The sequence below is a fragment of the Myotis myotis genome, unplaced genomic scaffold (assembly GCF_014108235.1).
Source record: "Myotis myotis isolate mMyoMyo1 unplaced genomic scaffold, mMyoMyo1.p scaffold_m19_p_9, whole genome shotgun sequence".
NCBI classification, from domain to species: domain Eukaryota; kingdom Metazoa; phylum Chordata; class Mammalia; order Chiroptera; family Vespertilionidae; genus Myotis; species Myotis myotis.
This window is the reverse complement of record NW_023416401.1, coordinates 19,922,805-20,042,266: the sequence shown is the minus strand read 5'-3', so window position 1 is coordinate 20,042,266 and position 119,462 is coordinate 19,922,805. Positions and strand designations below refer to the sequence as shown.

At 41.4% G+C, this 119,462-nt stretch overlaps 1 protein-coding gene across 5 annotated transcripts; it reads left to right on the top strand.

Moving 5' to 3' along the window:
- The first annotated feature begins 6,500 nt into the window (after nucleotides 1-6,500).
- GALNT1 (polypeptide N-acetylgalactosaminyltransferase 1) lies at nucleotides 6,501-94,331 on the top strand. Of its 5 annotated transcripts, none has more exons than XM_036323214.1 (12): nucleotides 6,501-6,632; nucleotides 52,721-52,962; nucleotides 56,741-56,915; nucleotides 64,024-64,190; nucleotides 70,153-70,360; nucleotides 74,357-74,527; nucleotides 76,777-76,894; nucleotides 78,399-78,579; nucleotides 79,532-79,671; nucleotides 86,378-86,476; nucleotides 86,935-87,069; nucleotides 93,026-94,331. In XM_036323214.1, exons 2-12 carry the CDS (start codon nucleotides 52,824-52,826, stop codon nucleotides 93,170-93,172), a joined length of 1,680 nt encoding a protein of 559 aa, XP_036179107.1. In that variant the 5' UTR covers nucleotides 6,501-6,632; nucleotides 52,721-52,823; the 3' UTR covers nucleotides 93,173-94,331. The 5 variants fall into 5 exon arrangements, with proteins under 5 accessions (XP_036179107.1, XP_036179108.1, XP_036179104.1 ...); XM_036323215.1 differs by lacking the exon at nucleotides 86,378-86,476 and adding an exon at nucleotides 39,311-39,365 and having other exon boundaries at nucleotides 6,520-6,632; XM_036323211.1 differs by lacking the exon at nucleotides 6,501-6,632 and adding an exon at nucleotides 39,311-39,365.
- The last annotated feature ends 25,131 nt before the right edge of the window (nucleotides 94,332-119,462 follow it).

Here is a 119,462-nt window from a genome sequence, read left to right as displayed (position 1 = left end):
TGTTGTTTTGATTTGCATCTCTCGGATGATTAGTGACTTTGAGCATGTTTTCATATGTCTCTTGGCTTTCTGAATGTCCTCTTTTGAAAGGTGTCTATTTAGGTCCTTTGCCCATTTTTTGATTGGATTGTTTATCTTCCTTTTGTTAAGTTGTATGAGTTCCCTATAAATTTTGGAGATTAGGCCCTTATCAGATATGACATTGGCAAATATGTTTTCCCACACAGTGGGTTTTCTCGTTGTTTTGTTGATGGTTTCTTTTGCTGTGCAGAAGCTTTTTATTTTGATGTAGTCCCATTTGTTCATTTTCTCTTTCGTTTCAAGTGCCCTAGGGGCTGTATCAGTGAAGAAATTGCTTCGGCATATGTCTGAGATTTTGTTGCCTTTGGATTCTTCTAGAATTTTTATGGTTTCCTGTCGTACATTTAAGTCCTTTATCCATTTTGAGTTTATTTTTGTGTATGGTGTAAGTTGGTGGTCTAGTTTCATTTTATTGCATATATCTGTCCAATTTTCCCAACACCATTTATTGAAGAGACTATCTTGGCTCCATTGTATGTTCTTGCCTCCTTTGTCAAATATTAATTGAGCATATTGGTTCGGGCCGATTTCTGGGCTCTCTATTCTATTCCATTGATCTATATGCCTATTCTTGTGCCAGTACCAGGCAGTTTTGAGAACAGTGGCTTTGTAATACATCCTGATATCTGGTATTGAGATCCCACCTACTTTGGTCTTTTTCAGGATTGCTGCAGCTATTCGGGGTCTTTTTTTATTCCAGATGAATTTTTGGAGAGTTCGTTCTAGATCTCTGAAGTATGCCGTTGGTATTTTAATGGGAAGTGCGTTGAATTTATAGATTGCTTTGGGTAGTATGGACATTTTAATGATGTTGATTCTACCAATCCATGAACACGGTATGTTCTTCCATCTGTTTATGTCTTCCTCTATATCTTTTTTCAACGTCCTGTAGTTTTCTGAGTAGAGGTCTTTTACCTCTTTAGTTAAGTTTATTCCTAGGTAGCTTAATTTTTTTGGTGCGATGGTAAACGGGATTGTTTTTATAATCTCTCTTTCTGAAAGTTCACTATTGGTGTATAGAAATGCCTCGGATTTCTTGGGGTTAATTTTGTATCCTGCTACATTGCCAAATTCATGTATTAAGTCCAGTAGCTTTTTGATGGAGTCTCTAGGGTTTTGTATGTATAATATCATGTCGTCTGCAAATAAGGACAGTTTTACTTCCTCTTTTCCAATTTGGATGCCTTTTATTTCTTCTTCTTGCCGAATTGCAATGGCTAACACTTCCAGTACTATGTTGAACAGGAGTGGTGAGAGGGGGCATCCCTGTCTTGTTCCTGTTCTTAGGGGAAATGGTGTTAGTTTTTGTCCATTGAGTATGATGTTGGCTGTGGGCCTGTCATATATGGCTTTTATTATGTTGAGGTATGATCCTTCTACTCCCACCTTGCTGAGAGCTTTTATCAAAAATGGGTGTTGAATTTTGTCAAATGCTTTTTCTGCATCAATTGATATGACCATGTGGTTTTTTTCTTCCAATTTGTTTATGTGATGTATCACGTTTATTGATTTGCGGATATTGTACCATCCTTGCATCCCTGGGATAAATCCTACTTGGTCATGGTGTATGATCTTTCTGATGTACTGCTGGATCCGATTTGCTAAGATTTTGTTGAGGATTTTGGCATCTATGTTCATGAGGGATATTGGCCTGTAATTCTCTTTCATTGTGTTGTCTTTACCTGGTTTTGGTATTAGGGTGATGCTGGCTTCATAGAATGAGCTTGGAAGTGTTCCTTCCTCTTGAATTTTTTGTAGTAGTCTGAGGAGGATAGGTTTTAGTTCTTCCTTGAATGTTTGGTAAAACTCCCCTGTGAAGCCGTCTGGTCCTGGGCTTTTGTTTGCTGGAGGCTTTTTGATGACTGCTTCAATTTCTTCCATAGTTATTGGCCTGTTGAGATTTTTAGATTCTTCCTGATTGAATTTTGGAATGTTGTATTTTTCTAGGAATTTGTCCATTTCCTCCAGGTTGTCTAGTTTGTTGGAGTAGAGCTGTCCATAGTATTTTTTAACAATCATTTGTATTTCTGTGGGGTCTGTTGTTATTTCGCCTCTATTGTTTCTGATTTTGTTTATTTGGGTCCTCTCTCTTTGCTTCTTGGTGAATCTGGCTAGAGGTTTGTCAATCTTGTTTATCCTTTCAAAGAACCAGCTCTTGGTTTCATTGATTTTCTGTATTGTTTTTTTTGGTCTCTATGTCATTTATTTCTGCTCTAATCTTTATTATCTCCTTCCTTCTGCTCACTCTGGGGTTTTCTTGTTGCTCTCTTTCTAATTCTTTGAGTTGTAGAGTTAGATGATTTACTACCATTTTTTCTTGTTTTTTGAGATAGGCCTGTAGAGCTATAAACTTCCCTCTCAGGACTGCTTTCATTGTGTCCCATAGGTTTTGGATTGTTGTGTTTTCATTGTCATTAGTTTCCAGGATGTTTCGAATTTCTTCTTTGATTTCATTGGTAACCCAATCAATATTTAATAGCATGCTATTCAGCTTCCAGGTGTTTGAGTATTTTGGGTTGTTTTTATTGTAGTTTATTTCTAATATTATGCCATCGTGGTCTGCGAAGATGCTTTTTATGATTTCAATTTTCTTGAATTTGGGGATACTTTGCTTGTGACCCAATATATGGTCTATTTTTGAATATGTCTTATGAGCATTTGAGTAGAATGTATATTCCCTGGCTTTCGGGTGAAGTGTTCTGAAGATGTCTATTAAGTCCATCTGATCTAGTGAGTCATTTAGGATTGCTGTATCTTTGCTGATTATTTGTCTAGAGGACTTATCCAGTGCTGTCAGTGGTGTATTAAAGTCCCCTACTATGATTGTATTGTTGTCGATCTCTCCTTTGATATCTTCCAGGAGTTTTTTTATGAATTTGGGTGCTCCTGCATTGGGCGCATATATGTTTACTAGGGTTATATCTTCTTGTTGTATTGATCCCTTTAGTATTATGAAGTGGCCTTCCTTATCTCTTGTTATGGCCTTCACTTTGAGGTCTATTTTGTCCGATATAAGTATTGCTACCCCAGCTTTCTTTTCCTTTCCATTTGCCTGAAAGATATTTTTCCATCCTTTCACTTTCAGTCTGTGTGAGTCCCTTCTAATGAGGTGGGTTTCTTGTAGACAGCAGATGTATGGGTCATGTTTTTTTATCCATTCAGCCACTCGATGTCTTTTGTTTGGAGCATTTAGTCCGTTTACGTTTAAAGTTATTATTGAAAGGTACTTGTTTGTAGGCATTTCTGTTTTTGTGTGGCTGTTTTCTTTCTGAGCTTTTTATTTCTTATTTTTATACCAGTCCCTTTAGCATTCCTTGCATTGCTGGCTTGGTGGTGATAAACTCCCTTAGCCTTTTTTTGTCTGTGAAGCTTCTTATTTCCCCTTCAAGTTTGAATGATAGCCTTGCTGGATAGAGGGCCTGAGAGAAACAATGAAGGGAGTCAATCGCTCACCTAGAAGAGCCCCTTGCTCTTCTCAGGGGCTGTAGTGAAGAGGTGTCAGGGCCGGCTGATTACTTCCTGTGGGATAGTCCACCTTCAATGTGTCTCCATAATTAATTTTCAAGGGATTGAATTCTTCTATGGTAAAATCATAGATATCATAAAAATCCAGGCATGAGAACAAATTATAAATCATACCATTACCCGGCCCAAAGGTAGTGCTCCCACTGAAGCACACCTGCACTAGAGGAAACTGGTGGGTCAGGGCACAGGGCCAACGGAAACTAGAATAACTTTGGGAAAGATGATGTCATTGTCCTTACTTTGGATTCCCAATCTGAGCCCTTACACCCCCCCTCCCCATTGTAAGGCATCCAGTTCTTTTCCTATTTTCAGACATGCTTACCACTTCTACCCCCTTTCCAATTCTTTTAGTAAAGTGAAGATACACCTTTGAATAAATATGAATAGACTTGAGAGGTGGAAGAGTAATTGTGCTTGGTTATACAACCAGTTGCAAAAAGTACATTTTATTACCTTGTACTGTGCTACCAGCACACAATTTTCCACTTGTTTTAAAAGGATTTAAAAATTTTTATTGCAAAATACTAGTTCTAACTAGATTAGGTACTATTATCCTGGGCTACTTAATGGCATACAGACCCTTCCTCTCCCCCAAATATTTTGAAGTAAAATTTACATACCATAAAATTCACTAGTTCCAAGTACACAATTCAATGATGTTTAGCCAATCTAAGTCCTGTCACCACTACCACAATCTAATTGTAGTGTATTCCCATCACTCTCTGTGTCCCTCTGTAGTCTCTCTATTCCCATCAGCCCTAGGCAACCACTAATCAACTGTCTGTATAGACTTGCTTTCTCTAGACATTCCATATAAATAGAATCATACAACACATGCTCCTCTGCAATGGGCTTCTTTCACTTAGCTTAATGTTTTTGAGGTTCCTCTATGTTGTATCTTCTATCACTATTTCATTGTTTTATTGCTGAATAGCGTTCCATTGTCTGGATATATCACATTTTATCTACCCATTCACCAGGTGCTGGTCATTTGGATTGTTTCCACTTTTGAGGTACTATGAATAGTGCTGCTATGAATACATATGTATGTGTTTTATGCACATTTTCAATGTTTTTGGGTATATACTGGTACTTAGGAGTGGAATTGTTGGATCATATGGTACTTCTATGTATAACTTTTTAAGAACCTAACAAATTTTTCCAAAGTGGATGTACCATTTCATTATTCCCATCAGCAATGTATGAGGGTTCTAATTTACCTCCTCACCAAAACTTTTTATTTTCAGTCTTTTTTTTTTTTTTTTTTGCAGCCATTGTAGTGGGTAAGTAGCTTTCTCATTGTGGTTCTGATTTGCATTTTCCTAGTGACTAATATGATAAGCATCTTTTCATGCTATTTTTGCCATTTAAATATTTGCTTTTTAAAAAATATCTAGTCAAATCTTTTGTCCTTTTCAATTGATTAGTCTTACTGAGTTGTAAGAGTTCTTGATATGTTCTGAATTCAAGTCCTTTATCTGATAGGTGATTTGCAAATTTCTTGCTCCCTGAGATATGGTATTTTTTATTTAGATGGGTAATTTTAAGAGACACAAACTTCAAAGTGAAGTTTCCTTGTGGTATATTAACAGGTCAATGATTCATTTTGTTTCAAAATATTATATAAGTACTTTTAAAAAGCAACTTTTTACTTTTATTTTAGAATACTTGAAAAATGTATTAAGCACCAAACAGGATAGAAAAATTCCATAGATAATCTTTGGTAACATGTTTTGCTTACAGCCAGGCTGTGTGGTAAACACAGCATTTATCTAAAAAATAAAATAACATTTAATTAAATTTAAATAACATTTTAAACACTAGTCTTACCATTCCAGCTCTTGGCTGGCAAGCAGACATAAACCACTGAATGACTTAAGTAGACAGTTTATTAGAACAGTCGTATGGCTCGTGTGAGTGATGAGGGCCAGGGCTGGGTCTTCTCATCAGGGTAAGACACAACTAGGTATGGGATCAGTACCAAAAAGGAGCGTTTCCCACGTGGGCACAGCGAAAGGCTCCACTCGGGCAGGAAACACTTCCCCAAACTGCCCCCCTCTGCAGGCAACCGGGCGTTTTAGTCCCCCGAGGCCTGGCCGCGCCTTCCGGCGGTGCCAGTGCCGCTCGTGACCTCCCCTCTGGCCGCCCACCCGGGTCCTGGACCTCCAGCATCCCGGGCGCCGGGTGCAGGGCTCAGCAGGGCCGGCCCCGGCGCCGCCGACAGTCCTCCGGCTCCAGGTCCGCCGGGCGGCTGCGGACGGCCCCACCCGAGTCAGGAGCAGCCCTGAGCTCGCCGCGGCCGGTCCGAGGGCCTCCTTCGCGCGGTGAGGGCACTTCATTTCCTCCCAACCCGCGATCGACTCGACGTGCAGCGGCGCGAGTCCGGTTTTTCTTGCTGCGGCGGCCTCTTTGTCCGGCGCGGGTTCAGGTGCAGACCCCCCGCCCCGGACGGCACGCCGAGCTCGTAGTACACGGAGTCTGGCGCCCCGGTCCCCGCCTTCCCGCGGGTCAGGGAGGCTGGGGTGGGGGCGCCGAGACGCCGGAACCTCTCCGGTCCCGGGGGGAAGCGCCGCGGCCCCGAGGTGGGCTCGCCGCAGGGGCGGGGGCGGCGCATCCGGGTGAGCGCGGCGCCCCCGCCTCCCCCGCGTCGCGCACGGCCCCCGCCTCCCCCGCGCGCGCCCCGCCGCGCCGAGAAGACCACGCCCGGGCGGTCGGAGCGGGCGGCCCTGCGTCCCGGCCCGCCGCGCGGAGGCGCCCCGAACGAGCGGCAGTGGCGGCGGCGGCGACCGCATGCGGCGCGACCCGGAGTAGCGCGCCCAGCCCGCGAGGCCGGCGCGGGGGCGGGAGCGGGAGGCGGGGCCCGCGGCAGGCCCGCCCGCCCGCCGGGGGAGCCGCGGGCAGTGGCCGAGGAGGCGGCGCGGCGGACGGCGGCCCGAGAAGAGCGCCCGCGCTCGGCCCGCGGGACCGCGCCGCCACCGCCCGGGCTGGCCCCGAGGATCGCCCGCGCCGCCGCCGCGCGGACCGAGGTGAGTGCCCCCGGCGCCCGGCCCTCCCGGAGCCGCGGCCGCCTGCGCGGGGCTGGAGGGGGTGGTGGGGAGGCCCGTCCGCTTTCGCGTCCCGCGTCCCTTTGTGGCCGGCGCTGCCGGGGCCGGGGCCGGGGCGCGGGCGCGCTCGGCACCCGGTCCGGATCGGGTCGGGGACTCCGGGGCTGCCGGCCACGCGGCGTCTCTGGCAACTGCGGCGAGCAGCGAGTTTCCGTCCTAGTTTGACATTGAGTTAGAACCGTTTTTCTTTAGAAGACGGAAGTTTGTTTTATTGACCAAGAATACAGCTAAATATGGCTCCTAGGTTCGGCCGGGTCGTGTGGGACTTGGAGCCCCGCTGCCAGGCTGACCCTGGTCGGGTCGGCGCCGCGGGGGAGGGGAGGGGAGGGCACGCGGGCCCCGGGCGGGGGCTTCCCGGCCCGCTGCGCGCGAAGGGGACCCGGCCCCGAGGAGCATGGGTCTGTGGGTGGGAAGTAGCGGGCGTTCGGGAATGTGGCGGTCCTTCCTGGAAGAATGAATGAATGAAATGTCACTTGCTCTTCTCTGAGCAATACAATGCCCACTTAAAGATTTGCCAGGAACTGTGATGACTTGCATCGTCATTGCCGCTCTTACCTGTTCAAACTTGTGAAGTGAGGGTCCCCCCTCCTCTAAACTTATGACCTTGGCCTGATTCTCAAAGCCATGGAGCTAAGCCCCGGAGCTAACCAAGCCGCGCCTCGCATTTTCTGGCTAAGTAGTCATGGTGGTTGTGAACTGTTTCTGGAGGGCAGAGGATGGTACCTTCATCACAGCTTATGCTTAATACATTGACTTATAATTCTTCCTTCAAGAACCCTGAGAGGTGTGTGTATGGCGGGGTGGGGGGAGGGGGGAGGGCAGGGGAGCGGTGTCTCTCCTCATTTCGCAGATGAAGAAGTTGGGGGTCCTAAGAAGTTGTAACTTTCCAGGTCACAGACTAAGCAGCAGAGTTGGGATTCACACCCAGGCCTTACTAATCCAGCACTCTCTACATCACGTCTGTGTCTAGACCTGGATCGTCTATTGTGGCAGGCCCTACCACATGTGGCTACTTAAATTAATTAAATTGAAAAAAATTTAGCTCTTCACTTGCACTAGCTACATTTCAATAGTTCAGTAGCCAAATTTGATCAGTGCCTGCCGGAGTCCAACCCCAGCAGGTCCAGGGGTCCCCAAAGGTGTAGACGGAGTCGGCGAAGAAGGAAGGACACGGAGACAGCGTTCAGTTGATCAGCAGCCTAGGCAGGATCTCTAGCCAGGATCTCCAGCCAAGTTCTGGTCTGGATCTCCAGCGAAGTTCTGCTGTTTATTGTCTTGTTACATCCGTATTTATACCAGTTGATTTTAATCCTGTCAATTTCTATTACAAAAGTTAGGGTGTTTCTTATCTCCATTCCAGGGAGTAAAGATTATGTAGCTTAAGCATGATTGTTTGTAGTGATTAACTACCCGCCTGGCACTTAGTTAAGGAGTTTTATCCCCTCCCTGACTTCAGGGAAAAATTCCTACCTGGGGAAGCAACCTTTCTAGGAGGGGCATCCCCTCCCTGACTTCAGGGAAAAATTCCTACCTGGGGAAACAACCTTTCTCGGAGAGGTGACCTTGGTTAAAACACACAGCGCTAAGGGGAGCAAACATATTAAGAACAGTATGCTATATACGCCAGGTCCCTTGAAACATATGCTGTGCAGATGTTTCTATCCTGCAGCGACTGTGTCAAGCAGCAAGGATGGACCGGCTTCCGGCAAATTCCCCCTTTTTTATTTTTTAAATGATAGCACATGCAAATCAGTGGCCACCTCTCAGATTGGGCCATTTAAATCTCGGAAGAAGAGTGGCAAGCAATGATAGTGAGCATAGCTATAAACATAGTGGATGGAGCGCAGAAGGAGCCCCATTCCTGTAGAAGGTTGCCAGCCTCTTCAGTCAAGGGATTTCAGCTGTCCTCAAGTTGTTGGTTTGGTTGTCTTTGTTGGTCTGGCTAGCGGGCGGCGTCACTGGCGACAGGCTTCCCGAAGCATCAGCAAGTTGAAGGGCTGCATCAAAGGGTCCATCAGGGCCGTGGTTGATGGTGGTGTCGATGTCTGAGGAGGAGTAAGCTGTGCCCTCTGGATCCAGCTGATATGGAAAATGGAGGGTAGTAGAAAAAGAAGAGAAAGCAAAAGAACTACAAGGCATGGAAGTGTTTAGAAAAAAGAGGGAGAAGAAAGGGAATAAGGCAGCATCCTGACACAGCCCTTTCCTTCAGCTTCCCCTTTCCCTGTGGTCCCAGGTAGAAATGGGAAACAAGTCCTGTTGCAGTGAGAGGGCAGCTGCTGTCAGCCAGTCTCTGTCTTTACCTGGGTCCTAATCTGAGCTGGGCATGGGAAGCAGGAAGCAGCCATGGGGACAGGAGACCTTCCTCAGAAGGGGTGAGTGTTCAAGCCCCTGCACCATTGGGGAGGGGGGTCTGTGCCCCACCTTTGTTGCACCCCAAGTTTTCTCCTACTGGCCCCCGACTGTGCCTGTCTTAGGTTGCCCCACCCTGTGGAGTCTTACCCGTCGTTGACTACCAGCCATCTCTGGGCCAAGTAGGGTGATGTGAGGTTCAGTTTTGTCTCCTTGATAGCCTATGTCCCTCTGGCCTCCATGCCCAGCAACTGCCTTTGGATTCCCTTGCCTGTTGGCGGGGCTCTGGCATTGATCATAGGGAACTCAGGTTTCTTCTCTAGAGAGGGCCCAGCTTACGCCATTGGGCCAGAGACAGATCCATGGTACCAGCCACCATGAGGCTTCAACCTCAGCATGAACAGAGAGCTCAGGCAACAGCTATGGGCAATTGGATTGTAAGAAGAGGGTCCCTCTTGGCACAAGGGTAAGAGGCGCCAATACAGGACAAAAGAGAGTCCTGGAACAGGGCTTTCTCAGCCAAGGATGTCAGGCTCTTGGCCCAAGACAACTCCATGTATGGGGCATATACCAAACACCCCTAGTCACGGCATAAAAGGGAGATGCCCTTCCTGGAACAGTAGGGTAGGGAGATTCTAGAAAAGGCTGTGTTCAGGAAAGAAGGAGAAAGGCCAAAGAACCAGCAAACAAGTAGTTAGATTTTAAAAAAAGGAAAAAGGAAAGGAGATGTGGGGCAAAGCTGGGACATGTGGAAAGACAAAACGGAGGCACATGTGATCCTCCCAATGGACAGATTGTTCCAGCTCAGGTCTGCACATCTGCTGCAGACGGGCACTGGTCAGGTGTGCTATGATGAGGCAGAGATGGCGGTCGGTGAGACATAAGGTCGGACTAGACGGTCTGGAATCCACACAGGTGAGTCTGCATCCTGTGGAAATATACAAGCATATCCTCTCCCCTGGGTTAAAAGTACATCAGGTCCCTTCCAGGCTCCTGTAAGCAAGTCTCTCCATTTGACGAGGGCTTTAGGTTTAGTTAGATCAGGGTTCCAATGCCTGTACATCGGGGAATTTCCCTCAGAATCTACATTTAGTATATTAATTACAAATTGAGCATGTTGTAGAACATGATGAGGAGAGGAATATTTAAACTCATTTTCTTGTAATATTTTGTAACAGGAGTAAATCAAACACCGCTGGGGCTATATAATAGAACTCCCATTTGAGATAAGATATCTCTTCCCCATAATGTAAAGGGGATAGTTGTAATTACATAGGGACAGAATGTTCCTGAATGTTGATCTTCATCAGTCCAAGTTAGAATCTGAGAACTCTTTTTTACATTAGATGCCTTGCCTAGTCCTACTAGGGAAGTGGAGGTGGTGTGCGTGGGCCATGAAGAGGGCCAATCCTTCTCTGCTATGCAGGAAACATCTGCTCCTGTATCCAATAGACCTTCAATTGGTTTTCCCTGAATTTGTAAAATTTTTGTAGGTCTAGTAGCATGGATTTCTTGTATCCAAAATGCTGCATCACTAGATCCAAAGCCTCCGGCCCCTCTAGCTTCCTGGGTAACAGCTGTCCCTATTTTATGTATTGGTAACAGGATTAATTGGGCAATTCTCTGGTTGGGCTGAATCTGTATAGTTGTGGTGGGTGGGGAAAGTAAAATCTGTATTTCTCCTGTGTAGTCTGCATCAACAACCCCTGGGATGACTAAGATCCCCTGTAACGAGGTGGAGCTCCGTCCTAATATTAAACCTACAGTTCCCTCAGGCAGTGGCCCAGACACTCCCGTAGGAATGGCTGCTACTGGCGAGTCTGGGGTTAGTACTGCATGGGTGGTTGAGTGGAGGTCCAATCCTGCACTGCCTGGGGTTGCCCTGAAGAGGTCACTGACTGATCGAAATTTGCAAAGGGGTTGAAGGTTGATGCCCCTATTATTGCAGGGGCCTGGGGCTGGCCCCTTCTCAAGTTTCCCGATTGAGGTGATGGGATATAACCTCCTTGGGAGCTATTTGTAGAGTTTAAAGGCCGACCATTTTTATGGTATTTTGATCTACATTCCTTTGCCCAATGGAATCCTTTCTGACATCGGGGACAAACGGTTTTTGGAGGATTAATATTATTCCCTAATGTATTTCCAGGCTGTCGAGGAGCTTGCCATCTGGCCTGAGTATTATTATTTTTATTTGGGCATTCTCTGCTAAAGTGCCCAGATAAGCCACAAGAGTAGCAGTTCATATTTCTTTTATTACCTGTAGTATTGCTGGCTTGTCCTATAGCCTGTACATAATGAGGGTATGTCTCCCCTTTGAGAGCTGCAGCTATAGCTACACCCTGTATAAATGCTGGACTTACATCAGCACACTGTTTTATAAAATCATTTATAGTTCCTGTTCTGCGAATCGGCCTTAATAAAGCCTGACAGGTATTATTAGCATTTTCAAAAGCCAGTTGTTTGATTAGGATATCGGCTGCCTCTTTGTTATTGATTACTCTCTTGACTGCCTGTATGAGGCGAGAAAGGAAATCCTGATATGGTTCCTCGACCTTCTGTTTAACCTCTGTAAGGGTGGTTGTTTCTCCTGCTGTATAAGGTAGGGATTTCCAGGCACTTACTGCACAACTGGTTACTTTGGTAAGTGCCTCTGTGGGCATATTCATTTGCTCCTCAGCCGTGTTAAAATCACCTTCTCCTAATATCATGTCTAGGGTTATTCCTTTTCTGGTTTTTTCGCTAGTGGCTACAGCTTTCTTAGCAAGATCTTCATATTCAGTTTTCCATAATAAGTAATCGCCTCCTGAGAGACAGGATTTACAAACCTGTGACCAATCATAAGGAGTCATCCATTTACTGGCTAGGGTTTCTACCAAGGTTTGTGTGTAAGGAGCTAGAGGTCCATATTCAGAGCAGGCCAATTTTAATTCTTTAAGTACTTTGTAAGGTATAGGCTCCAAGGTGGGGTTTCTATTCCCACCAGACTCATTCTCATATGTAACTGGGAAGCAGAGTGAGAATTCAAGATCTCCATTAGCTTCAGCTTCTCTTATTGCCCTTTGAAATTTAGACATGGAGCTCATAGGAGCCACAGGACCTGGTTTAGGCTTCCTTTCTAATTTGGGGAGCCTGTTTTGAATGGGAGGGCCATTCTCCTCTCTACTGACTGGAAAGGAACAATGGTCATGTTTATGATATTTATTCTCCTCCCGATCAGTAGGCATAGCTAAATTGCTTTTAGATTGAGCTGAAGACAATGATGATGTGTCCTCTCTGGGTGGAGCCAAGGGACTATTTAAATTTTGAGAAAGTTCAACTGTTTTTGCCTCTGGTGCCAAGGTGTCACAGATTGAATCCCAGAGGGAAAAGAAACATGGCAGGACCTTGTCAGATTCATGGTGTTTCTTTAATTGCTTTCCTACTTCAACCCAAGTTTTTAAATTAACAGTTCCATCCTCTGGAAGCCATTGACATACTTCTTCTATAAAACTTTCTGTCTCACTGGGAAAAACCTCAACTCCAATTCTGCTAGTAAGCATATGCGTTAAAAGATTAATACAGAGTCTTTTTTCTTTAGACTCAGTATGACCCATCTTGTCAATCTAAGTTCTGTACTAACTACCCGCTTACACTACTTATTCTCTATGGGGGGGGGGGGGTCTGCAGCACCCTACGGTGCAGTACTATCCGTCCCAAGTACGGGGGGACTTACCTAAGGGAACCCTGTTCGGGCGCCAGATGCCGGAGTCCAACCCCAGCAGGTCCAGGGGTCCCCAAAGGTGTAGACGGAGTCGGCGAAGAAGGAAGGACACGGAGACAGCGTTCAGTTGATCAGCAGCCTAGGCAGGATCTCTAGCCAGGATCTCCAGCCAAGTTCTGGTCTGGATCTCCAGCGAAGTTCTGCTGTTTATTGTCTTGTTACATCCGTATTTATACCAGTTGATTTTAATCCTGTCAATTTCTATTACAAAAGTTAGGGTGTTTCTTATCTCCATTCCAGGGAGTAAAGATTATGTAGCTTAAGCATGATTGTTTGTAGTGATTAACTACCCGCCTGGCACTTAGTTAAGGAGTTTTATCCCCTCCCTGACTTCAGGGAAAAATTCCTACCTGGGGAAGCAACCTTTCTAGGAGGGGCATCCCCTCCCTGACTTCAGGGAAAAATTCCTACCTGGGGAAACAACCTTTCTCGGAGAGGTGACCTTGGTTAAAACACACAGCGCTAAGGGGAGCAAACATATTAAGAACAGTATGCTATATACGCCAGGTCCCTTGAAACATATGCTGTGCAGATGTTTCTATCCTGCAGCGACTGTGTCAAGCAGCAAGGATGGACCGGCTTCCGGCAAGTGCCTACTATTGATCAGTGCTTGTCTAGACTAGACTACATATCCATTTATTTACTCAGTAAGTAAATATTTATTGAGTGCCTCCTCTCTAGGAGGCAGAGTCTTAAGTCCTGGGTATACTGTGGTGAAAAAGAGAGACAACATGCCCTTGTTTTTATGGCGCTTGCACTTTACATGATAGTTGAGGGATGTTTCCATGCTATTTCGGAGCCTTGCTAATTCAAAGTGGTTTGTAAACTCGCAGCAGCAGCCCTGTCATCTGGGAGTTTGGAAGAAATGGAGAATCTCAGGTCACAAACCACATTAACTGAGTTAGTATCTGTTAAAGTGACTTAACAGATCACAGGTGATAGAGTGAAGATCCATCTCAGCTGATTTGTGTTCACATTGAAAACTTTATGCAAAATACTGGTGATAACTGGTTGAGGAATGTTCTGATGGATTGTTTGGTGGGGCTTTTAAGACTCTTGGGAGCTTTCACCATTTATGCAAATACTTGTTAAATGCCTGGCTTCTCCAATAGAGTATAAGCTTTATGAGAGCAGAGATTGTCTTCCTAAACTTCAAGGTGCCTGTTAAGCAATGGGGCGCTCAATAAATGCTTGTTGAGTACAATCATGTGCCAAAGGAAGTTTGAGTCAACAACAGACCACAGATATGATGATGGTCCCATAAGATTATAATGGAGCAGAAAGATTCCTTTTACCATAGCCCTCGGAAATTGTAGCACAGCACGTTATTCATATGTTTGTGGTGATGCTGGCATAAGGAAACCTGTGCTGTCAGTTGTATAAAAGCATAGCACATACAATTATGTACAATACATAGTACTTGATAATAAATGACCATGTTACTGGCTTATGTATCCACTATACTGATCTTTTTAATCGTTATTTTAGCGTGTGCTCTTTCTGCTTATAAAAAGTTTGCTGTAAAACAGCATGGAATGTTAAGACGGCAGCAGCATCACACATCTCCAGTTCACCGCATCTCTCGATTGCATCATTTTCTCTTGTGCTTGTTTTCATCTCGTGTTTTGTATAGTAACATGCTGTAGAACAGCGGTTCTCAACCTTCCTAATGCCGCGACCCTTTAATACAGTTCCTCACGTTGTGGTGACCCCCAACCATAAAATTATTGTCGTTGCTACTTCATAGCTGTAATTTTGCTACTGTGAACAATATGTAATTATATATGTATTTTTCCGCTGGTCTTAGGCGACCCCTGTGAAAAGGTCGCGACCCACAGGTTGAGAACCGCTGCTGTAGAGGCTTGTGGCCTAGGAGCAATAGACTATACCATATAGCATAGGTGTGTAGTAGGCTATAACACCTAGGGTTGTGTAAGTGCACTCTATGATGCTCACATATGACAAAGTCACCTAAGGACACATTTCTCAGAATGTGACCCCGTCCTTAACACATGACTGTATGAATGAGCATGCTAAGGAAGTCAAAACTAAGTAGTTAATTTCAAGCAATTGCAGGCTGTGTAATTCTCATGGCATTAGGTAAGAGCCAAAATGAAAGTAGACCTATATGTAGCTTTTCAGCTTCAGGCCTCAGCTACCCTGGCCTGAGTTGCACTCCTGACTGACTTGCCCAATCTCTTTCTCTTTTATAATAACACTAGAGGCCTGAGACACAAAATTCATGCAAGAGTAGGCCTTCCTTCCCCCGGCTGCTGGCACTGGCTTCCCTCTGGCACCTGGGACCCTGACTTCCCTCACAGCCCTGGCTTCGTCTGGAAGGTTGTCCGGAAGGATGTCTGGTCTAATTAGCATATTACTCTTTTATTATTATAGATAAAATAATAGACTTGAATCCTAATCATTTTTTAGTACCATATATATTTTTAACTAAATTCCAGACTCTTTGGATTTCACCAGTTTTTCCATTAATATGTACTTTCTGTTCCAGGATCCAGTCCAAGGTACTACATTGCATTTAGTCATTGTGTCTTCCCAGTCTTTAGTCTGTGACAGTTTCTCAGTCTTTCCTTGTTTTTCATGACTTCAGTAGCTTTGAGTACAGCCAGATAGGATCATCCAGTTATGGGAAATACTCTTGTATTCAGGAAAGTAAGGCAATAGGAATAACTCTATATCTTTAAAAAAATTTTTTTAATTGATTTTAGGGAGAGGAAGGGAGAGGGGGAGAGAGAAACATCGATGAGAAACATCAGTCAGTCTCCTGCATGCCCTCCCTACTGGGGATCGAGTCCATAACTCAGACATGTGCCCTAACCAGGAATCAAACTGGCAACCTCTCTGTACATGGGATAACACTCACCCAGCTGAGCCACACCAGCCAGGAAGACCTCTATATCTGCTCTTGTTTGTTCATGTAATATATACCTACATCTATTATGCTTATGTAACAACATACAACCTTAGTACTTTGCCATAACAGATTTCTTGGGTACCAGTTTCTAAGTGGTTGTGATTCAGAAGAGTGTTAGAACATTGCAATTCTGAACCACGGTATATGTATATGTGTGTGTGTGTATATATATATGTATATATATATATAGTTTTTATTTTTATAATGGGTTAAGAGCTGGGCTGAGGTGAAAGAGTAAGGAAAAAGGAGAGATTAGCTAAAAGAGGCAGTAGATCAGAAAGGGACCAAGGTGAATGAAATGACATAATGGAGGAAGAGGAGTGGGGTAGCTGCATAGAAGAGAAGTAGGAGTGGATACTTTTTATTTGTTCATTACTTTAATTAATACTTTATTGAGTGCTTCTGGTGTGGCAGACCCTGTGCTAAGTACTCAAGATAACTGGGGGTAGGACAGCACTAAACAAATGAACATGCAGATAAGTACATAATAATTGTAATTTGTGGTTAGTTCTATAAAGAAAAAGTAAAATGTGCTGGAGAGATTATGAATGGGAGGAGCTGTTGCTTTTGGTTGGCTGGGATGGTGAGGAAGGCTTCTCTGAGTGACAGCTGTCTCTCTGGCTTTTGGGCACCCTGCACACTGTCTGTTGTTTCATAGAACACATGTGCCTCTTTCTCCATAGGCACTGTGCTTATTTCTAGCTCTGGGTCTTTATATATGACTAGAGGCCCAGAGCACGAAATTCGTGCAAGGGGCTCTGCCCCTTGTAGCCCCAGCTTTGTCCGGAAGGTCGTCTGGACAGTTGGTCTGCTGTTTGGTCTAATTAGCAAATTAGCTCTTTATTATATAGGACTAGAGGCCCAGTGCATGAATTCATGCACTGCAGGGAGGGGCCGTGGGAAGATGGCCGGCTGGCCCTGCCGCCCGCAGTGCATGTCATAGCAACATGTTGTTCCAGTTGCTTAGGATTTTATATATGTAGATTTCTTCCCAATATGCCCTCCTCTTCACCTCCACTTGTGGAAGTGCTACCTCTTACTCAAGGATTTACTCAAATCCCATCTCCTTTATGAAGTCTTCACTGTTGATTTGTGCCTGTGTTTGTCAGTCTATGGTGTTTGAGCATATGGTGTTTGAGGGTAGGGATATTTTCTGTTTATATCTGTGTGTCCTCACTTAGTCCAGCACAAAGCCAGAATTATTAAAGGTTAGCGTCGATCTGTTCTGAAGTGTTAACATTTGGGTGATGGATCTTAGAGCAGTCGGGGAAGGTCCAGTTTTTTTGTTTTTGTTTTCTTAAATCTTTTTGTGACATAATTGTAGATCCACATGCAGTTATAAGAAATAATTCAGAGAGATCCCATGTACCCTTTACCCAGTTGCTCCCAACATATGGAAACAGCATGATTTTTCTTTAGCCTATTTATATGATGGATTGATTTATTTTTTTAAATGAGTCTGTCTTGCAGCCCTGAAGTGAACCCCACTTGATCATGGTGTATAACTCTTTTTATATATTGCTGAATTCTATTAATACTTTGTTAAGGAGTTTTTGCATTTATATTTATGGGAGCATTTACACTATAAATTTCCTTCTCAGCACTGTTTCAGCTCTGTCCCACAGATTTTGATATGCTCTATTTTAATTTTCATTCAATTCAGTGTATATTTTTATTTCCCTTGAGACTGATGGAGTAATTAGAATTTAGTTGTTAAGTTTCCAAATGTTTGAAGATTTTCCTATTTTTCTGTTTTTGGTTTCCAGTTTGATTCCATTCTGATTGGAGGACACACTGTATGATTTCAGTTCTTTTAAATTTGTTGAGCCTGCTTTATGTGAAGCTCAGTGTATGACCTGTCTTGGTATACGTTCCATGGACACGTGATTAGAATGTGTTTTCTGCTGTTGTTGAATGGAGTATTCTGTAAAGATCAGTTAGATCCTGATGGTATTGAGTTCTATACCCTTGCTGCTTTTCTGCCCAGGTAGTCAGTTGTTGAGGAGGGGTTTTGAAATTTTCAGCTACATTTGTGCATTTGTCTGTTTCTCCTTTTGAGTTATATCCATTTTTAGCTTTACATAATTTTGCAGGTCTCTGGTGCATACACATTAAGGATTGTTGTGTCTTGGTGGAGTGACCCTTTTTATCATTATATAATGTCCTCTGTCTCTAGTAATTTCCTTTGCTCTGAATTCCATTTTATCTGATGTTGACATAGCTACTACTTCTCTTCCCCTTTTAAAAAAATGTATTTTAATTGATTTCAGAGATGAAGGAAGAGGGAGAGAGATGGAAACATCAATGATGAGAGAGAATCATTGATCGGCTGCCTCCTGCACGCCCCCTACTGGGGATTGAGCCCGCAGCCTGGGCATGTGCCCTTGACCCGAATCGAACCCAGGACCTTAAGGTTAAACAGTGAATGAAAATTTTCTGGGAAGGTTGTAACATATTTTTCCATTCCTAGGAGTTAGCATGTTTCTCTCAATAAACACTTTACTAATTTTTACAAGTCCCCATGCATAGAAGTGACTTTTCAAGGGTAAGAAAGTAGTAGCACTGTCACAGTGGGAGGCCTGACCACTTCAGAGATTGAAGTCCATATTTTGCTCATAATAAGATTGCAGCATTAATTTTAATTATTTTGAGCGTTTCCATGAAAGGGAACACTACCTGAAGTAATTAGGGCTGTTATAGGGAGAGGACCCATGAGAATTTCAACGTTTACCCAGATTAAGGGCATAAGAGAACTGGACTAGAAAATGGTGGTAAGACGGTTTCTGATCTAAAACTTGGGTGGGGAATAAGAAAGTAGAGGGAAGAAGAGGTGGTTAATTGTAATCTAAGAGTCTTTGAACAGGGCTGGAAATCCTTTGATGAGCAACCTTTGGGTCATTTCAGTGCTTGAGATAGAAAAACACTCCTGGAGAAGAAAGCTTTGTGGCAGAGCTTTTGACTGGAAACACCCTTAAGTTTGTGGAGGGAATGCAATACTGGCAGCTTATCAGCTGGTGCTCCCCCTGCTGTGGGCTGTTGCTTCAGAAGGGAAAGTTTGAGGAGTAACAGAACAGTGAGCTGGGTCTAAGAGGCTGGGATGTAGGCTATTGGTAATTGGAGATGGGGTTACAAAATAGTGTGTATAGCAGTGACCAGTGCCAGGCACCGTGCTGAGTGTTCTACTTATATTAATTTAATCTTTGTAACAGTATTCTCTTATCATTATCCTTGCTGTCCAGATGAAGGAAATGTAGCACAGAGAGGCTAAGTGGTGAGGCTGAGATCTGCACCTGTCCCTGTGTATTAACATGGCAGTCTGGTCCCAGAGTCCATGGTCTTACCCACCAAGCTAGATGGACTTGCTAGGATAGTTTTGGCAAGATTGCTAGGCTGTGAATAACAAGCAGAAGAGGATGGATGCTATTTGGAAGGCAGTAGGGAGCCGTTGAAGGGTTTTGATAAGAATATTGATTATTATGATCAGAATTAAGCTTTAATGTACATTTAAATAACATGATTGTTATCTTAAAAGACTAGGTGTAGGAAATGAGTCTAAAGCACTAGTTCAGTTGACTGTGTGTACAAGAGCATACATGTGCATATTTAGAGGTGGAATCAGATCTTCCTTTCAATGGGTCAAGAGGGAAGTCAGTCACTCGACCTCCAAGAAAATGCCATCATTAGCAGCAATGGAATAAAAAAGGAGAGTTTGTTTAAGGATATTAATGAACGTGTGTCTTGAGACTTGTCCAGCTGCAGGTGCCAGAGAGAGACTGTAGGTGGAACTAACCTGTAGGCATCATAGTTGTAGAACTCGATCTTGGGAGTCAGCAGTGAGATGATGGAAATAGGGAGTGGTAAGGAGGGCTGAGAAGTAGACCTGAGGGGATGTTTATGGTTGGGACAGAGGAGGAAACAGTCTTTTACATCCTCATACACAGTGAACAAAAGAGCCCCGGTGCCCGCCTTGTTAATTATACAACCTAATGGAACAGAGAAAGGAGAGACAATTACGTAAATGGGGGAAATGACATTCCAACAGAGACCAGAGGTTAAAGCATTAATACAAAGAGTGCGGGCAAGAGGATTCCAGGTAAAAAGAAGGGTATGTGCAGAGGCCACGTGGCAGAAGAGAACTGATTCTGTTTAAGGAACTGAGAGGTCAGTGAGGCTGAAAGGCCACTGGTGGAGTCAGATGAAGGGAGAAAAGTCATTATGGGGCAGATGATGCAGGACCTATGCTCAGTGCTAGCAAAAGGTTCTGAGCACCAGAGAGCCCTGTTTGGAATTTTGAGCAGGTCACCCCTCTGCCCTATGGAGAATGGATTTGGGCGAGGGCAGGATGGGTGAAGGGAGGCATGTAGACCAATCAGGAGACTCTTGGACTAAAGTGGTGGCAGTGGATCTCTGAGGCCGAGGAGGCTCCAGTGTTTCTCTCAGCAAGCTGCTCTGCTGTCCCTGGCCTTCCCCTGGATGCTGCTGTTTTTCCCCTCAAATCATGGTATCATGTTGACACTGTCAATTTATCCACCTGTGTCCCTTCTGGACTGACAGCGAATTCCTTTGGCAGGGACCATCTCTTACTGGCCTCTTAAGCACCAGTACTACCACCCGAGAAGTGATCAGTAAATGGTGAATAAATCAGTGTACTTACCTTCAGAGATGCAGGACGAACTCTAGTCAGGTTTTAGACCGAGTCTTTTTCCTGTTGTTCTCTCCCCCACCCTGCAACCCCACCCCCAAACTTCAAGACATGAGTTGGCCAATAGCAGTATTACAGGGAGGATTATGATGACTGCTTGGGGCCGCGTGGCATTCAGAGGTGTTCTCAGATGTCTGACCTTTGGAGGGTTTACATGATTTCCTCAGTAGGAGAATTAGAAGAGGCAAACTCAGGAACCCCAAGGGAGGAGACCTTATGAGGAATGACTGGCTAATTACCATCCAGTGCTGCTTCCTCTGCTCCTGTAGTTTTAGCAGAGAGGGAACAGCAGAAATCTACCACAGGGGGCAGGAGTGAGGGCCTGGTGGCAAGTGGTGACCACAGTCTGGTCCTTAAAGTATTGTGGGGAGGAGGAAGGAGGAGGGCATAGCTTGCATTGTGGGTAGTTGAGGAAAATATTTTTTAGAGTAGGAAGGATCAGAGCCAACCAATTATTTGTAAACAGTAGGGTGTGACCAATGAGAGCCAGGGAAGTCAGGTGGATGAGAGTCAGTGTGGGTCTGACAGGGGACAAGGAGAGAGGGTATGGTGATGCCCTGGAGATGGCAGATGCCCCACTGTAGGGCTGACCATATCAGCTCCTAGGATTTTGCTTTTTGGGTGTGCTCACTCACTGCTGGCAGAGGATTCTGTTCATTTTACCAGAGAAGCCAGAAATCCTGATTATCCAAGTGAAATGTCCTGATTTTTAATTGTTCTATGAATATCCAAGTTCTATGAATCTTTTTTGGGGGGAGGAGAGGGACAAAACCTTCATCTCTGGGCACAGTTTGGCCTGAAAGTGACCCTGGGAGGAAGAGCTGGTAGAGTTGGTGAGAGAAGGGAGGAGAGGAGTATTTGTGGAACAAGACTTCCAAGGCTCTGGGAAGGGATGCAATTAAATGCACAAGTGGAGAGCATCCTCTAGAGAAGGAGGAAAGACTCCGAGAGGAGCCGAGGGACTGAGGTGAAAGTGAGGTGAGGGCACTTGAGTCTGAGGAGGTGAGACTTGGTAGAGTCAGAGGGCAGGACTGTGTCAGGTGGTCAGTGAGAGAGTGCATGTGTGTGGGGTGTGAGGGGAGTACAGGAGAAGAATGAAATGTCCTGAGCAGTAAGGGCTCCATCGGGCTAGTTAGCTTAGGTTTACAGTGGGCTCAGCCAGCCTTGGTTCAAAACTTTCTCTGTGGTGTTAGTGTCCCGGAAATTGAAGCAGAAAAAGTGAGTTAGTGGGACTTGTCTAGGGTTAGAAATTGAAAGGCTGAAATCCCCTCCAGGTAAGGGATTTTTTTGTGTAACCTCTCAGTTGGTAGCTAAGCACATGAAGCCAGAAACCTGCTTAGGTGGGAGAACAGAAGGTGATGAGGAAGCAGATGGAGAAGAGCAGGTTTGTCGGGGCGAGAGAATCTAAGTACCATATGGTCAGAGACTGTGGTTGGGTTTGCGTCTGGGTTTGATTTTGACTGAAGCGTCAGTTTAAGATATCCATAGGCAAGTTGGTGTTGGATCCCGGGACAGAAGACATCACCAGGTTCTGGGCTGCTGAAGACAATAACTGTGTTAGAAGGCAGCTTAAGAGTTGCAGCCAATAGGGTGGGTAGGGGGTGGAAGTGGGGAGGAAGATGGTGAATCGAGTGCTGACATCAACACACTGGGAAGGTGGAAGGTGCCTTCAACATCAGACTCAGAATATAACGATACATCTTTTGGGAGTGTGATGTAGATGAAGTAGCAGATTTTGACTAATCCATAATTCTAATTTAACTATTACAACATGCTATTATAACATTACTAGAGGCCCAGTGCACGAATTTGTGCACCGATGGGGGGGGGGGTAGCCCTTGGCGTGGCCTGTGGGGATTGGGCCAAAACAGGCAAACAAACACCACCTGACGCTCTTGCCTGCCACTTCCGCTCATCCTGGCTCCAGTGCGCCTGCCGTGGGCTCACGCCCAGTCAGTCCCAAGCAGGAGAGGCTCATGCTGCCACAGCGGTGCTAACCAGCAGTGAGCCCTGTGTCTGGTGCCCGTAGGTCAGCTGAGCGGCACTCCCACTGTGGGAGTGCACTGACCACCAGGGGGCAGCTCCTGCATTGAGCATCTGCCCCCTGGTGGTCAGTGTGCATCATAATGACCGGTCTACCAGTCGTTTGGTCGCTTAGGCTTATATATAGAGATGGGAAATATCCTACATAAAACACTCTCCATACTTAACAAATAATCAAATAATACGTGAGAAGATTTGGAGTGATCCATTTTGCTTAGGGCAGGCAGGGTGGAGTCCGTGTGTTTCACTTCAGCCACACCCACAGAGATGCTCAGTTACAGCCCTGACCTATTCTGATCTGATTCACCAGCAACTCCCAGACTGTGAGAAATGGCAGTGACTAACCCAGTCATGCTGTCACCTGGGAACTGGAAGTACATGCAGAACCACTTGCTGAGGAGTCAGGGGCTTGGAAAAGGTCTTTAGGTTTCCCTTAAACTTTCAGCAGTGGAAGAGCATCATTTTGTGTAGTAAACTGACCATAAACCTATGTCAAGAAGCTGCTGCTGTTAACTCACCACCCTCCTAACAAAACTAAACAAAAATGATTAGGAATTTAGGGATGCTGTCATCTCATCTGATGTTCACACGCATAAAAATACTATCCACAGAGTAAGTAGAGTGTAACTTTTTTTTTGCATTATTGAATAATGGGAATTTTTTTTTTAATAGAAAAAGTAATGTGTATGTGGGAAAATATGCTGATAGTATCAAAAGGTATACAGTGAAAAGTAATTCTTCTATCCTAGTATTTATTTACTTAAACATAAATGGGAGTCATAGGTAGTTTTGGGCCAGATGAAAGTAGCTTCAAGTGCATGTATATGAGAACTAGAATATTACGAAGGTATATGATTACTGAGCTATAGGGGAAAGAAACCATCATGTGGTTTGCTGGTAGTCATTTTTTTAAAAGTTAATTTTGCAGTGCATTTTGAGAAATGGAAGAAGCTAAGGAAGTGTATTTTGGAGAGTGGGGGTGCCGTGAAGATCAGGGAAAAGAGGAGAGAGTTTAGGGAGAAGGTAGGACACTGGGTGTGTGATATAGAGAGAGGTTAGGGTAGATTATGCCAGCAGAGAAAAGTATGAAGTCAGGTAACATGTGTATCTGAGTTCTGAATTAGAAAAACTTCTCCAGAGAGCTAAAAGCAGTAGCTTGGTCAGATTGGGTGTGAAGATACAAATAGGCAGACAAGTCAAAGTAGACTAGGATCTAGTGATGTGGACTGGGATAGTAAAAATAGAATTCCTAGAAAAAATTGTTGAGGACCTTAAACCCATATAAGCCACCTGGATAACTTTTATACTGTTCTCTGATTAATCTCTGTCCTTAAATACTATTGAATTGTAATAGAATTTCATTATGAATTTGAACCTTCTATATGCTAAAGTGTAGTGAACTAGGAAAAAGGATTTCTACCAGAGACTGAGTAAGGTGGGGAAGGCCTCCCCCTTTGTATCCTTGTATAGATAGCAGCATTGAACTTGAACTCTATATCTTAGAACTCTCTGAAAGAGGTCTCATAAAAACACTTACCCTAGAATTTCACCAAGCAGAAAGTTTCAGTGCGAAGTAGGTGGGCTCTCTTCCTCCCATGTAACTTGCCCGGGTTCTCCAGATCTCTGGGGCAGTCTCTTACATCCGTGCACAGGAATAAACCTTATCCCGTTTCTCATCACATCTTAGCCTTCTGCCTTCTTGAACTTTCTAAAACATCTTTCTAAGACTTACCTTTCTCATCTTCACAGAGCCCCACTTCCATTCTTGAGTCCCAGAGCATTCATGCTGTACTCCAGGGACTGATCTTAGTTCACTTCTTACTTGGGTTCTTTGGGTGAGGCAGCAGAATCCAACTCTAATTTAAGTAGGAGGTAATTTATTGGAAAGGAATTGGAAACTTACAGAACTATCCCTACTGCTAGGGAACAGGTGGAAACTTAAGGCAGCTTCAGGGAGCTGCAAAGCAGAATTTTAAGAATGATCTGATGAGAAGGTCACCCCTGGGATGAATGACTGTCCCCTGTATCTTTCACCTTTGCATATTACTTGCTCATGAGACTCCTAGAGAGCACATCTGATTGGCTGAATGTAAGTCATGGTAGATAGACCAGGGATTTAGTTTAAAGAACCTCCAGGAATCCTTTTGGCCTCCATAGTGGGAAGGGAGATTCATCAATTTACAGTCTCAGCAAGATTATATAAGGCAGTGCAGAGGTAATTCTCCAGAAGGAAATTAGGAAATGGGAATAGATAGATAAATGCTGGGCAGCTAAAAAGAAATGCCTCCTTTTCAACATCAAAAATTTCTCCACATCATAAGTAATTTACTTGTGTGAGACAAGTAATAGATAGAATTTACTTAGTGCTATGCTCAGTATTTATACCGTGCCTGGTCTCATGCCTTTACATGCTGCCTGTTCTGTTGCACTAATCTTGTGATGTTTGTAGGTAACCACTTGGGTGAACCACTACCTGATAGTAGGTATCAAAGCCAGGCACAAACCCAGGTAGTAATCTGGTACTGCATTGCCCTATGCCATTTAAAAAATTATTATGGATTAGTTGATACTTTTAAATAAGTTTGGATTTTATTAATTTTAGAGTATTTGTGCATATTTTAAAATGGTAGTACCATGTTTCTTTCTCTCTCTCTCTCTCTCTCTTTCACACACACACACACACACACACACACACACACACAAAAACACAAACACACAAAATTATATAATTCAGAAAGAGTTAGGCTCTTTCGGCTGTCGATTACCGATCACTGCCTGTCCTTGTAGTACCCTGTGGTTCTCTCCCAGTCCTGGCCTCTCTTCTTCCCTGCTGTGTGGCAATCAGTGGTGGACCAGAGTAATCTAAGGTAATGATGATAGTCCCATCCCCCTTGCTAAGAATTGATTTAGAAATAGGCATGTTACCATTTTAGACTGAGAAAATTTGCAGAAGCTTCTGGAAAAGACTTTTTTCCTTGTCCAAGGCCACCTCTCTCATGTAGACATTGTCATACATGAATGTGAGTCTCTGAGCTGCTGCAGTAATCTTGTTATCAAACCCACGAAGGAAACCAGCTCAGGAAGGTGACAGAACTGAGAGAATCACCGAGGGATGGAGCTGGAGCTGCTAGGTTAAGCCAATCCTGAATTCCACCCCACTCCTGAACTAACAGTTATGTGAGTCAGTAAATTTCCATATGTTTAAGCCATTTTGAGGTGTGATTTCTGTTCACTTTATGACATCCAACTGATGGCATAAAGCAGAATTGCAATGGGAAGAGAGGTTTCTTCTGCTGGATGTTTAAAGTAAAATCACCAAAATAACATTAAATAGGCTAGTAGCCTAACCTGGAAGAATTAGAGTCAAAAGACCTGGGCTTAGGTCACCAGACCTAAATTTCCTATCGGTAATAACAGGGTTGCCCTGGATGAGCTGTAATGCACTTTTCATCTAAAATGTTTTCTAATTTTGGAATCCATGAAAACTATCTGGTAAACTTAACACTAGATTGCCCAAGGAAGTCATTTTGACTGCTTTTTAATTTCAATTAGAAAAACAATGATGTATATAATGACACAATTTCTTAGAATTTTGTGACTTTTTGTACAACATATAAATGTGTTTATAGTTACCTCCCCCCTCCTTCACATATATATATATATGTGTTATACCTATATTGCCCAAAAGCAGTCATTTTGACTGCTTGGGGAAATTTTAAATAATCAAATGACTCTTATTATTGAATTGAGTAAATTTCTTATATGACCAGTTCAGCTCTGTATTGAAATAACAGTTTTCATTTTTTCCCGATTACCGTCACATGATAACATACAAGTACATGATAAATTGTCGATACTTGATAAGTTGCAGTTGCTCAATAAGCTAAACTAGTACTTGTTATTCGAATCTTTATGCAGTGATACTTGTTCTAATAAGTTGTTTATTTTATTTCTTTTGCACCCTAAATTCATGAAAGAAATGTCAAATAGAAGTGAGTTATTGGAAAAGCTACGGAACATAAGTGAAGAGTGCTCCGATATTATTCTTTCACAATGCAGTCATTTTGACTGCTTTTGGGCAATATAGGTATATACTAAGTTTCAGTCTTTCTAGTGTTAATTAGGATTTAAGGAGATGGTTTTTAAAAACCAGTGAGCCATCTCAGCTTTTTACTATAATCTAGTAGCCCCAAAACACTTCATTTCTACAACTTGTCTCTAAGTAGCACTGGTAAAGTCTTTTTAATCCTCACTCGAGAATGGGTTTTCTATTGATTTTAAGAGAGAGTGGAAGGGAAGGAGGGAGAGGGAGGAGAGAAACATCGGTGTGAGTGAGAGACATCAATTGGTTGCCTCCTGCATGTGCTCTGACGGGCTGGAGATCGAACCTGCAACCTAGATACATGCCCTTAACTGGGAATTGAACCTGTGACCTTTTGGTGCATGGGCCAACACTCTAACCACTGAGTCTGGTAAAGTCTTTTAACAGTGTTATTAAAACTTCTTTCTTTCTAAGGGCTTAAAACTAGTAGCACTTAAAAAAAATTGGTTTCATTAAGATTTTTCAGATTTTGTTCTTTGTCTCTCTGTTCCTTTAACTTCTTGTTGTGAACATTTTCAAATACATATAGAAGTAGAGAGAACTGTGTCATGAACTCCCACATACCTTCTCACCTCAGTAACTGTCAACACTTGGCCATCTTTAAACAAGTGGCTGTAAGTGCTTACATTCGGCTCTTCTCAGCAGGCTTTTTTCCAGCTAAACTTCAGAGCTAAAGTAGGTCTCCCTTGTTTTAAAGTTTCACTTTATTTAATGCTATCTTTTTTAACATCAAAAGAAGTTGCAACACTGAAAACAAGTCTTTATATTAGTAGGTGTGGTCAAACAATCCTCCTGTATGATAAAGAGCTAATATGCAAATGGTCATCATGCCCTCCTGCTGGCACACCATCACAGCTCAGACACTCAACACTGGGGAGAGAGGAATGGGGACCAGCCAGGCACAAATGAGCTCGCGAGAGAGGAATGGGGACCTGCCAGGCTGCAGCCCAGGAGAGGAACAAGCTGCCTGCCCCGCAGTCCTGGGCGCCTGCAGCTGCGGCCTGAGCATAGCCACCCGCCCACAGTCCCCTGCGGCTGTGGCCGGCCCGGGCGAAGCTGGCCCGGGTCCTGGATGCCTGTGGCTGGCCATAGGGAGGGAAGCCTGGGTCCTGGGTTCTTGTGACTGCCTGGAGGAGGGAATCCTGGGTCCCGAGTGTGGGGTGAGGCAGAGGCAGTTTGGGGTGATCAGGCCAACAGGGGAGCAGTTAGGGGCAATCAGGCAGGCAGGCAAGCAGTTAGGAGCCAGCAGTCCCGGATTGCGAGAGGCAGTTGGACATCCACCGAGGGGTCCCGGATTGGAGAGGGTGCAGGCCAGGCTGAGGGACCTCCCTCTCCCATGCATGAATTTCGTGCACCGGGCCTCTAGTTATGAATATTTAGGCATTCATATTTGTACATGTCAAGGTGGATGAGTTATACTGTCCTAACATACATTCCCCAAATCTCAGTGGTTTAAAGCAACACAGCTGGTTGGCTGTGGACGCTGCTCTGCCTCAGACCCAGCTGGGACCCACGATGAGGGACCTGTGACTGTCTTGAAGGTTGCCAGCACTGCCCCAGAGGGAAACAGAGCGGGGCAAATTGTGCAGTCTCGTAAGCTTCTGTATGAAGTAAGGCATGCCATTTTGTTCACATGTCATTGGCCAGAGCAAATCACAAGGCTAACCTATTCTTCAATGGGATGGAAAAGTGTAAATCTACCATGTGCCTGCAAAGAGAACCAGAAATACACGGTGTCCCCCAAAATTGTATACACACTGTAACAGCTGATAGCTCAATTTTGAAAATGAAATATATTTTAATAAACATTGCCTTTATAATTATTCAAAATGGGTGTGTACAGTTTTGGGGGGCACCGTGTAGTTGGTGGATAGCACTAATGACTCACACTATCATGGCCAAATGGAAAATCTCATCTGCCTTTCACCTTTATGTGTAACAGCGAAGGCTTCAAGACTTGTTAACACTCTCATGGAACAAATGCAGGTGTTAAAATTAACCTCATTGTTTTTGTAGCTCTTGTTTATTTAAAAGCCACTTTTAGACCAGTTAATTAGAAAAAGTCCTCAGGAGAGGCAATGCCAGTTTCTAGATTGGATCTGGTTTTTTTCTGGAAGATACAGACTTTTCATTTCTCTGAGGTGAGGCAGAGTACTGGGGGAGGGCAGAATAATTTAGCTTCTTTATTTCCCATTAGAGGATGACCTTCCCCTCATCCTCTTTATTTATTTATCTATTTATTTATTTTTTTAAATGTTTTTCTTGATTTTAGAGAGAAAGGGAGAGTGAGAGAAAGAAACATTGATGAGAGAGAAATATGGCAATGGGGCAAGAGGCTTTCAAAAATAATTAGGCAAGCTGATATTGAATGTCAATTGTAATTGGGGAAAAAAACACCAAAAAATTAAGGCAAGCTGAATTCAGTGAATATAAAGGAAATACTACATATTGAACAAAGGGTTTCTTCTAGGCAGGCAAGCTTGTTTCTGCATCAAAACAAAACCCAAAAAACCCATATCACCCAAAAAGATGCAGAAAAAGCATTGATTAAAATTCACTCTTTTAGGATACAGACTCACCCACACTAAGGAGAGAAATTTCATAACCTGACAAAGGACAGCTACAAAAAAACCTACAGCAAACATCATACTTGATAATGAAACAATAAAAATATTCCTTCAAAACTCAGCAAGATTATACATATGTTCCTTGCTACCCCATCTCTGCAGCATTGCACTAGAGCTACTTACCAGTTAGTACACAGCAAGAAAAGTTATGAGCCTGGATTGGCTGTAAGGAATGAGCAAAAAGAGTCAGTATTAACACTTGCATAGAAAATTCAAGTTCATACATACATTGTTAGGATTTATAGTAGTTAGCAAGTTACTGACTATAAGATCAATACAGTAAAATCAGTTCTATTACTCTAACCTAGCAGTTCACAATAAAAACTGTAATAAAAATATTTCACAACAGTGTAAAAAAAAAAAAAGCTACCTAGGAATAAATATAAAAAGAGGTACCAAGATCTTTTTATAGAAAATTGTAAAGATGTATTGAAAGACACCAAAGACCTAAGTAAATGTGGGGCATATCATGGTTATAGGGAGAAAGACTATCTCTTGTAAATATGTCAATTAACCTGTCATTAATAAATTTATTGCTATTTTAGTAAAAACCCTGAAGAGTATAGTTTTATTTGTTTTTGTGGAACTTGACAAGTTAATTCTAAAATTTATTTGGAAAAGCAAAGGGCCAAGAATAGCCAAGATATTTCCGAAGATTTTAAGTTAATGTAAACTTTAATTGAATTAGTGTAGTATTAGGGCAAGGAGAGACAGTTGGCAAAGGATTTTTTTAGTCACTAACATACACACATGGCTCGTGCAGGAGGCAGTCAGCGAATGTCTCTCTCCGTCCTTCTCCCTTTCTGTCCCTTTCCTCCCTCTTCTTCCCTCTTCCTCTCCTCTCCCCTCCCCTCACTAAAAACAAAAACAAAAGCCCACAAATAAACATGTCCTTGGGTGAGGATTAAAAAATAATAATAAAATAAAAATGAGAACTTTTTTTAATGTAGCCACAGTATATTAATCTTGATAAAACTAATTCCTTAATATCATCTAATACCCAGTCTATAGTCAGATTCCCCAATAGTCCCAAAAGTGTCATTTGACTTGGTTTGTAGATTCAAAACTCAAACAAATCTACACATTACGTTTGGTTTCTATGAAAAAAATCTTATGAAGAAATACAGCAATAACTAGATTTTGTTATTTCTCTCCCTTTTCCTACTTTACGGTTTTTTAAAATACCTCTCCCTCCCTGAAGATTATGGTTCTTTATAATAAGACAGTAAATTTTGCTGTATCAGATAAAGGTTTCATCTCCTTTAAGACTGCTTTGCTGGATTCTTTTTTTATCTTAGTAATCAAGCAGTTAACATTTGTAGGGCAGTACTACAGTTAACAGCACAGCGGAATGACAGTTACAGTTAAAATTAACTATCCCCTCAGTACTGTTAGGACTTTTCATTAAAGCTGTAAAATTATTTCATATTCATTAAAAAGTGTATGCTCTTCATTAATATTAAATGTATCATATTTTATAATTATTCCTCTTGAATTTATGGTTATAAACAGGAAGCTGTAACACAGTATGTGTGTTGGAAAATTTTGCTCATGAACTTAATTTTTAAATTTTCTAAAGCTAAAATGGAAAAATGTCATTTGCAAAAAAAATTATCTTTTAGTTATAGTTCTGTTGGTAATAAAGACAAATGTGCAACTGTTTAGTCTATGTAAGGAGGAAAGGAGGGATAACCCAGGTATTTAGAGGTTTTAGCAGATTACAATTTTGAGAATTAGGTAGAATTTTTTTTTAATATATATATTTTATTGATTTTGTTACAGAGAGGAAGGGAGAAGAAGAGGGAGAGAGAGTTAGAAACATCGATTCAGCTGCTTCCTGCACACCCCCTACTGGGGATGTGCCCGCAACCAAGGCACATGCCCTTGACCAGAATTGAACCTGGGACCCTTGAGTCCGCAGGCTGACACTCTATCCACTGAGCCAAACCGGTCAGGGCGAGGTAGAATTTTAAAAAATAATGGAGAAGAAATGTTTTGAGTTATTGATGTGAATTAAATAGCAGTATTATTTTAGGGACTTTAAAAACAATTTTCTTGTTAATTTTCTATTATTAACATCCTAATCACAGTGGTGTTTTGGGTTCTGAGATCAGTAAATAAATCCTATAATCTGCCTCCAAAGAGCAGAAAAAGTTCCAAGAAAAAGGCACTTGGGATGGTACATTTAGTGTGGATCTTAACTAGTAGCAGTGCAGAAGCAATCTGAGACTAGGGGAAGACTGAATTGAGGGAGTAGAGCCTAGAAGAGCCATTCACAGAAATAAAAGGTAACGGACCAGAAAGTTGAATCAAATCAGCAGGAGAGAATGCAGAACAACCACTAAAGTTGTAAGCTAAGAAAATAAGTTAAATGTCATTAGGATGAAACCAAGTAAGAAAGAAACCAAATTAGGAAATAAAAAAACCACAAAACAAAAATGGATGTACCAAATTGCTGACTAGTTAAGAAGAAAACAAAGAATATATGTGTTTTGCAGTGTGGTACCTGTGACAAATCTATTCAGTAGAATTCATGATTAACTGGAGCCCAATCTCTGTAATATACTAATAAATGAATAAGGATTTGTTTTTTTCACAGGGTAATTAAATATTTCAGATTATTACCATAGGCCAAAATCTACCCCATCCCAAATTTCTATTTTTATTTGGTCTGTCAAGCAAAATTTAAAACTTTTTAGATTTCAAAATACCGCTTCAGTTAATATCCAAGTAACATCACATAATGTTTTAAGTGAAATAATTCTCAAAAGAACCTTCAAGCTTGCAATTGTAAAAGACAAGCAACCTTCCTCTTAGGTACTTACTGTCCTTTGATATTTTTTCTTCTCTCCCCCCAGATGATTCAGCTGTGGAGGAGAAAAAGTATGGCACTGAACTCATGGGAATGCAAGGAGAAGGGAAAATGGGGGAAAGGGAATGACAACAGAGTTTCCATTTAGTCTGCAGATTGTTTTTGGTCTTTTCATCCCTAGGCCAGAGCCAGGAGACTGTGGTGTCTTGCAGTCTTGCTTGTTATCCCAACTGGCAGCAGCAATGCTGGAGGCGATAGTATAGTGACTGCTCTCTCCCGGTGCTGTTGGCCAATTTGTAGTGTGGGGGTGAAAAATAATTTTCCCGTCCATCTTTCTAAGTTATTCTGGCTGGACTAATAGTCAGATTAACATGAGTTAGGTTAACAAGAGAAAATGTCCAAATTAGTTACATACATATATGTATGTGGAGGTTCCATAAGCACATGAGACTGGAGGACAGATTGGGCAATTGAGGTCTGGAACTGGGAGTTAAAAAGGAAAGTAGGGAATGCACGGGTAAACGAGAAAGCGAACACATGTGGTAAACAATTCTTACTGGGCCACCTGAAACAATAGGACACAGAGGGGAGTCCTACAAACAGGCTTTGCCCTACTTCTCCCCTCTGGCACCGTTAGGGTGATGCTGCCTTCTTTAAGCAGGCTTTTCTATCTGAATTCCTGAAGGCAGGTAAGGGGGGAGGTCAAAGGTTCTTTCTGAGTCTTGTGTTTTAATGACCAGCTTAAAATCAATATTCCGAAAAGCATATTTTAGGGTGGCAAACTATGGTCCCTCACTAATGGTTACCCACCTCATGAAGTATACGTGTTGCCTTTTTGACTTTATCTGTTGGCTAACAGTTGTCTATGGGTAACATTTTAGAATTTGTTTGAAATCAGAGATGTAACAGATATTTTTAAATAAAGTTAAACATGTATCTTTTACAGGTTACCCAATAAGAGAGAAAGAGAACTCTTCTTTGTTCCCTGGGAATTATATTATCTCGGGTTTGGGAAGAACCAGGAGGTGTTTTTTTTAAAATAACCAATCAACTTCCCAATCTTTCTGGGCTTCTGATGGGTCCACCCCCTAACCAATGATCCCTTCCCAGGTTAGACTGACAGGCCTCTGTGGTCAAGCACCTCCTGTGCCAATTTGGCTTCTGTTGTGCATGTGTTTATCTCCCTCTGCTCCCCTCTTCCCCCCACAGAAGGGCGGGGAAGGGAGGGGTGTTAATCCTAGGTGGGGCAATGCTGTGATCCCCTGAGTGTGTGTGAAGCTGTAGCTTCCTGGTGTAGCAAGCAGGCTTGTGCTCCCTATTGATTATGTTTAATAATATCTGATCCCCTTTGTTTCCTCCCTTTACTGATATCTAGCTACCTAGGGCAGTGATGGCGGACCTTTTGAGCTGAGCGTGTCAGCATTTTGAAAAACCCTAACTTAACTCTGGTGCCATGTCACATATAGAAATGTTTTAATATTTGCAACCATAGTAAAACAAAGACATATTTTTGATATTTATTTTATATATTTAAATGCCATTTAACAAAGAAAAATCAACCAAAAAAATGAGTTCGCGTGTCACCTCTGACACACGTGTCATAGGTTCGCCATCACTGACCTAGGGTAACACTAACACTTGTGTTTAGGCCAATTTGATGAGGTCAGATTCATTTCCCTGAATACTACTGAGGTTGAGCATATATTTACATGTTCATTAGTTATTTGTGCTTTGCCTATTCATACCTTTTGGCCATTTTTACTTATGTGTTGTTCGTTTTGATTTGGAGAAGTTTTAAATACATTCTGATTTTTTGGTTGATTATTTTTATTGTGGATATTTTCCTAGAATCTTTGGCTCGCTATGATGTCTTGGGTTGTATAAAAACTTTTTAATTTTCAATTAAACTAGAAATTACTCATTTTTTTATGGTTTTTGCATTTTGAATATTTAAGAAATTCTTCCCTACCCAAGGACATGAAGATATTTGCCTATATATTATTTTAAAATTTTAAATTGGTGTTTTGTATGGTGTGAAGTAGGAATTTTCTTTTATTCTTACATATGGATAAACATTTATTAAATAGTCTATCCTTTTCACATTAATTTGTTGTGCCATCTCTGACATATTGTTATCGGAGAATTGAGTAGACTGCTGTTCTCCATTGCTAGTGGGAGTGGGGTTCTTGGGCTACCGAAGGAATAAGGATTTCCGGAGGACCCCATGGGAGAATGAGATGTGGCAGAAAGCTTTATTGCGTGGAATTATATCCCTCCATTTCTAAAGTCCCCATTTCCCTTAAAACGGTCCTGGAAAGGGTGCAGCCTGGGATTCAGCAGAGTTAAAAGCAAAGCCGGTGTCCAAGGTTTCCATTCCATGGTAGAGCGGGGTCCAGCAGAGCATCAGGCTAATTTTAGTTCATCAGTCCATTGTGTGTGGGGTCCATGTGGCCGTGAGCCACGTGGGCAAATGCGGGAGTGTGACAGCCCCACTCCCTGCAGCAAGAGTCCCAAGAGAGCAAAAGGGCCAAGAGAGGGATCTCCCTTCATTCAGGAGTTTATGTATCTCAGAGTTCACACCCTTGCAGTGGCCACGCCTGGTCTGGCCAGTGGCCTGCTTGTAGGTGTGATGTCATCTAGACTTCCCTGGGCATGTATATAGTCTTTTTCGTCTAGTCCCTTTCCCTAGGATCTATGAGAAAAGACCTGGAGAGTGTTAAACTGCAACTTTCTGGCAAAGCTGTACAAATCGCATGCCTTTATTACCCAGCCTTCCCTTTGCCCTTTTTCTGTTAATTAATAACTGGGTTAATTACAGTGGTATCTATATATCCAGTCTGTATATTCATGTGGGTCTGATTCTGGACTCTCAGTTTCATTGGTCTTTTAATCTATCTTTGCCATTTTTTATCACACTGACTTAATTACAGTTTGATTTATGGTAGACACTGCTCTTTCACCTTGTTCAAAATTATATTGTGTGTTTTTCTCTTTGCTCTTCCATGTGATTTTTAGGATCTGCTTTAAGTTCAATACAACGTTAAGTTTTAAACTTTAAGTTCAATTAAAAAATACATTGAGATTTTGATTGGAACTGTATTAAGGTAGATCAGTATTGAGAGAATTTACTTCTTTCTGTAGTAAACCTTTCATATGTGAACACGCCCTCTCTTCATTTTTTTTTTTTTTAGGTCTTTCTAAACAAATTTCTAGTTACTATTGGCAAAAGAATGCCATTGGATTTTGTGTGTTAATCTTGTATCCAGCAACCTTGCTAAACATTCGCATTAGTTCTGATTATCTTTATTTTATTGGATTTTCTATCCCCTCCACCCCCCTTTTTAGTTCTTAAGTGTGTTTCTTTTTCTTGTTTTACTGTTCTGCATAGGACTTCTTGACAGGAAGAAATGATAGAAGGCAGCTTTTCCCTTTTTTCTAACTTTATAGGAATACTTCTATTACCAAAATGAACAAGGTTCCACTCACCCAATGAACAGCAAAGCCAAACACTGAACATTGAGGTTTGCAATGAAGAAATTTAAAGCTGTTTTATTTGCAGATCGCCAAGCAAGTAGACAGGATGTTATCTTAAAACCCAAACTTCCTGATGGCTTTTAATTAATTGTTTTTTTAAAGGCAAAGCTTGAGAGCTAGGGGGAACAGGCCAATATGTGGAAGCGTTGGTTGTGCAGTTTTTAATTGGAGGGCTTTGGAACTGGGCCATTTTTGGTAAGATATAATAAGGGGCTTCAGCACCAGATCTTCCTGCACCAGGAACCCTTCACTTCTGAACGGGTTCTGGTGTTCAAGTTTCAGTCATGTCCTGGTCCTTTGTATCCATGACTGGGATTAGGGGTTATGTGGGTGGTGGTGGTGGGGGGGCGCTAGACTTTGGTTCCGGGGGCAGCTGGCGGTCAGCATTCTCTCTTCTGCACATGCTTTAGCTGTATGAGGAGGTTTTGGTCTGTTGGCTGTGAAAGGCAACTCAGTATCTTGTTAGAAACAGGATAGGACAATTTTGAACTGGTTCTGTGGTTACGCTTCACCAGTATGTATTTTGTTTACTGTAGGCTTAGGGTCCCTATCCTTTATCAGGTTAACAAAGTTCATTCCTATTTCCTATTTCCAATTTGCAAGGAATTCTTTGTTTTTGTTTTAATTTTATGAATGGGCCCTGGGTTGTCCTATTTCAATAAAATTTAAGTCTCTTGCAACTATGTAGTTCCACTTAACCTGCCACCTCTATCCTTTGCTCTAGTTTCATGTGTATCACATCTTTATATTAAAAGTTTTAATTACTTATGTTTTGAGATTTAGTCCTACCATTTCATTTTGAGCTTTCTATATTTGTGGGGTCTGCTGATTTTAAATTTGTTTTTTATTGTTCTTTTTATTCCTTCTTTTTTCAACTTTGATTTTTTAAGTTCACATTGTCTTTGCTTAATTAGTTAACTTTTAATACTTGATCTTAAAAAGTCTAAAGTAAATTAAATATTTCTAACCTATACCTAAACACAGCAACCTTAAAATGCTTTAATTTCAATCACCATTATTCCTTCTTACATGGCATTGTTTTCTGGTGGTTTTTATTCATTTAACAAATAATTTTTAAACTCTTCTACCATGTGTCTGTCAGGTACTATTCCAGGAGCCGTAGAAATAGCATTGAACAAAATAAAGTCTCTGCACTCATGAGGCTTACAAGATAATTCACAAACTGATTCATATGTTATGATACAAATTAGTGTTTGGTGTTAGAATGGAAAGGAAAACATTAGGAAACTAGAAAGAATAATGTTGGGATGGAGATGTTGTTTTATAGATGAGTGTCTGCTATCTTCAGACATTCCATAAAGTTTTTAGGATTCAAGTATGAAAAACATAATTCTCATTCTGGAGGAGCTTATAGTCTAACCAGAGAGTTCCAGGAAGAAGATACAGATATGGGAGCCATTAGTGCATGGCGGGTGAAGCTTTACAACTGGCGAATTTCCATGGAGGGTGTGTAGAGTGTCAGGACAGAGTGGAATGAGCCGGTGAAGAAGACAGAAGCATGGTTAGAAAAGTTGAGGGACAAGAAGTGACGCTGGGAGCCAGGAAAAGAAGAGATTTTATTTTATTTATAGCCTTCTTATTCCAAAAGTAATCGAGGAGGCTGAGATTTCAAGTAGAATGGAAAAGGAGATTGGTTTTGGTAGTTAGGACATTACAGGGACTGATCAACAAACGATTTTGTTGAAGTGAAGCCAGACTACACTGGGTTGTGGAGTTGAGAAATTAGAGATAGAATAAAGACTACTTGTTCAGAAGATGGTAAAGGAAAGAAGAGAGAGATAGTTTGAGAAGAAGAGAACTCCATTAGAACTCAGGGCTGAAGTTGGTGTTTTGACAAAAATACAGAACAAAAACCTTGGAGATTTTGAGGATTCATGGCCAGAAAAGAGCGTGGGCCCCTGGCCTGGAGGAAGTTCCTGCCTGGTCCTTTACTTGCCAGAAACTGCTCCCCAGGATCCCTGGGGGTTTCCATTGTTGATAGTGGCAATATATTTCCTAGTGTCTGAGTTGGTGGTTGAACTGAATACTGAAACCACAGTATTCTGTTGTAATTATTTCAACATATTCAAGAGATAAAAGTACAAACATGGGTAAACTCCCCCTGACGGTTGCTCTTCAAACTCCTTAGCGTGATAGTCAAGATTTGTCCTGTTCTGAACTCACCCCCTCAACCATATCTGCCGTGTTTGTCCTGTTTGTGGTCCCCTAGACACTCCATGCATTTTCCTGCCTCCCTGTTTATTTTAGCTCACATTGTTTTGTCCACTTGCAATATCCTTTTGTCTTTTCATAACTGAAATCAATTCCCCAGTCATTCTCCCTACCACTTTCACTCCTTTGTGCACTATAGCCTCTCATCACTTGGCACCTGTCGCAAAGATAGGAAAGTATTTTGTAAATAGTGAAGTGCCACACAAACTTGCCTTGTTATCTCTCCCCCTCAATGGCAAGCTTGTTGAGGACAGGGACTGAGTCTTTAATGTTTTTAAAATTGATTTGAGAGAGAGAGAGAGGGAGAGGGAGAAAAGAAGAAACACTGATTGGCTGCCTCATGCATGCCTCCCTACCAGGGATAAGCCCGCAACCCCAGCATGTGCCTTGATCGGGATTGAACCAGTGACCTTTTGGTACATGGGATGACACTCAGCCAACTGAGCCGCACCAGCCAGGGCAGGACTGAGTTTTTTTTCACATTTATCTACATCAGATTTTACTTGGCATAGTGCTTACACATGCTTGATATTTATTAAAGTTTGAATAAATTAGGGATATGTGATTGTGATAGATTAATACTGTGTCTAAGATGGGCATGTTATATACCAAGTTCTAGTTTGTAGCTATTAAATTTTTATTGAAATTCTGCCTCTAAGTAATCTCCTGTAAAAATAGACTTCTTAATTTGGGTTCTCCACTGATTCACATCTTATTTTTTTCCTTCACAGAATATATGTCTGTCTAAATCAGTAATTGTAGGTTACAGAGTGGCGTCTTAGGATGTTTTTGACTATGGTTAAACAATGCAGGCTTTATCAACTCACCTAACAAGAGGTCCAGACATAGAGATTTCAGGGTTTGTCTGCTCAGTGACTCCATGTCATCAGGTCCCCATGCGCTTTCCATATTTCACTTTGCCATCCTCAGCGTGTTGTTTCCTTCATGACCTCAGATGGCTGCAGCACCTCGGTGTATCCAATGCAAACAATTCCCAAAAGCGGAAACGGATAGGTTTTTCTCCAGCATCTCTATGACAGAGCGTAACTGTTTCTGAAAGCTTCCCAACAGACTTCCCCTCAGGTGCCATGGGTTGAAATTTGGTCACTTCACTGGCAAGAAGATTGATCACTTGAATTCAGTTGGGGGTCTCGTGCCTTGAAAAACAGGGTCTGAGGGTGGGATAAGGCAGAAACAATATCTGCCACACGTGCTGTTTATGTGTCTTTGGTTTGCCCATCTGGAAAGTTAATATCCTCATAGATTTGTAAGAGGAGGCAAGTATTTCCACTGAGCTTGGTGTTGGTTCCAGTAATAATACTTTATCCATTGACTCACTCATTCATGGACTGGACATTAACTGAATAAATGCATTGTGTGCTAGGCATCATGCTCAGCATTGGGAGGTGCGGCTGGTATAGTCCAATGGAATAGGGTGGCTGAGGTAAGGGGGGAGGGTAGAGTTATTCTTTAATAAACTGATTATAGGAAATTTATTTTTTAACAGGAGATGTGGGACATATGGATTTGGGATATGAATTCATTTGAAAAACCACTTTGGGGTAAGTTGATAGCTGGGAGTGAATGACTTCAGGATTCCACTTCTTTTTACATTAGAGTTTGTTCTTTTAGCTCCAAAAGTTTCAAACTTTTGTTGACTGTACTTTATGCTGCATATACACACAAGAAAATGGGTTGTAGTAAAATTCCAGTTTAGTAATTTGAGAAGTTGAACCACCAAGCATAGCTCAGTACTAATAATTAGTGCATTCACTTTTCAGTAGGGAGATTAATTTGAAGACTAAATGAAGACCAGGTTTAGAAATGAAAAGATATTGATTATATAGGGTTTAACCTGCTTGATCTTACCCAGTAATCCTGCCATGCGGACTGGTAATCACTCATAGAACCAGTGTTGAAGATAGAGGGTTAAAGTTTGTCTTAGAGTGTCCCTTTTCAATAATCCAAGTGGCTGTTTGAATTCTCATTGCATCCGTACAAATAGAAAAGGTTCCCAATTTTTGTTTTATCTAAGAAAGTGCTCTAAAATACTATTTCACATTTATTGACTGTGTACTATGATATCTGAATGTGTTGTGCATTACTTCATTTGATTTTGTGTAATGGGACTAAGGTGGTTATGGTTTTTTCATTTAGAAGCATAAAGAGGCCCACATTTATAGAATCATAATACATGTCAGAATTGAAACCAAGTTTTAATATGCTGATTGTGTTGGGGGTTCCCAAGATCACCCTCACGTTCAATGATTCGCTAGGGGACTCACAGGATTCAGCATATATCATAATAATGGCTAAGATTCATTACAGTGAGAAGATACAAAGCAATATTAACAAGGGAACTTAATATTAACAAAGCAATATTAAGTGCGGGGGTGGGGATTGAGGGGTGAAGTCTGGGGGAACCAGGCACAGGCTTCCAAGAGCCTTCTCTCTTCTGTGGAGTCGCTCAGATTTGCTTCATTCCTCCAGCAATGAGCTGTGACAGCAGTGAAGTGCTGTCAACTAGGGAAACTCGTTAGACTCTTTGCCAATGTTTTATTGGGGCTCGTGATGGAGGCACCCTCTGCCTAGCATGTATACTTCAGGCTCCCAGAGGGAAAGCAGGTGTTTTGCATAAACCACTGTTTGTACAAATAGTTTAGGCACAGTAGGGCACACTTGTCCTTTAAGGTGAGTTTTATGTCAGTGTAGGGAACTGTTTATCGTTCAAGTTCCCAGACACCAGCCAAGGACCAACCTACAACCAAGTCTTTCTGAGGATAGCAGTCTCATGCCTACTCTGTTAACTTTTATCCTGTACACCGATTCATTCATTTAAGGAGATTGTAATTATGATCATTTAGCTTCTGAAAAATGAGAGAAGTAAGTAATGGCCAACCAAATTTTTTAATGGTGTTTGTTTTGTGGATCCCATGATTTGCTGTAAGGACTCACACAACTCAACATCATGTACTCAGGTTCAGGTTTAATACAGCAAAGGCTACAGTGCAGGAACAGCAGAAAAAAGATGTATGGGTGAATGCTCCAGAGATCTGGCACAGACTTCCAAGTCTTTCTGCTATAAGAGTTACATGGACACAGTTTCCTCTGTAGCTGTGAATGATCGAGACATATATAAGATGTCTCTGGCAAGGGAAGCACATGAGTATGACAGTCCAGAGTTCTTACAGGAAGCTGGTCACACAGGCACATTTCTGCCATCTGGCCAGCCTGGTAACTGAAACTTAGAACCCAGAAGAGATACCAGGCACACATCATAAATCTTGATGATTACTTTACACATTGCTAACATCCTGGTACATCCTGACCCACTGCCTCTAATATCCTTAACCAGTGACTGAACTTTTCAGGAGTTCAGTTCTCAGTCTGGCCAGGGTTCGTTGCTATGGCTCTAGGCATTCCCCCAGTATTAGCAAGGACTGAGTAAAACAGAAATGCCGTGTTAACTCCTTCCTCACAGCATCCTACCTGAGATAAGGCTGCATTTGCTGAATGTAGTATTTGCGCTGATACAGTCTTTAGACTATGATAGTCTAAATTTTAAGAAAAGAATTGACAGTAGAAATATTTGACAAATTTCACTTTTCTGAGAAGTTTGTAGAATATTTTCTTTTAGGGATTTATATAATGGTGACTTTTGGATTTCTCATTTTTTCCACAACTATTTATATTATATCCAGGTATGTTAAGGAACAAAACAGAAATAATGAAGTTAAAATGGTTAAATCAAGATATTAGAATTAACCTTTACTTCATGAAGGCCTTTTTTTGTGAGGGACTTTTAAACAGAATGGGATTTCTTTTTTACAGAATTTGCAGATATACAGATATAGCAGTTTTGCAAAAAGAAAGTAACCCATAGTTTAAAAATTGCCTGATTCCAGCATTTGAAACCAATCTCTACTACTTTATTTATTGCTATTTGAAACCTGCTTTATATTATGCAACAAAGAAAGACAAAGTATATGGAGAAAGTTCCATGCTTGAAAATGAGAAGTTCTAAGTTAATAAAGTTAAGTAGGTTCTCTTATTGCAGAAATTCACAAAACCTTCAGTGCCATAATATACAGTATGAATCTCCCAGGGCAAAAAGAGCACGTAGCATCCCCCTATTTATTTGACCATAGACTCCCTTTAGCAAGGACTCTTAGGTTTGAGTCCTGCAGTAACAGTATTCTTTAGAAGAACAGGGGAATCCATAAATGGTTTTAGGTAGAGGAAAGACAGAAAACAATTACAGAAAAAATTTACTTTAAAGAAAATCTTGTTGCAGAAGGTTTAGTGTCTTATATTGCCTTCTGAGAAAACCTGTTTAGAAACTTCCCTGTCTGGGTGTCTTTTCCCTGCCAAGTTAGCTGAATTGATGTTTCTCTTATAATATGAATGGAATGTCTCTTAGACTGGTGATTAGCAGCGTGATAAGAGCTTCTGTGGTGTGGATCATTGCCTTTATGCTTGTACCATACACAGTACCTGACACGGTATGAAGAACATAGTTGGCCAAGACTCAGTAAATATCCGGAAAGCATGTAATGAGTTGTGACTCTAAAAGACTGAAACTTTTTTTTTAAGAAACAAAATTTAGTAGACATAAAAGTTATTTTGAAAATCATGTCATTTTGTAAAATTTTTGGAACTTAACTATTAGACTTGAGTTTAATTCCTCCTTCAATGCCAACTTCTTTTTTATGGTCTTTGTGATTTATTAAATGTACTTTCTCAAAACAGTAGAATTGTCCCACCATAGTCATGTAAACAGTTTTAACTACTAGGTTTCTTTTGCAATGGATGGAATTTTAAGTAATTGAGTGGTCAGCATAGCTAAGGAAGGCCAATGAGTCAAGAGTAGCCAAGGCATTCCTCAAGAAGTAGTGAAAGGTGACAAGGCTTGCTTTACCATATATCAAGAATTATTTTAGGCACTGTAGCAAGATACAAAATTAACACCCAGAAATCTATGGCCTTTTTATACACCAATAATGAACTCACAGAAAGAGAAATGAAAAAAAAAATCCCATTTACCATTGCACCAAAAAAATTAAGATACCTAGGAATAAACTTAACCAAGGATGTAAAAGACCTGTACTCGGAAAATTATAGGACATTGAAAAAAGAGATAGAGGAAGACCTAAACAAATGGAAGAACATACCATGTTCATGGATTGGTAGACTCAACATCATTAAAATGTCCATACTACCTAAAGCAATCTATAGATTCAGTGCAGTACCTATTACAATACCAATGGCATATTTCAAAGATCTAGAACAAACTCTCCAAAAATTCATCTGGAATAAAAAAAGACCCCAAATAGCCACAGCTATCCTGAGAAAGGAGAACGAAGTTGGAGGGATCACAATACCAGACATCAAACTATATTACCAAGCCACAGTTCTCAAAACTGCCTGGTACTGGCACAAGAACAGACATATAGACCAATGGAACAGAATAGAGGACCCAGAAATTGACCCAAGCCATTATACTCAATTAATATTCGACAAAGGAGGCAAGAGCATACAATGGAGTCAAAACAGCCTCTTTAATAAATGGTGCTGGAAAATTTGGTCAGATACATGCAAAAAAATGAAACTAGATCACCAACTTACACCATACACAAAAGCAAACTCAAAATGGCTAAAGGACTTGAATGTAAGACAGGAAAACTATAAAAATCGTACAAGACTCCATAGGCAGCAAAATTACAGACATATGTCGTAGCAATATCTTTACAGACATAGATCCTAGGGCAAGAGAGACTAAGGAGAAAATAAACAAATGGGATTACATCAAAATAAAAAGCTTCTGCACAGCAAAAGAAACCATCAACAAAACAACAAGAAAGCCCACTGCATGGGAGAACATATTTGCCAATGTTATCTCTAATAAGGGTTCAATCTCCAACATTTATAGGGAACTCATACAACTCAACAAAAGAAAAATGAACAATCCAATAAAAAAAATGGGCAAAGGACCTAAATAGAATCTTTTCAAAAGAGGACACTCAGAAAGCCAAGAGACACATGAAAACATGCTCAAAGTCACTAATCATCCGAGAGATGCAAATCAAAACGACAGTGAGGTACCACCTCACACCTGTCAGAATGGCTATTATCAACAAATCAACAAATGACAAGTGCTGGAGAGGATGCGGAGAAAAAGGAACCCTCCTTCACTGCTGGTGGGAATGCAGACTGGTGCAGCCATTGTGGAAAACAGTATGGCGTTTCCTCAAAAGTTTAAAAATGGAACTGCTATTTGACCCAGTAATACCATTTCTAAGAATATATCCCAAGAAAACAGAAACACCAATCAGAAAGGATATATGCACCCCTATGTTCATAGCAGCACAATTTACAATAGCCAAGATTTGCAAACAGCCTAAATGCCCATCAACAGATGAGTGGATTAGAAAACTATGCTACATCTATACAATGGAATACTATGCTGCTATAAAAAAGAAGGAATTCTTACCATTTGCAGCAGCATGGATGGAACTGAAGAGCATTATGCTAAGTGAAATAAGCCAGGAAGTGAAAGAAAAACACCACATGATCTCATTTATGGATAATAAAGAACATTATAACCTGATGAGCAAAAAGATAGATACAGAGGCAGAGAAGCATTGAACAGACTGTCAGAGTACAGTGGGAAGGCTGGGGAGTGTTGGGAGCAGGGGTTGGGGGGAGGTAAGAGATCAACCAAAGGACTTGTATGCATGCATATAAGCATAACCAATGGACACATGACACTGGTTGGGGGGGTGGTGGTGAGGGCATGTGCCGGGGGGTAGGGGAGGCCGGGGGAAGGTCAATGGGGGGGAGAAAAAAAGGAGATATATGCACTACTATCTGTAATACTTTAAACAATAAAATAAAATTTTAAAAAAGAATTATTTTAAAGCTGTAATAAGACATCAATGTGGTGTAGGGATAGACAGACCAATGAAACAGAAAATAGAACACTAGAAACCAGGTTTGTAGCAAAGTTGGCATTGCACACCATTAGGGAAAGGATGAACTTTCCATAAATGGTACTCGACAGTTGGTTATCCACATGGAAGAAAATGACATTGAATCTCTACTGAAACCTAAAGCGTAAAACTTTAAAATGCTCTCTACATAGAGAAGAATTTTAGACTTAGAAAATGTGAACCATAAAAGACAGTTCTTATTAAGAAGATAAGCTATAGCCTGACCAGTGTGGCTCAGTGGTTGAGCGTCAACCTATGAACCAGGAGGTCACAGTTCAATTCCCGGTCAGGGCATGTGCCCCGGTAGTGGGCTTGATCCCCAGTGGGGGGTGTGCAGGAGGCAGCCGATGGATGATTCTCTCTCATCATTGATATTTCTGTCTCTCTCCCTCTCCCTTCCTCTCTCTGAAACCAATAAAAACATATTTTGAAAAATTAATAAGAAGAAAAACTAATTAGACTTCAGTAGGCAGAGGAAATGGGATGGCCAAGAAGGTCAGAGATAGTGGGGAAATGCAAATTAAAAGTATAAGATACCAACTTCACACCCATCAGATTGTAAAAAAAATAAAAGTTTGATATCAATAAGTGTTGCCAAGGATATAATACATCCAGAGCTTTCATTTTGCATTGTTTTGCTTCAGCCATCTGGGAAAACAAATTGATCATATTTAAAATATGCATATCCTGCCCTAACCGGTTTGGCTCAGTGGATAGAGCATCGGACTGAGGATTGAAGGGTCCCAGGTTCGATTCTGGTCAAGGGCATGTACTTGGATGTGGGCACATCCCCAGTGGGGAGTGTGCAGGAGGCAGCTGATCAATGTTCCTCATTGATGTTTCTAACTCTCTATCCCTCTCCCTTCCTCTCTGTAAAAAATCAATAAAATATATTAAAAAAAAAATATGCATATCCTGTGACCCAATACTCCTAAGGATAGTCTCTAGATCAGGGCTCATAGTTAAAGGTTTTTAACAATTTTTAAATTGTTAAAAAAATTAAAATAATTTTGTAATTTGTGATATGAAAATTATATGACATTCACATTTCAGTGTTCCTAAATAAAGTTTTATTGAAATACCGTTGCATTTACTTGTTTACATATCATTTATGCTGCTTTTGTGGTACCAGATTAGGATGGTTTTGACAGAGATGTCCCACAGAACCTAAAATATTTACTATTTGACCTTTTGCAGAAGAAATTTGCTGGCCCCTGCCCTAAATAAATATATTTGCATGTGTATACCAGGAAATACGTTCAGGAATGTTCATAGCAGTACTGCTTGTAATAACAGAAACCTAAAAAGAACCAAATGTCCATTAAAAGTAGAATGGATAAACTGGGGTATGCTAAGCCAATGAAAATGAAGTAACTACAACTGTGTGCAACATATGGAAGGATCTTGGGAACACAGTGTTAGAAAAATAGCAAGTCTCAGATTTTTTTCTATTTATAAGCAGTTCAGAAATAAATGTAAACAAGGCATTGTTAAGAGATACTGTGAGGTAAAACTATCAGGAACAAGTAGAGTGATACGTTCTGAATAAAGGTTGGCAGTGAGGAGCTGGGGAAGAGACGGGATTGGAGAGGGAACTAAAGGTTATATTCTTTATTCTTCAGCCAGCTGGTGGATCTGTGTTGTGTTGTGATCCTTTGTTTCTGTGATGAGTTTTTTACATACTTAGGATTGATATGTTTTTGTGATTTGGGGCACTAAAAGGATGAACCAGGACCTGCTTGGTTTTACCTATACTAGTAAGTTCCACTTCCCCTCCCCCACCACCCCAGATGTTCTGGCTATGTCAGGAATCCAATGGAAACTCTCATAAGCAGAAAAAGGGATTAAAGGAAGGACTCCTGGGTATTCACAAAAGCCAAGGAAGAGTCCAGACCCTCTGCCTCTTCATCTGTATGCCTCTGCTTGTCCTGCTCCTCTTGGACTGCAGAGTGTTCAGGAATGTTCCTAGCAGTACTGCTTGTAATAACAAACCTGAAGAAAAGTGTGTATACATTTTTTGGGACATCCTATATACTCTTGGGCTTTCTCTGTGTGCTGGGCAGTGTTGGCAGTCCTAGACGCACAGGCTCCTAGCTCTGTGACTCAAGAAGCCAGGGGTGAGGTTCTGTGGTTGGCCTGGCTGGGTCATTTGTTTTGTGGTCAGGGGGTTGAGTCTGTTACCAGAAGAACCCTTCGGGGGACACGGAGAGCAAAGGTCAGAATCATGAGAGGCAGGGAGCCACCTCAGTTTGTATCCATTTATGTCTATTCTTTAAGTGTTAAACAATATGTGGCCTTTTGACATAGACTGTGAATATCAGTGCTAATTTGAAGCGACCATTAAGACATTTGATGTTGCCTAAGACATGATATGATTCTCAGTGGCAGGGGTGGGAAGAGGGGTTAGAAATGTCTGTTGAGCATATTACTTTAATTTAAAAAAAAACACACATCAAAATACAGCATCACCATGAAAATCTCTTATGCTAACCCTTTATAGTCACACCCATCCCTTTTCTCCCTGATAAAGGCTTTTAAGACACAAAAATGAGACAAAATAGATATTACAGACTTACTTTAAAACATAATATTTCTACTATCTATTCTGAATGACTGAACAGACACTTAACCTATTGGTAGTAGTAGTATTTATTAGGGTTTATAGGTGGTTTTCTGTTTTTCCTAAGTTCTTTGTATTGAACATATATAACTTTTATAACTAGGAAAAAATATAAACTTTTAAAGGTATTGCTAGAAATTAAGTCAGTTTTATTACCTTAGAAAGTGACATTCCACTTAAGATACCAAACATTGAATGCTCTACATTGAAACATTCAAGCCAATAAATTTTGTAGGAGTCTATACCATTAGTATCCAAAATGATAAGCCTGATCCCCCAACCTCTAAACTTGGTGTTACCTGAGAAATAGAGTTAGAGAAGAACCATGTTTATATGGAATGTGGACATCATCTTGTGCAGGGGTTTGGGATTGGTTTTTACTAAGTCTTTGTTATTAACGCAGGTAGAATAAGAACATGCTAATACTTGAAGTTTTTTGGTGTTTTTTTTTTGCTAGTGAATAAGCCGCCTCAGTACTAAATTTTAATAATCACTTGACTCAAAGACAGTGGCAGAAATGTTGGCCTAAATACTTTATATAGGAAGTGGAGAATACAGGTGTGCCCTCAAAATGTATATGCACTTTGAATGATTATAAAGTCAGTGTTTATTAACATACAGTTCATTTTCAAAATTTAAAAGAAACTACAGAAATGAATAATTTTCATTATCAATGCCTGTTTTCAAACTGATGATTGTTCTGGCACTGCTAACTCGAAGCAATGGAATAGCAAACATCAAGAATCATTTCGTTTGGTATTTGTGTGCCCTCAGTTAGTTGACTGTTGCTGGTTTTATACCGTAAACTTTATCTTTTATGTAACCCCACGAAAAGTCTAGTGGCACTTAAGGATTAATTTTCTTTGTTCAAAACTTAGTTTGGCTTCACCCATTATTTCAAATCAGTTAAACTTGAAAATAACTGAAAATGAAGTGACTTATCAGCTGTTAAAGTGTGTGTACGTTTTTTGGGGACACCCTACATACTATTGAAACCTAGGGGATTGTCGCCATTCTGACCTTAGCCAGCCAGTAGGTAATTGGCCAAAAATAGTTGCTCCTTTGTTTGAACAGGATTGGCTTCAGTTATTGTCTATGCACAGATTTACTTTTGTTGGTATAAGGTGGGATCTAAATTTATGTTTTACCATATGGAAAGCCGTTTGTCCCTGTGCCAGTTTTCTACTCTGCTTTGTTGTAGCACCTTTTCAGTATTCCACACACGTATGGGCTTATTTTTGAGTACCACATGGTTTTAGATAGTTCTGCTTCATAATAAATCCAGTCCCCCAAAGCTTCATTTGTGTTTCATTTGAATTACATTAATTTATAATGTTACATGTCAATTTTACCTCAATAAAAAAAGAATTATACTAAATTTATAGATTAATTATTGGAAGAGGCTGGTGTTTTTTTTTTCCTGAACATGGTATATCTATTCATTAGTCAAATGTTGTTTTATATCTTTTGATAAGAGCGTCATAATTTTCTTCATGTCTTGCACATAGTTTAAATTTATTTCCAAATACCTTAATAGTTTTTATAGTTATTTGGAATGTGATTTGTTTTTTATAGTCTCATTAACTCCTGTAAGGTAACCATACAGGAGCATGGTTAATGTTATGTTCATCTTGTGTTCAGCAACATTAATGAAGTCATAAATTAGCTCTAATGGTTTAGCTATTGATTCTTTTAAAATTTTTGTATAGAAATCATGCTATCTGCTGAGATAATTTTGTCTCTTTACTTTCTAATTCTTACTTTTTTTTTTCTTATTGCTTAGATCTCCAGTACAATGTCAGATTGAACTGAGAGTGCCTAAGTCATCATATTTATGTTACAGAAATTCCATCATTAAATGTTTACTATAGTTTAAAGAATTTCCTTTCTAGTCCTAGTTTGCTCTTGAAATTCTCTGTTGATAAACTCAATGGCTTTAAACAATAAATATTTATTTTCTCATATTTTTTGGATCAGGAATCAGGAACAGCTTAGCAGAGTGGTATTGACTCGGGATCTTTCAGGATGTTGCAGTCAAGATGTTGGCCAAAGCTGCAGGTACCTAAAGGCTTGCCTGGGCCTGCTTCCAAAGTGTTCATTTCCATGCCTGGCAAGATAGTGCTGGTTGTTGGCAGGCTTCAGTTTCTCACTACGTGGACCTCACAGTAGGGTTCCTTGCGTGTCCTTCTGACAAGGCGCTGGCTTTCCCCAGAGCGTGTGATCTGAGGGAGAGCTAGGAGAATGTTTCATGACAAGCCTTCAAATCACAACCCGTTACTTCCACCATAGATTGTTGGGTAGAAGTAAGTTACTAAGTCCAGCCCACACAGTAGGAGGGAAATAATGCTCCACGAAAGTTCTTTTGTGTGTGGATTTTTTTTAGCCTCTTTGCCCCTAAAAGTTGAATGAGAGTAGAGGTTTCAGTCTGTATATCTTTGCCTTTGACCCCTCCTTTGAGCCCCAAACTTTTGTATTCAGCAGCTGTGGTTAACATCTCTCCTTGAAGGTATCAAAGGCACCTCATATTCAACAAGCCCAAAGTCAAACTTAGGTTTCTTCCCATCTTGATTCTCCTCCTTCCCCAAATTGGTCCTCATTTACTAGCTCATTTCTGTGATCGGCACCACTCTGTATCTAGTTGTACAAGCCAGGATTTCTTTTCCCTCAGTAATCATCCTTGATCCCATTTAGTTTGTCCCTTAATATCTTACATCTGTCCACTTTTATCCAACTCCAGCTCCATCTCAAACAGTTTCTTCTTTTGTTTTCGGTCCACTGACCTTTCAGTGTTGGGCTCCTCTTGCTGTCGATAGAGCCTTTGCTACCCACTGTCTGAAATGCTTATTTTCCCCTTAAATCATGTCTTCCTTAGGGAATCCTTTTTGACAAAGTCAGGTCGATTACAGATGTTTATAATACTGTATACATCCCTTCAAAGCATTTTCACAGTTAAAACATCTATGTGACTGTTTGACTAATGCCTGCTTTTCTATAGCCAACTCTAAACTTTACCAAGGGCAGGGGGTGTGTGTATTTTGTTCACTTTTGTATTCCTTGCATTTGAAACATTCCCTACACTTATAGAGTTTGTGTTTATTGAGTGAACTAATAAGTGAATGAATAAGTTCTGTTTGAGAAACGGAGCAAATGAAGTATATAATTAGTATATAAATAAAATATCCTAGGCTCTCCTTACTGTGTTAGAGGATAACTATAATCTTTTTGAGTCTTTTAGTTCTCCTGGAAGAGAGTCCAGCTATAAATTAAATAAATAGATCTACTGAAAGGTCTCCTATCTCAGACCTCTGCCTGGTCAGTAGATACAAAGTTAGTGACCCTAGGTCTAGGTGCCTGAGAGTGCTGGGTTTTGTTTTGTTTTGTTAAAGAATAGTTTATTGATTTTTAGAGAGAGAGGAAGGAAAAAGAGAGAAACATTCATGTAACATCAATCTGCTGCTACCTGCATGCCCCCTACTGGGGATCGAGCCTGTAACCAGGGCATATGCCTTCACCGGGAATTGAATCAGCAACCTCTCGGTGCACTTAGATGACGCCCAACTAACTGAGTCACACTGGCCAGGGCTGTTTTTTTTCTTTCCTTTTTAAAAAAAAAAAAAAAAAAATTTATTTTATTGATTTCAGAGAGGAAGGGAGAGGGAGAGAGAGATAGAAACATCAAGGATGAGAGAGAATCATTGATTGGCTGCCTCCTGCTCGCCCCCACTGGGGATCGAACCCACAACCCGGGCCCGGGCCCTTGACTGGAATCAAACCCAGCACACTTAAGTCCGCAGGCCTATGCTCTATCCCAGCCGTGGGCAAACTACAGCCCGCGGGCCAGATCCGGCCCGTTTGAAATGAATAAAACTATTGCAAAAAAAGACCGTACCCTTTTTATGTAATGATGTTTACTTTGAATTTATATTAGTTCACACAAACACTCCATCCATGCTTTTGTTCCAGCCCTCCGGTCCAGTTTAAGAACCCATTGTGGCCCTCGAGTCAAAAAGTTTGCCCACCCCTGCTCTATCCACTGAGCCAAACCAGCTAGGGCTGTTTTTTCTTAATTTTTTATTTTTCAGTTACAGTTGACATACAATATTATATTCGTTTCAGTTGTACAACCCAGTGATTAGACATTTATATCATTTATGAAGTCATTTCCCTGATAAATCTAGTACACATGTGACACCATACATAGTTCAGGTAAATACATCTGTGCTGCCCGCCATGGAACATGCTACATAAAGTTGCCCTTGTAAGGGGCTGGAGCATTAACCTCAGCCTGGGCCTTCAGAGCATATGCTCATGTGGCTTTCATGTGGGTCATATGTGCTAAGTGTGTGTTTCCTCCATCTACCTCCTCTGAATGCACACCTCATCTGAATGCACTTGGCCAGTCTCCTAATCAGTAGTGATACAGGCCTTTGAGCCTGGTATCAGCTGCTCAGTGGGTGACTCTATACCTCTCTGAGGAACCCCAGACTGCTCCAGAGCTCCCCAAGGTGAACTCCTTATGTGCCAGAAATCTTTCTAGTCAAACTATCCCAAATGACTTTCCAAATTTGGTGACAGTTCCTCAAGTCATTTTGTCATATTTTAACAGATGGGGGTGTGGAGTTTGGGTGGGAAATAGAAACTAAAGATCAGGGAAGTCTATAAAATTACTGTCAGAGCCAACACTAGGCCTCAGATTTTATGATACTCTTCTTTTTCAATATAATTTCCATGAATCTGTTTCTGAATGGCTGGTGACTGTAGCATTTTTGGGATGGGACTCAGTGGCACAGAGGGACAATAATTAGCTCAATAAACTGCTGTAGTATAGATTTCTAGGAGAACGCATATGTCTTTGGGTCTTGGGAACTGAATGTGAGTAGTTGAACTGGGAATCACTGGTTTCTTAAACTCCTGTGGCAATCAATGGCTTGGCTTTGCCTTAGCATTTAATATAGTAATTGAATAGAAGACAGTTAAGCCTCTTGTGTTTGATGGACATGATATAATAGCTCACTTTTAATTTGCATTTTTCTAATTAAAGTGAATTGAACACTTTTCTACATGTTTATTGGCTATTCAGATTTACTTTCTACAAAGTGCCTGTTACATCCTTTACTTATTTTCCTACTGGGTTGTATATTGATCTGTAGGAGTTATTTTTGATACAATTTTAATGTTTACAAATATTTTTCTAAGTCTGATCTATAAACTTATTCTCCATAGTAAAATTTCATATGCATATTATTCTTACAATTCTCTATATTCTGAATTTTTAAGTTAATGTGGTTTTTTCTTTTTCTCTCTATAGGTTATGAACGTGATTTTTGATGAAACTGGATTGGAAACATTTTCATGATCTTTGTATATTTATATATATGTATTTTAAAATTTTGCATTTGACTTAAAGTGCCATGAGAAAATTTGCATATTGCAAGGTGGTCCTAGCCACCTCCTTGGTTTGGGTACTCTTGGATATGTTCCTGCTGCTTTACTTCAGTGAATGCAACAAATGTGATGAAAAAAAGGAGAGAGGACTTCCTGCTGGGGATGGTGAGTGACATTTGATAATAAAACACTCATTTTGATAAGTATGTCACTGTTTTGTTTTTTGTGGATTTTTTGTTAACTAATTTGGATACTATATAATTTTAACATTTTTAGATTAATAGTGATCCCTGCTTTCCTATGTATGATGATCATATTTCCAAAAACTCTTTGATGGTTCTTCCAACAGTTAAAAATGTGAAAGCATCATGCATAGAATGGCTAAATAGCTATTGTATAAACTTATACCCCTTTATTCTACTCCCATGAGAAAAACATAAATTAGTCATTTGTAAGATTTATTAAAGTACATTCAAAATTATGTCATTTGGCTTACATACATTAATTTTATTTGGTGTCATACAGAGGGAACCTATAGTTTTCTTGATAATTAAGTTTTCTAAAACACGAAACATTTCTACATTGTCATGTAAATGAAGTTTAACAGAAGTATAAAATATCTTCGTTCTCATATAATACTTTGGAATAACACCTTAGTCACTCCCTTATCAACATTGATTTGATTTTTATAAATGGTTGGCATTTAAAATTGTATGCCAAGAAATAATTTTTTTTTTAGTTCAGAAAATTGATGGTATCCAAACCCCATTTTAGTTACTTTCAAACAAAAATTTCACTGAACTCACTTTAAATTTACATAAAAGACTGGTAAGTAGAATACATAGAAAGTTAATGCTTAACATCTTTTTTGTTAAGTTGATTTTTTAATACTGCAAATGCATTCGTAGTAAAAATATTCACTAACTACGCACATTTTATCCTAGCCTTTTTGCCAAAGAAAAGTAATTAGTCCACTTAATTTATCTGGTAGATTCTGTAAGTCATATAGTAGTCATGTAACTTTTGATTAATAGTAATTTTAAATGTGGCTGTGAGATCTCAAGTAACCAATAAGTTAAAATATGTAATGTGGGCACTATAAGTATCAGATGATCAAGTTTGTAAAATATTGCAGCAGCAGGATTATATATGTTGTATAGTTTTGCCTGATTCTTTACTATCTCCAGGCCAGAGTTTTTTACTTCATAATGATGGGAAATAAAAGTAGAAAAAAATAAACAATTTAATTTGAAATTTTAATTCCCAGATGCCCATCATTTGGCTTCAACAGTTGTCACTTCAAGGCTGGGCTTGTGGCATGGATACATGGATAACTCTTTCTCTTTGCTCCCTCTCCCCCTGTTGGTTATTATTGAAGAAGAAATTGGGTTCTCTTTTTCTTGTTTCCCAGAGTCAGGAATTGTATCATTTGATGTTTTTTATCATATCCTCTGTGCCTCTGTTTCCTGTGAATTTGTAGTAGGTTCAGAGGCTTGATCAGATTCAAGAGCTCCTCTTCGTCCCCCGGAAGAATATGTTATAGATGGGGTTCTGTATAACAATACTCCAACACTGAGCAGCATGAAAACGTTCCCATTTTAACTTTTCTATAAAGCATCATCTTAAATTAGAACAGGGCACAGGATATTTATAATCAGGGCCACTAGATGTCTCCCACTTACTCTTTGTTGCCTATGCCATGCACTAAAGGTAATTATCAGGTCCAGAGCTCTGCTGCGTACTCTTGACCCCTGAACATCCCAGTCCCCAAACCTGCTGATTGCTCTTCATTTTTGGAGACAGGTAAGTAAGCAGAATTGATTCTAAGAATTAATAAAAAGTAATTAAAAAAGTAATGCCCCAGACAGGAATTTTCATCCCATTATTGTCCTCACTTCATTGTATATCCATCCCTTTTAGGTGGGAAGTTTAACACCCTTTTATCCAAATTTAATACATCGACCTAGAAACTATTCTTGGAATGTTTTTAACATCTCAAAAGCATATAACAAAGAATAAGATTGTGGGATTATGGATCTGAAATACTACTCTTTATGTATATATCAAGGTGTAACATTACTTCTGATAAGAATTATCTTTCATGATGCTCCACCTTGCATGGTGCTTATATAATGTCTACAGTTATCAATTATAGGATTTCACTTTTACTCACATATTAGTTCAGGATACAGTTATAAAACTCCTATAAGACACTGCTAAATTCCACAGAAGGTACATAAATTAATTTTAAAAACCCAGCTAAAAAGAGATCATAACCTGGTGGGGTATGATAAGGCAGGTTAAGCAATCATTGTAGTAAGAAATAGCAATTGGGCCCTCTCTCTTTTGGAAGCACACCCACAACTTTCTTCCCTCTCAGGTGCACATCTTTACTTTTCTCTCCTAAACTCTGTCTTCATGAAACCTGTAACTGGCGGAGCAGCGGCAGCCCTTCTCAGGCCAACCCCCTGAACCTGTCTCCACGGCCCCCTTTTTCTGACTTTTCAGTGAGCTAAAGCAGCCCCCTATTGGCTCACGTCTTTTTTTTTTTTTTTAAATATATTTTTATTTTTTAGAGAGAGGAAGGGAGAGGAATAGAGAGTCAGAAACATCAGTGAGAGAGAAACATTGATCAGCTGCCTCCTGCACACCCCCCACTGGGGATGTGCCCGCAACCAAGGTACATTCCCTTGACCGGAATTGAACCTGGGACCTTTCAGTCTGCAGGCCAATGCTCCAGCCACTGAGCCAAACCAGTTAGGGCTTGGCTCACTTCTTTACTGTGGCATTTCTAGAACCAAAGCAGCCCTGCATAGGTCTCTCTTATTGCTCCTATCCTAAGCATTCCTTGTTTCACTGTCCCCAGCTTTAATAAATAAAAAAATACTAAAAATCCTATCTAATAAAAGGCTAATATGCAAATCAACCAAACGGCAAAAAGACCGGTCGCTATGACATTCACTGACCACCAGGGGGCAGATGCTCAACGCAGGAGCTGCCCCCTGGTGGTCAGTGTACTCCCACAGGGGGAGCGCCGCTCAGCCAGAAGCTGGACTCACTGCTGGTGAGTGCAGCGATGATGGTGGGAACCTCTCCTGCCTCTGCCGGTAGTGCTAAGGACCCCTCTGGGGATGTCTGACTGCTGGCTTAGGCCCGTGCTTCCCTGGACATCCCCCGAGGGGTCTCGGACTGCGAGAGGGTGCAGGCTGGGCTGAGGGACCCTGCTTCTTCCCCCTCCCCTCCCCCCCCCCCCATGCATGAATGTCGTGTACTGGACTTCTAGTAAGAAAATAAAGTAGTCGCAGTTGGTTAGAGACATAAGAACTCTTAGATGAAATGATGTGGTAGCCAAGAGTAGTAAATGCACAGATTCAGAAAAGCTAGAAGCTAGGGAAGCCACTTTAGCTGGGCCTTGAAAGACAAGATGTTGCAGAGATAGGGTGGGAAGGAGACACCAATGGAAGGAGACCTGTGTGAGCAAAGGCACCAAAGCAAGAAAACATGAGGCTTTGGGGGTCGGGGGGAGAGTAGTGAATTGCTATTTGAGGATGAAGTACTGGGGAGAAGCGGGTGGAGAGCCTAGCAAGTGGTTTGTTTGGCAGGCTAGGTTAAATTTCACATTGAAAAGATTCAACTTTTGAAGACCATGAGAATAATAGTGAAGCCTATGCTTTTAGGGAGGTTAATGTGGTAACAATATTTGAATGGATGTGCCACAACAATGCAGTGATTCAGGTGAGTAGTGCAGGTGAGAAGGTCTCAAGTCATAACCCTGGCATGAAGTGGAGGACAGGGCAGCTCCCAGGAGGTGTTGCAGGCTGGGAGACCTGAGCTCAGAAATGGCTCTCGTTGTTGAAGGCACTGTTTAAGCTCAAATGTTATTAAAAAAAAGCATGAATTGATTGTTCTAAAATTGTTAGTTAAGTTTCCTCCTTATTCTTAGTTTTAGAGCCAGTACAAAAGCCTCATGAAGGTCCTGGAGAAATGGGAAAACCAGTCGTCATTCCTAAAGAGGATCAAGAAAAGATGAAAGAGATGTTTAAAATCAATCAGTTCAACTTAATGGCAAGCGAGATGATTGCACTCAACAGATCTTTACCTGATGTTAGGCTAGAAGGGTAAGTATCCAGGATGGTCCTGATAGTGTTTAATTTGAATGAAAAGTAGGTTCTGAATTCCTAATCAGTTGCACATTAGTTTGACTGCTCCTAGAGTGAATGCTATATCACTAACTTACTACTTACCCCACTTAAAAATAATTAAACGCTGATAATACCTCAAGTTACTAGTGATCATTAGGACCATGTATTTTAGGCTTTGGAAAATAATTGTTTATCTTAATAGATTAAGGTGGTAGGGGGTTTTAAACTTCATTATTACCAAAACAGTCATAGTATCAACTTTCTAAAAAAGATTCTGTTAAGTTTTCTGCAGTTTAAAACAGTGAATTATGCAGTTGGAAATATACCGTTTACTGAATCTTTACATATGCATATACCTGTCTGTCTTCCAAATCAAGAAGCAGAACATTTCTATCACCTGAGAGTTCTCCCATGTTCCTTTCCAGTGCTCCCACCCCGAGAGGCAGTCTTTGTCTTCACCTTTCTAACCATAGATGATTTTTGTCCTTTTCTGGTACTTTTCATAAATTGATCCATACAGTATATATTCTTTTGTGTCTTTGAAATCCATGTTGTTGTATATATCAGAAGTTTATTCTTTTTCATGGCAGTGTAGTGGTTTGTTAATGTGAATATCCCATAGTGTATTTACACATTGGTAGACATTTGGGCTGCTTCCACTTTTGACTATTATTTTTTTTTGTGTGTGTGTGTGTGTGTGTTATCTTCCTTTATTCTTCTTTTTTTTTTAATTAAATCTTTATTGTTCAGATTATTACATTTGTTCCTCTTTTCCCCCCCCATAACTCCCCTCCTCCCAGTTCCCACCCCACCCTCTGCCCTCACTCCCCACCCACTGTCCTCATCCATAGGTGCACGATTTTTGTCCAGTCTCTTCCCGCATCTCCCACACCCCTTTTCCCCCCAAGAATAGTCCATTCCCTTTTTATGTCCCTGATTCTATTATAATCACCAGTTCATTCTGTTCATCAGATTATTTATTCACTTGATTCTTAGATTCACTTGTTGATAGATGCATATTTGTTGTTCATAATTTGTATCTTTACCTTTTTCTTGCTCTTCCTCTTCTTAAAGGATACCTTTCAGCATTTCATATAATCCTGGTTTGGTGGTGATGAACTCCTTTAGCTTTTCCTTATCTGTGAAGCTCTTTATCTGACCTTCAGTTCTGAATGATAGCTTTGCTGGATAAAGTAATCTTGGTTGTAGGTTCTTGGTATTCATCACTTTGAATATTTCTTGCCACTCCCTTTTGGCCTGCAAAGTTTCTGTTGAGAAATCACCTGACAGTCGTATGGGTATTCCCTGGTAGGTAACTGAGTTTCTTTCTCTTGCTGCTTTTAAGATTCTCTCTTTGTCTTTTGCTCTTGGCATTTTAATTATGATGTGTCTTGGTGTGGTCCTCTTTGGATTCCTTTTGTTTGGGGTTCTCTGCGCTTCCTGGACCTGTAAGTCTATTTCTTTCACCAGGTGGGGGAAGTTTTCTGTCATTATTTCTTCAAATAGGTTTTCAATATTTTGCTCTCTCTCATCTTCTGGCACCCCTATAATTCTGATGTTGGTACGCTTGAAGCTGTCCCAGAGGCTCCTTACACTATCTTCGTATTTTCGGATTCTTTTTTCATTTTGCTTTTCCAGTTGGGTGTTTTTTGCTTCTTCGCATTTCAAATCTTTGCCTTGATTCTTGCGCTCCTCTGGTCTGCTGTTGGGAGTCTGTATAGTATTCGTTATTTCAGTCAGTGTATGCTTAATTTCTAGTTGGTTCTTTATCACAACATCGAGGGTCTCATTAGATTTCTCGAGGGTCTCATTAAGTTTATCGGCGGCTTCTAGACAGTTCTTGAGAGACCTTAAAAGTGTGGTTCTGAACTCTATATCTTCCATTGACAATTTTGTCCTGTTTCTTTGTCTCCGCATTTTGTTATGCTTTCTTGGTGCACCGCCTAGTGGTCTTTGTGCGCAGTCTTGTAGTTAAGCCTTGATTGTTGTAGCTAATACTAGGGGGGATTTCACCTCCAGGCCAAGTGGCTGTTAGAATCAGCTGTGTCTGCAGTGAGAGAACTTCTGTCCTCTAGGGAGGTGCTAATCTGGCGTTTGCCTGAGACTATCCGACAAATGCCTCTGTGCAGGGCTTGGGTGGGGCGGGTAGGTCGCACGGGATCAACAGGGTGGGCCGGAGAGAGCAGTTATGGCTGCTCTCAGTCCTGTCCCCAGGGGCCCTGCCTCTCTGAGTCCCAGCAACCGCTGAAAACCTCAGAGAGAAAACTGCACTCCCTCCGACCGAAGCCAGACAGTCCTGCTTCTCCCGTTTGAGTCTGGGTCCCTAAAGACTCGCCCGTATCTGGAGCTCAGAGTCTGCAACTCCCTCCCGATTGAAAACGCCAACCGCGCCCTCAGCCACCAGCCCGCTCTGCATGCACTCTGCACCTCAGTATTTGACTTCAGCACTGCGCCTCCTCTGAGTGTCGGTATGCGTTTCTCTTTCCTCCTAGTTGTAGGACTTCCACTCAGCCAGCGTTCCTGTGGTTCTGGGTGATGTCCGTTCCGTCTTTTAGTTTCACTTTTGAAGTGGTTGTTCAATGCAGCAAACTCCGGAGTTAACCTATGCCGCCATCTTGGTTCTCCCCACTTTTGATTATTGTTAATTAAGCTGTTCAGAACAGTATTTAAATGATATGATACATAAGCTGGTGCACTGAATTTTGGGCTTGCTGATGACCCCTCACACTTAAAAAGAGTCTGTTTCATGCAAGCTGCTAATACACAGTCCTGGCCAACCATTGGGTGCTTATGGGAGAGAAGGGAGCACACAGTCACTGCTACCTCTAAGTAGCCCTTTTATACCTTCTTGTTCCATCTCTGTGTTTTTATCCTCGTTTTAAACATTTTATCATGGAAAATATCAAATAGGTACAAAAATAGAGATAATAGTATAATGAACCCTCATATATTCATTACCCTGCTTCAACCATCCTAACAGTCTTATATTATACCCTCTAAGATGTCCTCTGACAATCTCCATCTCTTGGTATTGATACCTGTGCCTATCTCTCCATGTTGTACTAGGGTTGGTCTGTATGACCAGTAGAACACAGAACCAGTGATAGAGTATCACTTTCGGGATTAGGTTATAAAATGCACTGTGGGTTCCAATTTGGTCTTTTACTCTCACTTGGGTCACTGGCTCGGGGGTAAGCTCGCTGACATGACCGGAGCAGCCCTCTGGTGTGTGGCCTTTTGTGATCAGCCAGGTGAGTGAGGTTAGAAGTAGACTCCTCAGTCCCAGGCCAAAGGCCTAGCATTGTAAATATTACAGTATGTGTCTCTGAAAGATAGGGACTCCTTAAAGAAAAAAAGAAAAATCATGGTACCATTTTCATACCTAAAAAATATTAACCGTGATTCCTTCATAACATCAAATACCTAGTGTTCAAGTTTCCCTGGTGATGTCATGTACCTTTATTTTATAGTGTTTGTATCAGGATCCAAATAAGATCTACACATATCTACAGCTGGTAGATAGGTCTCTTAAATCTGCAGGTTCCCTCTCATCTTCTTTTTCCCCTTATAGTTTATTATTTGAAGACCAGGTAGAGTGTCTTGTATCTTTTTCTTCTTCTTCTTCTTCTTCTTTTTTTTTTAACTAATCTATCAGAAATTTTTTTGGAAAAAGTAGCCTTCTCTTTCCTTATTGTGGATTTGACAGTATCTCTAAGTCATTCTGTTAGTTTATCTTTCAAGGCTGCATCATTGAATGCATTTAAGACAATTCATGGTGTTGGGTTTTTTTAACCCCGTGTTCACTGTATCTTTATTAACTTCCTTTCCCCCTGGTTTTCATAGTGCTATACCACTTTTAGTTTGTTTAATATTTTTCTGGTATGTCTATTTTTTTTCTTCTGTATTTTTACTTTCAGCCATCTGTATGATTTTGTTTTAGGTGTATCTCTACTAAATGGCTGGATTTATACTTTTAATTCACTCTAATAGTCATTGTTTATAATGGGTTGAATTTGATGCATCTACAATTATTGTGACTATTGATATAGTTTCCTTTTAGGTTGAACCATACAAAGTTGATATTCATCTTTTTTTTATCTATGAAAGTGACAGTTTCATAAAGTTCAACCTAATAAGTCTTGTTTTCTGCTGACCACCTTTTTCATTTTCCATTCTGCTAGTATTTGTGTTTTTCTGTCTCTTGGTTTGTAACCTAGCTTTATCTTTAGCTGCATGCTTGTGCACATAGTGTACTTTTGATCCGAGCAGGCGTATTATTCTTCAGTTCTAGAACAGCTCTAGTAATAATCTCAGATGTTGCCACATCACTGTTTCCTCCGATCTATTCACCTGGAACTATTCCTATGTATACACTAGAGCAGCCGTGGGCAAACTACGGCCCGCGGGCCGGATCCGGCCCGTTTGAAATGAATAAAACTAAAAAGAAAAAAGACCGTACCCTTTTATGTAATGATGTTTACTTTGAATTTATATTAGTTCACATAAACACTCCATCCATGCTTTTGTTCCGGCCCTCCGGTCCAGTTTAAGAACCCATTGTGGCCCTCGAGTCAAAAAGTTTGCCCACCCCTGTACTAGAGCCTCTTAACCCATTGTTATTCTTGTCTCACTTTTTGAATTGTATCTAGATGAGTGTCTTATTACTATCTTGATAGTGGCAAGGTCTAGGTCTGGCTCTGCTGTTTACTGGCTCCATGGCTTTGAACAAGTTGCTTGACTTTTCTGTACCTCATGATCCTGATGCGTACCCTAAGGAAAATAACAAGGGTTGCGTGCAGATTTGTAGTACTTTGAATACTTCCTGGCACCTGCGATATAGGCCTCCATTCAGGGAGTGAGCTGCAGTTCTCAGGAGCAGCTGACTCCAAGCATGCTTTCCCATCTCCACTCTCTTTTACTAAGTGCTGTCTGACTTCTGAAATGTATTCACGATGAAATGTTAACCGAGAAATAGATTAATACTTAACTATCCCTCTGTTGAAGCTGGACAGAGCTGGCCAGCAGGTGATTTTCAGACTAGTTCCCAGGGATAGAAAGATGAAGAGTGTGGGACAGCCCCTAGAGTGCAGCTCTTCACCTCTTTTCTGAATCCAGAAAAGCCTCACTTGTTCTCAGCCTGGCCTGGACCTGTGGTGTAGCCGGCCATGTCCAGGTCACCCTGTGCCTGCCAAGAACCTTTACTGCTTGCAGGGTCTCCGAGGGCATATTTCCCGAAGGAAAAAATAACACTGCTCCAGTGTTAAGAAGCATTAAATAGAAGTAACAATCAAAGAATAACTTTTCTAATGTGTAATCCTCGCAAAGCAGGTTTAAGACAAATTCCAAGTCACTTAATAAGGCAATTTTATTCTATATAATTAGCCTCGTATGTTTAAAAAGTGATACCATTTATTGAATGTTTATGTTCTAGGCACTATACACATCATATTTAAGCAGTTGAGCAAAAACGGTAGTAGCGTGCCCAGTTTGCCGGTGGGGAAACTTGGAGAAATTAAATGATTTGTACCAAGGATGGTTAATAAGTGACCCACGTGAAATCTGTCTGTGACAAAAATGCACTCTTAACCAGTGCGCTTTGCCTTCACTCTTTTTGGGTTAGCTCTTGCCTGAATGAGTGTACACAGAAGAGAAATTATGTAACATTGCAAAACACTGTCAGGCAGGTAGCCAGACATCTTAAGAAATACAGACTTGGCCTTGGTGAGTGGTAGTGACAGACTAAATTTAGTGGATGGCAAAGAATACCTTGAAAGTCTTAGCTCAAAGGGACATGAGTAGAGGATGGATTACACGTTCATATTCACTTCACTAAGCCTGTTTCCTCATCTGTAAAATTGGCATAATACCTCTGTCTTATGTGTTGTTGTAAGGATAAAGTGGAATGATGTATATGCAACTCTTAGTGCCATTTCAGGCTATAAGATGGTTAGGATAAGTAGAGCGGGACTTGAACAGTTGAAAAATAATAGAAAAAATAATTATCAAGGGACTTCTGTTGTTCTACATTCCTGAATTATTAGGTATTTGCGTGGATTCTCTGGTAAGCCCAGTCTTGCTGAGATGGAACACTATCCTAAGCAAATTTAATCTCTTTATTCCCTAAAACACTCCAGCAAGCGCTCAAGCTAACTCGCAGACCATACAGTGGATTTCCTGCATTAGAGTTTACTCAGTAATCCTTTCACTCACATATAACAAGTGTGCTCATTGTATAGGCCACCTTTTAATCAGTGTTGTACATAGGGGCCATAAGTGAAATCACTTGTGTTTTGACTCATTCTTTAAAAAACAGGGATTTTCAGTCAACTCCAACTCCACTCCAGTATATAACTCACTCCCATTAATAGCATCAGCCCACTGTTGTAGTGATTCTGTGTGCATATATTTTTGAGTGTGTTTGGTCTTTCTGATGATTGCATTTCTAGACATTGTCTTTACTAAACAAGATGCATGTTGGTATTTCAGTATTGAGGAGGCAGCATTGTGAGCTTGGCCAGCAGAGCATGGACTGTGGAGTCCTCAGCCAGGCCCTGCTATTCCCTGGCTGTGTCTGTCCGCTGGCTGTGAAATGTAGCTCCAAGTACCTCACAGAATTATTAGGAAGCCTAATGCCTAGTACACCATAGATATTCTGTAAATACTAGTTCTCCTCCTTTGTGGAAGGTATATATTTGTGTAGATCCTAGTGGTTCTGTTGTTTTTTTGTTTTGTTTTTTTGGTCCAATTGGATTCTTGAGATAAATTCAGTTTGGGATGATGACACAGCCTTAAGTACATTCTCCGTTAAACTGAATCAACAGAAGACATTCATCAGGAAGAGGTGCCTAATTGTAAGCATACAGTTGACCTCTTTAAAATAATTTTAATTTAAACATATAGCTTTAAATAGGCACTATTCTTTAAATATGCAACATTAACCAAAATCTAAATAAATGAAAAGTTACCAAGAGTCCCACCACTAGAGCACACTGTTTTTATTGTTCTATTGCCCATTCTAGTCTAGATTCATTCATTGTGCTATCGTAACAGTCACTTTCTATAAAGGCATTTGCTTTGTCTCTAGGTGTAAAACAAAGGTGTATCCAGATAATCTTCCTACAACAAGTGTGGTGATTGTTTTCCACAATGAGGCCTGGAGCACACTTCTGCGAACTGTCCATAGTGTCATAAATCGCTCACCAAGACACATGCTAGAAGAAATTGTTCTAGTAGATGATGCCAGTGAAAGAGGTAAATTTTAAATTGTGACACCAATAATATCCTACATCGTTTGTCATTAATGATTAAAAAACTAGTTGCTATCATTTTCAACCCAGTAACTTTATACAAAACTTCTAATTTATCCTAAAAATAGTTGTGGCATTTGGACTTATTCAGATATGCAAAAAGAATTACACACTGTGAAACTTTAAACATTACTTTAATTAACTTTGAATTTGTGTCTCTTAATCTTGTTTTAAAAAAGAAATAATGCTATATAATATAGACATTTATGTAGAATAGTGAATAAATCCACATAATTTTAGGATTTTCTCTGTGAGAAGCTGCAGCCCCGGGTTATTGGAGAGAAACTGGGTCTTACTTAGAACCATGACTGGGAAGCGTCAGTTCTGTGTCCAATGGGAAGTATCCCAGGTGGCAAAATGAAGCCCTAGAGGTGAGCCTTAGTTCCCCAGATCCCGCTTAGGTTTTCCCATTTCACTCCATTTCCAAGTTCATTACCTGTAGCGAGGTGCAGAAAGGTATGAGGAAGGAGCCTGAGAAAAAGTGGTATATGACTCTGATCTCATAATAAGACTATATTCTTCCAAGAATCTCAGAATTTTCCACAAACTTAGAATCCCTCAAACTGTTTCATGAAGTACTCTTTTGGAAAGGTATGTTAATTAAAAGTACCTTGGCCCAACATTATTTATTCTGCATCCTTCTTAGAGATTTCACATTACAAGCTAATGTAGGAAAGGCTTGGCTTAGTCCATCATTAAAACAACCTGTTAAGTTCAGAGTTATCTGGCCTTTCCCAGACTCCCCCCACAACCCCCGCCCCCCCACGCACATCTATTTGGAATTATTATTGTCATGTATTCCCCCAATATTCCTAAACTCACATGAGAAAAACTTGGAGGGAACTACCAAAAATGGCTTCCCTTCCTTCCTTGATTAGCCTTAAACTTCATGATCTACCACTTCTCTCTTGCCTAATCTTTCATTGCATCTGCTAAGATAGTTCAGTCACATATTATACCTTCTCCTTCCTGTGCTCACACTAAATATGTATATATAACCATGATTAAATTTAATCATTTCATACCCTAATTAATGGGAACAATTTGCCCATTAATAACAATTTAAAGCTTATTAGTTTGCTAGATTATAGTGGTATAAAGAAAGAATAAGTTATAGTCCTAAATTCTCACATACCTTATAGTTTATCTGCCTAATCCAATTAAGGAGACAGTTTATAATCATGCAATAATAGTATAATATATAATGTGATTAATATAAAAATTAATGAGAGCTGTTATAAATTAAGAATACACTTAAAACAAATAATTACTGTTGACGAAGTATAAACCTCAGGTGGATAATTGTTTGCTAGGAGTTAATTAATCCTTTAAGAAAATTAACTGAAGTTCATTTAAGCAGTAATCTACACAAACATCTTTACTGACAGTGACTTGTATTTGGTTTACTCATACGTTGATACTTGCTAAATTAAATATTCCTCAAGGAGAGATATTTTTCTTCAGATGAAATGACTTACTTTCCCATTCCCTCCTTTGGTTTCTCTGTTACTCTATTAGGTGCCTGAGAAGGCTGTACGGAATAGTAAGTTTCTGTAGGATGTGGCCTAATTAGGAAGACTTGCCCACAACTCTATAAAGTGACAAAGAAAGTCACATATATCAGTTATTGTTTCCCCTTCCTCATCTGTAGGAGAAAACATGGGTGAGCGGGCGGCTTTTCCTCACTGCTATACCTGAGCTCTTAGTCATTCATTGGGGTCCCTAATTGTTACCAGCGCCCCCAGCAGGGATCTGCTTCTCCTTTATCATCCTGCCTAAAAAGCTCAGGATTTTAGGTCACCATTTCTGATATTTGGGAACTGCTAGGCATTGTGTTTTTGTGGTTATAATGGTGGTCTTGCTATTCAGATTGAGAATTATCTAATACTAGAAGTCTGGTGCACGAAATTCATGTAGTCGGGGGAGGAGGGTTCCCTCAGCCATGTTTGCAGAGGGTGCAGGCCAGGCCGAGGTACCCCACTGGTACACGAGCAGGGCTGGGGAGGGGCCACGGGAGGGCTCCAGGGCATGTCCGGCCCCTCTCGCTCATTCCCAATCACTGGACCCCAGCAGCAAGCTAACCTACCAGTCAGAGTGTCTGCCTCCCGGTGGTCAGTGCATGTCATAGCGAGTGGTTGAGTGGCCTTAGCATATCATTAGCATATTACACTTTGATTGGTTGCACGGAAGACTGGACACTTAGCATATTAGGCTTTTATTATATAGGATAATTTCCTTTGGCTCTCTTGTTTAGGTGGTAACTGTTGGGACCAGGAACCCCAGAGCAAGCTCTTTATTTTAAGTAACTCTCTAAGTTTGCTTTTTCCTCTTCATAAAGCACATCCAGGCACCGTCATTTCTCACCTGGATTGGTGAAATAGACTAGTCTTCTCACATACACTCATCCCCCCACCCCCATCCGCTCCCATGCTGTGCTGCATGCAGAGCGAGCCTTCAGACATGCACATCTGATCATGCCACTTCTCTGAGAATCTTTCCTCAAAGGCCTTTATGCCTGGCTTCTTCCTGCATCTTCAGTCATATCTTAACCATTCCCTGCCCACCCATCCCCACAGCACAGTTCCGATGTTTACTCAGAATCAAGTTATTTTTAGAGAGGCCTCCTTGACCTCCCAAGATCAGGTTCTATTCTGAACATGTCTTGGAAGACTGTCCTCCCCCACAGCTCTCACCAGAGATTTAATTGTTTACTTGTCTCCTGTTCCCCCACCTGTCCTCCAATTAGACTCCACACTCCAGGTCTGTCTGTACACCATGATCTCCTCATTGCTCACAGTGCCTATTACTTAGTGCACAGATTTATTTAATGAATGAATGAGTAATCTGCCAGTCCGTTAATCCTTGCTTTTATAGCCTGTCTGTACAAGCTTCCTATTGTGTAGCATGCATAGTCTGTTCATGGCCTCAGGACACTTGATTTCATAGCTAACCTGCTGAGTTGATAGTAGCTCCATTTATTAAAGAAGTATGAAGTAGACCAATGATGGCGAACCTATGACACGCATGTCAGAGGTGACACGCGAACCCATTTTTTTGGCTGATTTTTCTTTGTTAAATGGCATTTAAATATATAAAATAAATATCAAAAATATGTCTTTGTTTTACTATGGTTGCAAATATCAAAAAATTTCTATATGTGACACGGCACCAGAGTTAAGTTAGGGTTTTTCAATATGCTGACACGCTGAGCTCAAAAGGTTCGCCATCACTGAAGTAGACTCTATCATTATTTCTATTCTTTTGATGAGGAAAATGAGGCTTAGCTTTATAAATCAAGGGCTTGACCTCTGAACTGCTCTGTATATCCCATCTGTTACAACTTTACTGTTACAGGGTCTCTAGTAAAGACAGTCTAGATCAGTGGTTCTCAACCTTCCTAATGCCACGACCCTTTAATACAGTTCCTCATGTTGTGGTAACCCCCAACCATAAAATTATTTTCGTTGCTACTTCATAGCTGTAATTTTGCTACTGTTATTAATCGTAATGTAAATATCTGATATGCAGGATGTATTTTCTTTGTTATAAATTGAACATAATTAAAGCATAGTGATTAATCACAAAAACAATATGTAATTATATATGTGTTTTCCGATGGTCTTAGGCGACCCCTGTGAAAGGGTCGTTCGACCCCCAGAGGGGTCGCGACCCACAGGTTGAGAACCGCTGGTCTAGATGCATCCCTAGTTCATGTCAGAAGTTAAGGTAATTGTCATTTCAGGTTATCTTAAGATTCATAACTGATAGAATGTTCCTCCTCCAAGATGACTATTGTGTTTTTCTCATTTACACAAAAGGAAAGGGAGGTTCTTATTTAGTAGGGATTAGGAGTCAGATTTATTAGACTTTAAATTCCTTGCTCTTTCTAAAGTTCTGGCTAATAAGCTTTCTCATATTTTGCTATGAGCAGTGAAATTTCCCCTGCCACTCCCATTCTCTGACAACCTCACACTCCCTGGTGGAGAGATGCCTAGGCATCCATTTGTAGGCTAACAGCTATAAAGATATTCTAATCAACAAGATTCTCTTATTTTTAGATGACAGTAGTAGCTTCTAATCACAGTCACCTAACACCCTCACCCTCCACCCCCTGTGCTCATTTTTGTAAAATGAGGCTTGAATAGTTACTAGTCCCCTGCCCAGCCCTGAGTCCATACTCAATGTCAACTGTTAGGAAGACACTTATTTCTTAACATTATTGCATGAAAGCCACAAACATGTCAAACTAAGATGTCAAGAAAATTTGTGGAATAGTAACTTTTTTGAGCTGCCAGACCAAAGAGTCATTTATTTTTCATTTTATTTGTAGACAGGACAGAGCTCACACCCTTCCACAGGAGAGTCTGTCAGACTCTGGACATACAGTAATTCAAATGTGTGTCAGATCAGGCAAGTCCACAGTCCTAAGTTCTCTCTGTAGCTTTCTGCTGGGATTTCTTGCTATGGATGAAAAGATGGGCTTCAAAGTTAGGCAGACATGGCTTTAAATCTTAAATTAACCTCTTGACAAGCTGTGCCATCTTGATCCGTTCATTTAATATTCTGAGCCTTAGATTTCCGAATCTAAAATTGGTGACAATCTCTGGGATTGGCACTACCCTTACGTTTTTACTCAAAGTATATCTTTTTGACTATAAGATTTGATTCATAAAATCACAGTATTGATCAGATAGGAGTTCTATTCCAAATATTTTTCAGATACTCTTTTAGCCCAAATACATCAGGAAATATATTAGCAGCAATGGAAATGATGGCTCGTCTGGTGCAGTGGGGCATATCCCTATTTATTTCCATATTGAGTCATTCTGGTCTTCTTACTAAACAGACAAGATCATTTCACTCCTATTTGTCTTTCCCTCTCCATTATGTAGGAATCCCTTAGGATCCCCACTTTGAATACTTAGAGAACCCCTTATGATACACCTTGATTGACCTGTGACCTTCCCATTATTAGAGTCCTATAGGACAAGGCTAGTCATCGGAGTTCCAGTAGTTCCAGCTCAGGTGTTTCCTTCCCTAGAGAGATTATCCTCATACCTACTGTGTGGGGGCTACTTGGAAGGACATTGGGCCATTCCACCATCAATAGCTTCTCCAGCATGAATACCACAAAATAACCTGATCTGAAAAATCCTCTTTGCTTTCTAAAGTCAATTATGTACTTTGGAGGCAGGACATCCTTAGCTCAGGGTCATAACTCTGTCTGCATGGCTCTAGGATAGCTATTAATTTCATATGCCACTTCCTCTCCCTTTCTCTTTTCCCCTTTTTCTCCTCACTTGCCCTTTCCTCTTAAAACCACTTTTACTGATACCTACTTGTCTGTTAAGGATCTCTGTTTGGTCTTGCAATTACAGTCCACCATTTCCCTTCCGAGCTTGACTTCATTATTATCTCCTGATAAAAGAACTACTAATAAAAGACTGCAGTAATCAATATGACAATTAGTTTCTACCTTGGAAGAAATCCCAAAATTTTCTGAACTCTAACAGCTATTGCATATGCGTTCCTGTTCTCTATTGCCGTCTGGATTTAATGCTCTCGAACTATATTCTTTCTATTCCTGATCCTTAAGCACAACTAGAAGAAGTAGCACTGAGCCTGACTAAGAACTGCTTAGAGAAATGTGGTAACGTGCCTGTCTTTGAGCCTGAATTCCAAGGCTCCCTCCTGATGCCTTGTGTAAAAAGGGAGAGGCAGCCCTGGTACTTTCTCTTGGGAGATTAAAGGGTTTGGTACCCTCTAGCAAAGTGGGTTTGTGAGTCAGGGAGCCTCACTGAAGTGCTCAGGAAATATTTGTTGAATGAATATTGCAGATCAAAATTGCTTTACATCTAGATTACGCCAGTTCAGTTTTTCATGTTATTTTTTCTTTAATTTTTCAGACTTTTTGAAAAGACCTCTGGAGAGTTATGTGAAAAAATTAAAAGTACCAGTTCATGTAATTCGAATGGAACAGCGTTCTGGATTAATCAGAGCCAGGTTAAAAGGAGCCGCTGTGTCCAAAGGCCAAGTGATCACATTCTTAGATGCTCACTGTGAGTGCACAGTGGGGTGGCTGGAGCCTCTCTTAGCCAGGATCAAACAGGACAGGTAATTTTTTGGAGTCTGTAAACATGTTTTCAGTGTGTTTGTCCTAAACTACATGGTAAGTTGCAAAATTCTGTATTTGTGAATAATACAAAAACGATTTCGTCTGAAGCTAATTATGAAGACCACATTCTAAAGTCTGAAAGGAATGTTTGCAAACTCTTGTTAATGAGGCTGGATTAGGAAGCATGCTGTTAAGATGTATACTGTGTATATACTCTGTTCACTGAGCGGGGGCAGAAGAGATGGACAGTGAAGTCAGGAAGAGTAGGGTAAAACCCTTTGCTTGTCTCTACTCTGTGAAGCCAACACTGGAGCAGGCAGGATATCCCATCTTGGTTTAGGCATGTCAAACTCATTAAATGAGGCATGCAACCTGCCGGCCAGGAGTTTGACATACTTGGTCTACATGTTTCCTGGAAATGTAGGACAGCAAGAAGTAGAAGAGGATGGGGAGATACGTGTTACATCCTGAAATGCTGAAAAGCACTATAATCCCATACAATAAATAGGTAATATGCAAATTATCCCTCACACCCTCACAATATGGCTGCCTATGACTAGGCCGGCAGGGGGGTTAGTGAGGGACGACCAAACGACTGAACAAGCAGGCTGCGTGGGGCGACCAGGCTGGCAGGGGGGAAAGGGGTGTGCAGTTGGGGGCAATTAGGCTGGCGGGGGGGGATGTTGGGGGCAACCAGGCTGGTAGGGGGGTAGTAAGGGGTGACCAGGCTGGTGGGGGAGGAGGGCTTTAGGAGTGACCAGGCTGGCAACGGGGGGACAGTTAGGGGCGACCAGGCAGGCAGGTGAGCAATTAGGAGCCAGCGGTCCAGGATTGTGAGAGAGATGTCCGACTGCCAGTTTAGGTCAAAACCGGCAGTCGGACATCCCCCGAGGGATCCCGGATTGGAGAGGGTGCAGGCTGGACTGAGGAAACACCCCCGTCCCCACACGCATTTCGTGCACTGGGCCTCTAGCCTTAGATAACACAGGAGCAGCATTGGGTGCTGTGGGTGCCCATGATTGTCTTCTTTCTTAATGCACATTTGTTAAAGAATGTCTACTATTGGGCTCTGGCTTGGTTCTGTGTATCAGGAGAGCACCTGACTCTTCAGTTTGCTAGACCTCTATTAGTTGAATTTCTGTTTGTCCTCGCAGTTTGAGCTAGAGCCTGTCTGTGTCAACTTAACATTGAGGTTTAGATTTTAGCACGCTAAACTTTTACTGGTCACGTGGAGCATAGGGCATGTCACAGCCATTACATCTATTCTGTTTGTTAGCAATTGCTGGACCTCAATCTCTACCCATTCAAAGATGAACAGGAAGTACCTACATTGGCGATGAGGAGATACAACAGCTTTAGGAAGTAACAGGTGACTGACTTAGGAAATACTTGCTTGCATAAAGACAACACATAGCCTTGATGAAGCAGGAGACGGGATCCATGGAGAGAAGCACCGTGAAGTGACAACCAAAATAAGAAAGGGGATTGGCTGAAATCATCACAGCAGCTTCCAGTTCAGGCTGTGTGGTAGATTAGGATCCCAAGTAAAGTTTCCCAGCTGGAAAGCTAAATGCTGGGTAAAATACAAAAATCAGTTTTAAATGCATCTCTGACTTGGCAGCAAAGTAAGAAATTTTGCAGGTCTTGCCAAAACCGGTTTGGCTCAGTGGATAGAGCATCGGCCTGCGGACTGAAAGGTCCCAGGTTCGATTCCGGTCAAGGGCATGAACCTGGGTTGCGGGCACATCCCCAGTGGGAGATGTGCAGGAGGCAGCTGATTGATGTTTCTCTCTCATCGATGTTTCTGACTTTCTATCTCTCCCCCTTCCTCTCTCTGTGAAAAATCAATAAAATATAAAAAAAAAAAAAAAAAAAGAAATTTTGCAGGTCTCAAAACAAAGTGAGAACAAGTGAGTAGTTCAAACACAAAAGCCAGCTTTCACTTGTACGGTTTCCACTGAACTTGGGGACACTGAGCCTCTGCCTTGAAAGACAGGACAGGAGACAAAGCCTGGCCCTGCCTGAGTAGGAAGGTGAATAGCAAACACCTGTCTAGAGCGAGGACCCTGTCATCTGTACCTCAGCGTAAGTGAGGAGGGGAAAGAAATCCCACCACCCCAGAGAAAATGTGCCTGCTTCAACCTTGGCATGGGTGGCAGAGGGGAAACAGATCTCTCCTAAGAATTTATACACAGAGTATGGAAAGTAGAGAACCAACTCAACTCGTTTTATGGAACTAGTATAACCTTAATAGGAAAACCAGAAAAGATATATGTTGAAAAATATTCAAACCTACTCATGAATGCTAATACAAAAATATCACAATACCAGCAAACTTGAGTCCAACTTAGAGGGAGACAATTATATATATTATATATGCACATATATATCAATATATACAATATTTTATATAAACACATACATATATATCATAGCATGATCAATTCATTTAGTTTAATATAAAGCCAATTTATATAATACACCCCATTAACACATTTCTGAAACTGATTAAAACTCTGGGACCACTTCAGTAGGTACAGAATAAGGGTCCATTTATAATTAAAATTACTTAGCGAACGGTTATAGAATGGAAATTTACTAATCTGAGAAAGGACAACTTAAAAACAACAAAACCTTAGCAAGCAAACATCATGTTAATGGAGAAATGTTGAAAGTGTTTTTTAAAAGATGTGGAACAAGATAAGGATGCCATGAATTACTACTGTTCCTCAGGATTATTAAGAAGCTGTAGATTTTACAGTGATACAAGAAGTAAGTAAAAGGTGTCAGGGTTGGCAAAGAAAAAATCAGTGTGCTGAGTTGTAGAGGATTTTTTTCTGTTAAGAAAAATAATTTTGCTGCGTAACTAATTGGCTGTGAGGCAATTTTGCCATAAAAAAGATGAAATAACTGGTTGACAGTTTGGAATATTTTTGTTTGATTTCATTTCTCCATTGACAAATCAATCAACTGTAGTAAAAAAGATAACTGCTTGCCAGTTTTGGTTTGGTTGGTTGGTGTCATTTCCTTATTGACAAAGTTCTTGCAGTAACTCCCACTTTTATATAACTTTTAGCTAGCCCTCACATGTCTGTACAGTGACAAGTAGACATGGTGGTCTTAAAATAGTTAGCATTTCGCCTGGGGCTGGGGCCAAGTGTGGGCTAGAAGGGGTCAATGGGGGAAAGGGGACATCTGTAATACTTTCAACAATAAAGATTAAAAAAATAGTTAACATTTCTTTCAGGTGACAGTGATTTGCCCCAAGAGTTGGTTTCTTATTTTCAAGCACAGCAGTAATTCAGGGCATCCTTATACAAAGCTAGCGCATGTGAGAACGTTCTGTTCATACCAATCCAGTGCACACTGCAGTAGGAGAGAGGCCGAGGGCCCTCTTGGAGGTTGCAGGGTTGAACCGGCATTTCCCCTGGGTCAAATCCACAACATAAACCCAGTTATTTGCACAGTATTGCCATGAAGCTACACACATTTTAAACAAAATGTTTTAATTTTTGTATCCACACTTTCATGTTTATGTCTTATGTTTTAACATCTCTTTCTTGTGATTTTATTTTTATGGCCAATTCATTATACATTGAAAATGCCTGAGGCAACGTTTTTAGCAATGCTCACAGCAAAAATACTAGATGGTGGTGGTTTGGTGGCAGATAATGTAAAAGTATGAATGAAAAAGGGATGGACGGTTATCACAACATTATAAATAAATAGTTATGATGTTACGTTGGTAGGATATAGCAGGTATCCCCTTTTCTTCCCCATTGACCTCCTCCATCCTGCTCTCACCTCCTCCCCAGGCCTTCACTGCACTATTGTCTGTGTCCATATATGCATGTAAGTTCTTTGGTTAACCTCTCCCCCCCACCCCCTTCCCTCTGAAATGTTCTTATTTTAAAAACACTTAGTGTACTATTGTTATAGTAGGCCTCAAAAAGGGAAGCTTTGGAAGATTTTTAAATTTGCCTTTCTGATTTCAGGAAAACAGTGGTGTGTCCCATTATCGACGTGATCAGTGATGATACTTTTGAGTACATGGCGGGTTCTGATATGACCTATGGGGGATTCAATTGGAAGCTCAATTTTCGCTGGTACCCTGTTCCCCAAAGAGAAATGGACAGAAGGAAAGGTGACCGGACTCTTCCTGTCAGGTAATTAATTTGTCAAACATTTTCCCTAGAGTGTTATTGGCAGGGGATTGTGAAGCTTTGGGAATTATAAGGATTATAAGTGTATTTTCAGAGACATGAAACATATGGGTACCTTATATGTATTTAAGAGCCATCTTTCACATATATCATTACTTTAAAGAGGTATTTTTCCCCTTGATCAATTAATAAAATTAGAATTTTTTGCTTATACAAATCTAGTGCACACAAAAAATGGTGACATACATATATTCTTTCTTTCCTATATGAACATTTTGCAAATCTATAAGTCAGAATTTATGCTTTAATTCAGTTGTTAAGGATAATAATATTGATCTTAAATCAAACTACCCCTTAATTATACGTGTTAATATGTGAAAATATTACTTAAAACTGGGTTCTTGTATCAAAATATAAGATTTTAAATTCAGACTAGCACCATCTGGATGATATTTACTGACTGGTAAAGTTTAGAATGCTTGTTTTAAATATAAAAAGGACTAGAATTGACGTATGTATAAAAATGTATTTTCATTAGTGCACTTCTGAATTTTCTTTTGTTCTACATTTGGTCACATATAGACTTTTTTTTTCCAGAAAGGGATAATAACCGTCCTGCTATTCACACTCTTTAACCTGAGAGCCTGAGCTTTCTGAGCCTTCCTAGGATTGATCCCAGCTGCATCCACATGCTGTTGCCGTAGTCATCGAGAGTGCCATCACAAGCAGGCTTTTAGGTTTCCCCATCCTGGCCTTCTCAGATCTGCCTCCCCTTGAATTCAAGCCCTGTCCTGGCAGAGTACACAAGAGGTGTCAATGATTCTGACCTCCTTCCCCTGGCCTGCTGGAGTTCTTTCCTAGTAAAGGAATTTTCCACTCCTACACTGACGAGTCAAATCACCATCTAAGCCAAGGGTTCCTAAACACTTGGTAAATGATGGACTTCTCTGCAAAATCTAATGAATGCTATGTCTCCTCTAAGGAGGGGAGTGCACATATACAAACCGAAGATACAGTATATAATTCTAGGAAACTTACAGATGCCCCAAACCCAGGTCAAGAAACCCCTGAACTAAATACTCACTCTGGGTGTTGGCCTATTCCCTTTGACTCCTACCATACTAGACTTTCTTTTTCTCTTCTAAAATCAAACTAAGTCCTAATTTTTTTGTGTGTGTGGAAACAACTATTCCTACTGGAAAAACAAATATGCCAACCTCACTAGGGCATGGAATGAGTACATTTTAGAGTTACAGAGGCGGCCCAATTCATCCTGAAATTTGACCTCCATGGTGTCTTTCTCCCTAAAACTTCATAGTTTTCTTCTAGTCGGAGCCTAGTTTTTCTTCACAGTCATTCTTCAAGGAAATCAAATGTTTGGTAGTCATTTAGTTAAACCTCCTTCTTATCATGTCTCTGCTTAATTCCATATTCCCACCTGTTCTGCATATGGGGGCCGTGTTTTGCGGAACAAAGCTCCTCTCTTGCCAAGGATATACCATACTTGGTGGTCAAGATGATGATCCCCGAAGGATGTATAGATTTTATTCTGTACTTCATCTTCTTTCCTTAACGGTTCCAGTCAGGTGTAGGGAAAGGGTCCCGTGTATTTCAGCCTGTTTAGTCTTATGTCTTTGCAGTATTTGCCTTCCTTTAGAACAGTGGTTCTCAACCTGGGGGTCGAACGACCCTTTCACAGGGGTCGCCTAAGACGATCGGAAAACACATGTATGTGTTTTTGTGATTAATCACTATGCTTTAATTATGTTCAATTTGTAACAATGAAATTGGGGGTCACCACAACATGAGGAACTGTATTAAAGGGTCGTGGCATTAGGAAAGTTGAGAACCACTGCTTTAGAACCTGGTATGTTAGAGTTGCTCACACGAGTCTAGTGGGTTACCATAGCCGCTTTTAGAGTTGCTAGGAACTGTGGCGTAGGTGCACTTTCAAGTGGAGAGAATTTTGAAAAATAGCTTCAGTTTAAGGAGTTTCCAGGTGGATGCTGAGGAAGAGCCTGTGGGAGTGGAGAGGAGAACTGTGACGGCCTGGCCAGGGTGCAGGTCATGTCTGAAAACCAAATAGCACAGCAAGAAACAGAGCAAGCCCCTGGAGGCTGCTATGAAAATCCCCAAGAGTGTGAGACTAAGCATTTATCCTGTCATTATAAACAGTTATAAAACAACTTTTTAAAACAAAAACTGTGAATTTAAATTGTAATTAACGGTATAGTATTACGATTGAATTTCAGAACACCTACCATGGCCGGAGGCCTGTTTTCAATAGACAGAGATTACTTTCAGGAGATTGGAACATATGATGCTGGAATGGATATCTGGGGAGGAGAAAACCTAGAAATTTCCTTTAGGGTAAGTTCCCTTTGAAAAAGTAATCTACTTAACCTTAAGTATGGATATGGTTTAATTATTCATGTTATTGCTAAATAAAAAAATTAATCTTGTATGAGTTCAACCAGACTTCAGAGCCTTCAGTTCATAAAAAAGTTGGCGATACTATTAAGCGTTCATTGTAAACTATTTTAAGCAAGTAATTCAGTTATTTTAATAGTCTACCTATAAAACTTATACAAGATTCCCTATTTGTTTATAATTTCTGTTACTGAAGTAATTCAAGCTAGCTCTAAAAATAGTCAACATGTTATTCAAATGACATTGTGTATTTCTGCAAATAACCTAGTTTTAGACACACAGCTTACGGTGGAAACCACACCGACTGCACTGTAATCTGAACCCGCTCGCTCCTTAGTGGACATCTGCCACTTATATGAGGAGAGGCTCGGACTCCGATCCTCTTGGAGATCCTAGTCAGCTTTCTCACTTTATGATCCTGGGAAAAAGTGAAAGTACACACACTGAATATTTAAATTGTAAGCAGTTGGTAGATTTTTAATTTATGGAAACACTTTTTTGAAAGGAGCAAAAGGATAATTTCATTAACCCTTTGAGTGCCAACCAATATCCTAGGAACTATGCTAAATTGCCAAGGCATTTTTGCTGATTTTACAGCAGTTTAGGAAAAAAATTGTGAATCACAAGTAAATGAAGTTACATATTCAATATCTTCCACAAAACCGTCATCTTCACAGCAAGAATTGACATATTTAGCAATATCATCATCACTAATAAAAGCAGACTTAGAACTGGACACTGCAGAAGGAGTGCGATAGCGCTCCCAGCACTTTTGGCGAAAGACAGGAGGAGCGCAATCGCGCTCCCTGGCACTCAAGGGGTTAAATAAGCATGGGAAACCATACTTGATCTGTCTTTTAGCCCCTTTTTGTTTTTGCTTACAAGGACAACAGAGTGTGTTGTCACGGTCTCCCTGGATAACTCATGAGATTCCTGGGCTGTGTTTAATGTGCAGGCTGTGACACAGGTTTGGAGGAGGAGGAACAGACAGGACTCTGGCTAAATATTCTGTGGTCAAAAGTTTTTTTGACCATGAACCATATTAATAAATACATTATTCATTATACACACACGGCACATAAACATTAAATGAAACAGTATGTCCTTGTTAGCAAGTACTAGTTGCAATTCATCAAATTTGAATTTATGATCCTTTTATGAGTCATGGTCTGCAGTTAGGAAAATACTGCTCTAGAGCTCATTATCGTTTCTGTATTTAGCCTTTAGCCTATCTTTTTTGAATTTAACCTTCACCTTCTGGTTTAATCAGAACCAAAAATTAGAGAAAGGTTTGCTCCCGCGGAAGCATGGTTTTAAAAAGATCATGTCACTGGTGCTCTACTATACGCCTGTGAAATTTCAAGTATGAGATTCAGCAGATGCGAACAGATTTCTTTTTCAACAATCACTGTTTAAAACGAGTCTTCTCTGGTGTTGTGTTCAGATTTGGCAATGTGGAGGCACCCTGGAGATCGTTACTTGCTCACATGTTGGACACGTGTTTCGGAAAGCTACACCTTACACATTTCCGGGAGGCACAGGACAGATTATCAACAAAAATAACAGACGCCTTGCAGAAGTGTGGATGGATGAATTCAAGAATTTCTTCTATATAATTTCTCCAGGTTAGCATTATTTTACATTAGAAATACAAGACTAACTTGCTTGTCCCTGATCTTAATTCCTTCTGAGGAGAGGTAAGAAGAGGTAGAAAAAGCTTTGAGCAGAGGTGAAACACTTACCTACATAAATCATTGTAAGAAATAAATGAAATCACACAGTATAAAAAGCACGTAGCAGCCCTGGCTGGGTGGCTTGGTTGGTTGGAGCATTGTCCCGTACACCAAAAAAGGTTGTGGGTTTGGTCTTTGGTTGGAATACATACAGGAGGCACCAATCAGTGGTTTCTCTCACATCACTGTTTCTTTCAAAATCAATAAAAGCATATCCTCGAGTGAGGAATAAAGAAAATAGAGTGTTTAGCAGAATGCCTGGTATAATATATTATTAACACTAATAAGTTATCCAGGTCAGTATTGTAGAAATTACTGTTAGTCCAGGTGTTACGTGTGTTGTAACCTAACTGCGACATTTAACGTTGATGTGAAGTGCTGAGAATCTCCACCCAGTCCGAGCCCAGTGGTAGCATGCCTCCAGGGACTTTTCTCCAGACGTTTGTCTCATCTTCAGTTTTGTGGGAATAGCTGTTCGATGAGCTGGAAATCTGCCTGGCAGTGTTACCATTCCCTCCTCGACATTTATTTGGGCAAAATAAATCTTGATTTTTGTTTTTGCCTTAACATAGTAAAGTTTTCTGATCCCATATAACTTACATTTGTATTATTATTAGCAAGTATACCATTCTCACATATATTAGTACATTTTTTCCAAAGAAAAATTAAATTTATTTCCTCATTTTATACTTTGGGAAGTGGATCTATGGTATATCACTTGAATAGTCACACATCACCAAAATGGTGCCACTTTTCCCATCATCTGGCTGTTAGATGTAATACATAAATAGAAATATGCTACCAATAGAACATCAATAATTCAATCACTCATTTCTTTTAACAGGTGTTACGAAGGTAGATTATGGAGATATAGCATCAAGACTTGGTCTAAGACACAAACTCCAATGCAAACCTTTCTCTTGGTACCTAGAGAATATTTATCCTGATTCGCAGATTCCACGTCACTATTTCTCTTTGGGAGAGGTAAAAAAAAAAATAGTGTTCTATGTGGTTATTATATTCTCACATATCAAAATCAATAGAGGTTAAACGTCCAACAAGAAGTACCTTCATATTAAAATTACATAATCATAAGTGTGGGAAAATTCTTATTAGTTGACAGTCTACCTCATAACTTGAAACCTTATTGTTTTTTTATTGTATTTTCTTAAAATAAGAATGCTCTACCCCTAGCCTTCCATAGTTGGACTCTTGTTACAACATATTAGTGTCTTCCATAGACTTCTAATTTTAACAAACTGACCCATTTAGTTGAAACCATATTCTCCTAAAGCTAATGTCCTAATGTTAATTAGCCTGAATCAAAACTTGAAGAACTTCAAAGTAAATATAATAAATTATAAAGAACTGACAAGGAAACTTGCAAGGCCATTGATAATTAATTGTATTTTTAATACTCATTATTTTTCCTTTGTGAGTTCTAAATCTCGTTTTGGGTGGGGCGATGGAAAGAATGTTGGTAGCATGTTTTGTTTCTGATGACGCCTTTAGTCACTGCTCTTAGAATTCGGCAACAAGTTTTCTTGAAACCTGAAATAATGTGCTTCTTAATGCTTATAATTAACACAGTTAGTTGTGCTTTGGAGTTTGGCCTTTGTATCTTTATGGGTGCCCATAGTATAGGGTTTGATGTGAGAGAGACATGTGCCCTAATCCACAGTACTCTTAAAATGTCCCATTCTGCCTCCAGCCCAAACTGTGCTCTGTGGATGGGAAATCCAGGTCCTTTTCTTTAACTGAGAAGTCTGGTCAAATCAAGGAATCTGTGTCAGGAGGGGTCCCATGGAGATTGGTAGGGACAAAGTCCCTGATGGCTTCAAGGGATCGAGGGAGAAAAGGAAGTGGAGATCATGAGTGGACAAATCTTGGAAGAAATTTTGTTACAGAAAAAAGAGCAGAGTGATGGGTGGTTGCTGGAGGGGAATATGAGGTTAAGGAAGAATTTTTGTTGTTATTTATTTTTGCTATGATGAAACTGTGCTAATGCAAATGACCCAAAAAAGAAAATGTGAATATGCTCAAATCAAGCCACTGATTGCAGGAGTTATGTAGGAGGAATGGGAGGGATGCCTGCAGTGCACAGGGGAGGGAGAGGTGGGGGCAGGGGAGAAGGCAGTTCATCCATTGGTACTGGGAAGAAGATAGAGGGAATGGGCTAGTGCCGGCCAGTTGTAGATTTGGGGGGAGAAGAAGCTGGTGGTTTGTGGTGGAAGTGTGAGGAAGTTCTAATGACTTGTTTGCTCATATAAGAGGGAAGAGGTGGTATTGGGAATGGGGACTGGGGAAAAGATGTCAATTAGAAACAGGATGTGGGAGCAAATAGATCCCAGAGGGAGCCGATGGTGGTGAACTAGAGCAGTTTCAACCTGGTTGTGTTTTCTCCCATGTCGTCCTTAGTAGTTACTGAGGCTGCTTCGGGGCTGAAAGTTCCCTACCTCTGAATGTCGTTGTGCTTTAAGGAATTCACCCTCAAATAAGTGATGTGGAGTGTGTTGCCTCATTAATGAGCATCTGTTCCCTTTGCTGTAGCCTCATTCAGGTCGAGAAGGGCCCGGGGAAGGTGATGTGCCATGGGAAGATTCATAGCAGTTGCTCCTGTCACTTGCCTTTAGAATGAAGAATGAAAAGGTGTTCTTTCCCTTTCAACTGACCCAGTTTTGGACAACACCTGGGCGTTGTTAGCTGAGCCAGAATATAGGTGTATTACAAAGAGCCACTTGTCTAACCCATAGCAGACGATTGCCAAAGCAAACTTGCCTTTTACCTGCCTCTTGCCAGCTGGCTTTCTCTATAAGGAACAGATTTAACCCTCTGTGGCCTGCTTGTTCTTAGCTAAGCAGCTGGCTTACTCTTGTGTACCCTTCATGGCAAGCCACACTACGCAGATGAAAGCTGATTGCCGGGCCAGGGCCAGGTGTTCTCAAGCTTGTGATCAGAGCTCTGCCTGCGTGAGCCCCCTTCACGACAGCCTGGAACCTAGCCTTCACGGGTCTTTTGTCAGACTCGGGCCCGGGAGACCTGGAATCACAGGCTTTCAGAGTAGGAAGGGAAATTGGAAAATGTAAACTTCATCTCTGATTTCACTGAGCCTAACTCTCCTAAGCTCCTATAGGGCCTGGAACTGAATAAATGTGTTCCATTGTGATATCTAATAGCTGTTAATCCAGGAGATGAATATTCTAAACAACCACCACAAAAAGCAAGGAATTCAGACCCCTAGTGGGTTAGCCAGCCTCTAGACTGACCGTAGCTTCTCCAGGCAGATCTGATGATCCTAAGGTTCAGTGAGCATGAGCTCCATGTCTAGCATCAACCTGAGTGCTTCACCAATATTAACTCTTTATCCTCACATTAACACTATGAGATATAGGTGCTGTTCTCCCCACTTCACAGTAAGTAAATTGAGGCATACATAAATGGTTTAAACGACAGGGCAAAGGTCACAGCCACAAAATGAAAAAGACAGGATTTAAAAGCAGGCAGTCTGGCTCAAGAGCCTGTATTCTTAGCCACTGATCCCATACTGTTCCTCACATCTAACCAATCTTTACCTTATGGCAAGGATTGAAAAAGTGACTCCATATTCTATTTTACTAGATGCCAAAAATTCTTTAACCGCTAACGTTGTCCCCCCTAATGGAAATGGCAAGATTTGTGAGGAGGCTAGAGTAGAAATGAAGGAACTTAGCTCTGATTCTTACCTGTTTCCCAAGAATGAGTGCATTCACAATTATTTTCAACTCTTAAAGTGAAAAATAATATTTTAGAGATAGCTGTGTATACCTAAGTTGCTACTTCAGAAGGAACTAAAGAGTTGCTTGATCTGTGGATAAGGAAGGGAAACGGACATTTATTGTGGGCCTACTATGTGTCAGTTCCTATTAGGCTCATTGAGAGATCTCAGCACCCCTGAGACTGGTATCCCTGTTTTATAGGTGAGAAAATGAGGTTTTTACAGCAACATTTCCCATTTACTGAGTAAAGAATGCTGCTATCCGCTGTCCCTCAGGGTACTCACTCAGAAAGACAGGGGTGGGAGAGAGGGGGTGGATTTTGTGGCCCAAAATGTTTGGGAAATGCTATTTTTTTAATGTCCTCCTATACTATCAGACCCTACCCTACCAAGAGTCACAGCATGTAAAAGGCTTTGAGAAGTCTTTTAGCAAATAAACCTATTTAAACTTGTTTAACCCAGTATTTCCCAAACACGTTTGATTGCAAAATCCTTTCAGTGGCACGTGTATCCAAACCTGGCCAGATAATGTTGTTCAGATTGTGGTTCGGGGCATCACTGTCTTAGGATCCCGACCTGCCGATGGTTTCATGGCATGTAATGGAAGGGTCAGAGTGAGGGCCCAGTCTGCATCCCCAAACCCATTCTCACTCCCACCCGTCTGCCTCCAGACACCGTGGAAGTGCAGCTAATTCCCTGACCACCACAGTTCAGATATTGCTATGATTGAGGTAGAAAACTTCCTGCTTCTAACAATTCCTCACCCTTTGGCAGTCTCACAATTAGTTGTACATGGTGCCTACAACTGTTTTGGTTTGGCTCATTGGCAGTTCTGATTCTATGACTGGTATTATTCAGTCATAAAGAATCCTATAAAAAGGACCATTCGTCTACAAAGCTTCCCCTTTGACATAATTTAGATCCCCTAGGACAGGGGTGGGCAAACTTTTTGACTCGAGGGCCACAATGGGTTCTTAAACTGGACCGGAGGGCCGGAACAAAAGCATGGATGGAGTGTTTGTGTGAACTAATATAAATTCAAAGTAAACATCATTACATAAAAGGGTACGGTCTTTTTTTTTTTTTTTTTTTTTTTAGTTTTATTCATTTCAAATGGGCCGGATCCGGCCCACGGGCCGTAGTTTGCCCACGGCTGCCCTAGGATGTCTACTAACTTGGGCCTTCCACGTGCCTCCACAGAGGGCCCAGGCTGTGGTAGCAGCTTCCTAGCCAGCTTGTGCACCATTTCTCTCATTGACAAGTAGCCCTCACAAAAGGTGGAAGACTTTTTCCTGTGTGTCAGCATGTAGTCCTGCACAGCCAGTGTTGTAGCCACATGTGGCTGTTTAAATTAAATTCAAAATCAATGCCTCAGTCACACTAGGCACCTGTGGCTGGTGGCTCCATATTGGATGGCACAGATATAAAGCATTTCCATCATCATAGAAAGTTCTTTTGGACAAAGGTGGGGACATTAACACAATAGCCAATACAGGAGGCTGTTCATGGATCTTGCCATCATTCCATAAATTTCACCCTTCCCAGGCCCTAAAGTTGAGTTGTTCATATTTGCTTGTCAAACCCAGCGAATTAAAAACTCATAACTGCTGTATATCTTCCATAATCATCTTTACTCTCAAGTAATTTAGAAAATGTACATCCTAAAACAACTTTCTTAGGGATGTATTACATCAAATTCCCAACCATCCTGTCAGTAGTTATTTTCTGCTCCATTAAGGAGAACATCAGGAGAACATTTATATTCAGGAGTATCTACTCCCAATGAGAAGAGCTCCCTTCTTTTTCTATAGCAAATCGGTCTTTTAGTTTGAGGTGACTCAAAAATTTAGAATCTCAGTTGGTATTGGAAATCCTGGTAATCTTCAAGTACTGTGTTACCAAAGAAGGGGACTTCTCTTGTTTCTCTTTCCAAGATAGTCATCAAAATATCACTTGAAATGTGAATAAACCAGAAGAAATTCATAGTGTAATAAGACTACTGAGCATTGTTTGTGGATCTGTCCTGTATGTAAACCAGAGATGGGACAGAGCCCTCTAAGCGCGGGAGAACCCAGAAGTTAGCCCATCTTTTCCTTAGATTACACTTCAAAATCCTAACTTGTCAGGAGGTTCTCATTTTTTTTTTTCTAGTTTTTGTCCTTTTTTTTTTAGAAATCCAACAAAGGCAACATTTGACTAGAACCGTGGTCGGCAAACCACGGCTCGCGAGCCACATGTGGCTCTTTGGCCCCTGAGTGTGGCTCTTCCACAAAATACCACGTGCGGGCGCACACGTACAGTGCGATTGAAACTTCGTGGCCCATGCGCAGAAGTCGTTATTTTGTGGAAAAGCCACACTCAAGGAGCCAAAGAGCCGCATGTGGCTCGCTAGCTGCAGTTTGCTGACCACTGGACTAGAACATCCTTACATTAACCACTCTTAAATTCTTTCCTATAATTTCTCTTCTTCCTGATAACATGCCTGTACATTTTATGTCAGTCTGTGTTTTCCAACTATCAGCGTTATACTTGGGAAAATCCTGTCTTATATGAACTGAGTTTGAGATGGGAGGAATAGCAGGTTGTTACTATTTCTGAGCTAGACTCTGAATAGATACATGGATGTGCATTGTATTACCTAACCCAGCACAGAGCCAGGTACCTCCCAGGTACTGTTAGGAAATTGATCTCAGAAGGTTTGGGTCATTTGGATTGAAGCCCAGGTCCCACTTATGCCAAAATCCCAGTTCCTATTCCTGACAGCCGTGAATAATAGTTTTTCACACCTATGTCTTTGCATCTTTATAATAATGCATATGGGCTTGTTAGTGCCTTACACAATATTGGAATAATATGTAGACTGTACATTTGTTTATAAAAAATGGCTTATTTGTGGTTTTAACTTTATCCCCACTTCATCTACCACACAAAACTAGTTACATTTTTTTCTGTCTACATGACATGACAGGTATAGTTTGTCATATACAGTGGGGCCTTGACTTACGAGTTGAAGTCGTTCCGTGACCAAGCTCGAAACTCAAATTACTTGTATGTCAAATCATTAAAGTGAACGAGTGAGACACGTGATGCTGGGCTGCTGATGTGGCGTTCACTGTGACGTTCGCTGCGCCAACTAGCGGTGGGGTATCTGAAGCTGGCTCGTAACCTGAATTTTAGCTCGCAACTCAAAGCAAAAAATCGGCCGAGAGACGGCTCGTGTCTTGAAAAACTCGTTAGTCGGGACACTCGTAAGTCAAGGCCCCACTGTATATCCCTTTGGCCTACCTGCTAACATCCATAGGAATAGATTGAGGACTTTCAAATGTCTATTAGTTCACAATATGCTTTTAAACTACAACAATTCAGAGGAAACAAACATATCAAGGGGCATTGCTTAAAATACTCTTCCTGATTTTGATAACTGGCTTAAATTCCTTTTATGTAACTGATGGTCATCTAACGAAAGAGTGGTGTTTGCACCACACCATGATTATACTTCCCGTGAAGCCAAGCTCCAAACTCTGATTAGAAAGTATCCCCATTGAGTAGCCTAAGAGTTCATCAGAGTAGTCATCAAAATTATTGTATCCACAGGAGTTGTTAAATTGCTTTAAATTATTAGGCAAAATAGAGCTTATTGAACTAAATACAAATCCCAGAAGAAAAGCTTAGGGGGAAAAAGAAATAAGAATTTTAAGGATTTCTCTCTGAAACACAAACATGAGTAAGACCTCTCTAGACCCCAAAATTTTAGGCTAGATAGACAGTGAATTCCGCTGCTGCTGCTCCTCCATCCCCCAAACTCATAGCCCTTGTCATGCGTCTGAGGTTGTTTTATAGTAAAGTTTAGATTGATTTTAATGTGTGCGTATCTGTACCTATGCGTCTGGTTAATCTCTTTCCCTTCTGATGTTTGCGTTATTCTCTGTCCCATAGATACGCAATGTAGAAACAAATCAGTGTCTTGATAACATGGCTAGAAAAGAGAATGAAAAAGTTGGAATCTTTAACTGTCACGGTATGGGAGGTAATCAGGTGAGTATTTTAGTAAAGCTTTAAAGGGATAATTTTCAGATTTTTCTGTTCATTTAATCTCATGATGTCATTCAGGAAATACTTTCCTACCTTTAAGTAGAAAATAATAAAGACCTTTAGGAGAAGGGAGCCTTCAATCTAATGATTATTTTTAAGTGAAACATTTGTAAAAGGCCCCTTGTGAGAACTGTATTTACGTTGCTGTGCGTGAGGTTTATTTTGCCCTTTTTCGCAAACAGATGACAGTCCTTGACAATACACTCAGTGTGTACATAGGAATTTTTTCTTTCCTCTGTGTAAAGTTAGTGGTAGCTTTTCTGAGTCACTTACTCTCTATTTCATTAATAAAGTTAAAAATTGTTTTTCTTGAATTATTTGTTTTTTCCCCTCCAGATATTGGGTGTATAAAACACTGGCTGTACTGTGATGGCTTACATGGGGGCATGCTTGTTTTTCAGGTTTTCTCTTACACTGCCAACAAAGAAATTAGGACGGATGACCTTTGCTTGGATGTCTCCAAACTCAACGGCCCAGTCACAATGCTCAAATGCCACCACCTAAAAGGCAACCAACTTTGGGAGTATGATCCCGTGGTAAGTTATATGTACATGAATAAGATAAAATATATAAAATGATATGTGCTGTTGGGTATATTTATAGACTTTATCGCTAAAAAATGAACTCTTGGGGAATCTGAATATAGGTCAAATTGTTCTTATACTCTAAAGCAGGGGTCCTCAAACTTTTTAAACAGGGGGCCAGTTCACTGTCCCTCAGACCGTTGGAGGGCCGGACTATAGTTTAAAAAAAAACTATGAACAAATTCCTATGCACACTGCACATATCTTATTTTGAAGTAAAAAAACAAAACGGGAACAAATACAATATTTGTATTTGCACGTGGCCCGCGGGCCGTAGTTTGAGGACCCCTGCTCTAAAGATTGACAGGTGGGAAAAACAATATGCATAAAATAAGCATGTTTTAATCTCCCTGAAATTAAACTGGCCTTGCCTCCAGTCCCTGGGTCCTTGTCACTAAGTAGCTCCCTTCCCTCTGTATGTCCTCAAGCTCGCAGGCTTGCAAGAGGGAATGGAGCGGTAAGTAGGCTCTGTAAGTCCTGCATTAAACACTTAGGTAAAGGTAGCCCCAGTTAATGAAAATCTGGCTCATGAGGATAGTTCAGTGACAACTCCCCCTCACCTCCTGTCTGACCAACCTCCCAACTTGTGGTTTTGCTCTACGGTTCTGGAATCAGCATCAAGATGTCTTTTCTCTGGTCGTCTTCTTCTTTTTTTTTTTTAATTAAATCTTTATTGTTCAGATTATTACATTTGTTCCTCTTTTTTCCCCCATAACTCCCCTCCTCCCAGTTCCCGCCCCACCATCCGCCCTCACTCCCCACCCACTGTCCTCATCCATAGGTGCACGATTTTTGTCCAGTCTCTTTCCGCATCCCACACCGCTTTCCCCCCCAAGAATAGCCAGTCCATTCCCTTTCTATGTCCCTGATTCTATTATGATCACCAGATTATTTATTCACTCGATTCTTAGATTCACTTGTTGATAGATGCATGTTTGTTGTTCATAATTTGTATCTTTACCTTTTTCTTGCTCTTCCTCTTCTTAAAGGATACCTTTCAGCATTTCATATAATCCTGGTTTGGTGGTGATAGCTTTTCCTTATCTGTGAAGCTCTTTATCTGACCTTCAGTTCTGAATGATAGCTTTGCTGGATAAAGTAATCTTGGTTGTAGGTTCTTGGTATTCATCACTTTGAATATTTCTTGCCATTCCCTTCAGGCCTGCAAAGTTTCTGTTGAGAAATCAGCTGACAGTTGTATGGGTATTCCCTTGTAGGTAACTGAGTTTCTTTCTCTTGCTGCTTTTAAGATTCTCTCTTTGTCTTTTGCTCTTGGCATTTTAATTATGATGTGTCTTGGTGTGGTCCTCTTTGGATTCCTTTTGTTTGGGGTTCTCTGCGATTCCTGGACCTGTAAGTCTATTTCTTTCACCAGGTGGGGGAAGTTTTCTGTCATTATTTCTTCAAATAGGTTTTCAATATCTTGCTCTCTCTCATCTTCTGGCACCCCTATAATTCTGATGTTGGTACGCTTGAAGCTGTCCCAGAGGCTCCTTACACTATCTTCGTATTTTCGGATTCTTTTTTCATTTTGCTTTTCCGGTTGGGTGTTTTTTGCTTCTTCGCATTTCAAATCTTTGCCTTGATTCTTGCGCTCCTCTGGTCTGCTGTTGGGAGTCTGTATAGTATTCGTTATTTCAGTCCGTGTATGCTTAATTTCTAGTTGGTTCTTTATCATAACATCGAGGGTCTCATTAGATTTCTTGAGGATCTCACTACATTTATTGGCGGCTTCTAGACAGTTCTTAAGAGACCTTAAAAGTGTGGTTCTGAACTCAATATCCTCCATTGACAGTTTGGTCCTGTTTCTTTGTCTCCGCATTTTTTATGCTTTCTTGGTGCACCCCCTAGTGGTCTTTGTGCGCAGTCTTGTTGTAGTTAAGCCTTGATTGTTGTCGGCAATACCGGGGTGATTTGACCTCCAGGCTAACTGGCTATGAGAGTCCGCTGTGTCTGCAGTGGGAGAGCTTCTGTGCTGGATCTCTAGGGCGGTGCTAATCTAGCGTTTGCCTGAGGCTATCCGGCAAATGGCTCTGCGCAGGGCTTGGGCGGGGCTTGTCCCCGGGGATCTACAGGGTGGGCCGGAGCGAGCAGTTATGGCTGCTCTCAGTTCCGTCCCTAGGGGCTCTGCCTCACAGAGTCCCAGCAACCGCTGCAAACCTCAAAGAGAAAGCTGCCTTTTTGTTCCGACCAAAGCCAGACAGTCCCGCTTCTCCTGTTTGAGTCTGGGTCCCTAGAGACTCGCCCGGATCTGGAGCTCAGAGTCTGAAACTCCCTCCCGATTGAAAACAACAACCGCGCCCTCCGCCACCAGCCCGCTCCGCGTGCACTCCGCACCTTAGTATTTCACTTCAGCACTGCGCCTCCTCTGAGTCTGGGTATGATATTCTCTTTCCTCCTAGTTGTAGAATTTCCACTCAACCAGCCTTCCTGTGGTTCTGGATGATGTCCGTTCCGTCTTTTAGTTGCTTTTTGAAGTGGTTGTTCGAGGCAGCAATCTCCGGTGTTAACCTATGCCGCCATCTTGGTTTTTCCTGGTCTTCTTTTTCTGTTTACAAGCCCTAGTGTTCTTCTCTCTGTAAGGAAAGACTTGTTCCTGAAGTAAAAGACTTTACTTTCTATGCGCATTGATAGATGGCGAGTGAATGGCCAGCTCGCGCCTCTGCTCCCCAGCCCCGGCTCCTGCCTCCACCTGGCTTCTCAGGGGCTCTGGATGCGGAGCTCCTCGTGGCTGTTGCTGAGCTGATGATGATAGTTTAGAAGCATCTTATCCACTGACTTTAGATACACTACTGTTTAGTGTCTTCTCTTAGCTTTCTCTCTATTTCCTTTTGTGTGCTTGGCTCACTCTGCTTTTTCATTCTTTCCCTTATGGAGATGTCCAAAGTTATGACTTTGCCCATCTTTTCTCCCTATATGTTGCCATATACAAACCCTGGTCCACTTTCATCACCAACCTGCTATTTTCTGAACTTGCCCTGTACTTTCCCACTTTACATTTAAGATCATACAATTCCCTCTACCTAACAAATCCTACCCATTCTTGAGGGCCCATCTTTGACATCACTTGCATGAATCCCTACCAGAAATTAGCTCTGTCATATTTAGTTATAATTGTTTCTGACCCCTCTAATGCTCTGCTTCTTTGTAGTGTTTATTTATTTTTTAAATATATTTTATTGATTTTTTTACAGAGAGGAAGGGAGAGGGATAGAGAGAGTCAGAAACATCGATGAGAGAGAAACATCGATCAGCTGCCTACTGCACACTCCCCACTGGGTATGTGCCCGCAACCGAGGTACATGCCCTTGACCGGAATCGAACCTGGGACCCTTGAGTCCGAAGGCTGACGCTCTATCCACTCAGCCAAACCGGTTAGGGCTGTAGTGTTTATTTTTTATCTACCAGTCTTTTCTGGACTATAGATGGTTAGATCCTAGAGGGCAAACACAATGTTTTATAATTCCTGGGTCTCCCTTCACCATGTAAACTATAGTAAAAATAACATTAAATATAGCAATAGCCAAGTTAAAATTACCATTGGAAACAGCCTGAATATTCAGTTCCAGGGTTTTTCGTGGTACATGCTACTGCCGTTTTGGGTAGTACTGCGTACTGCAATGTGCAGTCTCTGACCCCAGACCGTAAATGCCAGTGGCATCCCAGAGTCATCGTGACAACCCAAGTGTTTTAAAAATTAAAAGCCTCCCAATTAATGTTCATTAAAAAAGGACAGCCTGTCAGTTAGGTAACATAAACAGGGGTTGACTTGTCTTAGTAAGCCTGGAGGTAAGTGGCTTCCCATGTGGATTCAGCTGCACCCAGTGTGGACCAGTAACCGGTGTCTGTGTTAGGAGTTCATTTTAATAAACCTAAATAAGTAAAATAATTTTAGAAATTGGGATGAGAGGACCAATTCCCCAACTAAATTTTTTGTTGTGTCCAATTTATATATTTTTGTTAACACTAACAGTTGACACTCAGAGAAGCTTTTCAGGGCCTTCTGGAATGTCTGAGGGTTTTGTCTTACACGTGACCCAAGGCCTGGGCAGCAGGCGGTGTGCGCGGGGACCTCCAGCTCTCTGTTCTGCCAGATCGCGTTCCTGGCTGCTGGGGGTGTTCTAGGCTATTGAGTTTTTCCAGCGTGAGTGCCATATATCAGGAGCTTCCTCTGAGCTAGCACTTTCTGTACATTATCTTAATCTTTCCTCTTAACCGTCTCAAGTATTTTTGTCCCCATTTTATAGATGATGAACCTGAGGCTCAGAGAGGTTTTTGTTCAGGGGCAGTCAAGCACCACATACAACAGACCACGTATCACAGTGGAGCTGAAAAATTCCAATTGCGTGACCCAGCATTACAGCACATCTCTCACCTATTTGTGGTGACGCTGGTATAAACCTACTGCGCTGCCAAGTGGTTTGATACTACAACACAGACAATTATGTACAGTACATAATACTTGATAATGACTGTGTTACTGGTTTATGTATTTAAAAATAACGAAATATAGTAGAGTCTACTCTTCCTACTTACAAACAAAAAAGGTTTGCTGTAAAACAGCATGCCGTGTTTAAACTGGCAGCAGCCTCATCCATCCTGTGTTTCCGGCATTTTCTTGATTGCATCAGTTTCTCTTGTGCTTAATCTTGAACTGTTTCTGTAGTGATGTGCTGTACGGGCTTGTATCGTAGGAGCAATAGGCTGTAACATCTAGGTTTGTGTAAGTCACTCTTACGATGTTCACACGATGATGGAATTGCCTGATGACACATTGCTCAGAACATATCTCCATCATAAAACAGTCTGTGGCAGTAGTTGGTATGTGATAAATCTGGAATTTATTCTAGAAATGTCTGACTGCAAAGCCCTTTCTCTCAACAAGTAAACTATAGAATATCTGCATAAAAAACCACCACAACCATGCTGACTCTGGTCCAGGTTCTATAAGAATTAACGTATGTAATACTGAACCTACAGTCAGCGTTGGTAGTAAACTATGACATCTGCACATGTGTACTGCCTTTGGCCAATTTCTACTTTGACCACAATATGGGATAAATGACTGTAAGCTAAAATAGTTGTATCATACTCAATCACTAGGTTTTAAGTTCACGCAATAGGAATTTTTGAGCTCCACTGTAATGTTAATTACATTAAAATAGTGCCATAAGTAAAAAGTGAGATAAATTTATATCAGTAAACATTTTCACATTTCCTTTACATGTATAAACCCTTATAGGGTAATGCTCGATACAGATTCCTACACAGTTGCTTTGGCGTCCTTACCCTGACCAGGGCTGCTGAGAATCAGATGCAGTACTGTGAGTCAGTGTGCCTGCTAGCTCTCCTCTGGCCTGTCCTTTTAAAAGTATCCCCAAAACCAGCATGACAGAAGGTACATAGCTGTATCTATTGGCCACTTACTAAGAACTGTTTATAAATCTTAGGATTCCTTATGATTTTGAATCTTACAAAGGACCTGCATGGAAGCACAGGATGCATTTGAACAGCCTTATCATAGGGAAATGAAGCAATTTTGAAATAGCTTTTTGAAAATAGGTTAAGGATCCTAAATTAAGAACAGCTAATCCAATCATATTCTTAGGAAACTGAAGCACAAAAAAGTAAAATTTCTCACAGAGCTTATGGGAGAATAGGACTTAGAATGTAGGTCATCTTACTTACTGCAAGTCCAGTAGAATCCACTGTACCCCAGTGCCTTTCTCCCTCCCACAGTTCCTAATGCTATCTTTACATAGATGCCTTTCTCCATTATTATTTACATAATGTATATTACAAAAAATCCCTTTTCTACTGAAGAATTCAATAATCACCAGAAATGATGGCTGAGATGTTTTTGTTGTTTTCCACTTTCATGTTAAGACTCTTTTTCTGTGCTTTTCAGAAATTGACCCTGCAGCATGTGAACAGTAACCAGTGCCTGGATAAAGCCACGGAGGAGGACAGCCAGGTGCCCAGCATCAGAGACTGCAGCGGAGGCCGGTCCCAGCAGTGGCTTCTCCGCAACGTCACCCTTCCAGAAATATTCTGAGACCAAATTTACACAAGAAAAAAAATAAGGGTTGACTGGGCTACCTCAGCATACATTTCTGCCACATTCTTACGTAGCAAAAAAGGGACAGTGCTCCCTCCTGCGGGACGTGAGGGTTCTCAGCCAGTAAGACTAGACTCGCTCCTCACGCGCCGTGAACCAGCCTCCTGCCACGTAGCGAGACTGTGCACACTGATGTTTACAAGGTCGAAGAGGCTTTCGTCAAGAGTCATTGTAAAGACTATTCAGACAGTGAAACAATCAGCGACATGTGCTTCCGGAAAGCTGCGCCTCGGAGGGTCTGCTTGCACAGCAGTGGTTTCCGCTGGACATGCTGTCACAGTGAAGAATTTCCAAGATAGAACTGGTAGCCAGTATATTAATATTGATACAAAAATACATGAAAAGAACTGGAACCAGGTTCAAATCATGAAAATAACATTTTTACAAAAAAAAAAAAACTATATTAAACAGGGTTTAAAGGAAGTTAAAACAGAACTATGAGAAGTACAATTTGTTATAGTATAGTATCAAATTTCTATATAGATTTTATACCTCGGTGGGGAAAAACTGATTCCAGTGACATTCATTTTGTTTTCATCTGTGATAGTCATGGATGCTTTTTTATTTCTCCTTGGGGTGCTGAAATTGAGCTGGGGGAAAGGCTCTTTGAACGTAGTTTTAATTGCTTTCTACAATTTTTAAAATTTGGTTTGTGGGCTGTTGGAATTGTAATTTTTAATTGCCTTCCAAAAATGGAGATTTAAAATAATGTCTGGTCTCACTGAACAGTTAGATATCTCAGTTGCTCTTGGGTCAGCTGGCTTACAGACTTTCTCACACACACAGATTTCTTAATAGATTTTCAACTTGATTCAACCGATTATGCTTAATACCCAAGATTCATCTACTGTACTACAGGTTTGTTTTCACAGCAATAAATCTTCAGTTTTTGGTTTATGACTCCACTCAACAAAAGGCCTGCGGAAGTGATTTATTATTTGGGTATTTGGAGATGATGCATTTGATGGTTTTTTGGAAAACAGTTTTCACTCCATACTCAGATGTGCTTCATTGTCAAGTGCATATTTAGATTAGGTTCTTGAATTGTAATGAACTGCTGCTTTTTTTAAAAAATAATAAAATTTTATGGAAAATGTTTAATTGGCATTTTTTAAATGAGTTAGCCAAAGAAGTGCAGTTATTATTCCATATTATTAATCCTGCACTTCTTCCCTAAATTTAATTTAGATTAAATTGGTTTCCTTTTTGTTTTCTAATACTGCAAAATAACCTGAGTATCAATTAAAAGTTGAATATCAATTAAGTTTTAATCTCATAGAAAATCTCATTGTGACATTTTTCCTGATAAGTAAAGCAATCCATTGGCAAAAGTGCATATGTTTTCCTTTATTTATAAGATTTTATTTAAGTGATACTCTTTTCTTTGATTATCAAAGACTTCCACTGCAGGCACTGCAATTTCTTGTGCCTAAGAATGTTTCTAAAAGTTGCATCACTAGATACTCCCAAGTCCAGTTACAGAAAGTTCTCATTTCAAGTTCATCAGTATCAAGCGCACGTGGATGCTTTAAGGTGAGTCTGTAGTACAGACTGCAGACATTTTGTCCCCAGGAAATTTGCAATTAAGCAGTACTGATGGAATTATTTTTCCTGCTTCATGTAGGCCTAATGCTTGAGTAAACCAGATGTCTAATCAAAAATTATTTTCATGCTCAGAATTTCAGCTTTTGTACTCAAGCATAGCTTGGTTTTCTTCCTTACTGTAAGAAAGCTTAATAGCAGTGTGATTTAAGGTTTTGTTTTGTTTTTTGTTTTTTAAGAGGGGGGTATGAGTGATTAATTCATGGGTACTTTTAGAACCTGTTAGATAACCCCATTGCCTTTATTTTTCTAATTAAAGAATTCTTAAATACTTTGAAAATATAAAATATTCCTGAATAGTTGTGCCTTACATTGATGTTATTTGAAGTTAAAATGAGTCCCTGATCATTATATCCATTTGTAGGTTAGGCAATATGCTAATTACTCCGTTATAAATCAAACTGAGAAGAAAAGAATAAATGAAAAAGAAGGCAAAGGATGAAAAGATGGGATTATTATTTGACCAGTGAAGAATTCATAAAAGTGACCAGGATAATTTAAATATCACAAATCTATCCATCCTACTCCAATTCCAATCCATTTTAATGTCTTTCTGTTCTTATTTGCATTCTTGAGAAAAAAAAAAAGTTCTTTGTTCACCATTCTGAAAAACAGGGCAGCACATAGGCCATGTCTTCCTTTCCCTATTTGACCTTCACTGAAAAACAGAGGTTCCTCTGTCAAGATGTGGTGCTCTTTTCATCTCCCAAGAAGAATACCAAGAGCAAGTTAATTCCAGAACTACATGTTATTCAAAGGAGAAAGAAAATCAGAAGGTAATATTCCTGAGGGATAACCATGAAAGGAGGAATACAAACAGAATCACTTTTTACACTGTTTGGGAAATTAGATGTATTTCTAATTATATGACACAGCTCCCATTTGATTTCTTAAAGATTACTGAGTGTTTGCTTGATAAATCTACCAGGCCTACACATTTTGCAGGATATGAGGCAAAACTCTAGATGTACTGTCTGTACACTAGCAAAGAATTCACAAAGGAAGTTAGAAAACAATAGCATCATCTAAGTTGCATAACTCAAAAGGAAGTAAGATGTATGCAACTTATATCATGAAAACTATAAAATGTTGCTGAGAAACCTTAGAACACTAATAAATATATTATGCTCATGGATTGAAAGACTGCATAATGTTAAGATCTCAATTTTGCACAAATTAAGCTATAGATTCAGTGAAATCAAAGTCTTAACGAGACTGTCTTGTATCAATTAGCAAATCCTAGTCTATATGGAAATGCACCAGACCCAGGATAGGCAAGATAATCTTGAAGAAAAAATTGGAAGACTTAACACTACTCAATTTCATGACTTGCTTTAAAAGCTATCATGATTAAGAGAGTGTAGTACTAAAGTTAGGACAAACACATCAGGAGATAGAAGAGAGTCCAGAAATAGACCCACACATGTGTATGGTCATTGGCTTTTCAACAAAACACCAAGCAATTCAATAGGGAAAGTTTTTTAGTTGGAGCTGGAGTAACTGGATTATCTGTATGAGGAAAAAAACATTTCTGCTTTCACACAGTACACAATTTATTCAAAATGGATCACAGGCCTAAATGTGAAGGGCAAAACAGTCTAGATGAACACAGTATTTTCATGACTCTTGGGGTAGGCAAAGATATCTTTGGGACACAAAAGACATTAACCATAAAAGAAAAAAATGATAAATGTCACCAATATTAAACCCTTTTTCTAAAAGTGATACTTTTAAAATGAAATGGCAAGCCACAGCCAAGGAGAAAATGTTTGCAATCCATGGAACTGACAAAGGACTTGTATGCAGAAAAACAACTAAAAAGCCATTGCAAAAGCAACACAATATAAAAGAGATTTCAATTCCTCACTTACAATAGTGGATAGAACAACCAGACAGAAGATCAATAAGCAGGTGGATAAATTAACACTACAGAGTAATTTGACATAAATAGATACAGAGCACTCCATCCAATTATGGCGGAAGGCACATTCTTCTCAAGTGCACATGGTACACTCTAGAGCAGCCGTGGGCAAACTACGGCCCACGGGCCGGATAAAAAAAAAGACCGTACCCTTTTATGTAATGATGTTTACTTTGAATTTATATTAGTTCACACAAACACTCCATCCATGCTTTTGTTCCGGCCCTCCGGTCCAGTTTAAGAACCCATTGTGGCCCTCGAGTCAATAAGTTTGCCCACCCCTGCTCTAGAGTATACCACATGTTAGGCCACAAAACAAGTCAAATTCAAGAAGACAGATCAAACAAGGCATGTTTTCCTATTACAATGGAAGGAAGCTAGAAATCAATAGCTCAAGGAAAACTGGAAAATCCACAAATATGTGGAAATTAAATTATACACTCTTAACCAATGGGTCAAAGAACTCACGAGGAAAACTAGAAAATACCTTTGAGACAAGTAAAAATCAAAACAACATACCAAGCCTACCGGATGCCTGAAAGCAGTGCAAAGAGGGAAGTGTGTACCTGTAAATGAGTACTATAAAAAACCAGAAAGACTTCAAGTTAACAACTGAAATTTACACCTCAAGAAACCAGAAAAAAGGAAGAAAAAAAACACCTAAAACCAAATATAGTAGGAGGAAGGAAATAATAAATATTAGAGCGGAGATAAACTAAATAAAAAATAGAAAAAAATAAGCAAAACTAAGATTTTTAAAAGATAAACTAAATGACAAATCCTTAGCTAAATTAAGAAAAAAAAGATTCAAATAACAAATCAGAAATGAAAGGGGGGGGCATTACAACCAAGAATACTATGAACAATTATACACCAACAAATTGGATAACATAGAAGAAATGGATAAGGTCCTGGAAACACATAACATGCCAAGACTAAATAATGAAATAACAGAAAATCTGAAGAGACCACTGATGAGTGAGAAGACTGAGTCAGTAATAACAATAAAATGTTCCCAACAAAGAAAAGCCCAAGACCGGATGACTTCACAAGTGAATTCTACCAAACATTTAAAGATGTAACACCAATCCTGAAACTCTTCCACAAAGTTTAAGAAGAGGGTACACTTCAAAGCTCATTCTTTCAGGCTAGCATTACCCTGATACCAAAGCCAGACAAAGACGACAAGAAAATAAAACAATACACCAATGTCTCTGATAAATATTGATGCAAAAATTCTTAACAAAATACTAGCAAATGTATAATTCAACAAAACATTAAAAGGATTCTACACCATGACCAAGTGGGGTTTATTCCTGGAATGCTAGGCTCAACCTACAAAAATCAATTGCTCTAATATACCACATTAACAGAAATGAAGGACAAAACCACCTAATCATCTCAGTTGATACAGAAAAGCATATGAGAAGATTCAATACCTTTTAATGATTTAAAAACAATCAACAAACTGCCCTAGCTGGTTTGGCTCAGTGGATAGAGCATCGGCCTGCGGACTGAAGGGTCCTGAGTTCGATTCTGGTCAAGGGCACATGCCCGGGTTGCAGCTCGATCCCCAGTAGGGGGCGTGCAGGAGGCAGCCAATCAATGATTCCCTCTCATCATTGATGTTTCTATCTCTCCCTCTTTCTCTGAAATCAATAAAAATATTTTTTAAAAACCCAATCAACAAACTGAAAATAGAAACTATCACAACATAATAAGGCCAGACATGAAAGGCCCACAGGTATTATCATGAAAGATGAAGTTTTTCCTCGAAGATCAGGAAAAAGACAAGGATGCCTTCTCTTGCCATTTCTGTTCAACGAAGTAATGGGAGTCTTAGCCAGAACACTTCGGCAACAATAACAAAAATCCAAATGAGAATGGAAGAAGTAAATTATCTCTGTTTGCAGATGACATGATCTTATATGTAGAAACTCCTCAAGATTACACACATACACACACACAACCCTGTTAGAATAAACAAATTCAGCAAGACTGCTGGATACAAAATCAACACACAAAATGGCAGCATTTCTATATACTACTAGTAAACATGAACAATCTCAGAAGGAAATTACGGAAACAATTCCATTTATGACAACATCAAAAAGAATAAGATACTTAGGAATAAATCCAACCAAGGAGATAGAAGACTTATATACTGAGAACTACAAAACCTAGCTGAAAGAAATTAAAATTAAGTGGAAAGATAAGCCTCTATTAATCGAGTGATTTAATATTGTTAAGATGTTTATACTACTCAAAGCAATCTATAAGTTCAACACAAGACCCATCAAAATTCCAAGAGCATTTTTTTAGGCAGAAATAGAACAGCCTCCTCAGCCAGGTCACCAAGGAGAAGAGCCCTGTGCTTTAGGAGGCCCTGACTGGCTGCAGAGACCGGGTCGCCGGGAAGCTGCAAGCCGATGACCCGGCATCTCCGAAGGCCTGTGGGGATGCTGCTTGTTTGCGCAAAGGGGGTCACAGCAAAAGAATCAAACTAAAGGGGGTGTTAAGTAAGAGTGATGGAGCCTCTAGTTCCCCCAAGTGCCTGTGGAGTCCAGGATTTCCCTTCCTGGAGGTGGTGGTGTCGGGTGAGGCAGGGTCAGGAATCCACTGTCATCCAAGAGTGTGGAACCCACTCACTGAGCAGCTCCACCGGAAGTGGCTCTGCTCATTCCCATACCTGTCCGCCAGCCATCTTTTGGGGCCTCCTGCATTTGGAAGGGGCTCCCTTAAGAACACAACTTTTCCAATTCCACAACTTTTAGCCACTTCCTTTGTTCCATTCTGATGAAACAAAGGCAGAAGGGCTGCCCTGACTGCTCCAGCTCCTGCTCATGGGCCAGAAAGAATCTTCACTTCCTGCCCCTGCGGTGGGCCTTTGCCAGGCAACGCAGCCCTGCACAGCCTGCAGGAGGGAGAGGGGGAGACAGTCGCTTTTCATAGCTGTGCCATTTGAACAGCCAGAGGGCGGGCGGGGTGGGCGATGAAAGGAGAAGTCTGGCATTGTGGGAAGAACAGAGGCTTTGAGGTCAGTCACCCGTTCAAACACACTTGTCAGCTGAGACACCTTTAGCAAGGCCCTCAATCTCTCTGGACCCTGTCTCGTCATCTCTCAAATGCCTGCCTCTTCGGGCAGTTATAATACCTTGACGGATGGCATTAGCAAGCAATTCCCCATCATCTGCCTCTGCTAGGCTGGTGCCTGTGCGGGGCCGCTGCACCCAGGGTGTGCCAGACCAACCAAGAGTGTAAATCTGGTCCTTGGCCAATCTATGACGTGATCTGACTCCAGCAAAGAAACATTTGAAACCGCAAAAAACGGAAACGAAACAGCAGAGTGTTTACACTTCCATATTTCCATTGTGACTCAGCCCAGCCCACCTGACTCCACCCTGCACCAGGGAAGGCTGGTCAGCAGACCACAGGCAGCCGAAGGGATAAAGCGCTGGCTGGAGAAGGAGGGACAAAGGAGGGAAAAGGAAAGTCCCAATCTCCCTCAGGACTGAAGACTCAAGACCCCTAGATACAGTACCAACAGAGAGCATTCAACACTGGATTAAAAGTATAATTCATTAAAAAAAAGTATAATTCACGGCAACCAAGTTGGGATTGTCTCAAAATGTAACTAAGGGTCAGCAGAAAAATCTATGACTGTATTGAACCAGTAGATGTTTGGTAAAACATTATTAGTAAAAACTTGCTGCAAAAGCATGTGCTTAATATATATTTCTTAAAAGCACCCTTGTGCTTTAATTAATATTTCAAACCAAAAGCGAAAGTTATATTTAGAGATAAAACCCTAGGGACTATTCTATTTAAATCAAACAAAACAAGGATGCCTGTGAGCACCATTACCCCTTAACAGTGCTCAGGAAGCTCTGGGCAATGCATTAGGACATGAAACAGAAAGGAGGGGCAAACATAAAAATAAAAATCAAGCCCTGGCTGGTTTGGCTCAGTGGATAGAGCGTCAGCCTGCGAACTAAAAGGTCCCAGGTTCGATTCCAGTCGGGCACATGCCCGGGGTTGTGGGCTCGATCCCCAGTGGGGAACTTGCAAGAGGTAGCCAATCCATGATTCTCTCTCATCATGGATGTTTCTATCTCTCTCTCCCTCTTCCTTCCTCTCTGAAATCAATAAAAATATATTTTTTTTTAAAAAAAATACAGATGTATTTAAAAAATAAATAAAATAAATAAAAATCAACAATTTGCTGTCATTATTTGCAGATGATTGTCATTTATTTGTTCATTAATTCACCAAATATACCCTGAGAGCCTCCTCTATGCCCCACACCATTCAAGGACTCAAAATGCGGGGGGCAGGGGCAGAGAGACAGATGAAAAACCAAGTAAACAAAAAGCAAGGACACAATAAAGAATGTGCCTTGGAGAAAACAAAGTGTCAGAGGGGAGGTGGACGCCTAGCTGCAGAAGGGATTTTGACCAGACCCTGACAGGTACAAGAGCAGGCCATGAGGCAATTGGGCAGTGCTCCAGGTGGGGGCGCTGCAAGGGCAAAGGCCCTGGGGGTCAGATGTTATAGGCAGAATAGTGGCTCCCTAAAATGGCCAGGCCCTAATCCCTGGAACCTGTGACTATATTGGGTTACTCAGCAAAGGAGAGGTAAGGTTGCAGATGGAAATAAGGTTGCTAATCAGCAGACACGGAGATGGGGAAATTATCCTGGGTTATCTGGGCGGTTCCAACACAAACCTGGGTGTCCTTAATGTAACAGAGAAAGGCAGAAGAGCCGCGCCAGAGTGGCGCACTGTAACGGAGACGCAGGTGGCCACTGCTGGCCCTGAAGACGATGGAGGCCACGAGCCACCGAACCAGCAGCCTCTACAGCTGGAAATAGTGAGAAAAGAGATGCTCCCTAACATCTCCAGAAAGGAATAGGGCCCTATTGACACCCTGATGTTAGGCCAGTGAAACCCATTTTAGACGTCCAGAATGCGACGATAATAAATGTGTGTTTTAAGCTACTAGTTTGTGTTAATTTGTTACAGCAGCCACTTATAATGGTGGATTACATTGATCTATTTTCAATTAATGAGCCAGCACTACATGCGTGGAATAAACCCCATTTAGTCATGGTGTGTAGTTACTTTATAGACTGATAAATTGTTTACTAATGTATGGTGAAGAGTGTTTGCATTTATAGTCACGAGGGATACTGGTCTGTAGATGTCTTTGTTGTGCTATCATCACGCAGTTTGGAAGCAGGAGAAAGCTCAGTTCATAAAAATGACTGAGATGTGTTCCTGAAAGAGACTGTGCAGCACTAGAGTAGAATTCTTCAGCTGTTTGGTAAAAGTATCCAGTTAAGCCATTTCATCCTGGAAATTTCTTTTCTAGAATTTAAACTACAGATTCAATAGCTCTAATAGTTGTAGGGCTAATTATCTGTTTCATATCGGGCAGACTTAGCAGTTTGTATTTTTCGAGGAATTAGTTCACTTCATCTAAGTTGTCAAACTTTTGTGTACAGAGTAGTGCGTAGTACTCCCTTATTATTCTTTTGATGTCTGCAGGGTCTGTAGTGGCAGCTCCTGTTTCATTCCTGATATTGGTTAATTTTTCATCCCTCTCTTTTTAAAAATTTGGCAGTCTTGCTAGAGGTTTATCAATATTATTGATCTTTTCAAAGAATTTGTTTTGGTTTCACTGATTCTTTTATATTATTTTTCTATTTTCAGTTTCATTGATTTCTGCCCTCATCTTTATTCCTCTGTTCTGCTTGCTTTGAGCTTATTTTGGTCTAGTTTCTCAAGATGGGAGTTTACATTGATTTGAAACGTTCTTTCTTATATAACTGGTGCTACAAATTTCCCTCTCAGCACTGCCTTGGCTGTATCTCACATTTTGATATGTTTGTATTTTCACTGTCATTTAGTTCATTTTGTTTTTAATTACCCTTGAGATTTCCTCTTTAACACATGGTTTATTTAGAAGTGTGTTGTTTACTTTCTAAGTGTTTTAGGACTTTTCTATTTTTTCTATCATTTATTTCCAGTTTGAATCCATTATGGTGAAAAACAACAACAACAACAACCCATAATCTGTATGATTTCCATTCTTTTAAATTTGTTGGAGTTTATTCTATGACCGAGGATATGATCTATCTTGGTAAGTGTACCTTGGGCACTTAAAAAGAATGTGCTATTGTTGGGTAGACTGTTCTAAAAATGTTAGATTCTGTTTTTTGATGATGATGATGATGAATTCTATATCCTTGCTAATTTTCTAATTGTTCTTGGTTTTTTAACCTGTTTTTTCTCTATTGTTTGGGTTGGGTAATTTTTCCTGTTTTTTTTTTTTTTAAATTGCTTACATGTTTGTTTATTTTTATATAGATGTATAAATTATTGTCTATGTTTTATATTTGAGATTCTTAATTTATATGTACAAATAAATATTTACAATAATTATTTGCCTGTAAATCTAAGGATACCCCCCCACCCCCGCCCATCCCTTCCCAAATAATGATTCTCTATTTGATGCCCATGTGCCCATTCGGGCTTTTCCTATCACCTCTAAACAGATTCCACCACCCTCCCATACTTGCTCTCCCACCTTCCCCCATGTCTGCTAATCTCAGGAGGCCATCTCAAAGCAAGTTCACCACAGCCACGTCAACAAGACGACCTCTCAACCTGGCAACTCAAAGCAAGAAGCTCGGTACAGGGCAGCACCAATGGACAGCTAGCAAAAAGGTCCTGTCGCCTTTCCCCAGACCCTTCAGTATCGAGTCTGGCTCTTGCCACCTATCAAGCAAACTCAAATCCTCTTTGAAACTTCCCCTAACCCAGTGGTCGGCAAACCGCGGCTCTTTGGCCCCTTGAGTGTGGCTCTTCCACAAAATACCACGTGCGGGCGCACACGTACAGTGAGATTAAAACTTCGTGGCCCATGCGCAGAAGTCGGTTTTCGGAAAGTTCTAGATGAAACAAGCATACAAGACAAGTGTGGATGGAAGAGTTGGAAGGGGTCGACCTCAGCGAACGTACCTCAATCAGATTGAGGACGTTTTTAGCAAAGGCCAGCTTAGGAGTACCCTAATTAAGTTAACAATGCACCTACCTATATAGTTCAAGTTAAAAAAAATTTGTCTCTCAAAAGAAATTTCAATCGTTGTACTGTTGATATTTGACTCTGTTGACTAATGAGTTTGCCGACCACTGCCCTAATCCAACGGTCAGTCACACTGTGAGAGCAGCTCATTGAGGAGCCTTGCAAGGAATGAGGCTCATCCCAGGGGCCCTGCAAGCAGGGGAACCAGGTTCTGCCCCATCCGAGGCCCCATCAGAGGAGAGAACCTGGCCTGTAAGTACCAGGAGTCTCTCACTTCCCAGGATGCCCAGAGCCCAGGGGACCAAAGCCCCAAGATACCCGCACAGGCTCCAGCGTCACCAAGCCTACTCTCACCAGCGCCAAGGTCACAGCAAGGTTACATGATCACAACAGAAAATAAGACCTGTCAGGAGGGCAGAACTGAATGGAAGCCCACCAGATAGTATCCAGTGCTGCCAGCCTTGGACACCTTCCACCATGGCCAGTCCCCTCGTTATCACCGCACAAGCTGGGTGAAAACAAGCAAGCAAACAACAACAACAACAAAAACCCAGCCCTGACCCCCAGAACCCGGTGCACAGGCCTCAGCTGCTGCAAACGCACCTTGAACTACCCATCCCGAGAGAGCAGGCTTCCTCAATTTAGTGCACCTCACTCAGTAAGTTTTATGGGGGCACGGGGGAGAGACAAAATTGGAAACACATACCCCACACTCCTTTATTCACAAACACACAAAAAAAAACAAAACCCGGCCTACTCACGCACATCCTGGGCCAGCTGTCCCTGCGGGCAGCGAGGTGTCTGGAATTCCTCCCAGGAGCCCATGGCTGCCAGCGCCTCTAGCCTTTCCCCTGGAGAGCCACTCAGCGCACAGCTCCCCCTTCCACCCAGCGGGGCGCCGGGGAGGCTCCGAGAAGGGTGCACCCAGGCCCAGGGGCTGCAGCCTCGACCGTGCTTCCCAGGGAAAGTCAGGTCTCGTAGGATCTCGAGAGACCCACAAGCCTGGGAGGGGTCCCGGGATGAGAAACACCTGGTGCCCCAGGTGCTGCGGGCCCTCCTCTCAGACTCCTCCTTAAAGAGTCTGCTCAGGCCACCTATCAACCAAACCCCTGTTCCCATTAACGCCTCACCCCCGCTAATGGGGAGCCACAGTGGTACCTCCCTGCCCCTCCCAGGGTCCCAGGTCCTAGAGACCAGCCCATGGTGTGCACCCTGGCTAGGGAGGGCTGTGTGGAGGCTGGCACTGCCCTGAGGAAGAGCAAGAACATCCAGGGGAGGTAGCCAGGGGGCGCCGACTCACCCCCGCTCAGCCTCCTGGGCCACGTCCACCTGGGAACATCCCCGCCTTCAGGGTACAGTGGTAGTTGCACACGGATGAAAGCACACAGCTGGCCAACTCGGGCCTCTTCCCCCAACCTGGCTCCCTCCTAGGTGTCTGTGGAGTGGAGTCTCTGTGGGGTTCTGGGAGGCACCCTGTACATCCCAAGGTTAGATACCCCCTGTCCCCTCACAACTGAGCCCCTGTCACCCCCAGGAATGCCCTGGAGGAAGCCTAAAGCAGAGTTCTCAAAGTGTGACCCATGTATGTGTTAGAAATCAAATTCTCAGGCCCCACCCCAGGCCGAATGTGTGAGAAGCTCTGGGGTTGACACTGATGTGCTAACGTTTGTGTTAAAAGGATAATGTTCAGCAAAAAGTAAAACTCTGACTCTAACAGATATGAAATGAACACGTGTAAAAGATTTCATTTAACTCGTTATTCATGAGGACGCCTGTAGGCTATTACAATGTAAAGGAGAATCCCCAAAACAGATGCATGGAACCTGCAAATGAATCCAGCATTGGCTTTTCCACAGGGGGGAGGGTTGTGCCTCCAGCAAAATTCCTTTACTTCCATAGATCGTTTGGCATTGCTATCAGTCATCTGCAACTTAGAGTTATAAAACAGCACTTTGGCAATAAAAGGCCAGAATCAGATACCACCGAAGGGTGGGATCGACACAATTGCTGTCCTTGAAGCACATTTTATCCCACACTGGGAAATTTGGCGAGCTGGGACCACACCCTGAGGGAGGTCCAAGGCTCTTAATTAACCCTGGAAACCCAGCCTTATCGACCTTCCAGGGGAACCGGAGCGGCTCGGACAGCCTCTTAAGTTGCATGTTGCACCTTGACAAGGACCTCGGATTCCCACAGTGCAGACCATCACACCTTCAGAGTTACCTCCGAATGCCCCAAACACGCTGGGATAAGCAGCTTACTTGACTGGCATCTGTCAAATAATTTGCTTCCAAAAGGAATGTGTTTGCCAGGAAATACCTGGCTTTAGTTACTGCCGGACATTGCCAATCTTCAGAACAAATATCTACCGAAATGAATAGAACCGCCTCTGTCTAACACCTCGAGGCCGGGTTTCCAGGCTCAGCACCTGTTTTCAAAGGCAGAGTGCAAGGAGTCAGGGCTGCTGGAGGAATCCAGCTTTTGTGAAAGATGCTGTCACTGAGCAGGGCCTGAGTGAGAGTCAGGCACGGGGCTTGGCCAGGCCGGGCAGTCCACAGGAGCGGCAGTCACCTCTGCCCCAGCTCAAGGTGCACGACTGAGGTGGGAGGGAGCCGGGGAATGAGGCCCAGGTGTGGTTTATCTGTGGAAACGGTACTCTCCGAGCCAGAGCAGGGCATGCAGGTGGGGGCCAATGTCATTCCTGGATCATATGATGCCCCCAAAGCACTGAGAACTTCTTGGAGCAGAAAAGCTGCCCTAAAGTGGCCACACAGTGCCTGGCACACAGTAGGTCCTCAGTCCTGCTGGCATTCACTCTGCCCTGCTCTTAGGAAACCCTGAGCTTTACAAGGGGCAGCCGGGGCTCCTGGGGAGGTGACTATGGGTCAGGCTCAGTGCAGCCTGCACACAGGCCCCCAGGGACAGGGACTTGAGGAGTGGGAAGGGAGTGGGGGTACGGTACAACCCCATTCAGGCCTTCATTTGTTTAGTAAATGTATATATTAGACACCTACTACATAAAAGGCTAAAATAGCAAAAGGTCATCCAGGAGTTTCTCAGTCTGGGTTCCATGGAACCTTAAGAGGTGCTCTGTGGAAACTAGATACCCCAGTTACACGGGCCTGGGAGACTGTAGGTTAGACAACTTGAGGCAAGCCTCTTGTTTCCCTGAGTCTTTTTCCCCAGAGGTGACTCCAGCCAGGGATGCAATCATGAAGGTACCGGAGCGCCCTCTGGGGGAAACACCTATGGATGCAATAGAGGTGGCTCCTCTAGGCCAATCCCCTCCTTTCAAGTTTAGGACCCTGATTCAGGAGTCAAAAATTCAGTCAAGTTCTTTGTTGTTGTTGTTAATCCTCACCTGAGGATATTTTCCCATTGATTTTTTTAGAGAGAGTGGAAGGGAGAGGGAGAGCCAGAGAGAGAGAAACATCGATGTGAGAGAGACACATCCACTGGGGCTCCCTGGGACTGCCCTTCCCTCTCATCTCCACCTGGGCACAGCCTCCCGCAGTCCTGGTTCTGGGTGGGACGGAGAAAGCACCTGCACCCTGTCTATATACCTGCCAGCATTCACGGAGTTGCTCTCTGAGGACTCAGAAGGTGAAGGGGTAGAAGAGCGGAATTTGAAACTCGCCAGCCCCAGCAGTGAGTTCACCGTGTCTGTCCTCTACACCCATTGCCTGGGCTTGAGGCAGCCGGAGTCTGCAAGTGGCTCCAGGGTAGCTGTGGCTGTGATCTGGGCAGTGCCAGCTAGCTGAGCAGTGTGACTCCAGTCGGTCTTATCAAGAGAATCCTTACGAGGACATCTGCACCAGTGACTCAACTGTCTCATCAGCGGTGGTGATTTGTTCCCACAGCTTGCTGGCAGAGTGTGCAATCTGCCAGTCCAGGTCTTCCCTATGGAGGGCCAGATGTAGCAAGGTTCATCAAGGGGAGTTGGCCAGGGTGACTAGGCCAGCGGTGAGTTCTGTCCCAGAGCAAATACTCATGGTCACTTTCTGCAACAGTGTCATCGATGCCATCAACTTTGCTAAACCAGCAGTACACCAGGCCCAGGAATTTAGGGGAGTCTTTGTGAGTCAAGGACCCCCTGAGTCGGTGGCTTTGCTCTAGGGGGCAGGGTGAGGGTACTATTTCCCTAAAGGGGTTGCTGTCACTTTTTAATGTAAAGCTGAGGGACTGGTGGGGCCAGGCCAATTGGCTCTTGAAAATGCCTTTTGCTAAGGGAGCCCACTGTATGGGAGAACATATTTGGCAATGATACATCTGATAAAGGGTTAATATCCAAAATATATAAGGAACTCATACAACTTAACAAAAAGAAGACAAACAATCCAATTAAAAATGGGCAAAGGACCTAAATAGATACTTCTCCAAAGTAGACATACAGGTGGCCAAGAGACCTGAAAAAATGCTCAAAGTCACTGATCATCAGAGAGATGCAAATTAAAATGACAATGTGGTATCACCTCACACCTGTCAGAATGGCTATCATCAACAAATCAACAAATGACATGTGTTGGCGAGGATGTGGAGAAAAGGGAACCTTAGTACACTGCTGGTAGGAATGAAGACTGGTACAGCCATTATGGAAAACAGCATGGAGTTTCCTCAAAAAATTAAATATGGAACTGCCATTTGACCCAGTGACTCCACTTCTAGGAATATATCCTAAGAAACCCGAAACAACAATCAGAAAGGATATATGCACCCCTATGTTCACAGCGGCACAATTTTCCATAGCTAAGATGTGGAAACAGCCCAAGTGCCCATCAGCAGATGAGTGGGTGGAAAAGCTGTGGTACCTTTACACCTTGGAATACTATGCAGCAGTGAAAAAGAAGGATCTCTTATCCTTTGAGACAGCATGGAGGGACCTGGAGAGTATCATGCTAGTGAGGTAAGTCAGTCAGAGAAAGACAAGTATCACATGATCTCACTCGTGTGGAATCTAATTAACAAAATAAACTGGTGAACAAGTGGATCCAGAGACATGGAAGCATGAAAGGAAAGGCCTGGGGCAAGGAGGAGGGGAAGCAAGCTGGAAGGGATCAATGAGGGGGGGGAGAAAATGCCTTTTCCTTTTGAACTGTTGGGCTGTTGGGCTCTTTTCACCTTGATAGTCGTTGAGTCTGAGTTGATCCACCCACAGTGGGGATGTCTGGTCAGAGTCCCAAGGCATTCATGAATCAGGCATGTGGTTCCAACAGGAGCTTGGGAACAACTTCCTCAGAACAAACAAAGAAGTGGCTTGTCCGGCAGGTGGCGCCAGCATCCCAGGAAATGCCTCTGAGTAGCCGGGCAGCCATTGCATTTTTAACTAAAACGGATTTCTCTTTCTCTTGCTAGAATTCTGTATTGTTTCTGCTGGCCCCCCAGGGGTAGTTTGGAAAGGAAAGGATGAAGGGGAAGCTGCACTCCACATGTGCCTCTAGAAGGCCCTATAAGCAGCGACCCGGATGGGAGAATCCCCTCCCACCCTATGGGAGGGGAAGTGCACACATGGAACCCCTCAGTTCTTACTATCGGTCCAGCCCTGGAAGCCACAGCCACAACGCAGGAATCTGCCCAGGGCCCCGCCCACAGGCCACTTCGGTTTCCTTCCCTTCCACAAACTTCACCCAAACCCATCCATTGAAGTTGAGCTCTTTTTCTCCATGAGATGTGAACCAAGGAGTCACACAAGTCAGGGACTACAGTGCTAGAGTCCCGCACACCAGGAGGCCAGGCCACCCCCTGGTGTAGAAGAGTGAGCGGGGACAGTGGAAGCTGCGGGAAGAAAACAACGTCGGCTGGTTTTCTCCCTTCCTCGGGGTCTGTACCTAAGCAGGGACAGTTCTTCCTTCAGTGTCTGGGGTGTGAGATCAGGGGCATCTGTGCCAATAACCACCTTTTCAACCTGCAGGTTTCAGTGCTTTTGGGGGCCCCCAGCCCATGCCCAGTACTGAGAAATGGCCCGGACCAAAGAGTGGCCAGGGCTTCGCAGTGCTGGCCCACACAGTGGGAGATAAAGGAAAGCAAGAAGCTCCAGAACTGTCTCTCCTAGCACTGAACAAGCAATGCAGAGAGAATGTCAAAAATGTATTGGATAACTGAAAAGGAATACTTTTTAAAAGCTTAAGTAATCAAAGGTAGGAGAGGGGAAACAGGAATGAAAAACAGAGGGAACAAATAGAAAACAAATAATACAATGGGAGGCCTGTATCCAAACATCAATTACATTAAATGTAAGGGGAGTAAATGCATCAATTAAAAGATAGAGATTGGCAGAATGGATTTTTTAAAATGACCCAAGTACATGCTGTCTACAAGAAACACTCTTCAAATATTATGATACTAGAGGCCTGGTGCACGGATTCATGCACCAGTGGGGTCCCTCGGCCTGGCCTGCACCCTCTCGCAATCTGAGGTTCGGCCCAATCCCCGCAGGCCATATAAGATCTTTGGTTAATCTCTTCCCATCCTTCCCCCTCCTCCCTTCCCTCTAAGATTCATCAGTCTGTTCCATGTTTCCATGCCTGTGCATTGAGCCTCTCCCCTCTGGTAGTCAGTGAGCAGCATAGCTACAGGTCAACAGTTGAATGGTAGCTTAGGCTTTTATATATATATACTAGAGACCTGGTGCACAAAATTCGTGCATGGGGGAGAGGGGGGAGTCCCTCAGCCTGGCCGGCAACAACGCAAGCATTCTGTGCCCGCCCGGCCTGGCCAGAGGCCCTCTGCAGCTGGGTGCGGAATGCTTGCCTCGCTGCCAGGGCAACAAAGCAAGCATTCCACCAGGCTGCTCACACTGCCCACTCTCAGCGGCCGCCCCCCTGGGACTGGGGGACTCCAGCGGGGCTGAGAGGACTGGGCGCTGCCATCTTATGGCTATGGGTGCTGCCATATTTGTGATGGAGTGATGGTTAATTTGCATATTACCCTTTTATTAGATAGGATAGATAGGTAGGGTAAAATAAATAAATATATATATATATATATAGAAAAAATTATACTATGGAAGCCCTGAAAAACCAAAGCAAGCGTGACATTAACATCAAAGTAAACTTCGGAGTAAAGAAAATTACCACAGTTAGAGAGAGACATTACATATTGAGAGAAGAATCAATTCATCAAGAATCCATAACAATCCTGAATCTATAAGCACCTGAGAATAGAGCCTCACAATGTAAGAACCAAAAATATCGTTCAAGCAGAAAATAAGTAGATATGTCCACAATTATACTTGGAAACAGTAACATTCCTCTCTATGTAATATACAGAAATAGTAGACAACATTAGCACAAATGGAATTGAACAACACCATCAACTCACTGGAATTAGTTTATATTTATAGAACACTCCACACAACAGCAGACTACACGTTCTTTCCAAGTGCACACGGAACATTTACCAAGATAGACCATATCATGAGTCATAAATTAAATCTTAACAAATTTAAAAGGATTGAAATCATACAAAATATGCTTTTTGACTATAATGGAATTAAACTAGAAATTAATAACAGGAGGATAACTGAGGAATCTCCAAACACTAAGAAAAAACACACTTTTAAAAAAGGAACTCTCAAAGGAAATTTTTAAATGTATTAAATCGTACTGCCATTTGCAACAATGTGGATGGACCTTGAGAATATTATGCCAAGTGAAATAAGTCAGTCAGAAAAAGCTAAGAACCATATGATTTCACTCATACGTGGAACTCATGGACACAGACAACAATGTGGTGGTCACCAGAAGGAAAGGGGTGGAAGGGATTGTAGAGGGTAAGAGGGCCAGATAGATGGTGACAGAAGATGATTTGACTTTGGATGGTGGTAACACAATGCAATATACAGATCATGTATCATAGAAATGTACGCTTGAAACCTATATAACCCTATTAACCAATGTCACCCCAATCATTCAATAAAATAAGTGTATCAAAGTGAAAGAAAATTCTATATAATATCCAAATTTATAAGTTACAGCTAAAGTGGAAGGAGAATTTACTGCATTAAACTATGAAATATACAATACAATAGAATTATACAATGTTGTATAGTTTTCAGTGTTCAAGGTTTACCCTTCTTTAGGTAAATGTATACCTGTTTTACTTTTCTGATGTTATTATAAATGGAATTATTTTCTTAATTTCACTTCTGAATTATTTACTGCAAGTGTATATATTTTGTATATTGATCTTGAATTCTGCAACTTTGCTGACCACATTTATGTAAACAATTCTATTGTTATGTATATTACCAAATGAGAAAAGTCTCAAAGCAAACATCTGAGCTTGCCTCCTAAGAAAGTGAGGCATTGGGTGTTTCTTCCTCCAAAGCAATTAGGAGGAAGAAAATAATAAAGAACAGTTATTAATGAAACTCAAAATAGAAAAACAGAGAAAATCAATGAAAACAAAAGGTGGTTTTTTGAAAGACCAATATAATTGACGTACCTCTAGTCAGACTGATAAATAGAGAGGACAGAAATAGCCAAATTAGGAGTGCAAAAGGGAATATAACTACAGATCACAAGGCATTAAAACAATAATAGCATCTACTTGCAAATGAAATGGACCAAATCCTCAAAACCCACAAACTATAAAAACTCACCCGATGTGAAATAAATAACTCAAATAGTCCTTGTAACAATTTTAAAAATTGGATTTGTAGTTTTAAAAATCTCCAAGCACTAAAGCTTTTGTTGATGCATTCTTTTATTATTTTTTTAAAATCCTCACCTAAGAATATGTTTATTGATTTGACAGAGAGACAGGGAAAGACAGGGAGAGAGAGAGCGAAACATTGATAGGCTGTTGCCTCACATACACACCCGGACCAGGAATCAAACCTGCAACCTTTGAGGTATATGGGACGTCACGCCAACCAATTGAGCCACCCAGCCCAGGCCATTCTTTTCTTTAAGTGCCTTCTTGGAATATAATTCACATACCACACAATTCAATTCTTTTATGTATATTCAGAGTTGTGCAAACATCCACCGCATTTCGGAACATTTTTATCAACCCAGAAAGAAACCCGGTACCCATTAGTAGCCACTCCCCATTTCTTCCAACCTCCCAGCCCTAGGCAACTAATCTAATTTCATTCTCTAAGGATTTGCCTATTCTGGACATTTCATATGAATGGAATAATATTACATGTGGTCCTTTTGACTGATTTATTTCTCTTACCATAATATTTTCAAGGTTCACCCATGCTGCATCAGTTACTTCATTTCTTTTTATGGTCAAGTAATATTACATGGTATGGATACACCACCTTTGATTGATCCATTCACCAGTTGATAGATATCTGGGCTGTTTCCACTTTTTGTGGCATGATATAGCTACAAACATCTGTGTACACACTTTTATGTGGACTTGATGTTTTCATTTCTTTTGGGTATACATTTAGCATGAAATTGCTGGGTCAAATGGTAACTCTATGTTTATCTTTTTGAGGAACTGCCACTTTTCCAAACCAGCTATACCATTTACATTCCCACTACCAGTGTATGAGAGGTGTTGTTTTTATAAAAGTTGCTATTATCTGTTTTTTAAAAAATCCTAGCCATCCTTTTGAATATGAATTAATATCTCAATACGGTTTTTTTTATACTATATTTTTATTGATTTCAGAGGGGAAGGGAGAGGGAGAGAGAGATAGAAACATCAATGAGGAGAATCATTGATCAGCTCCTCATGCACGGCTCCTACTGGGGATCAAGCCCGCAACCCAGGCATGTGCCCTTGACCGGAATTGAACCTGGGACCCTTCAGTCTGCAGGCCGACGCTCTGTCCAATGAGCCAAGCCAGCTAGGGCTCATTATGGTTTTAATTTGCATTTCCCCAATTGCTAATGATCTTGAGGCATCTTTTCATTTGCTTATTAGCCATTTGTATATCTTCTTTTGGGAAATGTCTATTCAGATCCTTTGCTTATTTTTAAATTAATGTTGTCTTTTTTATTATTGTTTTGTAAGTATTCTTTGTATACTCTAGATACAAGTCCCTTATCACTATATGATTTGCAAACATTTTCTCCTATTCTATAAGTTGTCTTTTCATTTTCTTGGTGGTATCTTTTAAAGTACAAAAGTAATTTTGATGAAGTCCATTTTATTTTTTTTATTTTGTTGTTTGTGCTCTTGGTATTATATTTAAGAATGCTTCTAATCCAAGGTTATAAATGTTCATGCCTTTTTTTTTCTATGAGTTTTATAGTTTTGGCTCTAACATTTAGGTTTAGGATCCATTAGATTTAATTTTTATGTTTGAAGAAGGGATCTTTTGTATGTGAATATCCATTTCTCTCAGTACCATTTGTTGAAAAGGCTATTTTTTCCCTATTGAATTGTCTTGGTATCCTTGTTGAAAACCAATTGACTTTAAATATAATAGTTTAGCTCTGACCAGTGTTGCTCAGTGGGTTGAGCATCTTCCCCATGAACTGAAAGGTCACTGTTTCAATTCCTGATCAGGGCACATGCCCCCATTCGGGTTCCGTCCCCAGCTGGGGTGTGTACAGGAGGCAACTGATCAATGCTTCTCATATCTATATTTCTCTCTCTCTCTCTCTCTCTCTCTCTCTCTCTCTCTCGTCAACAAAAACATTTTAAAAATTTATATCTAAATATATATAATTTATTTCCAGACTTTAAATTCTATTGTATTGGTCTATAGTCTACCCTTATGCCACTACCACATTTTATTGACACTGTAGCTTTGTAGTAAATGTGAAATAGGCTAGTGTAGTCCTGCAACTTTGTTCTTCTTTTTCAAGATATTGTGGCTATTCTGGATTCCTTGCATTTCCATATGAAAATTAAGAATATAAATACTGTCGATCTCAGCCAAAAAGGCACCTGGGATTTTACAGGGATTGTGCTGAATCTGTTCATTAATTAGGGAGTGTTACCATCTTAAAATAATTGTCTTCCAATCTATGAACATGGATTGCCTTTATTTATTTAGGTCTTCTTTAATTTTTTTCATCAATGTTTTATAGTTTTCAGTGTTCAAGGCTTACCCTTGTTTAGGTAAATGTATTCCTGTTTCACTTTTCTGGTGCTATTATAAATGGAATTATTTTCTTAATTTCACTTTTGAATTATTTAATGCAAGTGTATATATTTTGTATATTGATCTTGAGTTCTGCAACTTTGCTGACCACATTTATTCTTTTTAGTAGTTTTTTAGTGCATTCCTGAGGATTTTCTCTATTCAAGATCATATCATCTGCAGTGGTAGTATCAGTGGTTTCTTTGTGAATTTGACTCCAGGGAAACAAAACCAAAAATTAACAAATGGGACTACATCAAACTAAAAAGCTTCTGCACAGCAAAGGAAAAACCATCAACAAAACAAAAAAGGCAACCAATCAAATTGGAGAAGATACTTGGAAATGATACAAAATGATAAGAGGTTGATACCCAAAATATAAAAGAACTTACATAACTTAAAAAACAAACAACTCCACTAAAAAAATAGGCAGAGGATCTGGAATAAACATTTTTCCAAGGAAGACATACATATGGTCAACAGGCACATGAGAAGATGTTCAACATCACTAATTATTAGGGAGATGCAAATTAAAACCATGATGAGCTATCATCTCACACCTGTTAGAATGGGTGTCATCAAAATAACAAAAAATAACAAGTGTTGGAGCAAATGTGGGGAAAGGGAGCCCTCTTGCACTGCTGGTGGGAATGTAAACTGGTGCTGCCACCATGGAAAACAGTATGAAGCATCCTCAAGAAATTAAGAATAAACTGACCATATGACCCAGCAATCCCACTCTGGATATTTGCCCAAAGAATATGAAAATGCTAATTCTAGAATATATATGGACCCCAATGTTTATTGCAGCATTATTTACCATAGCAAATATATGGAAACAACTTAAGTGTCCATTAATGGATGAGTATCCATACATAGGTCACATCTTTATCCAATCATCTGTTTATATATACACACACACAATGGAATACTACTCTGCCATAAAAAAGATGAAATATTGCTATTTATAGCAACATGGGTGGATCTTGAGTGTATTATGCTAAGTAAAATAAGACAGAAAAGGATAAAAACCATATGATTTCTCTCACGTGTAGAACATAAAACAAAAATGTAACAAGTGAATAAAAAAAACCAAACTTATAGATACAGACAACAGAATGGTGGTTACCAAAAGGGAAGAGGTGTGGGGAGGATGAATGGGGTAACGGGGGTCAAATATATAGTATCAGATGGAAACTAGACTTTTGGTGGTGAACACGCAATAGAGCATCCAGATACCAAATTTAATGTTGTACACCCAAAACTTATATAATGTTATTAAGCAGTGTTACCTCAATAAAAAATGATTAACTAAAAAAAAGATCATGTCATCTACAGACAGGTAGCCTGAGGGAAGATCACATAAGACAGTGCGTGGTGAGCTCTCCAAACAGGATGGCTTGCCTCATTCGCCCTTGGTAGGTGCTACTCTTCTCTTGCTCCCAGAGGTGGGGGCCTCTCTCCTCCGCAGTCAGTCCTCCGAAGGCGGACCCTGCCAGGCAGGACTCCCAGGAGGTGAGCTGCATGGGCGCCGCCCTGCCTGCACCACTTTGCTCTAAGCCCTGAGCACCTCCTTCAGCCCCACCACTGACCCTGGCTCCAGCCCCTTCTCCCAGGCAGAAAGCAACCCCAGACCCAAAATGTGCCCACTCCCTTGGTGTCCCCAAAATAGAGGAAGAAAAAGGGAGTGGAGGTTTTCACAACCCTGGAAGGCCCTGGAGTTCTTCTTCCTGTGGGTCCTGGAGAGAGGGGGTCATTTGGGAAGGGGAGGAAGGTAGGCGAGAGTAACCCACCTTTGTCTATGGCCATAAAATCCTGCACGCGCCTGATCTCGTAAGCTAAGCAGGGTTGGGCCTGGTTAGTACTTGGATGGGAGAGTAACCCACCTTAGCTTAGGGTCCTTCAAACCAATTCCTCAATTGCTCCAAATAAACGGAAGTAAGAAGAGCTACATAAGTGCTAATTTTCTATTAAAAATTTTAGTGTAGCCCTAACCCATTTGGCTCAGTGGATAGACCGTCGGCCTGTGGACTCAAGGGTCCCAGGTTCAATTCTGGTCAAGGGCACGTACCTTGGTTGCAGGCACATACCCAGTAGGGAGTGTGTAGGAGGCAGCTGATTGATGTTTCTCTCTCATCAATGTTTCTAACTCTCTATCCCTCTCCCTTCCTCTCTAAAAAATCAATAAAATATATTTAAAATTTTTTTAATGTATAGTATTTTAAATAGACATTCTGCACCTTACCTATTACACACCTATATAATAGTTTCCAAAAACTCAGCATATTTATTGCTTACTCACATGAGCTGGGCCCTCCTCCTGGTGCTGAGACCATGGCCCCACCTAAGGTGCCCAGTTCCGTGACAGAGATGGGGTGCGCTGTGCTGGGTGGCTTTGCCTGCTCCCTGACAGAGTTCACCTTGAATCAGTTGCTTCTTAGACTGGTCTGTGGGTTTGGGGGGCTTTCAAGCGCACAGTCTCCTCTTAGTCAAGGGCATAGGCCTAAGGATACCCGTGGGCCTTGAACATACCCTGGGTCCCTGACTGCTCTCAGAGTGGGCCAGGCCTTGGTGGGGATGGAGACCCTGATGCCTCTAAGAGCAGGTAGCTTCACCCAGCACCAGGCCAGGCTGCCTGCCAAGCTCTGCCCCAGCTGCCTGGTGCCCAGTTCTCTCCACACACAGGCTTGGGACTAGGGTCAGCCTCCTACAGAGCCGTCATGCCAACAGCCATCACTGTTCCACGCCCCCTCTTTCCAGCCTCTCCATCAAGCCAGGGCAATAATACTTCCTCCCCAGGGCCCCTGAAAGGTGGCATGGCATCTGGCACAGCATGGGGCTCAGTAAGGGTTGGTCACCTCCCCGCCTCTTCCTGCACGAGGCAGGAGGGTTCGGTGGTCAGCACTGGCAGGGCACGTCCCCTGAGTCAGGCACTGTGTTTGCCTCCTTTCAAGCGAGGAGTGTGTCATTCAGGCCTTGGCTCAGGAAACCACATGTGCCCTGGGCTATGGGCAAGGCCAGTTTCGGCTCCTCTGGACATTGTAACCAGATGGGTCAGGGCAGGCCAGCTCCTGGCAGAGGACAGCTCCCCCTTAGCCCAAGCCCTGTCCAGTGGATGCCCCGGGCTTCTGAGCTGCTTGGCCAGTCCCAGAGGGCCCAGGGGCACAGGTACCATACCTGCCCCAGAAGAAGCCCCAGATATGCCCCAAGTGCCTCCCCAACCCCAGGTGATCACAGCAGCTGCACTGCAACCATATAGGGCTTCTCAGATTTATTCTCTAAGGTGAAAAATAGCAACACTGTTCTGGGCAGAGCCTGCTGAAAGAAGGGAGAGAGCATTCCCAAGATGCACTGCTCTTAGTCAGGTTTATGGCACATTTGCATTTAAATAGAGCCTTTAACTCTCTTTCTGAACTTCACAATAATATAGCCTTAAAGCGCTGACTAATAGCGCGGAGGGTGCTTCATCTTCGCTCTCATTTAACACTGATACATTTCTTATTATAGCCATTCCAGCTCAGATGACACTTGTAAATGCACGTTTTAAATGTGTTTTGTTCTTTTGGGGTCAAAAATCAGACGGTTCCTGGACCTGCATTACAGGAAAGGTGCTCATCTCACAGGCTGGCTCAGCTGTCCCAGCTCTGAGCTCTTCTTAGCAGTGCCACACAGGGAGTCTAGTCAATTCCATCCTAAAACTACACGGTGATAGATGGCCAATAGACTTTGTGATGTGATCACATCGGAGGGTGTATAAATGTTGAATCACTGTGCTGTACACCTGAAACTAATACATTATTGCATGCCAGCTATACTTTAATAACTTTTCTTAGAAAAGAATACATACTTATAGTCTGGCCAGCATGGCTCAATGGTTGAGCATCGACCTATGAACCAGGAGGTCATGGTTCGATTCCTGGTCAGGGCCCAGGCCCAGGTTGCAGGCTTGATCCCCAGTGTGGGGCATGCAAGAGGCAGCTGATCAATGATTCTCTCTCATCATTGATGTTTCTATCTCTCTCTCCCTCTCCCTCTCTGAAACCAATAAAAAATATATTGTTTTTAAAAAAGAATACCTGATTCTACACTGGAAAGAAAAAAGAAGTCAGCCAGTCATGTGTCCTGCCCTGCAGTTTCCTGGGGCGGGAACAAGGCCTCCCAGCAGCAGGAGAGCTCAGTGGGAAAGGGCCCCCGGCACTGGAGCTGGAACCCGCCCTGGGCATCAGCCATGGCCTCCGGACCTGGCTTGTACTACCCCTGGAGAGCTGATTATTAAGTTTTCAGGAATAGTCCAAGCCAGTTCTTCAACAGTCATTATTAAAATTAAATTATGTAAACTTACAAGGAAACAGATATTAAAAACGAAGGTAGACATACTCAAAACTCATTTCTTCATTACTATTTTATTACTATCTATGTCCTTGAGGTCGTTTGCATCCATGGTGGAAGGATTATATAGTGATGTTCAGTAAGGTTAAGCTGGTGGCTGGATAGGGGCCCTGCTGGGAACATTTACAAACCAACCCCCGTAAACATCAAACAAAAGCAGCAAAGGACACTGTGAAGAGT

Bases quoted from the DNA above. Each gene is read 5' to 3' on its own strand.
- GALNT1 (XM_036323214.1), top strand. From the start codon at position 52,824: ATGAGAAAATTTGCATATTGCAAGGTGGTCCTAGCCACCTCCTTGGTT. The intron at 78,580-79,531 runs GTTAGCATTATT...TTCTTTTAACAG, and splicing joins CTTCTATATAATTTCTCCAG to GTGTTACGAAGGTAGATTAT. The intron at 87,070-93,025 runs GTAAGTTATATG...TGTGCTTTTCAG, and splicing joins TTTGGGAGTATGATCCCGTG to AAATTGACCCTGCAGCATGT.